This window comes from Mustela putorius, unplaced genomic scaffold (assembly GCF_011764305.1).
Source record: "Mustela putorius furo isolate JIRA1106 unplaced genomic scaffold, ASM1176430v1.1 tig00000868_pilon_pilon_pilon, whole genome shotgun sequence".
NCBI lineage: Eukaryota > Metazoa > Chordata > Mammalia > Carnivora > Mustelidae > Mustela > Mustela putorius.
In genome coordinates this window covers 5,644,703-5,775,810 of record NW_025421502.1, presented here as the reverse complement: position 1 = coordinate 5,775,810, position 131,108 = coordinate 5,644,703, and the positions used below count along the sequence as shown (strand labels likewise).

General features: G+C 39.2%; 1 protein-coding gene across 1 annotated transcript; it reads left to right on the top strand.

Moving 5' to 3' along the window:
* Positions 1-33,331: 33,331 nt before the first annotated feature.
* EGF (epidermal growth factor) lies at positions 33,332-130,608 on the top strand. The gene is made up of 24 exons (XM_013053985.2): positions 33,332-33,938; positions 55,399-55,598; positions 58,044-58,225; positions 58,594-58,821; positions 59,795-59,997; positions 73,242-73,367; positions 74,463-74,585; positions 85,554-85,676; positions 86,574-86,699; positions 87,779-87,915; positions 90,586-90,734; positions 95,169-95,273; positions 96,442-96,665; positions 100,653-100,820; positions 101,698-101,847; positions 104,944-105,054; positions 109,488-109,604; positions 110,286-110,411; positions 113,753-113,875; positions 115,338-115,482; positions 120,488-120,652; positions 124,014-124,131; positions 126,917-127,022; positions 129,515-130,608. Exons 1-24 carry the CDS (start codon positions 33,812-33,814, stop codon positions 129,754-129,756), a joined length of 3,624 nt encoding a protein of 1,207 aa, XP_012909439.2. The 5' UTR covers positions 33,332-33,811; the 3' UTR covers positions 129,757-130,608.
* Positions 130,609-131,108: the final 500 nt, after the last annotated feature.

The window sequence follows — 131,108 nt, the reverse complement described above, 5'->3', positions numbered from 1 at the left end:
AGTATAACCAGCTAAGCCTTGATGTTCATTCACGTTTGAAGTGCTTTATGGCATTTGCTATGGGTATTCACTGCCATTGCCTAGTGGGTGAGAGTGAGAAAGTACAAAATTTTGCATTCATTAAAGTTAAATCCAAGCCAATGGAAAGGGAGGGCTCCAACTCTTGGTACCATTATGCACTACAAGACTGTACAGTTGTATTAATATTGCAAGAAAAAGTTTTCCTTTATCATTAAAATTTTTAAGTATTAGCAACAAGAAGTTTAAAAAGAGGATCATGAAAATAGTAAGGCCATTTCTAAAAATAGTAACCACTGCATCCTAATACATTTGCTAACAGACTGTATGAATCTTTTTTTTTTAATTTAATTTTTTTGTGTGTGTTCCAAAATTTATTGTTTATGCACCTCACCCAGTGTGGATCTTTAAAAAAAGAAAAAAATACGTGCTCCTTTTGAAAAAATCGCTGTAATATTATGATATTTACTCTATTCTTTCTGCTCCTTTTTTCTGTCTTTCCTTCTTTTTTTAGCTTCAGCTTTGTCAGAAGATACTCAGGTAGCCAAAGGACCACAGCTATTTGTCTTTTGCCATGATTGTCTTTTGCCATGTTATATTTTGATCTTCGGGCTAACAGGAATAACTTGGAAGTCTTTTTTAGAGCTGAAAAGGATGTTTTAGGATTTTGAAGAACAGCTTCAATGGATTAATGTGGTCAAATCTTCTAGGTAAAAACATCAGGGATATTGAACTGGAGTGGGGCACACAAATAGGTAGAAAAGCGCTTCATACATAAAATTTAGGTTTTTTTTTTTTAGAAAAAAAGTTTGTGACTACCTTTACTAAAGATTATGTTCTCTTTATTGGAGACTTGGGAATACAGAACAGGTTTATAAAGGTGTGTCAAAAGTCTTGAAATATTCTGAGAAGCAAGTTTCAAGAAAATCCTATATTTTGCATAGGCAATAGATTGGCTTCAATATAATACATTATGAAAATTACAATACACGCAGCTGAACAATGAAAAATCATTCATTCCACATGGCTCTTAATTAAAAAGGAAGAAGAATTCTAGTTTAGACATATTCTATGTATTAGGAGGAGGCCAGCATAGACGGATGGCCTGTCCAGAACTCTCAAATATCCCATCTTGTATAATTTCCTCTCCTTTCTCTCTCTTTCCTTTCCAGCTTGTTTGTCCTTGGTGCTTTCATCACTGAGTGCATTGTCGAAACATCTAACTGTTTTAAATTCAGTATGCATTGTTAAGATTTGTTAGAAAAATACTTTTTTACAATTTTGTGTCTAGCTTCAAATTCTGTTGAGATCAATGTATTTTAAATTAAAAGACTGCAAAAACTTGCATTTCTTTACTCTACAGACATCATGGAATTCACTGCCATATTTAAAAGGTTCATATAAACAGACTGCCAAAGCACTACCATGTTAGAAATAATGACTACAGGAGAATGTTACGGACTACTGTGGCAGGTGGCCCCCAAATTGTATAAAAGAGGGTTATCTGTTGAGAAAGGAGACTTGGCCCACCCTGATGAGGTAAATTACTGATGGTCCTCATAACCAAAAGTCTGCACTTAATTTTGACCAAAGAGGAGAAGCTAGTTCCTGGTGTGGAGAAGAGAAGGCACTTCTGTCATCTACAACTTGGTCTTGGCCCATGAAGTAAGTCCTAAGGAATGTGTTACTAATAGTGAAAGAACTAAAATTGTAAACCAGCTACTTTCTAAAAATACATACATTTGAGGGTAGGCAAATGATATCTGATGATATCACTGCTCTTATGTTCTTACAAGTATGCTTTCCTGAGGGGGAGGAAAAGGTTGATGTAAGCAAGCAGCATGGAATTCTGCATAATCAACAGTCTGCCAATGTCACCACCACCATTGTAGAGAGCAATCAGAACTGACATATAGCCAATATATGGGACAATTGAATATGATCACACTGTTTTACTTTCAGACAAGATATATTAGACATTTGTAAAACATGGGTAAATGGTGACGGTGTGTCACCTGGGAGACTATCACGAATGATGTGCTATCACATAAAACATGTTGAGAACTCCAAGCTCATGGTTTATGAGGGCTGCCAAAGAAAATGCTGGACTTTAGAGTCAGACAAGTCCCCTAGATTTGGGGAAATTTTTACAAAAAGTTCAAAGACAAAAGATTTTTGACCCATAGACTTGAGTCTCAAAAAGGGATTATGGCTAACAAAGGGAGATGATAAAAACCCAAAACCTTTTAGCTGAATAATTGTGAAATAATTTAAATAAAACAGACAGGGAAGTTAAATGGCTGTCTACTCATCTGAAAGTTTAAATAATATATGTAGAAGGTATAAAGAAGGAAGAGTGATCGAGGTGAAGGTAGAAGTGTAGCAATCTATTATGAAAGCACCATAAACTAAAGGCCCCAATAAACAAGATAAAAAATATGGTAAAGTTGACCAGAAGGAACTGGAAGGCTTTTATGTTGTTGTTAAAAAGAAAAAGGAAATAAGAAGTCTACTGTTTAGAGATGATAAGAGAAAGTATATCAAAGAAGTAGCAGAATCATTCAACTCCTATTTTTTCTTCTCTTTTCTAAATGGGTTTTTCAACTGAATATGGCGAAGAAACTAACTGAAGTGAAAATTCTAGCCCAAGGTAAGTAAGAGATTAGTAAACTAATTCCAGGATATTTTCAATGAGGCCAGATAAATTACCAGGGTGGTAACAAAATTTTCAGTCATAATCTCAGAGCTACTGTTTAGCAGTCTTTGAAAACTCACGGCAAATAGGAGAGAGACCACAGACCATAAGTGACTAACTTTCATCTTTATTTTTGAAGAGAAGAATAGGGTGGGTTCTAGAAATTAGAGGCAACTTGATTCATGCATGTAGGATTGACAACAGATTGTTAAAAGGCTTGATTTTGAGCATGCAGAAATGAATGTTATGGTCATTAGCAGCCAACAAATGTCAACTAAGGAGAAGCTTTAATAAACCAGTATGGCTTATTTTTTTTATGAGGTTACTAGGCAGACATCAAAGGACTGCTTAAAAATCAAATAGTAGCTAGCTATGTTATTTGTCTTGCCTTGGTGGAGTAATAAGGGTTGCTTCCTCTCAAAAATGTCTAGTAATGGCTTTAAATAACATGAGAAAGTGTTTGTTAGGATGCCTTTCCCCTATTTCCCATTTTTGTAAATGACTGGATGAACACAGACTTCTCAGCTTTGCAGAGGACATGAAAATAGACAGGGTATCTTATGTTGGTGCTTCTCAAACTTTTACACAGAATATTCTTAATGGAAGGGGAAAGTAAACATGTACATCTGAGAAACCAGGGCAATTATCCTAAGTGGCTGCCAAAAGAGAGACATTTCTCTGAATTATTTTGTCTTAATTAAAAACGATGTGAATTTCCACTCTATTTCATATTTTTAAATTTATTTTATTTTTCAGTGTTCCAGAATTCATTGTTTATTTCATATTTTTAAAATATAAAATAACTCTGTCTAATCAATTTCTTTTCTTTCTTTTGTTTTCTTTTTTAATATTTTATTTATTTATTTGAGAGAGAGACAGTGAGAGAGAACATGAGCGAGGAGAAGGTCAGAGGGAGAAGCAGACTCCCCATGGAGCTGGGAGCCCGATGTGGGACTCGATCCTGGGACTCCAGGATCATGACCTGAGCCAAAGGCAGTCGTCCAACCAACTGAGCCACCCAGGCGCCCCTTTTGTTTTCTTTTTTAAATTGGCATCTCTGTGCCTTTGAATACTTTGGCACATATTTCCCTGAGGTGCTCTACTTATCTTCATCCAAATCAATCATAAAAACCTTAAGCAGAATAGGGTAAAAAAATGGGAATGACAGCTCTCTAGTACAGGCTACTTCATACTGAATAAAGCCATCCATGCATGCATTTATATGATAGGTAAGACACCAAATCTTGAAAAGGATCTTAATAAGATGGCATACTAACAGAATTAAATCTAACAGGGATAAATATAAATATAAATATTTGCATTTAAATTGGCACAAATATGTGTGTTCAAGTGGTAAAAAAAATCTGTGACTTGAGATTTTTCATTTAGATTATTTATATTAGAATGATTCCAAACATTCTACGAACCAATGGAGTTATGTAATTGTTAAGTATGGTAGTATTAAATTACTTTAATATAAGTAGTAGATATCAAGAAAATTAACAGTCCCTCTGTGCTCTGCATTAATAAGCCATTTTTATAGAAGCAAATTTAATTTTGGGTGCCAAATTTAATAGGGACCTTGATAAACTATGGAGTATTCATAGGAAGAAAACTAGGATCACCAAGCATCTAGAAATTTTATCATGCAAGAAAGGGTTAAGAACCTAGAGCGCATATGAAGAGACCAGATGAGCTTAGTAGCACATGACACCGAATGTTGTCCTACAGCGTGTTTCTGAGGTGCATCTGCTTAGGTTGTTAAAATGGAGGCAACTGGGTTCTTCTGCAGGTAAAAATTTGGATTCAGGAGCCTGGGGCCCTGGAAGCTGCATTTTGATACTCAACCCAGGGAAATGATGCGGATGAGGTGAAGATCTGAGAAATGCTGTTCTATGCACTGGATGTAGAGGCAGTAATGGAATTACAGAGAAGCAGAGTGGCTCCACATTAAAAAAAACAAAAACAAAAAACAACCAATAATCTTTCTTGGTAACAACTAGATGGAGAAAATAGTATAGAAAGGCATATTGCAATAATATTACTCAGGACATTCATGGATATTCCAGGAGTCAGGGATGATACTGAAGGGATACTGAAGGATACCGTAGACTAAAAGTCCTCTGGTCAATCATTCTGACTATAGCAGAGCAAAAGAAAAACTGATAAAAATATATTCATTGGTTTTAGTGGAAATAGAACACTAATATTTGTATTTATGTGTAGCCACTTTTTTGTTTAATTTATAATAAAGTTGATCTTGTATACAAATATCTGACTCTTGATTTGTTTAACCAGTGCGTATTTTGATGTTGTTTTCCTTTTATGCAGTTAATTTCCATTAAGTGGTTGGATGAAAGAGTTACTGTAATTTTTTCCTCTTTGGCGTAGGATATAACACTGATGATTTATTTCTTAATTATTCAGCGAAAACCCCCCAATGTTTATAGATTATTTCGGTATAGATTATTTAGTTCATAGAGAAAAGCAGCAATTTTTGAGAATACCATGAACTATGAATTGCCTACAAAAGAAAGAAACATTAAATTTCAATGGCTGTCCTGCCATTGCTGCAAACTGGTGCGTACGGAAAGCAGAGAAGGAGGTGTTAAAGGACTGCAAGGAAGAGGAGAGCCGAGAGTGTATGTGAAGCAAAGACAAAATCGCCAGAAAACGAAAAGCCAATATCAAGTGCAAATATATGGACCTTGCGTCTAAGACTTAGAAGTTCCAAAATGAGCTACAGGGAAGAGGCATGAAAGTGAGTGGGACCAGAGTTGGAAACCTTGGAAAAGCATTGCTTCTAGAAGAGGATGAGTTAGAGAATGGTGCTAATCACCAAAGACATGGTATTAAGAAAAAAAGAAGAAACAAGAGGGTGAAAATTAAAGCAAATGCACTGACATTGATCATTTAATACATTTAACTGTAGAGCAAAGACTAAAACAAGAGTGGGTACATGAGTGGAAGAACTGTATGTTAACAGTGTACAAATGGGCAGAGTAGGAAGAATGCAACGAAAAATGGAGAAGGAAGAGAGATAGGAAAGAAGATTAATTGGCTGATGTATAAGTAATAAGTGGAAGTCAAAGGATACTATTTAAAAATTATAGATGGATAGTAAAACTTTAAGTAGGAAAGAAGAGAATTAAAAGCACTATAAAAGACCCGTTAAAACAACAAAAACAAAATGCATGCTTTTTAAAAGCCAAGTGAAATAAAAAAAAAAAAAAAGCAAGACACGAAATAGAGAAAGATTGAAACTATTTGTTTCTAAAGACAAAGGAAAATATCCTCAGGGTTTCCAGGTGAAAAGGTCAAATTATTTAAAAGGTTAAGAAAATTAGGTAGCCATCAGACTTCTAAAAAACAACATACTAAACAACGTACAGCAGAGCTGCCTTTTGAGGAAACTCAGGAAGAAAAGGCAAGCCAGCAATCTTTTATACAGTTAAGCAACCCTTTGAGGCTAAAGAAGATAAAAAGCTATTTTCCCCTTTTCCTAAGACGTTTAGTGGTTTAAAGCATTTCTTGCACATGATTTCCAGAGGAATCTGGAAAGAGCTGGCTGGGTTGTTAATTTCTGATGCTGTCATGTTGGTTGGGATGGCTGAGGTTGAAGAATATACCTCCAAGATAGCTTCTCTGCTCACATGTCTGTGCACTGGTGGGGACAGTGCAAGGCTGGGTTTAGATGGTTTAGATGGGTCCCTCTCCTTCTCTCAATAGTTTCAAGGCCTTTGCACATGGTCTCTGTAGCTGAGTTGTCAGACTCCTTCGTGGTGGGTCTGGGATTCAAGAAACCAAAGAGAAACAGGCAGTTCTCTTAAAAGATACACCCAGAACAACATATTCTGTTGATTTAAGTAGTTACAGCCCAATCCATAATCAAGGAGGGAGGCAAATAGACCCCCCTCCCGCCCCGGTCAACAGAAGTGAGTAAAAATGTATGGCCATTATCTTCAATCCAGCAAGTAGAATTCCTACCTAGACATTAAAAAACTAAACAAATATAAACCACTCTTGGTGAAAGCTAAAATATATGAGAAGTTTCAGAATTTCTGAAAAATAAGGGATAATTTAAAATTCTATATATAAAAATCAAGATACTTTAAAAAAGTATTCAGCAGAATATTCATAGTGGCAAATATATATGTCAATATAAATAAAAGTGAATAAAAATAAATTTCAAAAAAAATTAGAAAAAGCAAAAAAGTAAGCAAAAAGACGCTTAAGGAAGCAAATAATGAAGGCAGAAGTAGACATTAATGAGGCAGAAAATAGAAAAATAGGAAGTCAAAAAAATCAAATTCTGTTCTTTTGAAAAAAAAAAATCAAGAGATGAACCACTAAGAAATTTAACTTTAAAAGGGCGTAAAGAACAAATATACAACACAAGATGACAAGAGAGGAGTAACTATTCACAGAAAGTTTTAAAAATCAGAGGATTACTTTGCAAACCAATATGTAAATAAATCAGAAAACCTAGATGAAATGCGTCATTTCATAGGAAAATACAACTTACCAAAATAGACCCAAGTATTGATAGAAAGCATAAGCAAAGCAATTAATAACAGAATTAAGAGAAGCAATCAAGGAACTCTCCCTCAAAATTCACTGGGCCTAGATGATATCAAAGGGAATTCTCCAAAAGAGACCAAAAGAGAGAATATTCATGCTACTTAAACTGCTTCAGAGAAAATGAAGGAAAATGTTTAAATTCTTTTTACAAAGCAATTATAACACTAATATCTAAATATGATAAAGATAACTTATAGGGAGTATTTTGTATCATATCATTTATGAATATTGACACAAAAAACCCAAAATAACATTTTAGTGAAGAGACTTCAACACCACATTAAGAAAACATCATGACTAAGAAGGGTTTATGAAGAAATGCAAGGATGGTTCAATATTAGGAAGTCTATTAATATAAACGACTATAGTAATACATTGATAGTTCTGAAAAGCCTTTGAAAAAGGTTAACACTTATTCCTGATAAAAACTCTCAAAATAAATACGGGTAATATATGATTATATGTAATGATGTAATGATAAAATATGGGTTATGTATGATAGTCATGTATCATAGATTGTTGATTAGGAAATGTCAATTATCATTGATATTAGGATTGACATACACACATATTAATGTATATACACACATGTAAGTGTATGTGTCCATATGTACACACACACACACAGACACACACACACACATATACATACATAAAGGCAACATTTTACCTAATGTGAGAACACAAAGGCATACCCATTGGGGGTCCTGCAGATGCAGTTAAGCGTCTGCCTTCGGTTCAGGCTATGATCCCAGGATTCTGGGATTAAGCCTGGCATGAGCCTGCTTCTTCTTCTCCCTCTGCCTGCCACTCCCTCTGCTTATGCATGCATGCTGTCAATTAAATAAATAAAATCTTTTTTTAAAAAAATGGCATACCCACCAATAACTGGAACATAGAAAGAATGCCTACTATCTCCACTATTATTTAACATGTAGTAGAGGTATTAACCACCTCAATTAGACAAGAGAAAGCAATTAGAGATATAATAACTGGAAAACAAAAAAAGAATAAAATAAAAATGTGATAGTAATGCTGAGAAACCTGAAGAATTAATGACAAAAACAACTCAAAACAAAAGAAATGAGCAAGGTGGCAGTCTGTAAAATCAACACATCAAATTTAATAATCTTTGTAATATACAGATAATAACCAACTGAAGATAGTATGGAAAAGAAAACCCTGTTTACCATAGCAAAATGAACAAATAAATAAAATAGGAAAAAATGAAATGTGAAATATTTAAAACTCATTTAAGGAAAAAAATCATACCTGAAAGCTATAAAAACAAATCTGAACAAAGCAGAAGACATTCCTTATTCCCAACTAAGATGTTTCAATGCCATCAGGATTAAGTTATATCCAAGTTAATTTATAAATTTAATATCCCAATAAAAATACCAATAATCCCTTTGTTTTTCTGGAGCTAGACACTTACTACTTAGAAAAAAAGGTCAATAATAAAATATACACATATATCTGCTTGTTCTTTCAAAAGAAACACAGGTAATAAAGCAATGAAATAGATTGCCCACTAAGGATGTGTATGGAGAAGCAGGGGGAAAGGAAGGGGTGATTTAGGGTGGGAAGAATAGGGGACAGAGTATACTTCTTTGAGTATACCTTTTTGAAAAGTTTTTTCCCTTTGAAAGCATATTAATCTTCTATGTATTCACAAATGAAAATTAAAACCTCAAGTGTGGGAAAAGAAAAATATAAGTTAAATGCAAACAAAACCAAATAAACCCCAACTGTATTTCCAACTCATAACCTGTCCACATTGAAGTGAGGGAGGAAAATGTAATTTAAATAATTTTTTCATTTTCGTTTTGAATTAAAATTCTAATTTTGAGATAATTGCAGATTCACACGCAGTTATAGTTGGGGGAGGCTAGGATACCTCATTACAGCCTGGCAGGAATGAAAGTCTAGGCTCCTCACTTGGCCTTTGCTGGTGGTAAAGATGGGGTGAAGATGGGGCCCCATTTTTTTCTGTGGGATTTGACTGAAGTTGAATGGTTATTATCCAAAAGTTTCCTCTCTTGCTAGGCTGCCCTTTCTTAATCCTTTGGCTAGAGAAAGCAGCCTTTTGTTGTTTTTGTCTGTGCTTGTTGGCATTTCTGGATTGACAGTTTCTTCAGCTCAAAGTGTTGCATACAGAAGGCAAAAAGCAAAGCCAGGGAATTCATCAACATCATGTCCCTTGGGTCTTGAGATACCCGGCTAGACTCTTTTCAGAGTCTTCTGTTAAGGATAAAGTCCACGTTTTTTAGTTGCACTGAATAGAAGAAATAAAAAAAGGATGTCTAGTCTATCTTACTAAAGTGGGAGTTTTTCCCAAGTAACTTTTGAATATAGTCCTTTTATAATCTTGGTCTAAGGTGGGAAAAGACCCACAAATAAATCTTGAACTCTTTCTTTTGGAATTTTTTTGGAATACTTTAAGTGTAACAATTCTAGTACTATTTCCTATGCATTGTAGGAATAAGAGATGAGTGAATGGGTTGATATTCTTGGAACCAGGATTTTTACTGCACGGGGAGATACAAATATGGGGAAAAGAAAGGAAAGGAAAAACCTGGTGGGGTGGATTGAAGTTTGGAACTGAAGCTATGAACTTATTATTTCCATATCCCTGTCTGTTTATCCATTCATCCATCCATCTGCATATGATTGTCTTTTAGCTCTCTACCTTCTGAACCAGTTATAAGCAATTACACTCCAATAGCAATAGTAATCGGTATACCTAGTACCAAATCTTACCTTCTAAATATCATTCCCCATCGAAAGGAACATTCCTTGGAGAAATAGCTAATTTCAAGACTGTGGTAAGGAAGGTAAGAGTTGAACCAGAAGCATCTTATTGTGTCAGAATATAAATTAGTTCTCAAAAAATGGGTAGTGTCGAAAGCCCCCCCGAAACCACTTTGCACGTTCTTCTCCTGGCTAAATCTGGGACAATCTGAGCATAAAGATAAATAAAGATGGTAATTATAACCCACTAAGTAAAATAGAAATCCATGAGTCAATCCATGGATAGTTCATAGCAGGCAGGTTGGTAATAGATAGGAAAGTAGATAGATAGGTAAGTCCAAACTCTTCCATACTGCAGAAAGCTGACTGATAAATCAAGAGTTGGAAAATCACCATTTTGTTATCATCAGAATGAAGATTAGTTTGTGCAAGAATCACCAATGAATGACAAATCTAGGGAGAAAAGTTTGAAAATCAGGATATTTGCACAGTTTTCCAAATGTGTCTCCGCAGACCGCTCATTACTGTAATGGGAAAAATAATAACTATAGAGTGGATAAGCAGAACTAACCATTGGGAAAAGAAAATCAGTATCACCAGTAAGAGGGCAACAGAGACACTCTGCCTTAATGTATGATTTCCTGAGAAGGGCACAGTATCACCTACGTAGTATTATGGCTGGGGATAAAATAAACAAAATCTTTTTTTCTTTTTAAGATTTTATTTATTTATTTTAAAGAGAGAGAGAGAGAGAGAGAGAGAGAAGCAAGTTCCTCACTCATCAAGGAGCCTGATGCAGGGCTTGATCCCAGGACCCCAGGGCAGAGCTGAAGGCAGAGGCTTAATGGGCTGAGCCATCCACATGCCCCTGATAAACAGAAACTCATGAGAGAACAGTAGACTAGTCCAAATTGAGGAACACTCTTGAAAATAACTGACCTGTATTCTTTAAAAATATTTATGTCATTTAAGATAAAGACTGACAAACTGCTCCAGCTTAATGGAAATTAAAGACTAAATAACAACTAAAGTCAGGATGTTATCCTGGACTGGATCCTGGACTCTTTGAAAAGAGAAAAAGTGTAAAGGGCATACCTGGTGAAACTGGGATAACAATGCTTGATTAAGTGAAAGTGTTATATCAATGTTAGATATTTTGAATTTAGTAACGGTACTGAAGTTATGGAAGGGAATAAAGTCAAAACTCATGTTGTTAAGAGATGCACATGCAATGCTGAGGAGTTAAGAGGCATGACATATCACGATGTATGCAACCTATACTTCAATATACATTTCAGAAGAACAACAGGTTGATGGTGCAAATGTAGCAAAATGTTAACAACTGGTGAATCTGGATAAAGGATATATTGGAGTACACTTGTAACTTTTTTACCAGTTTAAAGTTGTTTTGAAGTAAGAAAAATAAAAAACAATGCAGGGTAGTAGCTCAAAGATCAGAATGAAGGTAGGAAATGAAAACCCTGCTACAGCCCTGTCTCTGAATTATAGATAGAAATCTGGAATGAAACTATTTTTGTTCAGGTTGGAAGAGGTTATGATAATAATCATTTTTCACAAATTCAACATGTACTGGGAGAAAGAACAGAACTTCAACGAATGTAAGTGGCTAAATCAGGTTCCTTGTTGGCGAAGACTAACGTTTAGGAAGTGAAAAATTGAAATTGTTTTTGATATTAATGCAACTAAGGTGCATCCTTAGATAGAATTCAATGGTGCAAATGTATTCTTAGAATACAACCACTTTAGACAGGCATTTTTGGTATTTGTTTAAACATGATCTGTGCCATATGTCCCAACACACTGTATATACAGCCAATGCCCAAACACAGCAGCTGATTCCCTTTCTTCTGGACAAATGGAGTAGTTTCCTTAGCCCAGGAAAATACTTACAAACTCAACATTCATTGAATTCTCTTTCCTCAGGACTCCTTCCCCCACCTCCTCACACACTCTTGGTAATCCTGATATCCTTTTACCCTTAGCAGAATCTTATTTCACTTCAGCAATTTGCACATTTGTAAAACTGGACACCTGGAGTTTTAATTTTCAAAGCATTGCTCAACGGGTGTGTCCCAGCTTCTTGGCTTCTTTGAATATGCGTCTGCATCTACTGTGTGCATGCTTATGTGCATGCGTGGCAGTTTGCTCCTTGAGAAACTGGCCCTCTAGTACTCTCTTGGAATTCAAATAGAGTTCTTGATGTATGGGTACAACTGTCATCATATTTCAGAGGCCAAACTGTCAGAAGGAAAGCGAGGTGTCATATAGGATTGCTTAATAGGTATTTTGTGATGACCAAGGATTCTTTTGGATACTTTTATGGCCCCGATATCCACTTATACTTCACAACTACCAGCTAATGATGGCAGAAAACAAATTCTAACAAAGGATAATAACAGATACTTTATTTTTGTTTACCTTAGAATATATGAACTTATCTTAAAATAATAACTATAGAAGCTTGCCTTAAAATCAGGGACTTCTCTAAGAGCTTTGTTAAGCTAAATTTTGGCACAGATGTGCTCATGTTTCATTTTAATCTCTATTTTAAGAGTTGCACATGTCAAATTGAGGAGTAAAGGGACACGATATATTATGATGTAGGCAACCTATTCTTCATTCTTCAACCTATTCTGGATATTACTGTGTATTTGGAAAGAGCAAGCTATTGATGACACAAATGTGGTTGAATGTTAACAACTGGTGAATCTGGATAAAGGATATTTTGGAGTTATTTCCCCACCAAGAGAATCAAGGCCTCCTTGCAGTCTGATAAGTGGCCATTAATTATTTCAATTTGAACAAAATTTCTCTTGCTGAGATTGAACACCTATCTGCTCATATATTCTGGTTGCTTATTCTTTTGTGAAAAGCTTATTTTTTGAAATTGAGTTAATCTTCACCTTTTTAATTTGTAAGAATATTTAAATATTAAGGATATTAATTGTACATCTGCTATACATTTTGCAAATATTCTTGTTGCTTTTCATATGCTGTTTAGCTTTATTTATAGTGTTTTGCATAGAGAAGTTTTATACTGCTGTGTAGTTAATCAGTTTCTATTCACACTTACAGTTTCTGGCCTTATTACTGTACTTAAAAAGTCCTCCTTGTCCTCAAATTGCACATATATTCTCCAAATGCTCTCTTGAAATTTTTACAGCTGTATTTTACTGTTAAGTTTTTAATTTACAGGTAATTTTAATTTATGCATGATGTGAAGCAGATAGCAGATATAATCCAAAATTTTGGTAAATTAATTTTTTTGTGAATTAAAATTAACTTAGTTTTGTAAGTTTAAAAATATTTCTTGTAACTTTACAATGGAAGGATCAGACTATGTATGCTTAAAATATATTTGTAATTTTAAAAGTTTAAAAATAACATAATTGGAAAACAAAATTATGCCTTGTTTCTGGTTAGTTCTAATCTACATTGTGGGACAAGTACATGGCCATCTAGGTGAAAGACATTCTATGCATTCTAAGCGTTATTGGGGTAAAAGTGCAATGTTTTCTCCCTAAAGCAGAATTCTCAACCTTGAATATACTTTGGAATCACCTGTTTTTTAAAACGCTGATGCCAGTCCCCAGAGATTCTGACTTCATTGGTCTGGGCCTACTTACAGGGATTTTAAAATCTCCCCAGGTGATTACATAATGTACAGCTGAGGTTCAGACCACTGCATTAGAGCTTCTTAGTGATTTCTGATATTTGCTAAAAGCTTAGCTATCATTCAGAGAAAGTTATGTCTCTAAATTTTAGTTCTAAAACCCTCCCATCTCTGGGCTCTAGTCATAGAGCCCAGAAAACCACCAGGACTTTGGCATTGAGTTGGATATAATCTTTAACCTCCTTCTGGGTGCATTGTGTTGACAATGGATTTAAGGGATTTGAAGAAGTGATGTGTCTGAAAAGTTTTCAGAATAATTTCCTGTGAGAAAACAAATTTACCTTGGCGTTTACCTTAGAAGTATATCAATTTACCTTAAAATAATAACTACAGAGGCTTACCTTAGAAGTATAATGTTATACTACGATTCTTCAAAGATTCAAAATCAGGGACTTCTATAAGAGCTTTGTAAAGCAAAACTTTGGCTCAGATGTGTTTACGTTTCATTCTCCTTTTTATATAAAGTAACATAATCTATAAATTTTGGATTTTAGAGGATTTTTTGTGTGTCAGGAATTTTTTTTTTTTACAATGAATGGATATTTTTATCATCAGAAAACTTTTTTTAAAAATAAAATTTACATTTATGTGCTATGATCACAACTCTAAAGAATATGCAGAAAGAAATACATTTTGTATTAGTTGTTGCCTCCAGATAGCTGGGACTATGAGCAATTCATTTTTTCCCTCTTGCTATGTTTTTACATTTTCCAAGTTTTCTGTCATAATCATATATTACCTCTATAAAGGAAAAATATGTATTTAAACTAAACATTTATAATTGGCTCATTTAAATCACCCAAGTACTCTCAATAACTTTTATTCTGTAAAACCAACTCAAACATTTAAGTAGTATTCTGTTAAAAAAGAGTTTTTTATTTAATTTAAATTCTTCACAATTTAAATAACTTTTATTCACAAGGGGAGAAGTTTTCTTTTTTTTTTTAAATAAAGATGTTATTTTTAAATTTAATTTAAATTCTCACAATTTAAATAACTGTTTCACTCTCAAGTGGAGAAATTTTTTCTTTCTTTTTTTAAGATAGATTTTATTTACTTATTGTCGCAGCTGGCGTGACAAATCGACCAGGAACGTGAGGTTAAGAGGATGAAGAAAAGAACTTGAGAAGCAGAGATGGGAGCAGGAGGAGCACTGTTGGACATCCTCCTCAGTGCTCCTCCTGCCCCCATCTCCCTGCTTCTCGAGTTCTTTTCTTCATCCTCTTACCCTCACGTTCCTGGTTGATTTGTCGCGCCGGCCGTGACAAGTGGCGCCCGAACAGGGACCTGAGAACATTTCAAGGGAGCGTGCACATACAGGCAAGTAGTTGCCCACAGTCAGGTAAGAGGAGCCCGGGTTGACGGGCAACAGCAGGAGTAAAATAACATGGGGCAAGGTCAATCAGTGAAACAAACTTTTTTTGTCACTGCATTGCAGGCCCTTATGAAGCAAAAAGGGTCCAAGGTCTCCAAAAGGGCCTTGCAGATATTTATGTAAATAAGCCGCCTTCTAGTAAACCCAGGTTGCTGGGCCATCCCTAGCAAAGGGGACTCTGACCTTATTTCTCTCTTTTTCTCCTAATAGATGTGGGGGCTTCTCTCTCACTCATTTCCCGTGTTAATGGCTATAACTGGAGCCAACTGGGGTTAGTCTAATTCGAGACAGAGACCATAAGGAATATTCCCAAGCAGCAGCCGAAACTCTCTTTGTTTCAGGGAAGTTTCCTTATCTTCTCTGGCTCTACTTGGACTGCTTAAACCTTCCCCCCTTGCTGGTGGGAAAGCATGGTGTCTGCTCCTCTCTTGGAGCTGATGGGCTCTAAAACTGGGAATCCTTTCTCTGCCTCCTGGCAGCACTTTGTTTCCTCGTTTCTGTACCAATGTGCTTGCAACCTGCATGACTAGCCTCTAGATCATGCACCAGGGCTCCTTCTCTCTTCACTGTCAAGGAGCAAGAAGAACAGCCCCTGCACCTAACACCCCCCAATCCAGATCTTCCCATGCATGTCTCAGGTAAACATTCAAAGTGGAGTGGGCTCAGGGGAACATAAATCAGTATTTGAACTAAGTTGTTTTTTTTTTTTTAAGATTTTATTTATTTATTTGATAGAGAGAGAGAGAGATCACAAGAGAGGCAGGCAGACGGGCGCCTGGGTGGCTCAGTGGGTTAAGCCGCTGCCTTCGGCTCAGGTCATGATCTCAGGGTCCTGGGATCGAGTCCCGCATCGGGCTCTCTGCTCAGCAGGGAGCCTGCTTCCTCCTCTCTCTCTCTCTGCCTGCCTCTCTGCCTACTTGTAATCTCTCTCTGTCAAATAAATAAATAAATATTTAATTAAAAAAAAAAAAAGAGAGGCAGGCAGAGAAAGAAGGAGAAACAGGCTGCGAGCTGAGCAGAGAGCCCGAAGCGGGGCTCGATCCCAGAACCCTGGGAGCATGACCTGAGCCGAAGGCAGAGGCTTTAACCCACTGAGCCACACAGGTGCCCTGTTTTTTTTTTTTTTTTTTAAAAGATTTATTTATTTATTTGCCAGAGAGAGAGAGAGAGAGCAAGCGAGTACACACAAGCAGGCAGAGAGGCAGGCAGAGGCAGAGAGAGAAGCAGGCTCCTCGCTGAGCAAGGAGCCCAATGCGGGACTCGATCCCAGGACCCTTGGATCATGACCCGAGCCGAAGGCAGCAGCTTAACCCACTGAGCCACCCAGGCGTCCCAGAACTAAATTAAGTTTGTTGGTTTAATTAAGATAGACAAGTCTTTGAAGTTAGAGCAGTAAATGTGAAGCTTTTATTCTACCAAAGTTTACTGAAGGTCAAATAAGTTTGTGTTATTTGTTAAAATTTGTTAGCAAAGAAATTACTAAACTGATGTTTAATTGTCTGTCTCAAAGTTTTAATGGGTATTGCTGAAGTAACTTTCAAAGTCTTTAGTAACCTAAAAGTTTAAAGTTTTGGTTGGATGACAAATGGAATTAAATTTGTTAGACATCTAGGTTTTTTCCAGATAGGATAAACTGCTAAGTCATTAATTACTGGATGTAGGTTTGTGCTTTTGACTTCTTACTGCAAGGAAACTAAGAATATTTAAATCTGTTGGTAAACATGTTTTATACTTAACTGATTGATAAGTCTGCCTCTTTTTTTTTTTTAAAGATTTTATTTATTTATTTGACAGACAGAGATCACAAGGAGACAGAGAGGCAGGCAGAGAGAGAGAAAGGGAAGCAGGCTCCCTGCTGAGCAAAAAGCCCGATGCGGGACTCGATCCCAGGACCCTGAGATCATGACCTGAGCCGAAGGCAGCGGCTTAACCCACTGAGCCACCCAGGTGCCCATATAAGTCTGCCTCTTAAAGAATTCTGTTGTAACAGTTCACAATTGGTTTATATTTTGTCTTCACTAGAGATTAAGACGTTTCTGAGAGTACAAAATTCTGCTAACTGTAAGGCTGATGGAAATGAGAAAGCAACCCTGTATGTAGGAAAGTAGGAGATATGTAAGAAAGATTTAAGAAATGAGAACGCATTTTGTTAAAAGTAAGAGAAGGTAATTTTGTTCTAAATGAGATGGTTATTTGGAAGGAAATGACTTGGGACAAAACCTGAATGCAAAGGAAAGTTGTAGGTTTGTGAGGGGAAATCTTCAGAAAAAGAATTTTAGGTATGGTCAGGACGGACTAAGATTAACTGAACACACAAAAAGGAGGGCCTAAGAAAATGATTAGTTTTGTCTTAAAGTGAAAATGTCTGGTTACACCAGAACATGAAAGGAGATAAACCTGAGGGTATACAGTAAGTTGTAGAAGGCTTGGGGGAAGTGACTTTTATTTGCCTTGGTTTATGAGTTTAAAAGAAAACAGTGAGATACTCTCCTCATATGCATTTAACTTTAACTCTTTATATTTTAAAATTTTTTGAATGTCGACGATATAGGTCGAAGCAGCTGAACGTTTTTGGCATCCAGACTTTTCTCCTCTTCCTTATGCTAGGTGGAAAGACCCCCTGACAGGCACTTGGAAGGGTCCTGATCCTATCCTCTGCAGAGAACTCGGTTTTGTTTGTGTTTTTCCTCAGGATAAAAATACCCAACGCTAGCTTCCAGAAAGATGGTGCCGAATCCTCGCTTCTCCAACAGAGGATGGCTCACCTCACGTTGAACGGCCAGAACAGACGGAGAAGAAGATGTCTCCCCCCTCACAGCTGGAGGGATGTTTCATGCAGAACTCTGGAAACTGGTTGCTGCCCTGGGACCAATCGGAGTGCAAATAGCCAGAAATGGTTATACTGCCACAAAAGACTATAATCTGACTTTGCGGGCCTGTGTTCCTGGACCTTTTTTACTGGTAGTGGGCTCGGGATCAATAGTTCTCATCTCTTTCCAAGGGGGACATCTATTGTATAATATCCATTGTGACCATTGTTGTGTTAACAAATTGTCTACCTGTGTCCCTATTCAGGCACCACTTGTTGCTGCCGGCGTGACAAATGGACCAGGAACGTGAGGGTAATAGGATGAAGAAAAGAACTCAAGAAGCAGAGAGATGGGGGCAGGAGGAGCACTGTTGGACATCCTCCTCAGTGCTCCTCCTGCTCCCATCTCTCTGCTTCTCGAGTTCTTTTCTTCATCCTCTTACCCTCACGTTCCTGGTCAATTTGTTGCGCCGGCCACGACAACTTATTTACTTGAGAGAAAGCATGTATGGTGGAAAGGAGCAGAAGGAGAGGGAGAAGCAGACTCACTACTGAGCAGGGAGACCGATGCAGGGCTGGATCCCAGGACCCCAAGATCATGACCTGATTGGAAGGAAGATGCTTAACCAACTGAGCCACCCAGGTGCCCTGGAATTTTGTTTTTCCATCTTAATATTTTCATGTAAGAAGGTATTACCATGAACCCTTTTGGTACTTTTTCTCCTTTCCCCTTCCCTCATTCTTCAAGCTTCTTTTTCAAGAAGGGGCTGTTAATGTGAAAGTCAAGTGTCAACTGGGTCCTAGTCAGAGGCAGCAGCTTCATACACCTGAGCCTGCCCCCTCCTAGACTGTCTGCCTCATGGGCGCGTCAGGACCAAATGTTTTCCACGGTGTCTGGTCTTGTGTGATGTGCACACCTAGGCTAGGAAGAAGACAGACCCACTTGCCTACTCTGTGCTTGCTGGGGTGGCTGTCAAGGCAGTTTGGAGTCCTCTATTCTCTTAGTTTCTTTGTCCATCTAGCTCTTCATCCCAATGGCCTCCGAGGAAGAAGGGAGGAAGCATGAAGCCTCATTTTGGTCTAAGCCCAAACCATATTTGCTAATCCATCTTCACCAAGGTGTCCTGTATGCTGTGATTTACTGTGCCTTCAGGACTGTCACTGTTATCTTCATGTATGTAGCAATGGTCTGTGTTTATGGGCTATTGGAGCAAAATCTAGAAGGGAACTAGAATGGGAATAGAGGAAGAGTAAATTGTTGGTACCCCACATTTTCATACATTCTCCTAGAAGCATCTCATGGATGATATCCAGAAAATATTTATGGGGTGTCTGCCATGGATAAAACACTTTGTAGTGGACAAAGTCCTCTAAGAGTTCATGATCTAAATGTGTGTAAGTGCCTGTGGGGTTGAGTACGCTTGACTCTACGTGTATGTTCAAACCTGTACTTAACTAACCATAGTGCAATGTGATGAGTGGTAGAAAAAATATTAGCAAAGAGCAATGAGAACAGAAAGAAGGAGGCATTTGACTCCTCCACTTCTTAGTTTATGTCAGACTTCCATTTCCAGTAGGAGATTTGACAAGTGTGCTTGACAGCCTGTTGTATGTGACAAAAGATCGAGAGATTTGGGTCTCAGTTTGTTCTGCCACTAACTGAGATACCTTTTGTCTATGGGCCTCATTTTCCCTATTCTGGTTAAAAAGGATGTTGGGAATTGGCTTTCCATGATTCCTTATAATATGCTGTGGTTTATTCCTTTCAGGAAATGAACAATAAGCTATAATTGGCAATTCACTGCCAATCACAGCTCTTACTATCTTTGAGTCAAAAAATACCTTAGAAGCCATCTGGTAACAGCCCTCTGAATTCAGAGAAGGAAACCAGAACCCAGAAGGATGAGTATTTTGTCCAAAGTCAGAGCCATTCTTGGTCCCCAGGTTTCCTTGTGTTAGTGCAGCTGAATTACTCAGACTAGGAGGGGAACAGAATTCAGTTAAGAGTTGCTGGACTAGGGGGCACCTGGGTAATGCAGTCAGTTGAGCATCTGACTCTTGGTTTCGGCTCAGGTTGTGATCTCAGGGTGGTGAGATCAAGCCCCACATTGGGCCCCACCCTGGCAAGGAGTTTGTTGAGACTCTCTCCCCCTCTGCCCATCCACCCTGTGTGCTTTATGTCTCTAAACTAAATAAATAAATCTTAAAGAAAAAAAAAGAGTTGTTGGACTAAATGCCTAATAGAATTTGACCGAACATGATCAGTATAAAACAAATGCATACAATCCAAGGGATTTTAGGTGAGATACATTCCCTTGAGCAATCAACTGGACATTCTTGGCAGGAGGTAGTAAATGTGATTGGGGAAATATCTGTGAATACCATTCTTTCCGTGCTCCAGAAATGTCACCTTTCTCAGGAATGTGATTAACTGGGTGTTTAGAAACATAAAAAAAGCATGTGAAATAGACAGTTAAGATACTGAAAATTTTCCTCTATTCATTTTAAAACAAATAGCATGTTTACAGCAGATTAAGTAAAAGGCATACTATTGGGTTTTGGTGAGCTTAGTGTTCTCTCTTGATTTGTTTCTTGATTTTATCAGCAACTTCCAGGTGAATGTGAAGTACAGAGTCAGTAAGTACGAACTGCTCCAAGCAGTGTGTCATGCTGGAAAAAATAAAAGAACAGAGCCATCAAACAAAGTTCTGGCTTAAAATAGATTAAGTCTAGGAAAGATCAATCTGTTTAAATATTAAGGGAATCCAAGCACCAAATTCACTCCTGTGCCCTCTGACTTTGCTCTCAGTTGGCCTCCTTCTTGTCCCCATCCAAGAACAGCATGGACAGCTGTGATAGAAAACAGGGTGTGTCTCTCACTATGGGGCTCAAATGCCACACACGAGATTCTCTCATCATGGCATTTGAGGTTGAAAGCCACATACTGGCTTTGTTCCCTAGGCAGCTGGGAGGTTGTGTGGGGTCACAGGGCTTCTCATATGGGTGCTTGGGTTCACCCTCCCAGTGGCCTCATTTCCTCCTTGGGTAGAAGTGATGCATCTACATTCCCCTTTAGGATTCCTCAGATTTTTCCAAATGATGATTTGGGATTTTACCTAGAGTTGATGTCATTTTGGGGGGATGACTTCTGTGGCAGAAAGACCTTTATATAACTATCACCTTCACAGAGGACTTTTCTGTTAATTGGGTTTTGGGAAACTATTTGCCTGTGGGTAGATTTTTGAGTCTCCATATTTGCATGTGTGCATGAATACACACACAAATGCACACATGCATACCGGAGATATTTTCCTCGGCTTCTTTTTCACTTTCCACTCGCTAGTCATTCATTTCTTCACTTGACAAGGAGACACTGAGTGTCCTCTCTGTGCCAGGCACTGTCTCTTTATTGATAAGATGTGTGCTTGGTCATGGGACTTAGCAATATGGTAGGAGTACTTTGGAGTAGTTCCAAGATAATTAGCTTTAAATAAAAACAAGCCAGTCATCCATATGAAAAGTTGCTCAGTTTCATTCACCATCAGAGAAATACACATCAAAACTACAATGAGATACCATCTCAAACCTGTCAGGATGGCTAAAACCAACAACACAAGAAATAGCAGGTGTTGGTGAGGATTTGGAGAAAGGGGAAACTTTCTGCACTGTGGTGGGAATGAAAACTGGTGCAGCCACTGTGGAAGACCATGTGGTCCTCAAAAGTTAAAAATAGATTTACCTTATGATCCAGCCAATTGCACTACAAGGTATTTACTCAAAGAATACAAAAATACTAATTCAAAGGGATACATGCACCCCAGTGTTTATAGCAGCATTACCTACAGTAGCTAAATTGTCTATTAACTGATAAAGATGTGGTATATACACACGTGTGTATATATATATATATATGTATATATATATTATATATATATAAGAATATATATATAATGGAATATTACTCAGCCATAAAGTACTGTATGTGGTAGATAGGTGTATATATACGTGTGTGTATATATAGTATATATACAATGGAACATTACTCAGCCATAAAAATGAATGAAATCTTGCCATTTGCAATGATGTGGATGGAGCTAGAGTGTACAATGCAAAGTCAAATAAGTCAGAGAAAGGCAAATACCACATGATTTCACTCATGTGGCTTTTTTTTTTTAGATTTTATTTCGAGAGAGTATGAGAGAGAAAGAGAATGAGTTCACAGGGGAGCAGATTCCACACTGGCCACAGAGCCCAAAGTGGGGCTTAATCTCAGGAACCTGAGATCATGACCTTAGCTGAAACCAAGAGTCAGACACTTAACTTAATGAGCCACCTAGGTGCCCCTCCCTCATGTGGAATTTAATAAACAAAACAAATGAGCATAGGACTAAAAAAAACAAAAAACAAAAAGAGAGAGAGGTAAATCAAGAAACAGACGCTTAACTACAGAGAACAAACTGATGGTTACCAGAGGGGAGGTGGGTGGTGGTGGGTGAAATAGGTGGTGGGGATTAAGGAGGGCACTTGGGATGAGCACCGGGTATTGTATGGAAGTGCTGAGTCACTAAATGATACATCTGAAACTAATATACAACATACACTATATGTTCACTAAGTGGAATTTAAATAAAAATTAAAAAAAAATAAGTCAGTCACCAAAGAATAAAAATTTTAGAGAGTCATGAAGGAAATGGGAAATTTATAATATCTAGGAATTATACCCAGCATCAGCTTTCTTAGTTATGTGAACATGAGTTAATTAATGTAGTTGATCTTTTCCTCAGAGGGAAGGAGTTTTTTTGGTTTCAGAAGTAGAACGTGATTCCTGTGGTGCTGCAAGACTGATTCAAACTACACCAATGCTTTCAGATAAATGCCTAGCCTATAATAAATATTTTTCAAATCCAGAAGACCTTGTAGTTTAATGCACGAATTATCACTGATATATTAAAAAATGGTAAAAAAAAATTATGGTTTTCCCCATAAATGTAAAAGTCTTCAATTTACAGACACAATTTCTACCTTTGTCTTTTAATCCCTGGGCCAATATGATCCAGATCTGACTACCTTCCTGGGGGCTATATTTTTCAACTACAGGCACTGATTTTTTTCTCAAAGAATGGTGAATCATGAAACCAAATGTTCTTGTTGAAGACTCAGATGTGGATAAAGATTATTATGTATCTAATATTTGCTACACAGAAAACAATCCACCTGGAAATTTGTCTTAAAGCCCTATAGTTGTATTACATTACTAGCTTAACACTTATTTGAGCAGAGAGAAATGTTTAACACTATTAAGAAGACAAGCTTGATAGGAAGTGTTGGAAAAGTCTCGTCTTGAAGAGACACATCGGTGAGCCAACTCCAAATATTCTCTAAAGGAATTTAAAAGGATTTACTTCAGTAAATCTGTATGTATACATAAAAAATGGACTGAAAAGAAACTAATAAAACAGTACTAAGTGCATGTTTCCACCCACACAGGCCTAATTTCAAGAATTATGTCAAGTAAACATCTACTTATTGATTTTCAGGGAAATACTATCCTGTCAAGGCTTCTTATGTTTCTCCTCCTGTGCTGGAAACATGTAATACGTTGGATAAAAATTAATTTGCTAACAATGGGCAAGATAGAGATTTGAAATATTAAACCAAGCATCCTTTGGAGAATCGTTTTATCTTATGGCCCAGTTTCTAAATAGAATGTGTTGTTTTGGACTCCTGAATGTTCTTGACATGAACTACTGAGGCTGATACAGAATCCTTACCTATGAGGTCTTGGATTCCAGATGGAATTCTGAGTCAAGTGTGGCTCTGTCAGACAGCAAGGGAACATTCTAAGGGAATTACATTCTAAATGTAATTTTCCTTTTAATAAGCAGGGCTGTCTGAAGGACAGCACTATTAGAGGCAGCACACCTGAGGGCAGGGTTTTTAGGTTACAAGAGAACTGAATTTAATGCTCTTCATCTGAAGGTCAGTGGATATCTTACTAAGTCTCCTTCGAAAGTACAACTGTAGGCCTTAGAGATTGGGACCGGCTGGGATTGCAGAAGGGTCAACATCCTTTTGGCTACAGATTTACTACACCAATCTTAGGAAAGGAAAAGAAAAAAAAAAAAAAAGAAATGGCTAGAGTCCTATTTGATGGATGTAAGATGTTCAGGTTGCTACAAGATTCCCACGGTTTTCCGCCAGGCTCAGATGGTAGTTCAACAGTGTTGTGCCAGCCAACAGGAGGAAAGGGCAGACTCACAGAAGGATGCTCATTTAGAAGAAGAAAGCAGCACTAATGATCTATACCACCTCTGGAATTTGTGTTATCCTGCAGAAAGTCTTATCAGTTTAGTAATTCGATTACTCTACCAAGATAATGTAATTATGTTTAATTTTGTAAGGTATACAACAGTGATCTCCTATCTTGGTGTTAGCGTTTCAGTAAAGTTTTGGTTATGGGCAAAAAATAAAATTACAACTTTAAGAACCAAATCTTAATTTAAAAATGAGGGGAAACCCATAACCTCACTGCCTATTCAAATAAATTATTATCAATTTTTCTGTGTCTCTTATCTGTTTTACAAAAATAATAAATACTATAATTATAGGACAGGTAAGAGTTTGTACATTTTTCTACTAATATTGTGGAAAACACCTTCTTTTTAATGAGTATGTCATAGTCTCATAATAATTTCTTAACTATTTCTATTATTGTAAATGAAACTTTCTAATTTTTGCTACCATGAATAACATCACAATACCTTTTTGTATGATTATAACTTCTTTTTTTAGTAGAGAGATTATTCCTTTAGTGAGAAATTGCCAAGAGTGAGATTATATGGTCAACGCCTATGAGTATTTTTATGGCTCTGAAATGTGTTGCCAAATTTCTTGCTAAAAGGGTTGTACCAAATGCAAGTTGGCTTTTAAAGGTCAGACTTATTTTGATACAAGGTCAACATATGTGCTATATTAAACTAACCACTTATCAACTAGTGAGGAACAAAACATATCATTTCCTAATTCATAGAATTAGGAATTCTGCCATATTGTGAATGGGCCAGGCAATCACAAACCTCAGTTCTGTTCATTTTGGTTTTAATTCTAAAGTGGATCCCTTCTGGAAGTTACATTTAGAAAAGTTGTGGCCTGATGCCCAGAGAAGATAATCTCAGTGCTTCTTTCTGCCTCAGTACACATAGTAGGAGGACCAAGCCTTTACTTGTAAATATGCATAGTGAGCTCAATTTCATTTTGTAATCTTCCCTTGAAAGGATTAAGAAATGACTATTACACCTAGTGCCCAAACTCCCTGGAAACAAGGTAATTTTCCTTTTAAGAAACCAGGCAGTCAGAATCTGGTGCATAGTGTAAAAATACCAGGCACAAGCAGTTCTATCTGCACAATGACACAGTTGTATTATTTTGTTATTCTTGGTTTAGGAGATACATTTAATGAAAAGGCTAAAATGAATACATAAATGGATCCAGGGAAACTGGAGCCACAGGTGACCTATAAGAGAATGAATCCTTTCCATGGCATAGATTTAATTCAGGTGAATGATCACAGGATCCGAGATTTGGTATTTTAACAACTGCCCCAGGATGTCTTGGTCTCAGCGAAAGTGGCTAAATCCCTTCCTCTTTTCTTTCTCTAATATACATAAAGTCTTTGTGTAGGGTTTAGAATAACATTATTTAGTTGTTACTCCACAAATGCCTGCATTCATTCTTCAGGTTGTTTTCTTATATTCTCATTTGACTTCCCTGTCTGGAGTACTGAATTAAACTTCCTTGATAATCAGGATATCTTTAATTAATGTAATGGCTGTCTCTCTCTCTCTCTCTTTTTTTTTTTTAAATCTCCAGGCACATCTTTACGGATCACTGAAAAAGAAGACTTCGTTTCTCAAACAACACAACCAGCAGCCAGAGGGAACTTATCAGGTGGAATTCTCAATGCAGGGAGACACCAAGAAGTTGGGAAAAGGAAACAGAAGGATGGATATGGTAACCCGTATTTTCCTGTTGGTGCCCTGGTCTCGGGACCTGGCACAGAGGATGGGAGTGATGGGTGCCCATTTTAGCAGCATTAGCAAAATAAAGAAGTCCTAGAGACTAGACATTTACGCATAAGCTCTAGAGTCAGACAGACTTGGGGTATATGTGTCTCAATCACTTCATAGCATCTCCATTACTCAATTGCTTTGAGACTCTGGGCAGGATCCTGAACTTCTCTAACCACAAATTCACCTTCCATAAAACAGAATTAATGTCTACTTTTCATAGGACCAGAGAGAGGTTTTCTTTTCCAGTCTTCTTCCTGATGGTGGCTACTGGCTGACTACAAGCAAAGGTAACTGATATTTGAGAAAGAAACCATGACTTCTAATTTTACTTTTAATCTGACTTATGTATCGTGAGTAAAACATTAGGCTTTGGACTCACTGAAAAAACTCCTTATATAATGAATTATTTAGCAAGGTTGTGAGATACAAAGTTGATGTATGAAAGTCAATTTTACTTCTATAAAAGAGCCACGAACAAGTGGAAAATAAAATTGAAAAATTATTCATTTACAGGAACATTTAAAAACATAAAATACAAATAAATTTAACAAAAGATATATAAAGTTCTACACTGAAATGTGAAAAACATTGATGAGAGAAATTTAAGACTTAAAATAAATGGAGAAATATATAATGTCCATAGACTGGATGACTTAATATCATTAAGATCTCGGTTCTTCTGAAATCGAATTAATATCCACTGAATATGTATGTGGAGAAAAATAAATTTCTATTCCAACCTCACGTAATATACAAAAATTAACAAAGATGAATCACAAATCCCAACATAAATGCTAAAACTCTGAAAGTGTCTAGGAAAAAAATAAGGAGAATATATTGAGCCTGGAATAGGTGATAAATTATTAGACAGAACACATACAAAAAATGTAAGCATAAAGAAAAAATGAGTAACTTGGACTTCATCAGAATTAAAATATTTTGCTCATCAATGAAACCATTAAGAAAATGAATGAACAAGCCACAGACTAAGGGAAAATATTGTAATACACCGATATGAACTTATATCCAGAAAATACACAAAGAACTATAAATCAATAAAACAAAAAAATGAAAAAACCAATGAAGTCGGCAAAAGATATGAATACACAGCTCACAAAAGACGCATGATCGATTAACATAAGAAAAAAATGGTCAACACCATTATTCATCAGGGAAAGGCGAATTAAAATTGTAATGTAATATTAAGTTATGCTTATTATAATATTTAAAATTTAAAAGATGGACAATACCGGATGTAGGTGAGGACATGAGACAACCAGAACTGACACGCACTACTGGTAAGAGTATAAAATCCAGCGGCCCCTTCAGAAAAGTGGCAGCTTCTTATGAAGTTAAACATACACTTAACCTATGAACCAGCAATTAGGTATTAACAGAACAGAAATAAAAACATCCATTGTTTTTATTTTGATCACACCCAAAAACAATCCAAATGTCCATGGACAGGAGAATGGATCAACAAATTGTGATATCTACATACTAAAGAATTCGCCCTACAATAAAAAATTTAGAAGTACTAATTCATGCAAGATGGATGAATGTCAAAAACCCACTGAACAAAAGAAGTCAGATCCAAAAGCAAAACGACTCTATGTCTGCATTCATATCAAGTTCATGAACAGACAAAACTAACCTGTGACGATGTCAGAACCAGGTGTGCCTGTGGATGTGGGTGAGACTGACTGGAGGGAGCACAGGGGACAGGCGGGTGGTTTCGGAAACATTTTTCATCTTGGTCACTGTGTTGGTTTAATGTGTCTATACGTTTACCAAAGCTCTTCAGATTTTATACATATGATCTGTTCCCTATACATAAATTTTATTTTAATAAAAAAATACAAAATGAATGCATTGCCAATGTGAGTCAAGCTGGGAAAACCCAATGAAAGCAACTTAATTTTGTTTCTCTGGTTATTTAAAATTTTTAAAATATATCATTTACTCAAGTCTCTCCACCATCTGCTTTGTACATCCTTCCAATTTCAGGTGGTAAACTATGATATTTTCCCCCAAGTAGTTTCTGTCCTTGGAGGGAGAAGAAAGGAAAGAACTATTTCAGTTCTTATAAATATTCTAATAAATATTTTAGATTTCAGTTCTTATAAATATTTTAATAAATATTTTAGTTCTTATAAATATCTGTATCTTATAAGGACAAAAAAGAACTGCAAACTATGGTTTACATTTTCATCAGTTTACAGCAAGTAGTTTTTTAAAATTTTTGTTTGAGAGGGAGAGCATGCGCGGGGGCCAGGAAAGGGGAGAGGGAGAGAGAACCTCCAGCGGACTCTGTGCTGAGCTCGGAGCCCAGTGCGGGGCTCCATCCCACACCCCTGAGATCCCTGAGATCATGACCTGAGCCAAAACCAAGAGCGAGAGGCTCAACCGACTGAGACATCCAGGCACCCCAAGCAAGGAGTTTTAATCACATGAGGTTTATAGCATCTCTAGGCGCTCCTGTCAGCCTTCTAACAGTCTTAAAAATAATTAAAATAAAATAAAATAATAAAATACATAAATAAAAATGAAGATTTATTTGAGAGAGAGGAGAGCGAGAACAGGTGCGGGGAGGAAGTAGCGAGGGGCTGAGGGAGACGGAGAAGCAGACTCTTCCCTCCGCCCGGAGCCCAGCGTGGGGCTGACCCCACGACTCTGGGATCAGGACCTGAGCCGCAGGCCGAGGCTTAGCTGACCGAGCCACGCAGGGACGCCTAGTCCACGCTTCACGAACTACGCTTCCTATAGATTCAGTGGAACTGAAAGTCGGGGGGAAACCGTGAATTACGCATGATTTAAAAAAAATAAAATAAATAAGCCAGAGTCCTTTCCCTAACCCTTAACATTTTTATAAGTTAAAAATACCCAAGAGCACGGTGAAGAAGTCATACTCGGAGGAGGTGACCCGGAGGACTTGAGGCCGGATGACCCGCTAGGTGGACCAGGCAGTGGGAGGCTCCCCACCTCCAATCCTGGGCTTGGAAGGTACGTTCCGCTCATTGTTCCTGTAGCCGGAGCCATTTCAAGGATGCAACCTTGAGAGAGCAATGCAGTGCGAGGCGCTGAGGGATGTGTGTGATTGAGCCCTGTTAAGGCTTCCAAATAAACTTCAAAGCTTCTGGCCAGTGAGTGCAGAGACCCGCTGATCTGGCAACCTCCTATGACAAGCCTCTTAAGTAAGTCCCCTTGCTTATTAAAACTGCCACCTCCCTAGCTTATCCTAAAATGCGTGTAAAAAGCAGGTGCTTTATGTTAAAATTGTGTGGTACATGCTCTGTGTGGAATTCAGAGGAAAACCCAGATTCAGTGATTAACAATGACAAAAAAAAAAAAAAAATAAAGCAAGTAATTAGCCATTATTCAAGGAAAGCAGTGGTGCTGTTTCCCTTTTGTGGCCTTTTAGACTTTTGTTGCCCCCAAATTCCATGTTACTGGAAACCTACTTTCCACCTGGTCTTTGATTTATTTGTTTGTTTGTTTTCTTAGAGGGAGAGAGTGGGGGGAGGTGCAGAGGGAGTGGGAGAGAGAATCTTTAAGTAGGCTCCACACCCAGCGCAGAGCCCCAACCCCCGGAGGGGTCAAGTTCACGGTCCTGAGATCAGCTCCAGAGCCATAATGAATCAGCACCCATCCACTGGGTCTTCCTTGAGAGGGTTTTTATTTTGTTTGTTTTGTTTTTCTGCCCCTTTCTCTGGTCTCTCCCCGCCCTTCCAGTGCAGGGCCAGTTTCAGATTTCACCCAAGAAACTCCTCAGGTTGCAAACAAACAGGCTGAGATTCTGTAAATAAATGCAGTGCAGTCTAAAATGAGCTTTTCTTTTAATTTTAAATTTTGCTGCTACTTCATAGAATTATAGATTATGGATTTTTGTGCTCTTTTTTGTCTGTCCAGTTTCTGGAGTCTGTTTTCTTCCTCTTGGTCAGAGGAAGACTTGGTACCTTTTTAGGTGACTGGGGTAGGAATTAGCTGAAAAATGGAGCATGGGCAGGATTCCTCTTTTACTCTTGTTCACCAAGAGCTTTTTAAAATCTGATTTCATTTGGTAGAAGCATGGCATTACTTAATCTGTGCATTGAGCATAGCATTGCTTAACTGGATGGTAGATAGTGACTCCCTTTTCTTAAAAAAATAGACTGTTTTCATTAAAGCAGTTTTAGGCTTACAGAAAAACTGCAGAAAGTTCAGAGAATTCCCATAGTCCCCCCTCTTTCCCCTATTATTAATACCTTGCTTTGGTGCTCTACATTTCTTACAATTGATGAGCCACTATTGATGCATATTGTTATTAACTAAAGTCCATAGTTTAGAGTTCACTCTTGTTGTTGTACATTGTATGTGCCTTGATAAATATATAAGTGTATAATGGCATGTATCCACCACTGTTGTATCCTACAGAATAGTTTTAGTGCCCTAAAAATCTTTTGTGCTCCCCCTATTGACCCCTGACCACCACTGATCTTTTTTACTGTCTCCAGAGTTTTACTTTTTCCAGGATGTTATAAAGTTGAATTCATGCAGTATGGAGCTTTTCAAATCGGCTTCTTTCACTTAGCAATATGCATTTATGATTCCTTCAGGTCTTTAATGGCTTGACAGCTCAGTTTATTCCTGAGTGATATTCTGTTGTATGGATATACCACAGTTTATTTATCCGTTCTTTTCTTGAAGGACATCTTGATCTCTTCCAGTCTTAGGCGATTATGAATAAAGCTGCTATAAATATTTTCTTATCAAAACCACTGTTAACAAGGAGACGATAATGACTTTAGAGTCCGTGCCCTCCATAAATGGGTGTGATACTGGGAAAATTTCTCAGACTTTCTGATCTCTGGTGTCCTGATTTGTGAATGGCGAGGTGGTGGGAAGGTTGGAGGTGATGTGAATAAAGCATGTACTTCGCCTATGCCTGGCTCCTTGGGAACAGTCTGTTGATGGTGTGGTGATGGTGATGACGAACAGCAGTTGGGCATACAGCAAATCTATAACCCAGGAGAATTAGGTGCTTTGTGCTTCAATAGGAAAATTTTATCTGCAGAGTAAGAATGGTGACCAGCACGTATAACCGTGTCTCCCAATAGCCTCCCTTCTCCCACTGATGTCCACTTATGCTTAAAAACATTCGGAGCTGTCTCCTTGCCATTAATACCCTGTTCTCTTACTAACCTGCCAGCAGGGTTTCCTCCCATCCATCTCTGTCCCCTCAGGATCTAAGGACCTCATAAATAAGCATTTGTTTTTCTTTGTCCATTCCCGTTCCACGTCCTATGGTCAATCTGGCTTTCCTCCTCTCCATGCTGATGTGAGACTTCCTGTTTATCTCCCGAAGCTTCACTGCATGCTCCGGTCTGCAGTTTGCGACAGTTGCCCCTTCTTTCCTGACACCTCCGGAATCATTGGTGACTGGCCTTTCATTAGCTCATACTCACAAACTACCTTCTGTTGTTGTTAATCCACCTAAGCAAGCTCTTGAACTTAGGGGGCCATGACTTCTGTTTTGTGTACAGGGCTCTAGCACACATAGATGTTTAATTAACCGATGAATTAGTTAATTTGACTCAATCCCAGAAACTAAAATGGGTATTTGGCCCATCAAACTGATTTCTGGGCGCCTTTAAAATATGGGCAATGTTCATTTGCCCAGAAGAGGTTCAGGTTTATCTAGGAGTAAGAATATGGAGTAATAAAATATCTCTGCAAGTCCTTTCAGCATGGGTAGCTCTCGTTTAAGGTTTTGCTATCTGGGCAACCCTGGTTTTCTGTGGATGAGTTGAGCTTGATCTCTTACATCAGTCTCCAGTCTTGACGTCCACTGTAGCCATGCTGATTCCATCATCTCCTAAGGGGCTTATGCTCAACATTAATGACCCTGTTAGCCCACGTCACATGTAATTAGGAAAGTGAGCCTTCTTACAACCAAAAAATAAGAAGAGACTCTACATCCAAATAGAATATAGTTGTGGATTACTTCATATCTGTGCTCATATCATTCATTCCTCCTCTCTCCACTAATTCAGCCCAGTGCTTGACTGTCCTTCTAGTCCTCGTCCTCTGTAACACTGGCAATGCATTCTGCTGAAGGGGAAGCTTAACAAGGTTAGTAACTTAGTGCAGGTTATTGGAGGACATTCATTCTGAGTTTCGAGTCCAAGTGAGTCCAGAAAGCAATGGAATATTCCATATATTTCCCCATGTGACTTCTGCTGCCTGCCAGGGTCTGCTTCTCTTGTGAGAAATCAGAGCTGTCTGGCTGTGGCCGGCTAAAATCAGAGAAATCCTGACTTTAGCCATTTCAGAAAGTGACCCAGTATCAGAGGAATGATGAGGACATAAATATGAGTGAAAGGCTTGGAGTTCTTCCTTTGCTCTCTCAGAATGGGTGCTCACTACTTTGACTGTTGTGACTATCGCTTTATCTACATTTTGACTAGCACTTGGAACACTACCTCTGGGCAACTTAAACGAAAACTTGTTTCCCAGGGTGAAGTAAACGGGAAGAAAATTCCATTGTTCATCAAATGTGGTATAAACGGTTTGCCTGAGCTGCCTATTTCTGGGTGCATTCCTGACAAAACAACCGAGAGGGCAATAATGGGTACTTCAAGCTTTTCTTTTCTACCCCTGATATGTGAAAAGATAGCCTAAGTTATCTGGGAAGGGACAGCAGTCAGCTGTGCTGGATTTCCAGTGCTTCCCAGATTCTGCACCATTAGCTTATTTTTTCCAACGGGGCTCTGTAATAACAACCTACTCCTTTCCCTGCACTCCTGGCCCCTTCTGATGTTTTGTTATGCTCATGCTGAAAGAAAAGGTGTCGGTGCATACTGTATCTCTTCATTTGGCTTCAGGGATTTCCCTTTGATTTGGAAAGAATAATCTCTCAAATTCCGCTCTAAAATATACAGGAGAAAGAAAAAAAGATAAAGCTCCAGGAATGTGTGCTGGTGTTGACATTTTGTTCTAATACGGCTCATGTGAATGATCAATTACTCCCAAGTCTTAATTATCCGCACTGTGGTTCGCCAAGGATGTGTGTGGCCCGGTTTAGCTTTGTTGCCATCCCTCCAGGTATGAAAACAGCCACTCTCCCACAGGTACCTCCTAGATACCAGGAGCAACTCCACAGCCCTCTCATTGCTCTCTCCCTGGTTCTGCCCGGAATATTTATGGTGAGTCGCCAGTTATCTCCTCCCTGGCAGCCGTCCCTGCTTTCCTGCAGCAAGCAATTGCCCACACGCACATTTGCAAACAGAGGCTCACTCAAGTGTCACTGAAGGAGACAGGAGGTGGAGCCAAAAGGGCTTTAAAAAGGAAAGGGAGTCATTCTACTTTGCAAAAAGAGAAACTATGTTTGGGGAGGAATCCTATCTCTGTACTTCTTTTTCAGCCTCAGCAAGGGTCGGTCGGAACTTTCCATCACTTTCCTTTTTTTCCTCTCTCTCTCACCGCGGCCTACACTGCTCTGCCTGTCACAGGGAAGTCAGCAGCAGGCTTCTAGAAGTCAGCGGCCCGTGAAACTGTGAAATTTGTCATACGGGTGTCAGGTATGTCTTACTGACTTCCCAAGAATTTTGATAAAGAAATCTTGCCCCGGGGGTCCCCGACAGGCTGCAGGCCACCGTCTTGAGTTGAAGAAGGAAGAGCTGGAAGACTATACAGCAAAGGAGCAGAGCGAAAGATGCCCCAGGGCTGCAGGCCAACCCAGGGGGACACGCTTGGGGTCAGACGTACCCACTCTGCCCGGGCTATGCTCAAGCAAAGTCAAGTGATTTTCTGTTGAAGGTTCAAGCCTATCAAGATTATGCTGCTCGTCCTAGTCATTCTGTTGCCAGTAGTTTTTAAATGTAGTTCTGCTAGTCTCTCAGTCCTGGAACACTGGAACTGCCCTGAAGCCTCTCCCTCAGGAAAGGGAAATTCTACTTGTGTGGGTAAGTCATCTCATTAAAAGGAATTCATATCCTCCCAGAAACTGCCTTCATATACCTGTCCATTCTGTTTTGTATACTTGGGTGTTTTTTTCTGATTTGTCTTTGGGTGGGTGTATTTGGGTAATTTTTGTTCTCTAATGCAAGTACATTTCCTTCTGGTTGTGAGAGGTAATCTGCTACCAACTATAAAAATTCACAGCTCTCAAACTGTTCTTATGTGTTTGAGTGAATATGTCTCATTTGTAAGTAACTGAACATTTCTTTTCATGTAAACTGCTGTATTTATTCTGACATGAGGAGTATCTATTCACTTGGCTAGTCAGCTTTATATTGGAAGCTGGGGAAACAGATGGATTTTTTGGGGGAAACTGTTTCTATATAAGCCATAAAGTTAAAAAAAAAATCCTTCTTTCTGATAATTTTGTATAAGAACTCAGAAGTTGCTAAAACACTCGTGAAAAATGGGAAGGGAATAGGGAACAAATGTGGTTCTGTCATTTTGAAAGCCAAGTTTCAAGTTCAACCTCCTCTCCCCTCTCCTGCTGTTTCTGAGCTCTGAGGGCAACTTCAGTTTTTGACTAACAGGTGCATTGAAACTTTGAGCACTGCTAAGAAATGACAGTATGCCACACACCCCTCCTATATTAAAGGGGTTTTCCATCAAGGAGAAATGGAACTTTTACCAGACGCAAAGAATCATCATGCTTGAGAACTTTGTCTGAAAAACATCTCTCTCTCTCCCCACTCCTGCTTCCCCTTCTTCCCTTCTCTCCACCTTCCCCCCCAAAAGGCCCCCACGAACCTGTTCCTCAGCTGTTGGAGCAGAAGTAAAAACTTTTGGACAGTTATGTCAAGTGGATTGGAGACTCTCTGGGGCAGGAGAATTTTCTGAGACTAGTTGGCCAGTGCCCCGAGACAGGCTCTGCCTTCTGCATGGGATGTGAGGGGAGATGGTAGGAGCCAGTCAAGAAGCAGAATCTGAGAGAGGAAAATTTTAGAGAAATGAACTGCTGCATATACCTTTAGAGGCTCAGGGAACAAACTGACTGATTCCTGCTTGCAAAGGAGCCTCTGCCTTGGGCTCCTCACTGCCCCTGCAGGTGGCTCAGAGCTGCCACCACTAAGGCTGGTTGCACCAAGTAAACCTAAAGGCCAGGCTAGAGACAGTGAGTCAAGCGGGACTGGGTCAGAGTGGAAGGCTTTAGAAGCAAACACACCTCCTTTCAAATCCATTCTACCTATTGAATACTTGAGCAAGACTAGATTGTTGCTGGGAACTAAGTATACCCCCGTTTCGGGATTGTCATGGGGATGGCGTGAGATGACACATAAAATGCACCCAGCATGGAGGTTGCAGGTGGTGCTCAATAATGTCCCTTGGCCCTTCCACAGCTTGACTAAAACCCTTTGATCAAGTCATACCAGGAGGTGCCTTATTTGAACAGTCCTGTGACATGGCACAGACCCCAGAGAGTGTAGAATGTCTGGATGCCACTTGGTGATTCCGCCTCTGCTCCCTCGTTCCTTGCAAGTCACTGGTTTAAACCCCCTTGCTTTACACTCCACATCTCATGTTAGCCGATAACTGCCTGGGTCACACCCTGTGCCCCCTGCATTTCAGAGGATAGTATTCCTCCCCTCTAAATAGATACAGTGCTATCTAATTTTCTGCCAATTAAATTCTACTGGCCTTTTTACTTGCCTTTGGCATTGAGCCAGACCACCTCTGGCCAGCAGGAAGAACGCTTTGTGGTTTGACAAAGTTCAGGTTACTTTGTGCAAGGTTGTCATTCATGTGACTGCTAGCCGGGTAAGTCACTTGATAACACGGAATTGGGTTTTTTCATTCTACCCTCCACCATCCTTCCTGCCTCTTTTTTTTTTTTTTAATTGAATGAGTATTTTATTAGCCATATTTGAGCTAGAGTTAGGTGAGAATAGCAATAAGGAAAACTGCTGGCAAGTGGCTTCTGAACTTTCAAGCCTGTTTGCCCTGGAGGAGAAAAATCAGTTGAAAAAAGGAACTTTTCCTGTTTGCCATGTGTACCTGTATTATTTGTCTGAACTTTCTTAGTAAATAAAGGGTGAGGAAGAAGTACAGGCCAACCCTGAGACAGCTGGCTGCAGGAGGGATCCGGGGGTACTAAGTTAGCCAACTGGGAAGATCGCTCTTCGCCGTAAACAGTGAGATCCTTGATTTCAGCACTGGCTGAGGCTTGGTCAGTTTCCCAGTCCTGTGCCAAGCAGAGTAATTCCAAGATCAGAATCTTGTTTGATTTTTCAGCCAAGGTTATACAAAAGTTTTTTTTTTTTTTTTTAATCTAACTGCAAAGAAATTATAGAAATGATCTTCTACACATACCATGTGAATGAAACCACCCCCTCAAGTACTCAGTGGTTTGGGGCTTTTGAGGGGCCATCAAGCTTAGTGGTAAAAAAGCTTTAAGTTTTGGAGACAGGCCGGGGTTCAGATACCAGTTCTACTGCTTGTGAATCAAGTCTCATTTTTCTTAGTGCAAAACAGAGATTTTTTCCTTAGTGCAAAACACCCTCAAAATTGTTGTCAGGATTATGTTAATGTATTTGTTTTCAGTGCCGACCATACATTATAATCGCCAGTGTCTGGGTTACCACCTGGGGCCATCTGGGTCAGAGTCTCTTCTGGGGGTGCAATCCAGGCCCCATTTTCTTTTTTATTCTCCTTTGGCAATTTCACCAGGCATAATGAACAGCTTCGGTCCAGGACCACTAAATTAATACATAAGAAATGCTTAAAAAAAAAAAAAAGTGCATAAAACAGAGCCTGGCATATAATTAGCTCTCAGTAAGTCTTAGCTGCTATCAGTATTTTTATCATTGTTAACATTATTTTTATTGGTGGCAATATTAGTAATATTTTCTAAATGTGGCTTGGTTTCTTCTACAATAATTAAATTTGCTTTTTTTTTTTTTACACACAGAAAAAAATGACACATTGAAAAACTTGATGATGGTTTTACCACATTAAAAAAGTAGTCAAAATAATTTCAACATTTATAACTTGTATTTTTGTAATCAGAAGAAATGTTTGTTAAAAATACAAGAACACATCAAACTGACTTTAGTCAGTGTCCATGTGGAACTGCAATTCTGTTTGTCTTTCTGTGTGACATCAACTGATAAAAATTGCACTAAGCACCAATTAAATCTGCTTGCTAGATTTCTTACCAGTAATAATTTTATTTTAATAACTATCAAAAACAAGCCACTTGAAAATGATTATTTAAATTTCTTGCATATTTTTTTCTTGTATTTAGAACCAGTTTCTCTAAGATGTTTAAAGTTGTTGTGGGCTTATAAAGAAATAATAAAATAATTCTTTAAATGAATTTACATTTTGAACAAGTTGTGGTTGTCCAAATATTTGACATTTTAGTTTAGAAGTTGGAAGGTGGGAATTCTTTGCTTTTGTTCAGAATTGAACAGCTAATTATTTTCCATTAAAAGTAAATGGACTAGTAATTTGGCTCACATAAATTCAGACTCTTCTATGTTTTGGACTAGTTTAAGAAGCATATAGATTTTTTTTTTTTTAAGATTTTATTTATTTATTTGACAGAGAGAGATCACAAGCAGGCAGAGAGAGAGAGGAGGAAGCAGGCTCCCTGCTGAGCAGAGAGCCCGATGCGGAACTCGATCCCAGGACCCTAAGATCATGACCTGAGCCGAAGGCAGCGGCTTAACCCACTGAGCCACCCAGGCGCCCCAAGCAGCATAGATATTAACTCTTTAAATGTTTGGTAGAATTCAGCCATGAAGCTATCTGGTTCTGGACTTTTGTTTGTTGGGAGTTTTTTAATTACTGCTTCAATTTTATTGCTAATAATCCATCCATTCAAATTTTCCATTTTTTCCTGATTCACTTTTGAGGGTTATATGTTTCTAGTAATTTACTGATTTCTTCCAGGTTGCCCAATTTTTTAACATATAATTTTTCATAATATTCTCTCATAACTCCTCTAATTCTGTGGTGTTGGTTATTATTTCTCCTCTTTCATTTCTAATTTTATTTGCATCCCCTCTCTCCCTCTCTCTCTCTCTTTTTAATGAGTCTGGCTAGAGGCTTATCAATTTTATTGCTCTTTTCAAAGAGCTAGCTCCTGGTTTTGTTGATCTATTATTTTTTTTAAGTCTGTTTTATTTATTTTTGTTCTAATCTTCATTATCTCCTTCTTTCTGATTTTGGGTTTTGTTTGCTCTTTTTTTTTTTTTTTTAACTCCTTTAGGTATAAGGTTAGGTTGTTTGTTTGAAATTTTTCCTGCTTCTTGAGGTAGGTCTGTATTGCCATAATCTTCTCTCTTGTAGCAGCTTTTACTACATTCCAAAGATTTTTTTAAAAGATTTATTCACTTATTTTGAGAAAGAGAGAGGGAAAGAGCAAGTATACTTGAGAGCACATGAGCAGGGGGAGGGCCAGAGGGAGAGCGAGAGGGAGAGAATCTCAAGCGGACTCCCTACTGAGTACAGAGCGGGATGGGGGGCTTGGTCTCACAGCCCTGAGATCATGACCTGAACCTGAATCGAGTCAGACATTTAGCTGACTAAGCCATCCAGGTGCTCCTGGATCCCAAAGATTTTGGACCATTGTGTTTTTATTTTTATTTGTTCCATGTATTTTTGATTGCTTTCTTTTGGTGTAGGCAGTCTGGATCCAAGAGCCCAGCAGGGGTCCGCCAGGACCAGCCAAGAGGGTTCTTAGGTATATGCAAGGCACAAGTCAAACGAAAGCTTTGAGGGAGTGAGAGCGGAGTTATTGAAGATCTAGAAAAAGTACAGGTACTGGCAGAGGCTGTGAGACTCGAAAAGGAAAAGAAGAATCCCATATTTGCTTGGGGTCTGGGGTTGTTACTGAGGATTGTGGTCTGGTACACGTTACCTCCCAGGCATCCAGGAACTGGTCAGATCAAGGACAAAGGCCTGGGTGTCCTCCATAAGGTACTTGGAGCTAGCGGGTCTCGGCGCCTAGATGTCTAACCCCAGTTGTCTGGAATATGGACAAGAAGGCCTCACCCAGTCCTTGCCCAGTCCTTCCTTGGATGTTATCTGTTGTGCTGGAAGACTCTCAAGAAATCATTAACTCCTTGCCCCTTACAAGGAAGACATACATTATTTTACTATGAGGTAGGTGTAAAATCGGGGTACAGGTCCGAGCAAGAATAGAAGCAGGAAGAGGAGCAAAAAGCAGATTTTTATGGAGCCCTTGAGTTTTCCTCTCTCACTTTGATGCAGGAATTTAGTTAATGTATGAAAACTTCAGTTGTTTCAGCCACATACGAGGCAGAAACTCGTGCTCTCATCACCTCTTGACCTTCCTCCTAAGCCTGAAGTTTTGAGTTGGTGTGTGTGTCTGTTTTCACTTTATGACCTTGGTTTTCTGATTCTCCCAGGCCTGGCTTAACCATGCTAATGTCTCTCAGTGTCTGGGTTTCCCAAGGATTTCCCAGGATACTTAGTCCCCTGGAATTTGTGTGAGTGTGAAGGCATTTGAGAACCAGCAGACCCCTGTGACAATGACTCATGGTAATCGTTGATTTATTTGCAAGCCCCCTCCCAGTGACAGGAGAGAATAGCGGGCTCAGAGAAAAGCACTACCTTCTTTCCTCCCTTCGGAACAGCCTATCAGTGTGCCTTCATCAGCTTTGTATATTTAAGTGGATTTCATTCACGAGGTGGTTCTTTCTGTGGATAGATGGTTGCTAGGATACAGAGAGTCCCAACAACATCATGGCAGCTGCCTAGTTCTTCCGCACATGGTGTGGCAGTTGAGAAATATTGTATTTTATTTATTTCAATACTTTTCTGGTTAAAATTTCAAAAGCTTGAAGAAGGATCTTTCTTCTCCTGTAGATTCCATCCTTGTATAAACAGATCAATGATAGAGGATCAAAGTTGATACTATGAAGCTGCTGACACCAATCCTGTGTATTACAGGCCCTTCCCTTATGAGGGTTAAAACAGGCACAGAGACAAGAGCTACCAGAATATTCTGGTGTTTTTCTCCCTCCCTCTGAAGTATATAGTTATTCTGTTTACTGTAGAATTTGCAACAGAAAGGAATTTAATCTCTCCTTGGTCTGCAGGGAGACTGCAAAGGCTATTGTCTTTAACATTAATTTGTCCAGTATGTGGAAATGTACATCTTTTAGATTCAAGCAGCATTGTTGAGAATTTTAAAAGCTCTAAGTGGATCCAAAAGTTTATTGTATTTTGGAAAGCAGATTTGGAAAAAACTGAAACTTTGATATGTCCTGGTTATCCTAATGAATCATGGCAGCAATTTCATCTAAGAAGAAAAAAAAGGTATATGAAGAAAAATTTTCATCTAAAATTTCAATACATTTAAAAGCACCCAATAGGGAACCTGGGTGGGTGACTCAGTGGGTTAAAGCCTCTGCCTTCAGCTCAGGTCATGGTCGCAGGGTCCTGGGATCAGCCCCGCATCGGGCTCTCTGCTCAGCGGGGAGCCTGCTTCCCTCTCTCTCTAGACTGCCTGCCTCTCTGCCTACTTGTGATCTCTGTCAGTCAAATAAATAAATTTTTAAAAAATCTAAAAAAAAAAGTTATTTAAAAAGCACCCAATAATGCCCAAGAAAGGATGATATAGGTGACTGTCTTTCTTTTTTAAATTTAACTTTTTTTGTTTTTTAAAGGTTTTATCTATTTATTTGACAGAGAGAGAGAGCACAAGCAGGGGGAGCTGTAGGCAGAGGGAGGGGAGAAGCAGGCTCCCAGCTGAGCAGAGAGCCCAACATGGGGCTCTATCCCAGGACCCTGGGATCATGATCTGAGCCAAAGGCAGACGCTTAAACAACTGAGCCACCCAGGCACCCTCTTTCTCCCTTCCTTCCTTCCTTCCTTTTTCTTTCTTTCTCTTTTTCTTTCGTTCTTTCTTTCTTTCAGATTTTATTTATTTATTTGAGAAAGAGAGAGAATGAGAGAGAGAGAAAGCACATGCACAAGCAGGGGAGGGGCAGAGGGAGAGTGAGAAGCAGGCTCCCCACTGAGCAGGGAGCCTGATGTGGGGCTCAATCCCAGGACCTTGGGATCATGACTGGAGCTGAAGGCACATGCTTAACTGACTGAGCCACTCAAGTGCCCATACTGTCTTTCAATATTGATATATTGTCTTCTGGAAAAGAAAGCCAAAAAGAAGCACACTGTGCGTGAATATCCCTCTTTAACATAAACCAGGTCGATGCACATGAAATGACCAGATTTTATCACTTCCGACAGAGAGGATGAAATGTCATTTTTGAAACAAAGGACACATTTGAAGCAGAGTGAGTTGTGGTTGTTGCATTACCCACGTGAATTGAACTTGTCACCAAAAATGAGGGGCAGTTGCAGACAGGTGATTCTGGTGTCACTTTGCTTGTTGTCTTATTTTGCATGAAAGCCTCCCCTACCCTCTGTCGATGTGCTGTGCCTGGCAGGTTGTGTTAGGTCTCAGCTTTTTAAATGGATAAGGTTCCGTAATGTAGCTGATATGAGCTGCCCCTGCTTACCTCATAGGATTTTATGAAGACTCAATTAATTCATGTAAGGTGCTTACAATCTTGCCTGATTTAGTGAGTTTCCACTAGATACTAGCTGTTACTTTCTACCAAAGACCATAAGCTGCGACATTAGGAACATCTTCACTTTGTGAAATTTTTCTAATGCCATTTCTTCAAATTTGTAATGATGCTTAAAGAAATCTGAAGTTAGTGTCTTGGGATGAACAAGGCCTCACCATCATCTTACCCACTCTTCTCTGTGATTTGTCATTATCCTTGATGATAAAGTATGGCACAAAATCCCCAATTCATTATTTTTTCCTAAGTAATTATTCTATTTGTCATATTTGCCTTCAACATTCTGAAGAAATTATATGAAGCATTTTTCCCCCTCTATTTCTATAGCTATGCATGCAGCTGGGGCCTAGGACTAAGTACTGGCCAGGGTGGAGTTAATAAGAACAATGAAATTGGACTCAGAAAACATCTAGAGACCAATGCTTAATTTTCTTTTGTTTCTATCTATTTGTTTAGGGATGCTCAGAATGTAGTATCCATGGGCAAATATCTATTTGTTTCACTTTGCAGTTTGGGAAACATTCTTTTAAAGGCAGTTAAAGAAGATAATTGTGTTAGTTATAGATGAGATCCACACCACATTTTGTACCTCCAATAATATTTTTCCAGATGTAATCAGTTGATGAATTTTCTAGAATTCCTCCAGAGGTCCAAGCATACGTCACGGCAAGGGTGGGCATTGTTTTTTTCAGGTTAAGTGTTTATTTCCTTTTGTAGAGCTTATAGTGACACATTATTAACTTGGTGTTTGAAGTTGAGAGAAGCAGAAAGAAGAAGACATTTCACAGAAAATAGGAGTTAAGGTGAATAGCATCTATTTATGAATTTACCACAAGCTTTGGCTTCTTCACAAAATGTTCCAGACAAGGAAACTATTGAATTCTGTAAGACCAGCAGGTTAGGAATTGAATTGTTAATGTTAGATTAGAAAGACCTAGAAGATCATGTATCCAGCGGCCTCCTGTTACTGCTGAAAAGCTGAGATCCAGAGGGGTGAAGTAATTCACTAGGATTCTATAATACTTTGAACTCAGGACCCTGGACTCATAAAATTTACCATGTATGTGCCACCTCCCATGATTGATGGTTGAAAGCCCACCAGTGTAATGATTAGTTCTCCTTACCTAAAAGTATTAATAATATTGGGTTGGTTTAGGTTAAGTCTCTTAATATGTCTAGTTGTTTATATTTAAAGCACCTTGAAAGTAGGACTAAGGTTTCCTTTTAAATAAATTATACCAATAAGTTAATTCAAATCAATTCAACAAATGTCTATTCAACATCAATTATGTGTTTAGACTGACAGTGTTAATATCATTGATTTAAATGCCCAGGGTCTCCTGAGGGGACAGAGGGGTTCCCAGCTCAGATAGCTGGATGTGGAGTGTTTACCTGATGACTTATAGACCATATTAGTTGGATTTACCAAAACTAACTTTGACAAAATCCGACAAGTGGCTTAAAAACCTTCCTGCAAAGGAACTAAAGATTGCAGACAATGCTACTAATTCAAGCTCAAGAGAATAATGAGGGAAGGACAGAAGGACACTTTTCTTTTTCCTAGAATAAGCTCTTTCTTGGTTGCATAAGAGACAAAAACAATGTAAGTCTCTTTAGACTTGACAAAAAAAATAAGGAAAAAATTTAATAAGAAGATAGTGCGAAAACTGGATTTATGTTTATTAATATTAGCGATGAACCACACAAGTATAAATTTTGCCTTGAAATGTTAGCTAACGGTAACATGAAGCCTTCAGGACAGACAAGATATTTTAATATGAGCATCCAGGAATGCAAAATGACTTTTTCTGCTTTTTACAGATGTGCTCAAAGTTTGGATATATAGGATATATTTACTAAGCTTAATGACAAAAATTTAATTATAATTTAATTTAATTATATTGGATATATAAGATATATTTACTAAGCTTAATGACAAAAATTTAGAAGGCTCTCAAGATTTCTGACATTACAGCAAAAATAGAAAAGCCTCTTACTATTAGTGAAATACATATTTCTCCTGCTTCCTGCTGTGGTAGAGCACAGCTAAAATAATACATGGAAAACCACATAACAACAGATTAAAATGTGTTCTTTTGTCAGCAAACACTGTTGAAAACTTCACAGAAAGCATTACCGAAATTTTGAAGAGAAAATATTGTAAAAATTATGGAGTTGAGTAAAAATAAAGGTGTTTCTAAATATAGCTTGGCTTATGGCATTTTCCAGAAAGTAATAGTCAACACTTATATGACTACTCATTGTATGTGAGGAAAAATTCTAAGCACGTGGCATGAAATAATTTGTTTAGTTTTCATAATAATTCTATGAGGTAAGTACTATTATCATCTCCATTTAAAGATGATGAAACCAATACGCAGAGAGGTTAAGTAATGAGCTAAATGTCAGACAGCTAATAATTAGTGGTGCTGGGAAACAATCAACAGCGGCTTTCTGTCTTAGTGCTAGTGATCTTAGCCACTCTTGCATTCGTCTTTGTTTCAACAATGAAATGCACAAAGAACGAATACTTTTTCATTAACCAATAAAGGAAAAATGCATCAGAGAAGAAATTTTCCCCATAGTCAATGACTTCTTTATCTATTGACAAATGTGTTATGAAAAAAGTAGTAGAAGTGTACCCAGTGCCAATGGAACCATTGAATTTACTGGCATATCAGCAAAAGAGATTCTTAGGTAAGATCACAGCGGGCCCTATACCACAGTCCTTGGCAGTCTCCCAGGGCAGCAGTGTTGTCAAGAAATTGAAACTAGAACTGCATAAAGTGCAGTGGGGTATCACTGATGACTTGACTTCTCCAAAACAAGACTGAACTGGATTCTTTGTGATACTTTGTATTGGATGTGGGGGGGGGGCAGTAACCATGAACCTATTCTTTCCATAGGCTTGCCATAGAGCATCCTCAAGCAAAGCACACAAGAGAGCTAGTGTTACATAGTTTTCTTTTCCTTTTCCTTCCTTCCTTTTTTTTTTTTTTTTTAAGATTTTGTTTATTTATTTGACAGGCAGCAAGAGAAGGAGTGGGAGAGGAAGAAACAGGGTTCCCGCCAAGCAGGGAGCCGGATGTGGGGCTTGATCCCAGGACCCTGTGATCATGATCTGAGGCCAAGGCAGATGCTTAACCAACTGAGCCACTTAGGACCCCATAGTTTTCTTTTTAAAAAAGAATAAGTGTTTCAGTGTGTTCTTGTTGTTGTTGTCTTACCTTTTCTGTGATGACAAATAGATGGTACTAGTATGCTACTCAAAAAAATAAAATCAGACATTTTCCCCCTTCAAACTGAAGGTGATGTTCTAACCATGAGGAAGTAACTGCTGATTGTAAGAAACTTGTGTATGAAGAGAGCACTTTAAGACAGGTGTTTAGAAAAATCTCCATTGTTATGTGATTAGGTTGTTGAACAACCTAATGTCAGTATGCCACCTATTAAAAATTCTTATGTCTGCACTCTTATAAAACAACAACAACCTTGTGAGCAGAGTTTTTGGAACTTTAAAAAAAACTTCTAAATAATTTTTGTTCTTTCTAATTGGTAAAAAGAAAATATGACACCTTCTGGTTAGTTTTCATTTACTGGTTGAAATCTAGGAAGATAGAGATTTGCTAGCCTAATTCAATAAAATCTGTGAATGATGTGTTTTATGATTTTGTGTATACAGCCAGTGAAGACAGTTCTTCCATTTGACATAAATATAATTGTGAAATATGTTTGTCTCTGACAGCTATCAAAGTATCAAAACATTGAACTTTAAGCCAAATTTTTTAATTCTTATGTTATATTCAGTCTTTTTTAGTAAACATAAGCTAATCAGAATGTATTGCATAATCTCAATTTTTCACATGCACAGGGACTTTTGGGACTGTGGGATATCACCACCTGGAAATGTTCAGCAGAGAGTAGGAAATATAGTAGAAAAACACAGAAGACAGATCAAAATAGGCATTTCTGAGTCTTATCATGTGTGTGTTTGTGGGTATGTGTGAACATCTGGAAAAACTTTTCTAATGCTTTAATGTTGGTGAAAGCAGTTTAGTCTGGTAGCAGCAGTCTTTAAATGAATTTGAGCATACTTTATGCAGACAGGATGAAAGAGATTCAAACATGCTTATTTGAGACGAGGGATTACCTACAGCACAGGAACCTTATAACAGGATTCACTGTTCTATAAAACTGCATTTTTATGAATTTTTAAAAAGTTACACTGAGCTGTGGTATTAATCAAGAGAAATTAATGGAATGGACTAGAATGCCCAGAAATGGACTTGAGGTAATATGGTCATTTGATCTTTGACAAAAGTGCAAAAGCAATTCAGTGGAGAAATGATAGTCTTTTCAACAAATGATGTAGGATCCAGTCGGTACCTATGAGCAAAATAATGAACCTCAACCTGAACCACCTACCTTTGCAAAAATGAACTCAAAATGGATCGTAGATCTAAATTTAAGATGTAAAACTATAAAATTTTTAGGGGAAAAAAAAGGAGAAATCTTTGTTTTGGGGTTAACAGTTCTTAGAAATGACACCAAAAGCGAAGAGAGGGAAAAAGTTGATAAATTGTACCTCACCAAAATGAAAACTTTGGCTCTGCCAAAGGCAGTGTCAAGAGGATGAAGAGGCATGCTGCCTGCTGGAAGAAAACATTTGCAATTCATGTATCTGACAAAGCACTTGTATCCAAAGTGTATTTTTAAAAAATCAAATGAGACAATAAGAAAACAAATAACATAGCTAAAACTAGGCAAAGGATTTAAGCAGTTTCTTCACCAAAGAGAATATAAGGATGCTAATTAAGTCCATGTAAAGATGCTCAACGTTATTGTTATAGACTGAATGCGGCCCATGTTTATGTTTTAATTTCTGGAACTTGTAAATGTTACCTTATATGGCAAAAGGGACTCTGCAAATGTGATCCTGCGATGGGGTGGATATCCTGGACTATTTAGGTGGATCCTAAAGGTAATCATCAGTGTCCTTATAAGAGGGAGGCAGGAACATGCAGGGGGAAGAAGACAGTTTAAGTGGAGAGAGACTTGAAGAGTCTGCACCACTGGCTTTAAAAATGGGGAAGGAATACATTAGATATAGGAAATATATATATATGGGGTGCAATATATTATAAAATTAGAGATGTAGTTATCCAGATGATGTAATTGTAGGAATCCATTTAAAGGGACCCACTTTAAAAACTCATTATTATTATGATGATGATGTAAGTTTCAGGTGTATAGCTTTATAATATGACATCTGCATATAATGAAGTCATCACCACCACAAGTCTAGTTACCATCCATCCCAAATGGTTCACTCCCTTCCCCTCTAGTAACCACTAGTCTGTTCTCTGCATTTATGTTTGTTTTATTTTATGCCTCCCTCCTGCCCGCCTTCCTTTTTCTTTCCTCCTTTTCTTTTTTCTTTTCTTTCCTTTCTTTTTCCTTCTCTTCTCTTCCCTTTCCTTCTTCCTTTCCTTTCCTTTCCTGTTCTTCCTTCCTCATTCCAGATAGGAGTAAAATTTCTCTGTCTGTCTTTTTGCTTACCACAATACCCTCTAGGTCCATCTATGCTGTCACAAATAGCGAGATGTTACTTTTTGTGTAATATTCCGTTCTGTACATCTATGTACCATATCTTTATTCATTCATGTATTGATGGACACTCCATTTGTTTTTGGTTTTTTTTTTAGATTTTATTTATTTGACACAGAGAGAGAGAGAGATCACAAGTAGGCAGGGAGGCAGGCAGAGAGAGAGAGGGGGAAGCAGGCTCCCCGCCGAGCAGAGAGCCCGATGCGGGGCTCGACCCCAGGACCCTGAGACCATGACCTGAGCCGAAGGCAGAGGCTCAACCCACTGAGCCACCCAGGTGCCCCACTCCATTTGTTTTCTTACAGTGGTGATTGTAAATAATGCTATAGTAAACATAAGGGTGCATATATCTTTTGAACTAACATTTTTGTGTTGTTTTGATAAATATCCAGAAATGGAATAGCTGGCTCCTATGGTAGTTCTACTCTTAATTTTTTGAGGAATCTGCCTACTGGTTTTTTTAGCGACTGTGCCAATTTACAATCCCAACAGTGTGCGAAGTTTCCTTTTTCTTCACATCCTCACCAACATTTGTTACACTTGCTATTCATTGTCTTTTGGATAATAGCTATTCTGACCGGTGTGAGGTGTTATCTCATGGTTTCCATTTGCATTTCCCTAGCATAATTAGTGATGTCAAGTATATTTTCATGTGTCTTTAGGCCATCTTTAGGTCTCCTTCGGAGAAATGTTGACTCAAATTCTCTCCCTACTTTTAAATAGGGTTGGTTTTTTGTTGTTGAGTTGTAGTTCTCTGTACATTTTGCATATTTACATCTTATCAGATACCTGCTTTGCAAATATCTTCTCCCATTCAGTAGGTCACCTTCTCAGTTGATGGTGCTTTCCTGTGGTGTGCAGAGCTTTTTTATTTGATGTAGTCCCATTTGTTTATTTTTGCCTTTGTTACTCTTGCCTTTGGAGTCTGATCCACAAAGATGGCACTTAGACCAACATTAAGAAGCTTAGCTCTTATGTTTTCTTCTAGGAATTTTATGGTTTCAGGTCTTGCATCCAAGTCTTTAATCTATTTGGAATTAACTTTTGTGTAGGGTATATACAGTAGCATAGTTTCACTCTTTTGCATGTGGCTGTATGAGTTTTCCCAACACTATTTATTAAAGAGACTGTCCTTTCTCACTGTAGGCTCTTGGCTCCTTTGTTAAAGGGATCCACTTTCTAATCAGTTCCTGGAACATGAATGCAGAGACTCTGGCCTTAGGGTGAACATGCCTAGAGCAGTGTTTCCTAAAATGGGTTTCTTAACACAGTTGAACTATCAGACAGTGCCCGGTAAGAGTTCCTGTTAAATTCAATTGTAAATAAACAGTACAGCATGATGTTTAAAAGCTAGACTCTGTGACCAGAAAGATATAACTTTATTATTTATAAATAATATAAATCTGTTATTTATTGGCTACATAACTATGGCAAATTAACTGCTCTAAACTTCAGTTTCTTCTTCTATACGGTGAAAATGCCAAGCCCCTACCTCCCTGTGTTACCCGATTAAATGAAATAATGCATCCAATGAGCTACCCTAGTGATAACACCCAAGATGTCAGCTATTATTATTCTGGTGATATTCACCACCTGCCTTCTTGGAGTGTCAGAAAGTGTCATGGCACATTAAAAACTGAGAAGTCCTATTGAAAAGAAACAAAACAATTTTTTAGAACCTTCTAGTCTCAGTATCCTGAGAACCTGGAAGTGGACCTCTTAAGCTTGATGACACGAATCAGGCTGAGGGTTAGGTAGAGGCTACTTTCTGCTTTAGATGACACATGTCCACCACCGCTCTGGGACTACGTGGCAAACTTCACTCAGGTATTCCAGGAAGCAAAATTGAGCCCCAGAGCTTGTCTTACAGAATTAAGATTTAAATTCACCTCTCTGGCTCCCCTTTCCGGATGTATTATTTCTGGGTCACTTGGTGTCTCTCTCACCTGCCTTGAATGTTGACAGTAATGAATACGCTGAGAAGAAAGCTATGATTGCTCTCAAATTAAATATGTGCCCTTTCAAGTACGGTAATTAAAAACAACAACAACAACAACAAAATCAAAAAGCCAGGAGATAGAGATGGACTTTTAGAGTGAAATAAAACGTCCTGCCTTCTTAAAACCCAAGTTACTACTCAAGTCAGCCCCTTGAGAGGCAGTAATAAATGACTTTTATCAGGAGTTTATGGGGGGAGCAGTAAGAGGAAGCATGAAGCTTTCTTCCATCAGGTCTATCAGTTTATTTATTTATTTTTTAAGATTTTATTTATTTGACAGAGAGAGCACAAGTTGGGACAAGAGCAGAGGGAGCAGGAGAAGCAGGAGAAGCTCCCTGCTCAGCAGGGAGCCCGATGGCACTTGATCCCAGGACCCTGGGATTATGACCTCAGCTAAAGGCAGACACTTAACTGACTGAGCCACCCAGGTGCCCCAGGTGTGTCAGTTTAAATCTACATTCTTTTTCCAAGGTGGTGTTGAATCCTGAAGGTCCAGAGCTCCCTTTTCACTGTCTGTCCTGTGAACTTTCAGTCTATCTCCAGATTTAGAGCTGGATACCAGTGGTGGGGAGAGCAGGGCACCATGCTGTCTTGAGAGACGACAAGGATTTGCTGTTAATCAGGTTGCAGGATGTTTCTGTGTTATCTAGGTCCTGTGCGTCTTTGCCCCCAGGATGGGACCTTTGCTATCTTCTTTTATTGACCTCTGTGAGGCCACTCCCACCAGTTCAGAGCCTCTGATGAGGTGCCTCTTTGAAATACTCTGTTTCTTGGGACACCTGGGTGGCTCAGTTGGTTGGACGACTGCCTTCGGCTCAGGTCATGATCCTGGAGTCCCGGGATTGAGTCCCACATCGGACTCCCAGCTCCACGGGGAGTCTGCTTCTCTCTCTGACCTTCTCCTCGTTCATGCTCTCTCTCACTGTCTCTCTCTCAAGTAAATAAATAAAATCTTAAAAAAAAAAAAAAAGAAATACTCTGTTTCTGCTGCCCACTTCAATCAAAACCTGCTTGTCCTAACTGACCTCTGAACCAGTTCTTGGAGTCACTAATAAAAGTCATCAGTGTGCTCCAAACATTCTGTCCTCCTTCCTAATTTCCGCAGATCCTTTACGAATCCCCAAGGTTGGGTAGTCAGAGGTTCTGATTGGTTTGCTGTGATCTGTTTGCTGTCTTTGGGTTTGTATTCCTTAGAAATGATGTTTGCTTTTCTATGCACTTCCCTTTTGCTGAATGGCACCCAAAATAAACGGCACAGATTTTGACAGGGGCAAGTTTAGCTGTTCAAACATGCATACCCTGCTGACATTCAAATCCATGGATTGTACCACACACTGATGTGTACAGAGTCACTGACAGGTCTGAAAAACCTTAACTGATTTATCATTTCCAGTGGTAGTATAGAATGACTATTCCACCAACCCTGATTCTCAAAGTCTTTCATTCTTTAAAAAAACTGTATTACATTTCAAGTCTACAGATACTTACCAGGCCCTGGGCTGACAAAATGATGCCAACAGTGTAGGAAAAGAAATGAACAGTGTTTTGAGAGAAGTTACATGGGGTGCCTGGGTGGCTCAGTCAGTTAAGCATCTGCCTTTGGCTCTGATCATGATCCTGGGTCCTGGGATTGGGTCCCGCATGGGGCTCCCTACTCAGTGGGGAGTCTGCTTCTCTTTCTCCCTCTGTTCCTCCACCCCCTCCCCTGTCCCTCTGCTTGTGCTCTCTCGCTCACTCTCTCTCTCAAATAAATAAATAAATAAATAAATAAAATCTTTTAAGAAATAAAAATAAAATAAAATCAGTTACATAAGTAAAATGAAGATTAACTCAGACCAAGGCAGAAGAAAGGGCAATATTCGGCTGCTAATTCCAACTCAACCACCAACCAGTGGTGGGTCCTTGGGAAACATCACTGAATTTCCTCATCTGAACTAGATCTATGATTTCCAATTTACCAAGTGTAAGAATCATCTGGAGTGTCTATTAAAAACACAGATTGCGGGGCGCCTGGGTGGCTCAGTGGGTTAAGCCGCTGCCTTCGGCTCAGGTCATGATCTCAGGGTCCTGGGATCGAGTCCCGCGTTGGGCTCTCTGCTCAGCAGGGAGCCTGCTTCCCTCTCTCTCTCTCTGCCTGCCTCTCCATCTACTTGTGATTTCTCTCTGTCAAATAAATAAATAAAATCTTTAAAAAAAAAAAGAAAACACAGATTGCTAGCCCTCAGCCTAGCCCTACTGAATTGGAATCTCAAGGGAGGGGATCTGCAAAAAGACCCACACACACTCACAGCACCCTGTGTGATTCCTTTCAACAATTTTGGGGAACACTGAATTACGTAATATTACGTAATATATAGGGTCCTTTCAGTTCTAAGAGACTATGATAAACCCTGGATGCCATGATTCACCAGTGAATTGGAAAAATCTGAAGAGAATATTCATTAGTTAATTCATACTTAATTTAATAAATTTAATAAATAATAAATAAATAAATAATAAATAAGTAATTTAATAAATATTAATTAATAATAATAAATATTAATAAATATTTTCTATTTTTTGAAAAGTTACTAAAGTTAATGTTATGGTTGGTGTTTTAGGGATCTAGGTATTCTTCAGATTTTTCTTTTCATTTTTTTTTAAAGATTTTTGTCTATTTATTTGACAGAGAGAGACCACAAGTAGGCAGAGAGGCAGGCAGAGAGAGAGGGGGAAGCAGGCTCCCTGCTGAGCAGAGAGCCATACACGGGGCTCGATCCCAGGACCCTGAATCATGACCTGAGCCGAAGGCAGAGGCTTGACCCACTGAGCCACCCAGGCGCCCCAGAATTTTCTTTTCTCTTTGATTTATTCATTGTAATATCTGGCCTGTCTAGTCCATGGTGTTCTCTTAAGCATAAATGAGATCAGGATGTGAAAATTTGTTGCTATCATTATTATTATTATTACTGCTATTAGTATAATAACTGTAGGATTGACTCTGATTTTATGAATCTGTAGTATCTGCTGGTGTCTTCAGCTTTGTTCTTATGGTTGAAGCCAGACAAATAAGCAAAACACAATCATTTCTTTATTTATTAAAAAATTTTGAGTATTGATTATGTACAAAGCATTATGTTACAGTCTGTCTAAAATGTTTAGAGTGCCTTTTCTTTCTCTCCCTTTTTTGTTTTTTAAAAGTTGGAAACCTCCCATTTAGTAATACTTTTATTTATTTTTTTAAAAGTTGTATTTAACTTCTATACCCAATTTGGGGCTCAAACTCATGACTCCGAGATGAAGAGTCACGTGATCTTCTGATGAAGTCAGCCAGGTGTCCCCATTTTGTAATACTTTTATTTATTTTTTTAAGATTTTATTTATTTATTTATTTGACACAGAGAGAGAGACAGGGGGAGAGGGAATATAAGCAAGGGGAGTGGGAGAGGGAGAAGCAGGCTCCCCACTGAGCAGGGAGCCTGATATGGGGCTCGATCCCAGGACCCTGGATCATGATCTGAGTTGAAGACAGACGCTTAATGACCAAGCCACCCAGGTGCTCCCCCACCAATTTAAAAAATATTTTTAATGAATAAAAAGTTTTATTGGTCTTATCAATGTTATCAGTGCACTATAAAATTAATAATACGGGCACATTTATTCAGTTTATAGAGAATTATGACACACATTTCAAAGAAATGATTTCTAGTGCTAAATCTACAGGCTGACAGATCAGTTGCTCTCAGTTTAGGGTGTCTATTGTATGCCTTCCTCTCCTCTAGGACACATTGTTTTGGGAGAAATGAGTTATAACCAACATTTTCATCCCAGGGTTCAAACCTGAACAGTGGCACAAGACTATGTAGTGAGACCTCGGTTTTAGGAATCAACAATGGCAAATTATACTTATGTGGCGCTCCACAATTAATAAAATACTTTCCCATCTAAAATTTTATTTCTGGGACCCCTGGGTGGCTCAGTCAGTTAGGCATCTGCCTTTGGTTCAGGTCATGATCCCAGGATCCTGGGATCAAGCCTCACATTGGGCTCCTTGCTTAGTTCCTCCCCTTCGTTCATGCTCTCTCTCTCTCTCTCAAAATAAATAAATTCTTAAAAAAACCCACAAAATTTTAGGGGTGCCTCGGTGGCTCAGTGGGTTAAATCCTCTGCCTTTGGCTCAGATCATGATCCTAGGGTCCTGGGGTTGAGCCCTGCATCAGGCTTTCTGCTCAGCAGGGAGCCTGCTTCCTCCTCTCTCTCTGCCTGCCTCACTGCCTACTTGTGATCTCTGTCTGTCAAATAAATAAATAAAATCTTTAAAAATAAATAAATAAATAAATAATTTTATTTCTTCCCCAGTAATTCTCTGACGTGGGCAGGGAGGTCTTGTGAGATGTGTAGGGAAGCTGTGGTGCCAATACTAGAAACAAGGCCTCTCAGCTCTCAGTTCAGTGCCCTTCCCATTTCTTCTATGGTACCTCTGGTACATACAGCTGGAGTGGGAATAGAAAATGGGCTTTCCTTGGGGTGCCTGGGTGGCTCAGTGGGTTAAGCCTCTGCCTTCAGCTCAGGTCATGATTCAGGGTCCTGGGATCGAGCCCCGTGTCCGGCTCTCTGCTCAGCAGGGAGCCTGCTTCCCCCTCTCTCTGCCTGCCTCTTTGCTTACTTGTGGTCTCTCTCTGTCAAGTAAACAAATAAAATCTTTAAAAAAAAGAAAAAAGAAAATGGGCTGTCCTCCATATCTGCGCAAGGATCTTCTATCACAGGAAAGATACAAGAAGAGTGATGGAGCTAATTCACTTGGACACTCATGCTGGCATCGGTTTCAAACTCTCAGGATCTTGCACTTCTTCCTTCCTCTTGTATCTATTCTGATATCCTCTAAAGTGGAGTTAATGTCTTCTGACTGTTGAACATAATCCCTGAGTAAGAGGAGGTTAATCCATCATTTCATTTAATCCTTAGAACAATAAACACATTTACTATGTCACATTAAGGTATTAAAAGCTAATGTGAAAACAGAATAATGTAAACCTAGTGGGGAAGCTAGACTATGATAGCATTCATCTCCAGTGGCCCACTCATCCCAGAGTTTCCACAGTTTTTTAAAGGCACAGTGGGAGGAGCTCAGGCAGAAGAGACCAAGGCATTTAACCGGGCTGCAGGAGACAAAGCTCTTCTCCTTAAGCATCTAAGGCAAGCTCTGTGCAGAGTCAGCTAATCACTGGTGCCGCGGTTTCCAAAGAGAAGTATCGCATTCCCCAGCAGGTGTTGACGACTCGGGAGTCCAAGTGGGAAGGTGGCCATCGCCTGGAACAGGAGACGATAGGGTTAGGGTTCAGGGCTCCATCCTGCAGGAATCAAAAATCCAGGGAGATCCACCACCCCAATTGAGAAATAAAAATATAGGGCAACTAGTTAAATTTGAATTTCAGGTAAATAGTGAAATAATTTTTTGGCGTAAGTATGTCCCGTGCAATATATATGCAACTCAAACTTGACTGGGCAGCCTGTGTTTTATATGGCAATGCTAACAGGGACAACACACTTCAGAGCATTCACAGGGTGTGTTCCTTGCTTCCGCTTAAGACCTCTTGTTTTCGGGCACCTGGGTGGCCTAGTCTGTTGGATGTCTGCCTTCAGCTTGGGTCATGATCTCTGGGTCCTGGGATCGAGTCCTGCATTGAGCTCCCTGCTCAGCTCCCTGCTCCCTCTACCCTTCCTTCCTGCTCATGATCTCACTCTCTCAAATAAATAAATAAAATCGTAAAAAAAAAAGCCCTTTGTTTCCCCTATCTTCTCTGTCATTACCCTGAAGTTCTGTTCATAAGGTAAGAAGAGGAGGTGGGTCCCATTTCCAAAATGATAATATCTGTAATATTATTTCCATTTTGCATAATTAAAATTTATATTCATCCAGAGCTTATCCAAAACAGAGTTTAGGAGGTGGCTTCTTTTTTCATATAAAATGGCATTTTACAGGTGAGAGTAGAACGTGGTTTTCTCTTCAAATAGTTCTTTTTTCCTGAACATTTCCTTGACAATGTTCATTTCTTACAATCCATTTGTGAAGAAGATGATTTGTGAAATTAATGGAGAACATCCACAGGAACATTTTCTTCATATAATCTTCTTTACTGAAAATACAAAACCAGGAATTAAAAATCAAACCTACTTGTATTGGTTGCCATGGGGAAATATTTAGTCTAAATCAGATGAAATATTGAAAACATACAGTTTGGTTTCTCTCTTCCCACCCAGGTCCTGCACCCTTCTTAATTTTCTCCCATGGAAACAGTATCTTTAGGATTGACCTGGAAGGAACTAATTATGAGCAATTGGTGGCAGATGCTGGTGTATCAGTGATCATGGATTTTCACTACAATAAGGGAAGAATTTATTGGGTAGATCTAGAAAGAAAACTTCTGCAAAGAGTTTTTCTGAATGGGACAAGGCAAGAGGTAAAGTACAACCCTAAAGCATTTAAGGGATTTTTGTATAGGTTGACAAACATGGTATCATTAATTTGTAATGAACAGATGAATGAAAATATTTGAAAAAATATTGAAATATTTCTGACATTTGTAGGTATTTGTTTAATTTGTATCTGTGGCATGTTACTGAACAAACTCATCAATGTGGCACTGATACTCAGAAGACCCCAAAAGGAGTCAGGATGTCAATGGAATTTTGAAACTATATAAATTTATTAAGTCAGGTCACCACTTCATGGTTAAAAGAGATTACTTACATGATTACTTTCAGTTCCAGTGGTTCTCAGCTGAGGACAATTTTGCTCCTCCAGGAACATTTGGGAAAGTCTGGAAAGACTGTTGGTTATCACACCTGTGCTGGCAAGGAGAGAGAATGTGCTATTAGCATCGAATGGGCAGAGCCCAGGGATACTAGCCATCCTAAAATATAGAGGATGGCCCCCACACCAAAGTATTATCTGGCCTCAAATGTCAGTTGTGCTGAGTTTCGGAACCTGATTTGTTGAATGTCATGGGTTTTTAAAAAGCACCTGATATTTAGGAAGAAAATATTTTTAATTCTTTTTTTTTTTTTCAAGATTTTATGTATTCATTATCCGTTTGAGAGAGAGCACGAGTGAAGGGGAGAGGCAAAGGGAGAGGGAGAAGCAGACTCCCCTCTGAGCGGGGAGCCTGACTTGGGGCTCAATCCCAGGACTCCGGGGTCATGACCTGAGCCAAAGGCAGATGCCCAACCATCTGAGCCCCCCATCCCCCAGGCGCTCCACCTTTTTTGATTCTTAAGGTGTTTGCACTCTGGGGGAAAAAAATAATAAAGCAGGTGTCAGATATAAAGTATTTTGCTTCAAGTACGTACAAAAGATCTTTGATCTTTCTCTGTGACTGGTGGAACCCTTAAATGAGTCCCAGGAGGAATGTTCTCTAGATTCCTGAGAGATGGATTACAGAGACGCGTGACTGGAGAAACTTAAAGCGTTTATTCCCAGCACAAAGTGCCCACTGTTTCATTTGTTTTTCTTCAACTCTTTTCTCCCTTCAGTTATTCTTAAAAGCTTCACTAAGTGCTAATTTCTTTTATCACATTCTGGGACTTACTAATGTCACCTTTAACAAGAATGGTTACTCATTATTCTCCAGCCATCTGTAAAATAGTTTCGAAAATCTTGAATCTCAAAATCTGGAGAGTTTCCTGCCACAGACTATGGAAAAAAGTTAAATACTTGTGAATTTGTGTCAAAATATTAGGAAAGGATTGACCTGGTGCCGAAAATCCACCATTATATCCCTCTCCTTTGGGTTAAAACAGTGTTACAAAAAACACCTGTTAAAATTCACCTGGGGGATGCCTGGGTGGCTCAGTTGGTTAAGCGCCTGCTTTTGGCTCAGGTCATGATCAAGCCCCATATCCAGCTCCCTGCTCACTGGGGAGCCTGCTTCTTCCTCTGCCTCTGCCTGCCATTCTGTCTGCCTGTTCTCTCTCTCTCTCTCTCTAACAAATAAATAAATAAAATATTTAAAAAAAATACAATTTACCTGGGTGAGCTAATATATTAATATGCTGGCAGCTGGTTCAATGGCTTGGCTCGATTACTTTGCATGAGGTATAGGAATAGGGGAAGCTTGTGAGACTAATCTGCAAAATCTGAGTTCAGTGATGTCGTGTCAGTGGCTAGAAATCAGCTGTGGTGGGAATATTAACAAACCAAGGAAATCTGCAACCACACAGATTAGTTTCTCCCTACCTCCCACCCTCCACCCCCCCAAGAAGACTGACCGGTTTACCTGCACATGCTGGAATTAGGAGGTAAAAGAGGTTTTTGTTTGGTCATTTTATCACTACAGAGCAGGAAACGGTACCCAAGGGGCATAAGGAGAGGCTCTGGTCTTTGGGCTATAGGGTCACAATATGAGGGCACTGAAGACTTGTAGAAAAAGTGGGGCCTGATGGAAGAGAAGGGGCCAGGAAAGTGGGGCTCTAATGAGAAATTGATTTATTTTAGAAGTCTGTGCACAAAGGTCAAGGGCATCTTGCCAGATTTTGGCAAAGCTTAGAATTGAGTTCAGCTGAGAATGTGGAAAATTCCATTAGTAAATGGATAAACTGTCTTTAAGATAGCATGGAAATCTCTCTTATTATAGTTGAATTTGTTAATGCATTATGGTTGATTGCTTAATTTCAATAAGCCTAGGATAATTTTTCACTTTAAAGCCCAGAAATATTCATGAGGGAGGGTTAACATTGCTCCATCAAAACAATGGCACCGTATCTGTGACTATTTCATGATTTAAATAGTTTTATGAATGCACAAAAAAAATGACAAGTATTTAAAAGAATAGACTTTTATACATAAAGATAAAAACAATGTTGATGTGAATGAGAAAATAGTAATATTTTGAAATTTGATTTTACAGAGAGTATGCAATATAGAGAAAAATGTTTCAGGAATGGCAATAAATTGGATAAATGAAGAACTTATTTGGTCAAATCAACAGGAAGGAATGATTACAATAACAGATATGAAAGGAAACAATTCCCGAGTTCTCTTAAGCGCCTTAAGCTATCCTGCAAATGTAGCAATTGATCCAGTAGAAAGGTAACTGCTGTTTTCAGACATTGCAATATATATAAAAATTGGATGATAATTCATAGAATCAACATTTTGAGCTCAGAAGGACCTCCTCCCTGAGAAGGTTGCCTGGATTTGAACCAAGGCAGGCTTCCCTCTACAAGTGGGGCTCTTGACTACCATGATTTCCTACTAGAGAAGCCTAATTCCTTTTTTAACTTGAAATTACATGGAATTTCCATAGCAGGGCAATAAATATTGATTGAATTGGAATTTCCTTCAAAATAGTCCAACTCATCCTGAGTGGCTATCCAGGGACTGCTGTCACACTGAGAGTTGGCCATTTAAGTGACTTTACCTTCAATTACATGCCTATATAATGTGTTTGCTCTCAGGGTTATATTTTGGTCTTCAGAAGTGGCTGGCAGCCTTCACAGAGCAGACCTGAATGGCCTGGAACAGAAGATTCTGTTAGAGACGTCAGGAAGAGTAACAGCTGTGTCAGTGGATGTGCTTGATAAACGGCTTTTTTGGATTCAGTACAACAGAGAAGGAAGCAATTCTTATATTTGTTCCTGTAATTATGATGGAGGTTCAGTCCATTTTAGCAAACACCTTACACGGTAAGTTTGGGTTTTAGTGTAAATTAAAGCAATTGCCACTTAAAGTTTGTCCAGCTGAACTGGTAGAATGGCTTAGCACAGATTTGGAAGTCCAAAAGGCTGGATGAGTACAAGTCCTAGATTTATCATTTATTGGACAAGTGACTTTGGGAAGATTATATGACTTTTCCTCAGTTTCCTTTTTTGCTGTGTGTGTGTGTGCGTGTGTGTGTGTTTAAAGATTTTATTTATTTATTTGAGAGAGAAAACACAAATTGGGGCCGGGGGGAAGTGGGAAAGGGAGAAGCAGACTTCTTACTGAGCGGGGTACCTGATGTGGGGCTCTAAGGTCCTGACCTGAGTTGAAGGCAGACACTTATCCATCTGAGTCATCCAGGTGCCCCTCCTCAGTTTCCTTTAATGTGGGGATAATAGCAGTAACTATTTTTTAGGGTTATTGTGAAGATTAAGTAAAGAAATGCAAATAAAAACATTTAACAGAGTTTTGGCATCTAATAAGTTCGCACATGTTGGTTATAGGTTATAGTTGTTCTTTTTGGAATTACTATGTCCTATATTTGTAAAGCAAATATGTTTCATTTGATATGTTATCTTGCCTGTAACTGACTCACCAGCTTGTGGTAAGAGGCAGAAACTAGTGGAAGTGTGAAATGGATACAACCAGAATCCACTCTTGGAGTATTTCTATTTTCTTCTCTATTTCTACTTTAATCACACTTAAATGCTGATTAGCAAAAGAATGGGACAATGAATCTGAAGCTAGAAATTATACCCCATTAATTCAGATTATGAATAAATAAAATTTTAAACTTAATATCTGCTTCTAAACCTAAGTGGGATATAATCGAAAAGGTAGGTAATTAAAATTCAGTCAATAAATTGAAATGAAATGAAACGTTAATAAGCCTGGGAAAAAATGTTCTGCCATTCTTTATATTTTTCTGTTTTGTTTGTTTGTTTGTTTTGTTTTTAGGCACACTTTGTTTGCAATGTCCCTTTTTGGTGATCGGATCTTCTATTCAACTTGGAAAAAGAAGACAGTTTGGATAGCTAACAAACACACCGGGAAAGATATGGTTAGAATCAACCTCGACCCATCATTTGTACCACCTGGTAGAATCAAAGTAGTTCATCCACTCTTACAGCCCAAGGCAGAGAGTGATGCTTGGGCACCTGGTGAGTCATCTTTGATCTTGAACCGAGTCTGGTATTTTGTCCCCACCTATCTACCTGCTGAAGCCAGACAATTAGGGGCCATCCTTCGTGTCTTCCACTGCGCCAATTTTCAGTCTACTGCCAAATCCTTTCCATTCTACCTTCTAAATACATCTCTAATATCCACTTTTCTCCTCTACAGTCCAACAACCAACATTTCTTGCCTGGCCTGTTGTAGTAGCCCCTCAACTAATCTTTCTGTTTTTTCCTCTTCCCTTTAAATAGTTAATCTGATCCATTAACTCCCCTGCTAAAAATCCTTCAAAAGCTTTCCTTTGCATTTAGATTGAAATGTAACATTTTACCAGGCCTATCCATATTTGATGAAACTAATCTAACACTACTCCTCCTCCCCTCGCTAGAATCTGACTCAAGTCTTTCCATAGTTGCTCAAATATGCTGTCCCTTTCATGCCTTTAGGCTTTTGCTGTCACTCCTTTCTCAGCCTAGACGTTGTCTTCAGTTCTAGCTTAAGTATCATGTCCTCAGATTAGCCTTCTCTGGTCATCCAGTCAAGAGGAACCTCTTCAGTACACTCTTCTCTGAACTTATCCCAAGATGTAATTACATATTATCTTGCTTTCTTTTTGATTTTTATCTCCCACTTGATTATAAATATTGTGCAGGCAGGGACCATGCCTATTATTCATTTGTTTGTTTATTATTTAAACCTCCCTACATTCAGTGGTTACTGATAAATTTATAAATGAAGAATTTTAGATAACATTAGTAAAATGGAAGGTTTGACTGAATCTAGTCATAGTCCCAAATTTCTACTTCCAAATGCAGTCTCTGAATTCTTTAGCATACACTTTTTTTAAAGTAGACTCCTCAATATGGTTCATATACCACACAAATGATGTACTAACATTTTCTATATGTAAAAGTTTAATTTCAAGCAGGCTCTGACATATATTTACTCTTATCCTCAATTAGCCGGGAGAGGTTCTGAGATGGAATTCTTTGTTTTCCTTCCATCTGTTGGGTACCACTAGGGTTTGGCAGTAGTGTGGGAAATGGTAGGGACTGTGGGTCCCTGCTGCAGTTTGTAGATGAATGTGTCTTTTCCCACCCTAGACACAGGTCCTGAAGAGAGCTGTGGAGACTGAACAGAAGGACAAGCATGAGATTGCTGAAGGGAGGCTGGAATCTAGGGGAACTAACATTACTATTTCTTATATCCTCAAAGAGCTAACTAATAGTGTGAGGACTTTTTTTTTTTTTTAAGATTTTATTTATTTATTCGACAGACGGAGATCACAAGTAGGCAGAGAGGCAGGCAGAGAAAGAGAGGGGAGGAAGCAGGCTCCCCTCAGAGCAGAGAGCCTGACACAAGGCTCGATCCCAGGACCCTGGGATCATGATCTGAGCCGAAGGCAGAGACTTGAACCCACAGAGCCATCCAGGCGCCCCCTGTGAGGACTTTTTAACTGATTTCTTTAAAAACTTAGGTAGAAACCATAATTTAACTTGGGTGACGACTCTGCTTTCAATGCAAGGATGAAATAAATTCCAAGAGATGAAGTGTTTATTCAGATAAATTATTTTTTTAAAAAACTGATTTAATTTACAAAGAGGAAGTTGTGGGAAACAATTCAGCTGTGGGTTGGAGCATAACATTAAGTAACTACCTAGTGACAGTGTTATAAATGAGATGGTGACCGTATTCTACGCAATAAGGTGGCGAATCTGATATTCCGCCAGATACCTTCCATGGGAAATTTTGACTCAAGCTTTCTTCACATATGACTCATTGTCCAAGTGGTGGTGACTCACCACCAAATTAGAACCAAGAGTACTATGAATAAGTAATTATTGAGCCTCACTTGTAATCGTTATAGATACGTCCATCACTGTCGCTTACATTTCTGTATAAGTGCATGCTTTCCAAAGTGTTTTTGTGACCGTTATCTTACTGGCTTGCCATGGTAACATTGTGACGCAGAAAGGTTGGCAACTATCGTACTCGTACTCATTTCATAATTGAGAAATCTGAAACCTGGAGAAGTAGAGTGATTATCCAAGATTACACAGCTTGTTAATGAGGGTTTTGGGAGAGAAAACAATCCTGGTGATGAGTCTGTCAGTTTATTGTTCTTTCTACCATAAACACTTGAGCTCTTCAGAATCCTCTGCTATTACTCAGCTTTTTTGAAAGGGAGGTCAAATATGATCATTAAAAGCATGACGTTTAGTAGAAAATCTACAGTGATTCATTAAATAACAGCTTCAACCAATCTGGCAAAACATGGACTTTGGTTGGGATGCCACGGCCAGCTGCAGAGCTGCTGGCAGACTTGAAATGCAGAAGGCAGGTGGCATTGGAGATATTGGCTCCCGCTGGTGACCAATGAGCAAAGCCACAAAACTTTGCAAGGAAGACTACAGTAATTTGTTGGTTTTAATACTCCTTGGCTTGTCCATTTGGTTGGGCTGGTTACAGAGGAACTGGCTGCCATAGGAGGCTGAGCCCCAAGTCCGCTTCACGTATATGCCAAGGGCAAAGGACTCTTGATTTCCAAAATTACTGTTACAGTAGCCACCATTAAATAGGTTTAAATTATGTTAGTGCCTGGTAGAGCAGGAATTCTTCATGTGCGATTTAGGGACTGTCAATCTCTTGATTGTATGGGTGAAGATGAAAATGTGTAGTCGTCACTCCCTACCCAGGTGATGTAAAGCTGCTCTCAGCTTCTACAAGTGCCTTCACATTTAAAGACATGCTACTTCTAGAGGCTGGCTAGTTCCTCCTAGATAGTGAGCTTATGACTTCAGCTCCTCTGGAGAGGTGGATGGTGGTCGTACTTTGGTTTGCAAGGCATTTAGTAGTGAGATTACTTCAACGGGCAAATGACTGAGAAAAATCATGTAACCTAGTTGGCCTTATGTTTTACATAAAATTTAAGTATATGCATGTGAGTACCAATAGGCTTTCTTCATGCAAATGCCTAAACTATCATTTATCAAAGCATGTTCTACAAAACACTGGTTCTCTGGGATTTAATGGGGTCATTTGGGGGCAAAAAAGTTTCAGGGTCAAATGATTTAGACATACTGGGTTAAATAAAATTCAATAGGAGTCTTTTCCCCGAGTGACTTCTCAGAATCATTCATATGGTCAAGTGCGTTGTTAGTCTCTAAGGGCGATACAACCTATGGCATTTTCCTATTTTATTTTCTATGCACCAGCCCACTTGACTCCTGAATCTATTGTTTCTAGCCCAGACCTTTTTCTTGAGATCTAGACCAATTAAAAAAAGAGAGACTGAGGCACAATAACAGTTGAGCTGCAGAGAAAATTGATTTAAAACATTGGGGATTTATTCATAGCATGCGAACGTGAGCAGCCCCAATGAAGTCCACCCAAAGGCAAGGGTGAGGTTTACAAATGAGCAAAGCCACAAAACTTTGCAGGGAAGACTACAGTAATTTGTTGGTTTAAATACTCCTTGGCTTGTCCATTTCGTTGGGCTGGTTACAGAGGAACTGGCTGCCATAGGAGGCTGAGCCCCAAGTCCACACAGCAGAGCCACTGTTTCACCATCAGGGTGGTTTCCTGATGTGGTCACCTCATCTGGGCCACACCTGCTTGCTGTCTGCACCCTGCAGGCTCAGGGTCCTGCAGTGGCACTTGGAAAACTTCCTTATCAACGCCCATATATTTATCTGCCTTCTGAGCCTTTCTGCTTGAGTATTTTGCAAATGCTTTAGGCACAAAAAAAAAAATAATTGACCTACTAACTTTCACAGCTTATCTCCCAAGCTTCAGTGTCCCCATCTCAACGAGTGGGGACTCACCTCCATCTCCCAAGACAGAAATCCGGGCATGAGCCTTTCCTCACTCTTTCCTCACTCCCTCTCCATGAAATTAACCTCCAGCCTCTAACAATTCCCCTGCCTGCAGTCTAACCACTAGTGCCCTATTCAGCAGCAATCCATCCCTACATTTTACTTAATCCGTATCCCTGCCTCCCTTCTCCGTGCTGCAGGGGGCATAACCCTTCAGAAACGAGAGCCCAATCATGCCATTCCTTGGTTAAAACGAATCAACAATTCTGTTGCCCGTCATGAAAATCCAGTCTCTTTATTTACCCTGTTCACTGCGGTTCGCAGAAGGTTCTCCACTGCATCTCTCACCCTTGTCTGCATTACATTCCCTGCAGCTACCCTGCTCAAAGATTTAATTTCCTCCCACAAAACATGCTCGCTCTTCCCCCCAGGCCTTCATGGCATGTTCAGAAACATGTTTTCTCTTTCTCTGCACAGACTTACTCTCTCTTCATCCTCTGAGAAGTAGCTCAAATGCTACATCTTTCAGAAACACTTTCTCTGCCCCACTCATGGTGAGCCTTGGTTAGCTTTTCTCAGAACAACACATTTCCCTTACTTGGCATTTCCTGTTAGTCTTCCTTACTCCTATGAGGACCGGAGGATACCTCTTCACTGTACTCCTAGTGCCTAGAAGACATTTTACAAATAACAGTTTAAAAAAAAATTTGCAAGAAGCTCAGAGATATGTTCCAAGTGTTTTGTATAGCCTATTCCATAACAGAAAAAAAAAAGATTTGTTCTATTGTATAGAACAAATTAAAAAAAAATAGTTGAAAAAAGAAAAATGGATAAACACCCTTTGTCACTCTCTCCTCTAAATAATATCCTGACACCAAATTTTAAAGAGGTATCATGTCTTAGTGCATGTTGTCTTCCTTAGGTGTTATAAGCCCCTGCCTTCCCTTGGTCTGACAGACAGTCTGCTCCCTTTGGTGTTTTATGACTCAATCCCCAATGTTTTAAATCCATTTTCTCGCTTAACTCTCTGTGTGCCTCAATATATTTTTCTTTTTTCCTTGAATTGGTCTGGATCTCAAGAAAGAGGTCTGAGCCAAAAATAATAGATTTGGGAGCCACATGGGCTGCTGCATAGGAAATAAAATAGGAAAATGCCACAGACTGTATCATCCTTAGAAATAATAGAAATCATCACAATTATCGAGTGTGTAAGGAATTATCTGTGCTGGCATTACTCATATCATCTCATTTAATTTTCACAACAATCCTATGAACTAAGTGTGATTATTACCACTGTTTGATTAAAAAGCTGAGTTGCAGAAGTATCATAATAGCGTGTTCAAGGTCACACTGTGGAGGAATTGGGGTTTGAACCTAGGCAGAGTGACACCATACTTTTTCCCCAACCACAGTGAATAAATTCAGCAATATTTTATATAATGGCAATGATATTACTATTCTCTTTCATTTCATATCTTAGATTTTGCCTTATTTGTTCAGGGGAAACCTTTAATTTGGCATATTCTTATCTATCCATGGCCTCCTGGTGGTTAAATGCTTTCGTGTGCATAGATCATGGGGCCAAAATATCTCTCTCTTTTTCATACCGCCCCCCCCCCACACACACCCTTCTCTCCTGGCTGTCATAGAATTGGTCTCTCATTATTTCAAGCTCAACTTCCAGGGATTTTTGCAACGAGTTTTACTGCTCATATATACTGCTATAAAAAGTTGATATATTTTTGCTTTCTTCTCTACTCTTGAGATGTAGATTCCAGTTTTATGTTCATAAGAGATTTTCCAAGACATATTCTTTGGAAAATGAAGGGTGTCTACCATCAGGACTGTGTGAAATACTTCAGATTCATTTCATGAACAAGAATATTGCTGAATTTCTTTGGTTCTAGATTTCATGCAGGAGAATTGCTTCCACCTGGAGATCTACCTGCTTATGGAAGTGATAAGTAGAGTTAAAACTGCTCAGGTGGGACTCCGATTCATTTTGATTATGTCATTGCTAGAATGTCTACTGTCAATCCTTGGTTATTTGGAAACCTCTAGAAAAGAATCATGCAGAAATTTGAGTATTTTTTTCTTACAATTTTTTTCCAAAAATTTTTTATGGTGGTTAACTACACATAACATAAAGTTTACCATCCTAAGTATTTTTAAGTGTACATGGAGCATCTGGGTGGCTCAGTCTGTTGGGCATCTGCTTCAGCTTTAAATCATGATCTCAGGGTTCTGGGATTGAGTCCCGCATCAGTGTCCCTGTTCAGTGGGGAGTCTGCTACTCCCTCTCCCTCTGCCTCTCCCCCCTGCTCGCTCTCTTTCATTCTCTCTCTACAAATAAGTAAATAAAACCTTTAAAGAGAAAGTATTTTGCAGTGTACAGTTCAGTGCCATTAAGTTATCCATACTGTCATGCAACATCATACTATCCATAACTCTTCTTATCTTATAAAATCAAAATTCCATACATGTTCTCTGTACCATCTCCCAGCCTCTGGCAATCACCATTCTACTTTCTGTCTTTATGATTTCGACAGCTCTCAGTGCCTCCTAGAAGTAGAATCGTACAGTTGTCTTTTTGTGACTGGCTTTTTTCACTTAGCATAATGTTCTTGTTTCATCCATGTTGTAACATGTGTCAGAACTTTCTTCCTTTTAAAGGCTGAATAGTATTCCACTGGGTGTGTATATTACCACATTTTGTTTATCCATTTATCTGTCGATGGCTATGTGGGTTACTTCCATGTGTTAGCTATTGTGAATAATGCTGCAGTGAACCTGGGCATACGAATATCTCTTCAAGACTCTGTTTTCAGTTCTTTCGGATATATACCCAGAAGTGAATTGCTAGATCATATAGTATCTCCTTTTTAATTTTCTGAGGACCCACCATACTACATTCCAGACAGTGGCTATGCCATATTACATTTCTACCAACACTTATTTTCTGTTTTCAAATGATTTTAAATGATCAGTTCAAACATCCAAATCTCTGTTATTTCTCATGGAAATCTTGGTAAAATATGGATGGCTATATCTTCCTAAGATTATTTTTAGATAGTTATTGACATTTTGTTAATGAGTAGGATCATACAAAGATACATGCTGCTGGGGCAATCATCAGACTGGTTTGAGGCAAAGCTGTATTTTATTTTTATTTTATTTTTAAAGATTGTATTTATTTATTTGACAGAGAGAAGGACAGTTAGAGAGGGAACTCAAGCAGGAGGAGAGGGAGAAGAAGACTCCCCACTGAGCAGGGACCAACCCGGGCTGATAACCCGAGTGGAAGGCAGATGCTTAACGACTGAGCCACCCAGGCACCCCCAAAGCTGGGTTTTAAATGCGAGTTTGCTCTGATACGAAATTCTGCCCCTTGAAATGCCTTTTAAAAACTTGGAATGGTTCTCTATCACTTTTTTGTCTTCTTTCTTGCCCTCCACTCTAATTTTTGCTGGTTTCCACATGCCTGACTGTGGACTCTGTTTATTTTCTAATCTGAGGCATTTCTTTGCCATTTATTTGTTGAGGAAACAGGATCATTTGTCCTGTAGAATTTTCCACATTTTGGATTTTACAGAGATAACACTATGGTGTCATTTAACATGATTCCGTATTTCCTATACACAGCAAGTTTGGGTCTAGAAGCCTGATCAGATACTTTTTGTATGAATGGTGGCACTGGAGATAGTACTGTATGCTTTACTACTGATCAATCACACCAGGGGCCATGTGATGCCTAGTTGTGGTTTTTACTATGACGTTCAAAATTTATCAGCAGTTTAGGTGTTGCAAAGTGGTCCATCCATTGTAAAGTTTCCCATCAGCCTTTCACATAATAGCTTTAGAAACGATTGATTATCATTGCCTAGAACCTTTTGTCATTAGATTTTCAAGGAGATGACATTGTATCACTGCTTATGCATTTGTTAGCTGATGAACTTTTCTACATCAGCTACAATTTCCCTGGGGAGGATCTTTTATAGGAAAAGTAAATTAAATATTTGATTCTTTCCTTTATCTGTTTTCAGAATAAAGGGTCTTTTTTTTTTTTAAAGCATCTTGATAAACTCAGAGATTTAAAAAATATTTAACATGTTTCTATTCATTGCTGTTAATATTTTGACACTCACATTGCACCATCTTTCTCCAGGAGGAGCCCCAAACTGAGGCTTCTAGCCTTTGTGGGAGAGATGACCAAGAGGGACCTCAGCTGCCCTCTCCTAGTAACTGGCCCTGGCAGCCGGGAAAGCTGAGTTGAGGCTCTGTCTGGGCTCATCATGCAGTCCTTTCTGGGGAGTACAATGGGAGTGGGTTGGTGACATGGGAGAGGCAGGGACACCTTGCATTTCCATCTTTATGCTAGGAGCTAGCCATGGTCACACTTGTCAGAAATGGGTACAAAACAAGAAATGACTGAGTGGGTCCAAGGGGCTCATCTGGAGTAAAAAGTCTATATATTTTTTTAAAATCTTCAGAGGCTATTGATTCTTTGAGGGGTTTAGATGAATGAGGATACCAAGTAGATGAATTCTGGCTAAGTGGCCTTTGTTTTTACTGTAGTTAAGAATTCCAAGAGACTATTCTTGTATTTTCTTCCTCATTATTTTTCCATTAATAAGGAAGAATAAACCTATATTATGCAGTCTGGGAAGGTGTTTGAGGAAATTGAAGAAGTCATTTATTCAGGAAACTCATTACTGAGGAAGACAATAAATAAATGAAACAAAACATAACTAGGTTCTGGGGCACATGGGTGGCTCAGATGGTTAAGCGACTGCCTTTGGTGGAGTTCCAGGATCAAGTCCCACATTGGTTTCCCCGCTCAGTGGGGAGTCTGCTTCTCCCTCTGATCCTCCACCCTCACGTGCTTTCTCTCTCTCTCAAATAAATGAATAAAATCTTAAAAAAAAAGAAAAATTATAATATTGTATATATAATATATATTTATTCTATAAAAACCTAGCTATATATATGCACATACATATGAGTATACACATAAACATACACACAAGCGTGTGTGTATCTATCAGTCAAAACATGGGTCTACAGCCAGAAGGCTTGAGCTTGCGTCCCAGGTTTACCCCTTATTGATCCTCAAGACACGGTTTCCTAATCTGTAATGTGAAAGATACATGTGTGCTGCATAGCTCAAGGGCTTGTTATGAAAATTAAATGAGATAATGTAAATGGTTTATAAAATGTTCTTTGAATTTTTTATTGTATGTGCTAAATACTAGGGGTGCTGATAATGAGGTATAAGAATGGTTAAAGGGAATGGGTTCAAACTGAAGATACTAGAAAGGCTTTCTCGATGAGGTGAGTCTTACACTGAATTTGAGAAAAGTCGATGGGGATAGCCACCTACATTATTTCAGAATTGGGCCAGGGTGAAATCTACAGATTAACTCAGCGGTAGAAGAGCTCAGAGAGCCTCTGTGTTAGGCAGGCAGGTATCCAAGGCACAATTGGTGGTGGACATTAACGCCACGATTAGGAGCTTTAATTTGATCTCAGAGGTAATTAAGCTGCCCTGCTGAGCTGTGGGAAGGGGTGTTATCTGAGGTCAGCAGCAGCTGGATGAATGCTAGCTTTGGCCTAATTTGAAGCTAAAGAACAGCAGAAGATTAAGAAGATTAAGCAAAAATATAGCCTTCAATCCTCTATGTTTTGCCACTTCCTAAAATGACCTTTTAAAGTGTTTAGCGCTTGGGGCACCTGGGTGGCTCAGTGGCGTAAAGTCTCTGCCTTCGGCTCAGGGCATGATCCCATGATGGAGCCCCTCATTGGGCTCTCTGCTCAGCAGGGAGCCTGCTTCCCCCTCTCTCTCTGTTTGCCTCTCTGCCCACTTGTGATCTCTGTCTGTCAAACAAACAAATAAATAAATAAATAACAACATGTTTAGTGCCTGAATTCAGGTGGCATCCTCAGCCTAACCATTTAGAGGAGAATGGTGATGCTGTTCTGGCTATCTTCATCGTTGAAGAGTGATATATATGGCTCATGAGGACCATGCAAACCATGGGCACCATGGTAGCTTGGAAGGGGTACTGGGCGAGTGGACGCTGACTGTCTGAGTTCTAACACTAAGTGGGAAATTGTAGGAGAAATGAAATAAAGGAGTTAAGTTGCAGGTGACATGATCACAGGTTTTTTTTGGTGCATGAAGCCTATGTCTATAGTATACCTGTGTTGTGAAAGGCACCATGCTGGGTGCTGTTTGGGCTATAAAATGTGAATGGGATTCGCCCCTTAGCCTCAAGAAGCTTATTGGTTAATAGAAAAAAGAAGCATATTTACATCATCGTCATGACCATGGAATGAGTGCGATGATGATGGTAAGAGCACAGGTACGTGGAGGCGAGTTGTAGGAGAAAAGCACAAAAAAGTGATAAATAATAGTGGATCTAGATGAAGAATGCAGAATTTCCTGTACCCTGGATGCTAATTGTGTTTCTTCATTAAGCAGTTTGACTCCTTATTAACACATTATAAGCAGTAATTAGGGTTTGAGACTCCTTAGAGGTACAAACTTAGAGGAATTTACCACAAACATCTGATTCTGTATAGAACCATAAATTTTTTTTTTTTTTTTAAATAAGGGATCTCGGGCACTATTCCAAACTTTTATTTCATGAATTAAGAAACCAAGATGAAAGAGATCATGATGCAATGTACAGGCAGAACCAGAAAACTTGGTTTTCCTAGTCCTTAATCCTGTACTCACCTGTCATGCTGGGTTTGGTAAGATTTTTATGAGGGATATTGCTAGGAAACATAAGTCCTCATTTTTTGCGGGGGGGGGGTTATATCAAGAAAGTAGTAGCACTTTGGTGCCTTTAAAAGGCTGAGTCAGAGGACTGCTTCTTCCTTCACCTTGTAGATAGGGTGCTGTTGGATTCATGAATCATTTAATAAAGCCTATTAGATCTTCAAATTAAAAGAAATGTCAACTTGGACATTTCTGTATTTTTATTGTTATTCCCTTGCAAACTTCATAAAAATTAAAGTTTTAAAATTTTAAAGATTAAAATAAAAAAAATGTTTTTTTTTTTCCTGACATTCAGAGTTGGTACATTTTGTCTTTTAATCTTAGTCATTTACTTTTAAAATCTGGGTCATTTTATTTTTTCATTTTGCTTAGTTAAAATTTTAATATATGAAGCATGCAGGAACCTGAAAGCAATGTAGCTATCTATACATGTGTGCTTGGTCTGGAAACCATGTATAAGAAATAAAATGTTTGGGATCAATATCTAAGAACTATTCAGTGTAAATCTGAACTGATTCAGTAGGTAATATTGCAACAGTATCAAATACTCAGCAAGATTGATTTTGTATTTAATTCCATCATGAGCTCTGAATAGACAAGTTTAAAATAACCAAGTTCACAACACAGACTTGCTAAAAGGAGGTATTAATAACTGAGGGGAGGCTGGGATGTTTCATTAGCGCAGTAGGCCGTTTCTCAAAGTGCGGTGTAAGACTCTCCACAATAGACTCACTCTGATTCAGCTGAAAATGCGGAGTCCTTAAAGGGTTTTATTCTTGGATTCCAAAAAAGAAAAAAAAAAAAAAGAAAATGCAAAGTTCTGAGTCTTTCTCTTGATGGACCAAGTCAGAATCTCTAAAGGGCCAGTAGTCTCAATGCACACTGGGGACATTTTCAAGAGGGCAAGAATAGGGGCGCCTGGGTGGCTCAGTGGGTTAACCTCTGCCTTTGGCTCAGGTCATGATCTCAGGGTCCTAGGATGGAGTCCCTCATTGAGCTCTCTGCTCAGCAGGGAGCCTGCTTCCCTCTCTCTCTGCCTATCTCTCTATTTGTGATCTCTCTCTGTCAAATACATAAATAAAAATCTTTTTTAAAAAAGAGGGCAAGAATATGTATTTACTGTGTCATGGTGTTATTGGTCAAGAAGAATGTATAGGGACTTGAAAAAGAAGGAAATTGGTAGAGTCAGAGTGAGGAGACATCTTATAAGTAGATAAACAGAGACTAGAGGAAAAATCTTACATGGAAATGGTCTCAGCTTCTTGAACTGCGGAGCAAAAGCTCTTCCTGGTTTGTTGCTTGTGCCATTCACAGCATGTTTTTAGCAGCCCTTTCGTTGGACCCTTGGCTCTTCTCATTTTTCAGAGGCTCTCACTGATCTCAACCCTGCCACGACCCCAGCTTTCCCCTGCCGTCTGTCACCTCTTGCCAGAGTTCTGACCTCTCTATCTATTTGGGTCTTGAAATCTGCCCTCAGGATTAACTCTGTATTTCCCAGAACATTTTACAAAGGTCCCATCATTGTTACAATGGGCAAAAGTAGGAAGGAACAAAATTTGAACAGGGATATATGTATTACTAGTTTGTCTCTTGACGCTGGCTCTGAAAATCAAAGGTGCAACATTGTCCTTTTGTTGTTCCACGTATTTGGCTAATCCAGTCCAAGTACCTATCTCACTAAGCAGATTTGACTATCTACTCTGGGTTGTTTTGTAAAACATGGAATACCAGCAGCAATGGACTCAGAAATTTGGGGATAAGACACAAGGCTTGTGGTGTATTTTAAGTCTGAAAGATGTTGTTCTTTAAATAAGGATCCTAAAAGCAGCTAAATATATATAAATATATATATATATATATATATATATAAATATATATATATATTTAGATCGATCGGACCTATAACTATTATACTTAAGAAAAGATGTTCTTAAGATTAAAGATTTTTTGTTTCTTAAACAGATCTTTCATTTTCAGAATTTTTGTTTATGTGCTTTTTCATTTTTTTAATAAAAATAAACCAGAATGAATGAAATAAAGGGGATTAAGAATACAGTTCTCTTGATGAGCACTGAGAAATGTAAAGAATTGTATTTGTATAAAGATAAATGTATATAAAATAAGTAAGCAGAGGGGGCACCTGGGTGGTATAGTTTAATTGCCTGACTTTTGGTTTCGGCTTGGGTGGTAAGCTCAGGTCATGATCTCAGGGTGCTGAGAACCAGCTGGGCATCAGGGTCATGTTCAGCCCAGAGTGTGCTTAAGACTCTCTCTCCCTCTACCCCTCCCCACTGCTCTCTCTCTCAAAAAAAACTTAAAAAAAAAAGTAAAGCAGAATGAAACACTAAGTTGCATTTAGTGTTTATAGCTCAAGGAATGAAATCGCCAGCTAATTAGGATGTCCAATCCTGAGCGCTTTGGTAGGAATAATAAATTAGAGAAGTGGGCTGCCTCTCTGAATGCTTCAGAATCCAGGCTCATACTGCTTGGCTCCAGAGCAGAGCCACTCCGGGAAAGACAGCACCCCTACTCTTGTCACGGGAGGTTTTAGACTTCCAAGAACCACAAAGGGATCAAGCAGTTTCCCTGTTACAATACATCTCCACTCCAAATAAACCATCTTCTCTTTTAGATCAGAAACTCTGCAAATGGAGGAAAGGTAGCTGCAGAGGCAGCATGTGTGGTCAAGGCTCTAAATCCTATTCGTGCACGTGTGCGGAGGGATATACTTTAAGTCCAGATGGAAAGTACTGTGAAGGTAACGTACGGGGGGTGGGGTGGGGTGAGGGTTAGCTACCCAAAGCAATGACAGCCCACCTGAGCCAGTAGCTGGTCTTCAGTGGGTCCTCCAGAGCCTTGAAGTAGAACCAACTTGAACTTTCTTCCTCTTTTGCCCCAGAAAAATAATTTTCTTTTTCTTCTTTTGTGAAAACCTTCATAATAACTTTCAGATCATCTCTATGTGTTGTGTTCCTAGATCCAGTACTCTTAGAAGCTACTCAGAGCTTGATATGAGGCAGGGATTCTCTGAGTGGACTCCAGAGACCTATGAGGGTTTCACAGTGGCAAAATGTTAGCATTTTCAAATTTTTAAAGGGAGTACAGTTCCACAGCTATCATTATATCCTCAAAGAGTAAAAGTGATTCCCACACCACATCTCATAAAAGTCTGGTAGGAATCTTGAGAAGCTATGTAACCAAGACTGTTTATCTATTTTGAGAATTCAGGCCCATTTCAGTGAACCGGGGAGAAATACTGTATTCTTTGTCCTGGTAGGTCAGTCCAGTGAGTTACTAATGAAAATCTTTCAATGGCTATAGCACACATTCAGTAGAGTTAGTTGGGGTGTGATGTCAGGTAAACCTGACACTGAGGTGTAAGTTACCATATCCTGCTCACCTGGGACCAGTGGGAGAGAGCCATAGCATAGCAGCCTGAAAGCTGGGTTTCAACCACAGTGAAGCTGCTGGGGAATGTTCTACATTCAGGGAAGGGCTCCTGTCAGCTCTGAGAAGGCTGAAGAGCAGATCAGGGGATGTCATATCCCCATCTCGAACTTTCAAGAGTCCCCGCCTTCAAAGCCTACATCTTTTCATGGGAAATTGTGTTACTTTTTCCTGAAGGCAATTCTGGTATGAAAATACAGGTTTATATGAATGTATAAACTGAGACAGTAAAAATGGCTTTCATGACAGTCGAACTGACTTCTTTCATTCTTTGTGAGGGTAGCAAAAACATGGTCAGTTACAGCACTTCTAAGTGTGTGATATTCTACTTTGTGCTGACTTATTAGCAATATTACAATTTATTTAAGAAAATAACCATCTATGTTTTATTGTTGTCATTGCATAGATGTCAATGAATGTGCCTTTTGGAATCATGGCTGTACTCTTGGGTGTGAAAACGTTCCGGGATCTTATTACTGCACATGCCCTGTAGGATTTATTCTGCTTCCTGATGGGAAACAGTGTCATCGTAAGTATTTATTGCACTATTTTCTTTCATTTTCAGTGATGTTTCTCAGGTGGCTATGATCTGGGTTACAGATAGCCATAGCCTTGATCAGCAGTATATATCAGAATTACTTTGATGTTTTATTATGTACATGAATGACATGACCGAAGACCTTTTAAATCAAAACCCCTAAGGTTGGGGAAATAGGTATATAAATCTCTCTCTATATACATTTCTTGTTTATTTATCCATATTTTCTTGTATATCTCTGAAAGATAAGCATGTAAAAACACAATCATGATACATTATTATATCTGAAACATTCGCTCTAATTCCCTGCTATCATCTATTATCCTGTCACAATACCATTGTCACACCTGAAAAAATGAGCAATAATTCCCTAATAACACCAAATGTCTAGACAGTGCTCAACTTACTTTAAAAAGTTTTTTTAAACAGTTGGTTTGTTTGAATAACCATCCAGACAAGAGCTATGTGTTATATTAGCTTAATACTTCTCTTTTGTTCTACAGATTCCCTCACCTCTGTTTTTTTTTCTCCTTGAAAGTATCTGTTGAAGAAACTGTTTTTTTTCCTGTGGTTTCTCACATTTTGGATTTTCCTGATCACACTTCTGTGATGTCCCTGTCTTTCTGCAAACTTGTGGTTAGATACAATGCTTGAGCAGATTCAGCTTTGACATTTTTGGCAGGATTGCTTCCTAGGTGTGTTTATACTTCCATCAGAAGACACATGGTATCTGGTCATTTCTCTTTCTGTCATCCATTATAAAGTTCCTTAATAGTCTTTTTTTTCTCTTTTTTCAACAAGTTCTGGCCAATTTTTTTTTTTTAAGATTGTATTTATTTATTTGAGAGAGAGAGATAGAGCATGAGCATGGGTAGAGGGAGAGGAAAAAGCAGGGTCCCTGGTGAGCAGGGAGCCTGATGTGGGGCTCAATCCTAGAACTCTGAGAACATGACCTGAGCCAAAAGCAGGCACTTAACCAACTGAGCCACCCAGGCACCCCTCACCAGTTTTTTTTTTTTTTTAAGATTTTATTTATTTATCAGAGAGAGAGGGGGGAAGAGAGTGAGCACAGGCAGACAGAATGGCAGGCAGAGGCAGAGGGAGAAGCAGGCTCCCTGCCGAGCAAGGAGCCCGATGTGGGACTCGATCCGAGGATGCCGGGATCATGACCTGAGCGGAAGGCAGCTGCTTAACCAACTGAGCCACCCAGGCGTCCCTCACCAGTTTTAATAAAGAAAAATTTTACATGATTTACTTTTCACCAGTCTGTTCTGGACATATTTCTTTCTCTTTAAAAAATATGTATTTTGTTTTATTTTTATTCTTTTAAAAAATTTCTGGTATAATTAACATACAGTTTTATATTAGTTTCTGTACAATATAGTGATTCAACAATTCTCTGCATTACTCAGTGTTCATCAAGATAAGCGTCCTCTTAATCCCCTTCACCTGTTTGCCCTGTGCTTCCACCAATTTCCCCTCTGGTAACCATCAGTTTGTTCACTATAGTTAAGAGTCTGCTTCTTGGTTTCTCTTTTTCTTTTTTCATTTCTTTTGTTTCCTAAATATTACATACGATGAAGTCATATGATATTTGTCTTTCTCTGAGTGACTTATTTCACTTAGCCTTATACCATCTAGAACCCTTCATGTTGTTGCAAATGGCAAGATTTCATTCTTTTGTATGGCTGAGTAATATTCTATCAAGTATGTACACCACTTCTTTATCCATTCATTTGTTGGTGGACACTTGAGTTGCTTCCATAATTTGGCTGTTGCAAATAATATTGCAATAAACATAGGGGTGCATATATCTTTTTGAACTAGTGTTTTGTATTCTTTGGGTAAATACCCACTAGTGGAATTACTGGACCATATCCTAATTCTATTTTTAATTTTTTGAGGAACCTCCATACTGTTTTCCACAGTGGCTGCACCAGTTTTCATCCATACCGGCAGTGCACAAGGGCTCCTTTTTCTCTACAGTCTTGCCATGTTAGGTCCGTTATTAAACGAAACGAGACTGAGACAAAGTGAAAGTTATTTAAAGCTTTATTTTATGATAAGTATTAGAAGTTAGACTGATTGGTCAGGGGAATGAAACTGAGACAAGGTGAAAGTTATGCAAAGCTCTATTCCATGCTAAGCATTAGAAGTTAGACTGACCATCAGGGCTGTCTCTGAAGAGAGCGACCCCTCCCAATCTTACAGATTACCTTTTATTGGGTGAAACTGCAACCCATATCTTGGTATCTCAACCTACTGGGTTTGTGTGTCTCTTGCTGATTGGCTAGTTCCATCTGGTCTGGTGACTTGTTATTTAAGATTACCCCATACCAGGAACCGTTACAAACCGTTATAAACTGTTACAAACCGTTACTTTTTGGGAAGGCTTAGTCAGTTAACATATTCAGTGTGAATAATAAGATTGTCATCCTTCCCAAGATGGAGTCATTTAGGTTTGAGCAAGACCTTCTCACTGCTAAAAACAGTACTTCATACTGATTAGATGTCTCCATCTGGTCTGACTCGTCCTTGTATTCTGGGCTCTGTTATCAGGAACTAGCCGACTACATTTCACTGGTTTCCCAGACTTGTTTCTAAGTAAGTTTCTCTTGAGGGGGAGAGTCAATTTAAGTTTACTGCACAAACAACAAAATGGCTATTTACCCAAGATGGAGTTGCTCTGGCTAAATAGGTCCTTAAAGCCAGAACTTGTTGTTTCTTATGTTTTTGGTTTTAGCCGTTCTGACAGGTGTAAGGTGATACTTCCTTGTGGTTTTGATTTGCATTTCTCTGGTGATGAGTGATGTTGAACATCTTTTCACGTTTCTGTTGGCCATCTGTAGGTCTTCTTTGGAAAACTACCCGTTCAGGTCTTCTGTCGATTTTTAAATTGAATTATTTGGTTTTTGGGCATTGAGTTGTACCAGTTCTATTTATGTTTGAGATACTAACCCCTTAACAGATATGTCATTTATAAATCTCTTCTTTTGTTCAGTAGATTTTTTTGTTTTGTTAATTATTTCCTTTGTTATGCAAAAGGTTATTATTATTATTATTTTTAATGTAGTCCAGTAGTTACAAACCGTTTTTGCTTTTGGTTCAGATGCCTTAGGTGAGGTATCTTGAAAAAATTTTCTATGTAAAAGAAATTACTGCCTGTTCTCTTTTCCAGTGTTTTTATGGTTTTAGGTCTCATGTTTAGATCTTTAATCCATTTTGAGTTATATTTGTGTTTGGTAAAAGAGAGTGGTCCAGTTTCATTCTCTTACATATAACTGTCAAATTTTCCCAATTTTCACCAATTTTTTGACATAATTTTTCATAATGTTCTCTTATAACTCCTTTATTTCTGTGGTGTTGGTTTTTATTTCTCCTCTTTTCATTTCTGAGTTTGAGTCCTCTCCCTCTCTTTCTCTTTTATGAGGATGACTAGAGGCTAATCAAAAAGTTCCCTTTTAAAACAGCTTTTCTTGAATCCCAAAGATTTTGAACTGCGTTTTTTCCTTTTCATTTGTTTCTATGTATTTTTATTTCCTTTTTGATTTCTTGATTTGCCCACCCATGGTTTAATACCGTATTATTTAACCTTTATGTATTTGTGTTTTTTCCTGATTTTTTCTTGTGGTTGATTTCTAGTTTCATAGTGTTGTGGTCAGAAAAGATGTATGGTAAGACTTCAGACTTTTTGAACTTGTTGAGACTTGTTTTGTGTTCTAACATGTGGTCTCTTCTGAGAATCATCCATGTACACTTGAAAGGAATTGTATTCTGCTGTTTTAGGATGGAACCTTCTGCACATATCTGTCAGATCCATGCAATCTGATGTGTTAACAATGCCACTGCTTCTTATTGATTTTCTGTTTGGATGATCTAGCCATTGACATAAATGGGTTGTTAAAATTCCCCACTATTATTGTATTACAATTGAGTACTTCCCTTATGTTAGTTATTAGCTGCTTTATGTATTTGTTGGGTGCATAAATATTTACAATTATTAATCTTTTTGTTGGATTGTTCCCTTAATGGTTATGTAGAGTCCTTGTTTGTCTCTTTTTATAGTCTTTCAGCAGTTTGAATATATTATGCAACTTTCTTCTGTCCTGCAAAGTTTCTGCTAAAAAAAATCAGCTGTTAGCTTTATGGGGTTTCCCTTGTATGTAACTGTTTTTTTTTTTCTCTTGTTCCTTTAAAAATTCTCTATCAGTACTTTTTGCTATTTTAATTATTACTGGTTTTTATTTGGACTTCCTTGGGTTGATGTTGCTAGGGCCTTCTCTATCTCTTGAATATGGATATCTGTTTACTTCCCCAGATTTGGGAAGTTTATAGCAATTATTTCTTCAAATAAATTTTTTGCCCCCTTTCTCTCTCTTCTCCTTCTGAGATTCCCATAATGTAAATGTGATGGTATCACTGAGTTCCCTTAACCTGTTCTCATTTTTTATTATTCTTTTTTCTTTCTCCTTTACAGGTTTACTGCTTTCCATTAATTACCTTGTCCTCCAGCTCACTGATCCATTTTTATTTTTACTTCCTCTAGTCTACTATTTATTCCCTCTAGTATATTATTATTTCAGTTATTGAGTTCTTGATCTTTGATTGATTCTTTTTTATATTTTCTTTATCTTTGTTGAGGATCTCACTGAGATAATCCACTCTTTTCTTGAGTCCATTGAGTATCTTTATGACTATTACATTTAATGGTTTATTAGATATATTGCTTATCTCTATTTTTGTTTATTTCTCTTGCTGTGATTTTGTCCTTTTTTTTTTCAGTTGAGATATATTCCTCCATCTCCTCACTTTGTCTAGTTCTCTATACCTATTTCTTTTTTTTCCTTTTTAAAAAAAATTAAGCTTTTTATTTATTTATTTTGGAAAGGGAGAGAGCATGAGTGGGAAGGACAGAGGGAGAAAACATTGAAGCAGACTGCATGCTGAGTGTAGAACTCCATGTGGAACTTGATCACACGACCCTGAGATCATGACCTGAGCCAAAACTAAGAGCTGGATGCTCAATCAACTGCGACACACAGATGCCCCATTTCTATTTCTCTGTGTTAGGAAAGTCATCTGTGTCTCCTGCTCCTGAAAGTAGTGGCCTTATGAAGAGGAGGTCCTATAGTCCTCTGCAGTGCAGTGTCCCTTGTTCACCAGAAACTGGCACTTTAGGGGTGTCTTCTATGTATGTCGGGTGTGCCCTGTTGTAACTGAGCCTTGTTTACCTTTAGTTCAATTATCAGCAATGGCTCTTTTCACCTCTTCACCTATTATGGAAAGGATTTTGTTTCTATGTTGTTCTTTTATTGTTGTTGTTGGTCATGATAAGTGTACTCTTTAATCCCTATCACCTATTTGACCCATCTCTCCACCCAACTCCCCTCTGGTAACCATCAGTTTGTTCTCTGTAGTTAATAGTCTGTTTCTTGGTTTGTCTTTCTCTCTCTCTTTTTTCCTTTGTTCAATTGTTTTGTTTCTTATATTCTACATAAGAGTGAAATCAAATGGTGTTCATCTTTCTCTGACCTATTTTGCTTAGCATTGTTCTTTCTAGCTTTAACCATGTCATTGCAAATGGCAAGATTTCATTCTTTTTTATAGCTGAGTAATATTCCATTACAGACACACACACACCCCCACACACCCCCACACACCCACACAGTTCTTTATCCATTTACCTATTGATGGGTACCTAGGCTGCTTCCATAATTTGGCCATTGTAACTAATGCTGCAATAAACATAGGGGTACATGTATCCCTTTAAATTAGTGTTTTTGTATTTTTTGAGCAAATATCCCTTAGTGCTATTCTGACAGGTGTGAGGTGATATCTCATTGTTTTTATTTGTATTTCCCTGATGATGAGTGTTGTTCAGCATCTTTTCATGTGTCTGTTGGCCATCTGTGTGTCTTCTTTGGAGAATTATCTGCTTATGTCTTGTACCTGTTTTTAAACTGGATTATTTGGTTTTTGGGTATTGAGTTGTATCAGTTCTTTATATATTTTAGATACTACCCCATTATTAGATATGTCACTTACAAATATATTTCCCATTCAGTCATTCTTTTGTTTTGTTGATTGTTTCCTTTGCTGTGCAGAAACTTTTTCTTTAGTATTGGGAGCTTATTTTTGCTTTTGTTTTCCTTGCTTTAGGAGACATATCTATAAAAAATGTCACTGTGGCCAATGTCAGAAAAATTACTGCCTGTGCTCTCTTTAAGAATTTTTATGGCTTCAGGTCTCATGTTTAGGTCTTTAGTCCATTTGAGTTTATTTTTGTAGATAGTGAAAGAGAGTGGTCCAATTTCATTCTTTTACATATAGCTCTCCAACACCATGGTGTCCCAACACCATTTGTTGAAAAGACTGTCTTTTTTCCCATTGCATATTCCTGACTCCTTTGTTAAAGATTGTTGGCCATATAGTTGTGGGTTTATTTCTGGGTTCTCTATTCTGTTCTATTGATCTATGTGTCTATATGTATGCCAGCACCACACTATTTTGATCACTACAGTATTTTAGTGAATCTTGAAATCTGGGATTGTGATCTCCAGTTTTGTTTTTTGTTTTCAAACAAAAACTGGCTATTCAGTGTTCCATACAAATGTCAGGATTATTTGTTTTAGTTTCCTTCTGTGAAAAATGCTATTGGTATTTTGATAGGGGTTACATTAAATCTGTAGATTGTTTTGGATAGTATAATCATTTAACAATAGTCATTCTTCCAATCCATGAGCATGGAATGTCTAGTTCCTTTTGTCATCTTGAATTTGTTTTTATCCGTGTTTTATATGCTTGGAGTGGCACTCCCTCCCAAGGGATGTCTTGCCATGTCAGTTTGTTCCCAGTCATGTCTCTACAACTAGCTGTGAAAGGTTGTCTCCCACAGTCTTCAGGTTGTTTTCTGGGTTATTTACCCTGATATAAAATTCGGGTTTTTAGAGTACAGGTTTCTCACCTCTTTGGTTAAATTTATTACTAGATATTTTACTGGTTTTGGTGCAATTGTGAATGTGATTTGTTTTTCTTAATTTCACTTTCTGTAGCTTCATTATTAGTATGTAGGAATGCAGGACATTTCTGTACATTGATTTTGTGTCCTGTGACTTTACTGAATTCATTTATCAGTTTGAATAGTTTTTTGATGGAGTCTTTGGGGTTTTCCCTATATAGTATCATGTCATCTACAAGTGGTGAGAGTTCTTCATCTTCCCTACCAATTTGCTGTCTAATTGCTGTGGCTAGGATTTCTAGTACAGAATAAATATAATCATGACTGTGTACATCCTTGACCCCTGTGTTATTAATGGGCCAGTCTGGGGCCACTTTATGATTGAGTTGGGTCACAACAGATGTTTGCCAGAGCTGTGGCTGCACCACACTGCAGGGTACTCTCCCTGTGTTGTCTCCCGAGCAGCTTTCAGTGGTGGCTGGGGCTTGCATTCAGACTTAATGTCAGTCCCCAGCCTGCAGCTGGAGTTGCAGTCAAACTGGTGTGTGTGGTTATCTTCCCCTCTCCTCAGGACAGGAGTCACTTTGGAGTGGGGCTGACCCCTGACTGGACTGCTTGCATAAAGCCAATTCTGTGGCGCCACTTGGAATGCTTGCCTAGGGCAGGTTGTATGCAGTAGGCGTCCACAGGAGAGGGTATGGGCAAGGTATGTTGTTGAGAGCTAGGTGGAGAGTGTTGGCACTACTGGCTTGCACAGGTGTCTGTGTATCTGGGCCAGAGGGTAGGGGAGAGAAATAGCACTAGCCAGCTCTTTTATTCTTGGAGAAATCACCCGAAGATCCTTGCCCCTCCTGTGAACACATTCTGAGATTAGTAAATAAATCCCCTTCTTGTATACTCCAGGTTTTTTTTTTTTTCTCACTGCTGCTTCTATGCTGTATCTCCCTGAGGCTCTTTGTCATGTTCTCTCTTTAAAGGTAGGGATTCAGTTTCCCCTTGCCTTCCAGCTCTCCCAGAGCTGAGCCTACTGGTATCCAAAGGTCCTGGTGTTGAGCCAAGCCTCTCTAGTTTTCATAGCTAAATGTTATGGGGCTTCATCTTCCCAGGGTGGGTCCCCCTGTGCCTGGAGTGGCTGCGATGGGGTCTGCTCTTCCCCATTCTTCATGCTTGGAGTGCCACTCCCTCCCAAGGGATGTCAGTTTGTTCCCAGCCATGTCTCTACAACTAGCTGTGGAGAGGTGGTCTCCCACAGTCTTCGGGTGGTTTTCTGGGTTATTTACCCTGATATGGGTGTTATCTAGGTGTATCCATAGGATGAGGTGAACTTCGTATCTTCTTATTCTGATGCCTTCCATGAAAGCTATTTGGGCATAAATCTGAAGATATCAAAATCACCTGGGCAACAGTTGTTGGTGAGGATGACCAGTTTTGTTTGCCTTGTCTAATAATTTTCAGTGTTTTCTTGTACTACAGTATGCACTTTCCACTCTTCATAATGGGTTGGAGCCTAGAGTTGATTTATTCCAGCAACTTTTACTTGTTCTATGAGGACACCATCTTCCTGCCTTAGGTACAGGACAGTTTTCAAACAAGAGAAGACACTAAGATGGTTAGGAGTGACCAGAGTCCAGTGGTCTTTCAATGAATGGTTGTGGTGGCCATTAACAATAATACATAGGTCCGTGACTTCACCAAAGGTTTCAAATGGTGAGATCTAGTTGTATTATTTAGTCTTAGTTATGCTTCATAAAGAGCACTTTCTCTCATTAACTTTTTTGTTACCTCAAGATAGAATTCTTACATTAAAGTCAGGATAAATGTTGAATTTTTTTTCTTCCTTTATTTATATAAGTAAATGATATGATTCCTTAATATTTTCCAAAGATGAATGGTGAGTGTTTTTTAAAAATTATTAGGAAGTCATGGGTGTTTAACATTTTTAATATGGTTCAACCTATTACAGTTGTTGTCCTTACCGATGAGCAAATTGGCCAGTGGGAGCCTCTTCAAAGACCCCAGTAGTCTTCAAAAGTTGCCTTGTTATCTCATAGGACATACTTTCCAGACTTATCCTGTATATTCTCTGTTCTAGACGTGGCATTTGAAATTTCTTAAAGAGAAGTGCTCCTTTTTAATGAGAAAATTATATTTAGAGAACATAACCTGCTATTAAGTTAGTCATTGTGTCTATCGTTTTGGGGCATCAGAGTTAGGAATACGCTTTTTAAAAAGAGAAATATGGGGACACATGGGTGGCTCAGTCAGTTAAGTGGCTGCCTTTAGCTCAGGTCATGATCCTAGGATTCTGGGATCAAGACCCACATTGGGCTCCCTGCTCAGCAGGGAGCCTACTTCTCCCTCTTCCTCTGCTTGCTGCTCCCCCTACTTGGGCTCTCTATCAAAAAAATAAAATCTTAAAAAAAAAAAAAACATGCTATGAATGTATACGGACACACCCATTTTCAATTTAGGATCACATACTCAGGTCCTTCCTGTGGATTTCTTATTGAATCTACTACCATAGCTAAGTAGAAATTAAAGTTTAAAACCATGTATATTGTCCAGTCCTGTTCCAGAGATGATAGTGAATATGTCAGTCTGAGTGTCAATGTGCTTATGGGATTTGAGGCTCTTAAAAATAGATAATGGTAGTGAGTTTTTTGGAAATCACCCACTACATTTGTGCTTGTCTGTGGAATTTGCCCTTCTTCTCATACCGTGTGATTTACCTGTTGGCAAATATACATAAGTGCATGATGTTAATCTGTTACGGAATCCACTGCGTGCCACGCATGACATGCATAATCTCACTTGATTGTCAAGGCTTCTAAGACCTCTATGGTACACATACTTTATATTTTAATCTTTGATTTACTTGGAATTTATTTTGATGTATGGTATAAGGTAGAGATTTAGCTTTTGCCTCAAATCATTTCTCGGTTATTTCTGTGCCATATCAGATGATCTTTCACATGCTCCATGATTTAAAATAACATTTCCACAGAGGCCCCTAGGTGGCTCAATCTGTTAAGCACCTGGACTCCTGGTTTTGGCTCAGGTCATGGTCTCGTGGGTCCTGGGATTGCATGAGGCTCTGTGCTCAGCGGGGAGTCCACCTGAAGATTCTGTTCCCCTCCCACTCCTGCAACTCATGCGTGTGTGCTCACTCTCTCTCAAATAAATAAATAAATAAATAAATCTTTTAAAAAAAAACTATCACATACTACACATACTACATTCTTATACATACTACACATACTATCACATACTACATTCTTATACATACTTGAGTCTTTTCTAAATTGAGTTTTCTATCTGGTTCCGTTATCCTCTCTGTCTAATCCTGCACTCATTTAGTTAATGCTCCTTTATGATACATTTTGATGTTTGTTAAGAGCCTCTCCTTCTCTTCCTACACCTAACCACACTCTTACAATGTTCTTCATTTTTTTTTTTTTTTTTTACATATACAATTAGTTTTCCAGATGAACTTGCAAACCATTTAACTAAGTTCCATTTAAAATATTTTGATGACTGGGGCACCTGGTGCCTCAGTGGGTTAAAGCCTCTGCCTTTGGCTCAGGTCATGATTTCAGGGTCCTGGGAACAAGCCTTGCATCGGGATCTCTGCTCGGCGGGGAGCCTGCTTCCTCTTCTCTCTCTGCCTGCCTCTCTGCCTACTTGTGCTTTCTCTCTGTCAAATAAATAACTAAAATCTTTCAAAAAAATACTTTGATGACTAGTAACTTTGAAAATATTTGATATAAAAGAAAATAGAGGAAGCTAGAAGCACTTTCCAAAATAAGGTCTTTCTTTAATTTTTTTTTTAGATTTGAGATCCTTCTTTATTTTTATATCTCTCTTACCATAGCATTTCATAAATATCTGATCCTTGATTTAACGTACTGTTTTTAGCATAGCATTTTTGTTAGCAGTTGATTTTGCTAAATTTTCACAAACCTGACTTAACACTAATCTTGACCTTATGCTTCATTAATTAGAATTAATTTCCTGTCCAAACAATACGTCCAAGTGTAGCTATGACTGTGTTCTGACATCAGATGGTCCCGTATGTTTCTGTCCTGAAGGCTCAGTGCTTGAGACAGATGGAAAAACATGTAGTGGTAAGTTTATTGACTTTTGTTTGTTTGCAAACATTAGTTTTCTGAGTGACACCTAAAGATTGATCTTATTTATAAAGGAGAAGAGACTTTCCAACATTACACATTAAAAGATATTTGTACAACAGAGTAACATATACATTTATATCAGGTTTTTGTTGACATATTTTCTGTTTTAGACAGCAAGGTGTAGTAGTTGCCAGGGCTTTGGGCTTTGAAATCAGACAGCTCTGAGGTAGTACTACCTGTTGGCAGCAGTGTTATTTTGGACTAGTTACTTGCCCTTCCTTAGTCTGATTTTTTTCATCTGTAGAAGTTAGTCAGCCCTGCTTCCTGGATTTGTGGCCAACATCGAACAAGATGATGGGTGCAGAGTTTTTAGCCTATTCCTTGCAACTAACAAATAACTCTCTACTTCATCTTCATAGAGACTTAAGCATATAGCAGGCCAGATGTAACTTAGAATTAGCATAAGAGCTATATGTGGCTTTTTTTTAAAAACAAAGAAAGCAAAAAAACTCACAAGTCCAAAAATATATGTGAGAAGAAAATATATTACTCACTAGCAAGAGTTGAACCAGTTGTCAGACTCATCAAAATATATTCCTTATTCCAGCTGCTGTCAGCGCAGTGGTCTTCAAACTCAGTGGTAGAACGGAGGACAGAGGCTCCTGTCCTCCATGTGAAGGGTTAATATTCAAGCTATAAGGTTATAGGAAAATAGAATACGGTGACAAATTTCCTCCTAGTCTCTGAAAAATAACCTTGATTGCAGCAGTATAAGATATTGTGGAAATGGTTTTAAAAACCCTCACGTATTGGGCTCATTCAGTGTTTTGATGAAAAATTGTTATATTTTTGAATGATATGGTGTCATCAGCAAGTGCTTGTTTTGTGTAGGCTGTTCGTCACCTGATAATGGTGGGTGTAGCCAGCTCTGCCTCCCTCTCAGCCCCGTCTCCTGGGAATGTGGTTGCTTTCCTGGGTACGACCTACAACTGGACAAAAAAAGCTGTGTGGCATCAGGTTAGTGCTGTGGATGTTTGAAAGTGTGTCTCTGCAAAAAGATTATATGAAAACACTTTATTTAGAAATACGGGGAATTAAATTGTATTTGGCTTCTGAGTGGAACGTCTGATTTTTTATTTTTCTGAAAATAGAAAATGAATCACATAGTCAATATAAATAAGAATCACATAAATAAATAATCATGTTTTTGAGGAATGTTTCTAGTTTATCAGCACTCAGCAAAGATTTGCCATTACATCAAGTATGGAATTCCAGTATATGCGAAAATCATGACCAGAACTGTTTTAAAAGACTTCATAGTTTAGAGGTGTTTAATAAATATTTGTTGATTGATTTGATTTCCATCTCTTCAGAGAATGTAACCATCATAATACTTTGACAAATTCTGTCCTTTTTATGTCAAGATTTAATATGCAGTTGAATGCTTGAATAATTTTTTCATCTCCTGACATTCTATCTCTTGTGTCCTTCAACAGCCTTGGATTCCTAGATTTATATCAAATTGATGTTATCTCTCCTGAGGTTCATTATGCTTATAATCTGGGGTAACATAATGAGGAGCCTGCAGAGTTTGCCTTACACCCTGATACTCTTAACTTCTCAGGGCCTTCGTGAATATAGCGTAATCTGAAAATTATCAGGGGTCTTGTTATTAACTCAAATAATAATGCCCCCCTTTCAGAAGTGCCAGGTCAGAGAAGTGTATTTATCCCGACATGAATTAATATTATCTGCTAACATTAATATGTTTCCATATGTGTGAATCAAGGAGATTATGGCACTAAGACTTGCATTATCTGGCTATGGTGCTGGCTATTTAATGCTGGCTCTTTTTATAAGTAATTTACATTTTAAAAGCAGGTACCTAGACAGAGGGGAATCCAGTAAAATGGAATTCTGGTAAAATGTCGCCTCATAGGAGAAAACTTCTTCCCTGTCTTAACCTACACCACACTGGTGGAATATTAAGTAGGTAAGAACTGCAGAAAGAGGGCACGATGAAAGGAGAAGTTAGAAGTGCTTACTGGGTTCCAAGACATATTTTAAATGGAGGCGTACTTGAATTTGGTTAACAGGACCGCAGCCATTTTTATTGTTTGCCAATTCTCAAGACATTCGACGCTTGCATTTTGATGGAACAGAGTATGGAACCCTGCTCAGCCAGCAGATGGGAACAGTTTTTGCCCTTGATCACGACCCCGTGGAAAATAAGGTATGGCTTTGTCGTTGAACAGAGGTGGCTATGCCTTAAGGACAGAGTAGAGGATTTTATCCCAGCAGATGATCTGAGCTACTTGAAAATCCTCTGCTAAGTTCAGAATGATTAGGTGCAGAGAAATGCAGATATAGACCCTGGAGTGTAATTTGGGAATTGTTAAGGGCTCTCCTATTCTCATAACCCTACCCTGGCCCTTACTGTGACTCAGCTATTTTATTGGAAATGATAAATCAGGCTCTTAAATTTAGTCTCCTCTTTGGAGATGAGATTGGGAGGCTAGCACAGTGCTGTACCCACAGGAGGACTGCCATAAATAGGTTTTCCATTATTTGCCAATAGCAGAAGCGGTGGGAGGCTGGGGTAGGTTATATTTGTGCTAGGTTAGAATGTGCTTGAAATGATATGGTGTCTTCTGGAGTTTAATCATATGGTAGTTATACATTTACATAGCTATTAGTTAACTATTTAGTTATGACTAGATAGTGCATTCATTCCTAGAGTTTTAAACTTTGTATTTTTGTGTCTTCCTGATTTGAAGCAGTCAGGTAAATGGTCGAAGGAGACAATGAAACAGATTGATTGGGTTTAATTGCTATGGTTTGGTAGCCAAATATAACTCTTTTTGCAAAGAGAAGCTTTATACTTAAACACTAATAAAAAAAAAATCCTTCTTTCTTTTCCTTGAACTGAATCTATATGACTTACTTGAAGAATTATATTAATAGAAAGAAAATAATAGGAACAAAATCAGTTCAAGATTCGTTACCAAACTAGTTTTTTTTTTTTTTTTACCGACATAATCAGCATTTATAAGGTGACTAAAGAGACCTAGAAGAACTTGCAGTCATGTGGCTGCTTTTCATTTCCCTTGTCAAGTTCTCCTGTCCTTGCTCTTCAAACTGGGGTCCTTGGACCGGTGGCACTGTTATCACCTGGGGCTTGTTAGTCCTGCGGACTTCCAGGCTCCACCTCTGACCTCTGAAGCAGAGTCTGCATTTTAACAAGATTTCCAGGTGATTCGGGTGTACACTTGAGTTTGAGAAGAGCTGTAGCTTAGTGGTTTTAATAGGAGAAGTACCCATTTTTGTCTTATGGAATAGAACCTTTTCTGTTTCATCTGTAGCGAAAGATGATAACCCATTGGTTAATGAGTTACCACTTCATGAACATTCTCATCATTGATTAGAAGTTTAGGTACATTTATCTACTCAGCTAAAGTCCACAAATGCTATCATTAAATTGTCAGCTGACCCACGGCAGTTCTTAACACTCTCACAAAATTCTTGTACCCGTTGGCTAGTCTGCATAGGAGAGTGAAAAAGAGCCTTGCACTTACTTGCAAGTTTATGGTCTGTTGAAGATGGATTAATTAAAATGCAATTAAATATGGTTAGAGTTGAAAGAAATGTTAGCAAATATCTAGTTTAACTTTGTCATTTTTCCAGTTGAAAAGACTGAATTTAATGACTTGGCCAACTCAATTAAAACAAAGAAGGGCCTGAACTGGGAGACAAACCTGTGTCTCCAGACTTGTAGGGACGTGTAGGGCTGTGGGTTGAGCAGTAGAAGACACAGCCCAGCTGGTAGCCCCCACTAAACTGTCCATCATTGCTCCCTTTCAAGATGTAGAAGCCATTAGAGTTCAAGTACAATGGCTTGGTTATTGATCAATTATCAAAGTTTAACAAATTACCCAGTAGTAATAGAAATATGTACCAGGCATAGGAATAGATCTATATCTATATGTATATAAATGTACACAGATATAGGTATATCTCCTTTTTGGATTCACATTATTATCCCCATTTAACCAAGGAGGACACTGAGGGTGTGAGACCTGGAGGAAGCTGCTTATGTTTACACACATCTGGGAAGCAGCAGAAGTGAAATGTGGAATTCCATTGCAGGTGTGTCTCCAAGGCCAAGTTCTTAGTGGTTGCACTATATGATCTAAAGATTTACTAACCATGTCTGTACCTATGTTCCACATTAATTTTTTTTTTAGAGATCTAAATATATTTTTTATTGCAAAGTAACTTTAAAATTAGCAGTCCAGCTCTGTTCTTTGAGCACAATGCAATAACATATATTATTATTTTATAAATAATTATTTGTTATTCCACTAAATAAATACTTTAGTTTCTAAGGTTATCTGCGGTCTGATAGGTTATAAACTATTGATAACATGAGCCATGGGAAAGAAACATGTCTTTTGTAAGAGCAGATATGCTTTTTACTGCTTTTCCAGTTGGTCCCTGTTCTTTTTCCTTTTCTTTTTTTTTTTTTTTTATTAAATTGATTTCTTTATTTTAAGAAAAACAGTATTCCTTATTTTTTCACCACACCCAGTGCTCCATGCAATCTGTGCCCTCTATAATACCCACCACCTGGTACCCCAACCTCCCACCCCCCGCCCCTTCAAACCCCTCAGATTGTTTTTCAGAGTCCATAGTTTCTCATGATTCACCTCCCCTTCCAATTTACCCCAACTCCCTTCTCCTCTCTAACACCCCTTGTCCTCCATGCTATTTGTTATGCTCCACAAATAAGTGAAACCATATGATAATTGACTCTATCTGCTTGACTTATTTCACTCAGCATAATCTCTTCCACATTCACTTTTAAAAACAAATCAGATAGAAATGCCTGTGTTCTTTTTTGTAGATATACTTCGCCCATACAGCCCTGAAGTGGATAGAGAGAGCTAATATGGATGGTTCCCAGCGAGAAAGGCTTATTGAGGAAGCTATAGATGAGCCAGAAGGTCTTGCCATAGATTGGATTGAGCGTAAATTCTACTGGACGGACAAAGGGTATGCTTCCTCCTTCACTTGTAAGCCACGAGGGATGGGAGTGAGGCATAGGTGATAGCGTGGTCTCAGCCTCTGCTTTGAACCCAAGAGAATATAGCTGGGCACTTGGGTGGGACTGGAGGAAAGATGCCCCTGATGCTGTCCACGTTCCCTCCACTCCCCCAACACTACCAGGCAGGGTGGTCCTTGTTTCATCAAGACTGGATCTAAATCCAAGGGAGAATTGTGAGGACCAAAGAAGTAACCTAGGCTTTTGATCTTCAGGCTGTGATCAGAGAAAGGCAAAGCTTGTCTGAATACAATCACTGAGCATCCTCTACGCATCTGCTCTGGATACCCCATATCCTCGGTAACGTGGGCAAATGCTTGTTCCACGCACGTGTCAGTAGAAGAGATGTAGAAAGAAGGTGGTGCATAAATCATTGCCAAATGAAGGGTGTGCACACCTGGAGGGGCTTGGAAGAGGCTCCAGGAATCAGCTAGTCCCACCCCCTCACTCTACAGACCAGAAGACACATGTTGTCTCCTCGTGAATAAGCCTGAAAGGAGGGAGCAAGGCTGAACGTGGGAGTTATGAGCCAAGTCTTCATGAGAGTGGAGAGATGGTCTACTTGCTCTGATGCTGGCTTTCCCAGAACTAGAGAGAAGCTAGGCGGTTCCTGTCCTTTAGGCGTACTGCTGCCCTGGCTGTAGAGGGGCAGGGGTGCTTGGTGTGTGTGTGGCTTGTGTGAACCCAAGGAATGGCGGTGGTGGGAGGAGGGTGGGGAAAGGAAGTGGCTGCATCTTTTCTGTGTGCTATCGAGGGCCACTCCTTGCTTCTGAGAGAGGCCGCTAACCACAGAGAACAGGCAGCTATCACAAGACGGTATGAGAAATTCTCTGTGCTCTAGGATGTTTGATCAGAGCACTTAAAGCCACAGAGTGTAATGGTAGTCAATCTATCAACTGTGTCAAAGTGAAAGAAGGTAGAATTAATTAGGATTTCACCTCTAGGAAGTCAGTGGTCCCAATCCGGAAGGAGAAGTCCCAGGGAACAGTTTTATAGATCTGGGGGTAGTTTTCCTATGTCCCAGAAAATTTTTTTGGTCTGGATAATCCATGGGAGACAATTGGTGTCTCCCATGACTCCCATTAAAAATGAGCCAGATGGGGGTGCCTGGGTGGCTCAGTGGGTTAAACCTCTGCCTTCAGCTCAGGTCATGATCTCAGGTTCCTGGGATCGAGCCCTGCATCGGGCTCTCTGCTCAGCTTCTCTGCCTGCCTCTCTGCCTACTTGTGATCTTTCTCTCTCTGTCAAACAAATAAATAAAATCTTAAAAAAAAATGAGCCATATGCATGACATGGTGTACAGTTATCAATAACATGGTACTTTTATATTCACAGTAGTCCATTTTCATTCATTCATTCATTTTTGTTTACTTAAACATACCTTTATTCCTTTATTCTTTGGATATTTGTTTATTGAATATCTGAAATGCATCAGACGTTATGCTAAGAGCTTTATCGTCATGACACTGTGAATCCCCAAATGATAAGTTTTCTTATCCCCAATTTAAAGATGAAAAAAAACCTGGGAATTAAAGAGGTAAGGTAGCTTCCCCAATGGCAAGCAGCCAGCAAGAAGTAGATCTGGAGTTTTAGTTGTAGTAATGATAAAAATCATAATAACAGCCTCCTCTGTGTGGAACCTACTTAAAAGGATGTTTTAAAATGTCAGTTGTGTGTAATAACAGAGTTTGTCTGCGGCTGTTCCCAGAAAGGTAAGTGTTGGTCCGGACAGCAGATGTCAGCCGCCCTTGGCCTCTCCAAGGATGCCAGGTCTCCTCGTATTTCCTGCATTTGCATGGCACCTTTAATTTTCAGTGTTTGATTAATGGCCCCATGGTACCTATTGCAAGACAATGCCTTCAGGAGATAGGCGGGTACCACTGTGGGCTGGAGAATCAGACCTCAACTTCCCAAGTTCACGGACTTCAGTAATAACAAGCCCTTCTAAGTCCTCTTCCCTCTAATGGCAGCTGTTGAAAGGAAACCTTTAATTTGTCTGGAAATGAGAGGTTTATAGCTTGAAAACCTCAATATTAGCTAGAAATTGGATTTAAATAACTGAGATTCCAAGCTCATGCTATTAGATTATATGGTAACTCTTAGCCAATTGAAAGAACCAGAGTGGATGCCTACAGTTTATATTGGCTGAGGAAAAGACATATTCACATTAACATCTCACTGTAGGAAGGAAGCTAATTGATCATTCCACTGGCAGTGCATTAAGGAATCCTGATTCTTAAAGTCAAATGCCCAGCAAAAATGAATTAGGAGGGCAAAAATATATGTTTAGATATATTTATACCTCCTGGGAGGTATAAATCACTCTTCCAAGGGCTCTGGGTGGACAAGTCCTGGCCTGGAAACAGGGTGGGTTTTGGGGCATCCCAGAGGCATCGAGACCAATTAGATCATGGAAAAAAAGAGAAAGACACTGCATTAGATCAACGGTCTTGCTTGAACTCATGCACCCAGATGTCCATGCTTGTCTTTGCTTTCTCATCACCTACACTGGAGTTAGAGATTTGCTTTCTGGCTGAATGAAATAGAAGTGTATTACTGGGTGAGCTCCTGCGGAGCTGTGAAAGTAAATTCCAGAAATCCTGCCTAAGACAGCTCCAGCGTCAAGAGCTTACGTCCGTCTTGATTCTCATCAGTTCACTTCTGCTCAAAACAGTAAGAACTTAGAGATGATGTAGCCGTGAGATCAGAACTAACAGTTTTCTCTCCCCTGGTCACAAGCAAGTGGCCTCAGAATTCCTTCCCTCCCACTCAGACACATTGAGTTCAAAAATACCTTTCAGCCGGCAGTACCTTGGCGACGGATCACTTCATCTGGAAATAGAATTATCTTTTAAGAGTGGCTCTGTTGTGCAAATGGCTTCCAGTTATCCAGCGCCCTGAGTTGGTGGTTTGTACCGTGTACTTGACCAGCACAGGCTCTGAGCCATTTTTGCCTCTGCCTCCCTCCCACACAGAAACTAGGAGGAGGACTATCTGAAACCCCTTCCCCACTGAGTGGCTAGAAAGTACACTCACATAAACCACGCAGCCTCCTCCTTAGTGTTTAGTAGAACAGGGAGGAGAGAATAGTTCTGCCTTGTGTTTCTGGTCAGGCCTGTTGTATGTGGACATTGCCCACAAGAGCGAGGGATGGGCCTTTCCCGATGTTGGTTGAATGAATTAAAGATAATTATACTTTCCAGTGTAACAGGTAGGGAAACAGGCTGAGCAGATGCCACAGGGTGGGAGGGGAGGTGGTTGTTCTCCCAGCCTGTGGTCCTGCCTGCTCCTGGTTGCCGCTGGGAAGCCCAGCTTAGTAAACAGGGTGAGGCACGCCGGGAATAAGGCATCTGTCTTGAGTCTGCCGCTTGCATTCTTTACGTTCCCTAGACTCTAATTCCCTCAACCTCTCCTGCGGGACTCTGAGCTCTATAAGGACAGAGGCAGGGTTTTGTTTACTGTTGTCTCTAATGCTTCAGCAAATCTTTGACACATGGTAGGTGCTCAGTAAATACTTACTTGTAATAAAGGTCAATTTAACAAATAGAAAATTTAGGAAATGAGGATTTTCTCCTCTGCCAGATTCCATAGGTTTTTTTTTTTTTTTTAATTTTTAAAATTTATTTATTTGTCAGGGGGCACCGCACAAGCAGGGGGAGCAACAGGCGGAGGGAGAAGGAGGCTCCCTGCTGAGCAAGGAGCCCAAGGCAGGACTTGATCCCAGGACGCTGGGAGGGTGACCTGAGCCTGAGCTGAAGGCAGACACTTAACCAACTGAGCAAACCAGGCACCCCTATTTTTTTTTTTAATGTAAAGATTAGCAATAATATTTCCGTACTCCCATTTGTCTTAGAATCATATGGAAGAAAACAAAGTCAACAGAAATCTCACCTCTGCTGTCCTTGTGCTAGCTGCCTCTGTCACCCTTCGAGGCCTACTCTCTCTCCTCCCTGTGATCTGTGACCATGAAGAAGAGAGCTGCTCCCCTCTGGCTTCCAGTGGGTTTAGCAGGAACTGGGGGGTTGTGAAGAAAAGGCGTCAGTGGTATTTACACTCCTGACTTTGTCCTTGCCAGGCCCCTGACACAGCCCCCTCTTACCTTATCCTTGCACTGTGTATTTTAGTTGTGTGGGATAAATACTGGGGTGCTGATTAGAAGGTTGTTTAAAAAAATAGAATTCATGGGTGTATGTGCTGACAGGTGTGTATGTATGTGTGATGACCTGGACTTGTGTTGAGAGTATGTGGTCTGTGTGTGCACACATGTGATGGAGGTAGTTTAGAATGCCTATCTTTGCATTTCAGTAAGTAACAGGAAGAAGGAGTAGGTTTGTTTAAAAAGGAAAGTTGATGTAACAAGCTCCTTTTTATTACATGCATCTTAGGAAATCTCTCATCGAAGGGAGTGATTTAAATGGAAAACATCGTGAAATAATCATCAAGGAGGATCTCTCTCAGCCACGAGGAATTGCTGTTCATCCAATGGCCAAGTAAGTATTTGTGAAAATAATGCACTTTCCCATAGGGGTCATGAGAGTTCATGTTTGATGTACTAGTGTCCAAAATTTGTCGTAAGACCTCAGGTGTTCAGGGGAGTCAGAAATCAAGAAAATCCATGAGATTGGTTCAAACTTTCAGAAATGATATAGCTAGCATGACTTCATCATCCTTTTAGGTCTTTAGACTTTCTATTCTTACATAAAAGTTTTGTTATTCCCATAACCTTCCTTTTAAGCCAATTTAATTTTTTTATAAAAGAAGTGGGCTATAATTCATTAACCAATTAGATGTAAGAAAACATAAGATGAGTTTGAATGATAGGTCATTCCTAGATTTAGATAACTGGAAATAGAAACCATGAGAGATGAGAGGACTATGTTGGTAATCGTGAATTTGACATATTGGCGAAAAATGTTGGTTTAAGTTTAGAGAATTAAGGAAAATATTGTATTCCTTCCTAGGTGTTCAAAAACAAGGATTAAAAACTAGGCCTATTTTATTTCTAATGGGAATTTTTTGATGGTCTATGGGAAATAATATACTGGCAGTAATTGATCATTGATTTGGAGCCAGCCATGTGATTTAAAAAGTGAGAATGTAACCATCTCTAAACAAACCAATATGAAAGATAATGAACCATATTGACCTAAAAAAATGTGCCTCAGCATCCAATTCATGTAACTTAAAATTGACCAAGTTAAGTGAGTACACTGTATAAAACTAGATAACAGATAAATATGCTACTTCCTTTATGTTGCAATTTTACATGTAGAGTGAGTTTTATAAATGCATAGCACCTTTGCTAACATGATTATATTGCCTTTTGTAGCATGACATGCTAATTTAAGAATATCTTCTTGAACACACTTTCAATTAGTAATATAGTTCAATTTTTCAAACTAATTTATTTCTTTATTTCTTCTTTATCTAATGATCTGAGACTTAATTCAGCATTTCCTGTCCAAGATGCTCTACATAGACAAGATAATTTTTGCTATTGAGAACATTACATGTCCAGAGTACACTGCTATACTTTCTATATTCCTTGGTGTACCACTTCAGTTTATTCTAAAGTGATTTACATTGATGTTTTCAGTGATGAAAGAATAGAAGAATTTTTTTTCATGCAAATTTTGTTTTATGCTTTCTTGATTAAAGGAAATTATTCTGGACTGATATGGGGATTAAGCCACGAATTGAAAGTTCTTCCCTTCAAGGCATTGGCCGATTGGTTATAGCTGGTTCTGATTTGGTCTGGCCCAGTGGAATAACAATTGATTACTTAACTGACAAATTGTATTGGTGTGATGCCAAGCTGTCTGTGATCGAAATGGCCAATCTGGATGGTTCAAAACGCCAAAGACTTGCCCAGAACGATGTAGGTGAGGCTTTGGGATGGGTGATTTCTTCCTTTTGTCCTGAGTGTTGACAATTGTTAGATACAAAATGTGTTTACACATACACACAGACAGACACACACACTCAACTCCCCAGACACACCTGTCCCTTAGCCATATATGGTGAGAGAAGTATGGAGACAAACACACTGACAGATTTCTTTGGGGACTTCTGAGCTACAAAGATTACCTTCACATTGGAATACTGGATAAAAACATGATGATTTATAAGCATTTCTTTTTGCCAAAATCAGAAGGAAAATATTAAAAATTTTAATACCTCTTTGGGGATAAGAACTTTATTCAGTTGTCATTTGTTAGGTTTTAGACAATGACGTTTGTACAACTGTCATAGTATTACCTTTAGGTATTAATGAATATACATTCATAGCCAAAGATTATTATAGTTTTCTTTCCTATTATATTTTCAGATTTTTCATGGGGTGACATGTATGTTCATAAACATATTAAAATGCTATAGTCTATGCTGAATGTTAAAAAAGAAATACTGGGGATGTCTGAGGGTCAGTTGGTTAAGCATGAAACTCCTGGTTTCAGCTCTGGTCATGATCCACAGGTAAAGAGATTGAGCCCTGGGTTGGGGTCCCTGCTCAGTGGGAAGTCTGCTTCCCCTCTGTCCTTACCCCCACTCCCGTGAGCCTGAACTCTCTTTCTCTCATAAATAAATAAATCTTAAAGAGAGAGAGATGAATACTGAGTATACCAGGAGCCACTGCATTTTCTTGAGCAGGAAATACATATGATAAGACTGGCACATCCCTGTAAGCACTTAGGTAGCAGTATTAGGGTTGGATTGAAATCTGGAGAGAAGGAAATTAGTCACAAGGCTGTTGTCTAGTCAACAGTCAATGTAGGCCTGAGATAGAACATTGCCATTTCAAAGTAAAATGGAGGATTAGAGTATTACAAAAAAGTCAATGCGAATGAAAAACTTCAAGAATTTGGTAATAGAATATCAAAATGAGAGTCAGGGAGATGCTAAAGATGCTTCAAAGATTCAGAAGCTGGTTGGTTGAGTAGATGCAAAAAATACGGCCTATCTCTTCTATGAAGAAGTTGCTTAATAATTCCATATTTATTTTGTCTATTCTTTTTTGGGGTTAGAGGAGATGAATTTCTAGGTATATATTATACACTAAATTGATTATGATAAGTAAATTTAAAATTTTATGTAGTTCCAAGATTCCTTAAAAACTAAGGGTATAAGGGGTGCCTGGGTGGCTCAGTGGGTTAAGCCTCTGCCTTCAGCTCAGGTCATGATCTCAGGGTCCTGGGATCAAGAATCACATCGGGCTCTCTGCTCAGCAGGGAGCCTGCTTCTCCCTTTCTCTCTGCCTGCCTCTCTGCCTACTTGTGATCTCTGTCTGTCAAATTAAAAAAAATAAAATAAAAATTAAAGGTATACTTTACAATAAATCATAAGCTTTTGTAAGATCGTAGACTTTACTCACCCAGGCACTTAACAGATATTTATGGAATCATTTTGGGAAGTGGAGATACAGTAGAGATACATGTTTGTTCATGGGAGGCATATATTATTTAAGAAATACATCACCCAAATAAGTGGGAAATTATAGCTTTGATACATGAAGGCTTAAAAGGATTTGAAGATTCCTAACCAGAATGTAAAGATACCATATGCTAACCCCAAAAGCATAACAGATACTTTGTAAATAATTTCTATGCTTTTGTAATCTGTGGCTAATACAATTTCCTGTTAAAAGCCATTATCGATGGATTTTGGGGAGGGTATATGTTGTAATGAGCCCTGGATATTCTATAAGACTCATGAATCACAGACCTGTATCCCGGAAACAAATAATTCATTATATGTTAATTGAATTTAAATTTTAAAAAAGCTATTATCAGATATTTGCTATGAAAAGATCTAAGTGACCATTTCCATCATTACAGTGCCATCTACTGGCGTATAAGTAAGTGGTGGCTTTTTGGCCGCTCACTCAGGATTTTTAATGTAAAGATTGAAGGATTCATTCATTCATTCATTCATTCATTCGTTCTTTTTTTTTTTTTTTTTTTTTTTTTTAATGAGAGAGAACGTGCGTGGTAGAGACTGGGGAGGGGCAGAAGGCAAAGGAAGAGAGAGAATCTTAAGCAGGCTTCAGGCTCAGTATGGAGCCTGACACAGGGCTCCATCTCACAACTCTGAGATCATGGCCTGAGCCGAAATCCAGAGTTGGACGCATAACTGACTGAGCCACCCAGGTGCCCCCGAAGTAATTCATCCTTCACTTAACATTCAACCGTGGCTCTTCTATTTAAAAAACTAACGAAGATTGTTTCTAGTGTGAGGTATTTGTTGAAAAACTATAGCTAATTTTCATCAACTATATTTCAGTATTAAAAATAAGAAAAATAAAAAAATTTTAAAGAGATTTAAAAAAATAGCTAATTCTGACACGTGCTACAAATGGGTGAACCCTGGAGACATTATGGTGAGTGAAATAAGCCAGGCACAAAAGACAAATACCATATGATTCTATCTACTTGACGTATCTAGAATAGTCACATTCATAGAAAAGTAGAATGAGGGGGGTGGGAAATGGGAAGTTGTGGTTTAATGGATATTAGAGTTTCAGTTTTGCAAGATAAAAAATTTCTGGAAGTTGGCTGTATAACAAAGTGAATGTCCTTAACACTGCTAAAATGTATGCCTAGGTTAAGATGATATATCTTATGTTAGAGGTATTTTGCCATAACAAAAAACCCTCATATCTATATTAAAAATGTCTGTGCTGCATTTATGGCTTTAATTGGGAACAAAAGGCTAGAGACTACTAAGATTCTCTAAGGGCTCTGGTCAGTAATGATGGATGGAGACTCATTGTCACCAGCACAAGTCATTTTAGTTTGCTGCCAGAAGAGGGAGACATTCATCCTAATCCACCAAAACCACTGCTCATTTGCAAAAAAAAAAAAAAACAAAAAAAAACTGGTCTGGGAAATGTGACTGAACAAGATTAAAGGTTCCAAATTTGGGGCTCCCTAGCTTTAGCCTCTAACCACTTGAGACAGTGTATTACAGCATTTCCCTGCTTACTACCAATACTTGAATATCTTATCAGGGCAGTTCCAGGGGCATGGAGAGGTGGGTTAGTTGAGGTAGGGTCAGAAGAGCCCACTTAGGGGTTGACAGGAGCCGTGAAAATGGAGGCAGTAGGTAATAAATGACTTTTAATCAGCTTGGCCAAGACGGGAAGGAAAAAGACAAGAGGAAGCTAGAGGGGTCAGGGAGATGGGGATATTAATGAGCTAAGGGAAGGCAGCTAGTAGAAGGAAGAGAGTGAAATGTAAAAGAAAGGGATAATTAACTGAACAAGGTGTGAGAGAAGGCAGGAAGAATGAGACCAGGAGCACAAGCCAGTGCACTAAAACCAGGTAACAGGAGAGGCACGAAAGGAGGTGGGGGTCCAATGCAGGGAAATGTGTTGCTGGAGATGGGAATTTAAAGAGACTGTTACTGAGTTACTTCGAATTGTTAAAGGTCCTTACAACAACTTGCAAATTTAGCCGACTACTTAGTGTTGCCACTTAAAATACAAGGAACCTAGTGCAAAAACAGGTAAAATAACTCACTGAAGTTTAGTCTATAGGGACAGAATCACCAAATACAACATTGCTGCTCTAGCCTCTTCCTTCTTGATGTTCTGTCAATCAGCCCACATTCTCCCATGCCCCAAATGCTGTGTGACAATGTGAGCACCTCATACCACTGGGCTCCCCTTCTAGAACAAGGTTCCCTCACCATGTGGGTTTTCCCTGGTTCAGGCATAGGTAGTGGTGTGTGTCTTGCTTAGCAGCTATAGCAAAGGAATGCTTTAGTGTGGGAATCACATGAGCATGTTGTAAGCCTTGTTCTTTTAAAAATATTCATGGCAAAGACAAGATGTACTTGTCTTGGATTCAAACTTGGATATAAACTGCTTTCAGGGCATCCTTTTGCTGTGGCTGTGTTTGAGGACCATGTGTGGCTCTCAGATTGGACTATGCCATCGGTAATGAGGGTGAACAAGAGGACGGGCAAAAACCGGGTACGTCTCCGAGGCAGCATGCTGAAGCCTTCATCACTGGTTGTAGTTCATCCATTGGCAAAACCAGGTACACTGGCCATGTCACACAGTGTTTCTTTGGCTGGCATCTGTAACTATTTTAATTGATAGGAGAGGAGGAGGATATCGCAATTCTCACTAATCTGGGTGGATGTTAAGATTTCCTGAGATTTGGATTGGGTTTAAACTGAGACAATCTGGTAGTAAATTTGGGCTTCATCTTTCCATTCTCATGTTTGCTTCTCCTGACCAGCTTCTACTTAAGTTGGTCCTTTCCAAGGAGTCTTGGGTTAAGGGCACTGAGGGTGGAAATGAGGGATGGGGGGTGATTTAGACACCTGCAGTAGAAGCTTCTATCTCGACTGGGGCATTTCCCTACCCCCTGAGAGCGCCAGGGCCTGAACATCATCAGTGTCCTGTACTAACTTCCTTCTGGATTGCCCCTTGTTGGTTTGACTAGATTATGAGTCAGCAAATAGGGATCATACCCGCCTAACGAGCTTCTTGAACAGAAGTACTGACTATATTGGGGTGCAAGGGTGGCTCAGTGGGTTAAGCCTCTGCCTTCGGCTCAGGTCATGATCCCAGGGTCCTAGGATCACATCGGGCTCTCTGCTCAGCAGGGAGCCTGCTTCCCCCTCTCTCTCTGCCTGCTTGTGATCTCTTTCTCTCTCTGTCAAATAAATAAATAAAAATCTTAAAAAAAAAAGTACTGACTATACTCAATAAATATACACAAGGTAATAACATTCCAAGCTGATCTTAGAACTGGCTCCATTAGGAAATCTTCTGAAATAGATCTTGATATAGGTTCCATTTAGATACACTGAAATTTTCCCCCCAAAAGCTGTACGCTGTGATCTGTATCAATGGCACTTTTTTGGATCTCCAAGCCCATCTGTGAATGTTCCTCTTTTCCCCACAAGGAGCACAGCCCTGCTTACATCAAAATGGAGGCTGTGAACATATTTGCAAAGAGAGGTTTGGAACTGCTCAGTGTTTGTGTCGTGAAGGTTTCGTGAAAGCCCCAGATGGCAAAATGTGTCTGGCTCTGAATGGCCATCAGATTCCGGCAGGTAAGATGATAAATTGTATGGTTAAATTATTTTATTTTGGCTCAGGGATATAGTTCTACATCAATCCTCATGCTTCTGCTGATGTTTAATATTTTGTTTTTAAAAGCTTCCCTGCTTCGGGGCGTCTGGGTAGCTCAGTCAGTTAAGTGTCTGACTCTTGGTTTCAGCTCAGGTCATGATCACAGGGTGCTGAGATTGAGCCCTGCATTGGGCTCCATGCTGGATGTGGAGCCTGCTTAAAGATTCTCTCTCTCCCTCTGCACCCCCCACCCCACCCCCAAAAATGCTTTCCTGCTTTTAGGGATGCTGAGTCTTTTTGTTTTGTTTTTCTGCTCTCATGAGTTTGGGTTTCTTACTAAAGATTAAATTCAGTCGACCTGCTCTAGTTGTAAAACTAACAAAAGATACTATCCAAAACATTGAGTGTCAGTCTCCACCCCTCCCTGGCATTTACAGTGGAGTGGCCCAAACTTGGGGTGAAAAAATGCCAGCATTTGACCACCTCGGATAATGTTCAGAGACATTTTGTTTAGACATTTTATGGCCTCAATTTTAGAGGTAGTTATATACAATCCTACCACATCACTGGTCTTAATATGAAAAGCAAAGTTCTTTATAGTAAATAACTTTAGGATAGTAAATAAGTGTAGGGAATGTAGCCTGAGAAGGTTTGGATCCATGTTTAAAAAACTAAGTCTGAAACAAACAAACAAACAAACAAACAAACAACAAAACAAAAAAACTAAGTTATGACTTTGAGGCAGAGGAAAGGAAGAAGATATCAAATGTGATGTGTAGCGAGTAGTGCTGATCTGCTTCCCTTGAATGGGGATGTAAGCGGTAGTAAAGATTTTTTAAGAAATTGGTTTATCTAGTAGGCATGGTGTAAGTTTGGTGATAGATAAGCGGCAAACATAAGGATTGATTTTCCATGGACCAGAATTGAAGATTTTGGATTTTTAGAATTTTCCATGGATTGTTGCTTTAGAAAAACAGTTGTCAATATTTTTTGTTTTAGGACCCCTTTACACTCTTTTTAAAAAAAGACTTATTTATTTCTCTTAGAGAGAGAGAATGCACATGCGCTCAAGTGTGTATGTGAGCAGACTTTGCACTGAGCAGGAAGCCTGACACTGGGGCTCGGGGCCACCACCCTGAGATCATGACCTGAGCCAAAATCAAGAGTCGGACACCAGGTGTCACCCCAGGACCCTTTTTCACTCCTAAACATGACTGAAAACTCCAAAGAGCTCTTGTTAATGTGGGGTATATCTATCAATATGTATAATATTAGAAATTAAAACTTAAAAAGTTTAAAAAATATGTCCATTATGCTATAACAATATTCTAATATGTATGAGCATCACATATTTTTAGGGAAATAAATGAAATAACTATTTTCTAAAACAAAAATATACAGTGAGCATAATGGCACTGTTTTGCATTTATATCCTAAAGTCTGGCTTAATATAGAGCAGATGGATTCTCATATCTGCTTCTATGTGAAATCTGTTGCTTTGTTGTTTTGCTTGAAGCCTATGAAGAAAATCTGACCTCACACATAGATTTGGAAAAGAGAGGATTGATCATTTAATAGCTTTTTTAGATGACTGTTTTGTGTGTCTTCTTTCGATACTGTGGCAGAACTGGACAGGTCGTAGTTTCTTAAACCATAGTTGCAGTGTGAATCTGAAGCCACACCAATAAACTTTTTGTCACCAGCTATGTTAATATCCAGTGGTCTATTTTGTACGTTGAGTGACTCTTTTACCAATGCATGATTTTGTGGTGTCATGTTGGTCATATGAAAATACGGATTGCCTGAGTTGTGCATATCTTCCAAGTGTCACACATGTAAATCACGTTCATTAATTATTACCATCAAACTCATTAGACGGGTCTTTGAGTTTTGGTATTTTTGGTCAAGCTCAGGGTAGAGAAGAAAAATTTTCAAAATTCTACTTTTTACTGGGAAGCTAATATTTATCATTAGCTATAAGTACTGTCAGTTGTTTTTCTTGAAATGACAGATTCACCTCATTTTTGAGAACATGCTTGCCAAATTTCTAAGTGTTCATAACAAACTCTGTCAGTCAGCCTTCCAAGTGAAAATTATATTCAATGTAAAAAGAGGATAGTTTCAGCTTGCAGCTCAAAGAGTACACAGTGCTTTTCTTCCAGATGACCAGACAACCATTGTCACTTCATAATGTACCCAGAATGTTTTATATATACTTCCCATTTTGTTATATAGAATTTTAAAGAGCCAAGTATTCCATGGTTGAGATTTTAAAAAATGAATAATGCTTAACTGCTTCATCATGGCTCTTCTTAAGTGAGACAGGATTTGTTTGTGTATGTGTGTATGTGAATGTGTACAGTGAAGAACATGACTTTTAGTTGATTTTGGTGCCATAGACTTAATTCATGTTAGGATGCCAGCAGTCTTACCTGATGTCCAATGTCACATGTATTTGCATTTTGTGAAAATAGTTTTGACCTTATGGACTCTGTGCATGCAATGGGAACCTGGGGTCCAAGGACCACAGTTTGAGAACTTAGTGTTTTAGGAGATCCATTTTTCCTATGTACTACGGAATTGCATAGGTCCCATGCCTATGTTAAATTATCACTTGTTTATACCCTTACACATTTCTAAATACAGGTAAAATAAGTATTGAAAGTAACCTAAAGGAGGAGTATACATGGAAGGCAGGTTAGGGAGATCATCTTATTAATTTGTCCTTAGTGGTGGTGGGTTGTGATTGTGAGTTGATAATGTCCGTTAGGATCTTAGATTCTACTCTTACTGTATTTGCCGGTACCTAAAAGAGTCCTTTCTTTTTGCTCTCTGGCTCCCCCAACCCTCAACCATCAAGTGCTCTGGGAGAAACTGGGAGGGTATGGTGTAGCGGGCAAAATTTTCCAAGTCACCAAAACACCGCTAGTTTCCCTGAATGCTCTTGCTGTACAAGTCTACACTCAAACAACCAGCACACAGCCATAGGTACAAATTAAGTCTAAGTTTCTTGATCATAAAAGTACACAGTGCTTTTCTTCCAGATGACATTAACTGTATCTTTTGGTCTTCACTAGGTAGTGAAGCAGATCAAGGGTTGCCATTGAACGTCTCATCCACGAATAGAGGATCTGAAGAGAGCATTACAGAATCTCAGAGTCTGCTAGTGGCTGAGATCATGTTATCAGGTATGAACGAGGAATTCTCCAACATAGCTTTGGCTCCAGCAATTTCCAGCCTACTAGTTAGAATCCTGTATTCGCTCTCTGACTTTGGCTAAGCGTACACAAAACAAGTCAAGCCAGACTTTGGACTCAAACTTTGATCCTTTTTTTCTGAACCGTGTGCCTGAGGAAGATGGCACCATGTTAGACTGGACATGAATTTACTCATCGAGAGTCTTTGAGCTGAAACTTCTTTGAAGAAATCTAACTTGGAAACAAGGGTGAAAATTAAGATGGAACAGACTCAAGTTTGTCCCCATCCAGACCTAGTAATTTTGATATTTAGCCCATCTAGCTAGACTTCCCTTAGTGTGAAAAGTAGATAGTAACTGATAAGCAAATATGGTTTGGTTGCTTCAGCTGCTCCAGAGGTTACAAAGAGCAAATAGTAGAATTGTGTCCTATATTGCACATTTATCACCAGAATGCTAAATAATTTGTTCAGTATGTAACAACTTCAGGGAGCCTAATTCTTTTATACTCTATATTTACTCATGAGGTCAATGGTTTTCAAACTGGGCTTCACTCAGCCCAGGAACCTCTGCAAGCCTCACCCCTTCTTCACAGCTCTCTACCTGTAGTTGGCATAGATCTCCTTTGAAACACGGTATTTATTTATATTTCTAAGATTTTATCTTAACAAAGTATCTATGGCTAAAAATAAGTTTGAAAGCTCCACATTAAGACCTTAGATACACTTAAAGTGCTCATTCAACTTTTGTGGTCTACAGACTACTTTGCCTGTGTAGGATACCTGGAGACCTCTTCCCTTTCCCTATTATAAGAACTTATCAGTACAGGGGCACTTGTATGGCTCAGTCAATTAAGTGTCCAACTCTTGATTTCAGCTAAGGTCATGATCTCAGGGTTGTGATATCAAGCCCTGCATCAGGCTTCCTACTGGGTGTGGAGCCTGCTTAAGATTGTCTCTCCCTCTCTCTTGGTCTACCAAGAGAAAAAAAAAAAGAAAGGACTTACCAGTAAGATAAAATACACAGATACACAGAGGTGGATATTTTTGGTAATTACAATTTGTATGGAGCTTTAGAGTTTACTAAGTACTTTCCCTCTAAATTGATTAAAAAAAAAAGATTTCTTTATGTATTTGAGAGGGGATTGGGGAGTGGCAGAGGGAGAGGGAGAGGAGAGAGAATCTCAAGCAGACTCCCTGTTGAGCACAGAGCCCGATCTCACAACCCCAAGATCATGACCTGAGCCAAAACCAAGAGTCAGAAGCTTAACTGACTGAACCACACAGGCACCCCTCTAATTTGATTCTGACTACAAGCCATCACTTTACAGATTTGAAACCTAGACTAAGATATATTAAGGTAATGACTTTACCAAAGATTTTTGAAAATTATGGCCAAATAATTAATTCATATCCAGACAAAGCCTAGAAAACACTAGCACATTAGGAATATTACTCATTTAGTGATTATTTATTTGCTACATGCTGTGCTAAGCACTAGGGATACGATGATGAGCTAAACACAGACCTGTTCTACAAGGTCACAGTCTGAAGTCAAGAAAAATAAATGATGGGATAAAACAATATAAATAAATATTAGCAGTATTGAGAACCATTTCAAAGTTGCTAAGAATCCCTAAATGTTCACAGAGCACGTTTTGAAAGACTAATGTTTGGGAGACTCAAAGACCAAGGTAATGAGAGATAGTAAATTAGGCACATGGGTGGGATAGTGGAGTGATAAGATACCCAAATATTTGGAAAACACATACTGTATTAAAGGCTGTATTTGCCTTCATACCTGAGACTATACTCTACCTTGTGCAAAATAGATGGAAATGACTGTCTTTGTGAGAACTGCCTCCTCTTTCCATATCTGAACTGTGTTCTATTTTGTCTTAGTCTATAAAGTTTTAGTTCTAGTGGTGGTAGGCTAAGGGCTCATATTTGTATTTTGTAGTGAGACTTCATTTAAACAAAGTATCTATGCTAAAAATGAATTTGAAAACTCTAGAATAGATTTTAGGTTAGGATCAATATATTCTTATTCCCCAAAGACATACAGACTGCTGTGTAGCAAGTAGATCTGTCTACAACAAGGCAAAGAAATTCAATCATAAGATTTCCTTGTCAAGTTTACTAAAATAATGAGTTTTTCTAGGTTCATGAATAAAATGTGAAATTCTGAACGTGGCCTGTTGGGTGCTGTCTGAATCAGTCCTTATATACTTCACCAGCCTCTGTGTGGGCCTTTTTGTCCTGGACTTTCTCTGGCTGGCTTCAGTCGCACGGGCCTTGCCTGTAACAGATAGATGGTGTGTTCCTAGCCCACAGCACTCTTTCTACACCCATCCAAGTCGTATGTATCTAGATCTTAGCTTCAGATCCCACTTAGAAGCTTTTCCTAGTCTCCTAAGTGGGAGATGAGAGTTATTTCATCTCCCTTAGAACCTGGTGTTGTGGGGCCCTGGGTGGTTCAGTGGTTTAAGCCTCTGCCTTCGGCTCAGGTCATGATCGGGCCCTGGGATCGAGCCCCGTATCAGGCTCTCTGCTCAGTGGGGAGCCTGCTTCCTCCTCTCTCTCTGCCTGACTCTCTGCCTACTTGTCATCTCTGTCTGTGAAATAAATAAATAAAATCTTTAAAAAACAAACAAAAAAATCCCAAAACCCTGAGAACCTGGTGTTGTTTCTTGATAGTGTGTATCACACCTGTACTTCAATAACTAATCATACAAGACAGCAGAGGCCCTGTCTGTATTCTCCATCACTGTATTTTTGGCTCATATTAGGATCTAGTGTGTGATAGGTACTTTTTAAAAAATTAATTTTAGTAGTTTAACTAATAGGCCCTGGATTCTTTTTCTAATGTCATAAGGCTAATTCTAATTCAGACTGTCACAATACTCTTCTTCTTTATCATCCTTATTTACATATGTATAAAATTTATTATTCTCAGTTTTTTTTAAATCATTTTTTTCCTCAGTCCTTACAATTATCATTTGAAGTAGACTGGACAAAAAAATGTCACCTGTATTTTGCAGAAGAGGGCTGTGAAGCCCAGGCACTTATTCCTTCCAGAGCCAGCTTGTGTCAAAAAGAACTTTGGCTCTAGCCCATCCCCCAGCCCCCAACAGCATATCCAGTGCTTTTCATTATGCAAAAGCTGCCTTGCGGTTTGCAAGTTACCAAATAAATCCTGAATTATATTCTAATTTAAGGCAATTCTGCAACTGATTTAAAATGTCTTGGGTAATTGGATCTTGTCCACCATACACTGAGCAGCCTAGTGACTTGAGAGCTAGTCTTCCAAATAAATGCCAAATCAAATGGATAATTGATTTAGTCTGAACTTATCCATCTTGAAGAGTCATGAGTGACAGGAGATGACCAAGCAAGAATGAAGGGCATGTGTTCCTGCATGAGAAATCTCATTCAAATAGCCAAGCAAATCAAATGCAATGACCTAATGTGTGCATTTACATGGGACCTGAATCCTCCTGTGATCATCTTTCTTTAATTTATGGGCAAGTTTAGAGGACTTCTTTTACCTCTTCTGTATTCAGGTAAGCAAACTTACCAGTGAATAGAGAGATGATAGTTTATATCCTGCTGTGGTAGGTCAGATCCCCCCAACTCCAACTGCGGCATTTGGAGAATGATTATATACATAAGTAGTCAAAAGGAAAAAAAAAAAACTTGCTCATGTTTATGGCTCAACATGCAGCTCTGTCCCCCGGGGCATTTGCATTTCAATGGACTATGAAATGAAACGATCCATTTACAGCTTTTAGTTTATATGGTTCATGACTTTGTAAAAGTGCCTTGAGGTTTGCAAGTCATTGCATAAATCTTGACAATAACCATACATTGTGTCATACATATTCTCATATATGAGACATAATTTTAGTAAATTGACAATAAATCTTTTTATTGCATCTTGTATCATTGTAATAAATTCTTATTTTTTGTATCTCTGCCATGTTGGTACCCAGATCTACTTGTTAAATATTAGTCTGTGTCTTCTGGGGGCATAAGAATATATTGACCCCTATTGTATGTCCTAATGGTTGAGAATTCTCAAACAATAAAACTTTTGATATTTGAGCCTATTACTCCTGGAAATTTTATAGTTCAAGTTTGCAAATGCTTTTTAAAAAGTTATAAACAAGTTCACACAAGGTTCTTTGAATACCAATAGATCTTTAAGACTAAAGATTTACTGAAAGCATATAAATGGGAGCATATAGCTTGTGGACCCTTTAATATAGATATAGTTTAGAGGTCAACTAATTGTTTCTCTTTGGAGGTTAACCTGTCCCAGGACTCAGGAAGGAAGTGCTAGAATGTTCTGTAGAACCCAAAACATTCAAACCCATTTTTCCTCTAAGGCCTGCAAATAATCTGATGGGGTTCTTGCTCTTTGCAGACGCTGATGACTGTGGTCCTGTGGGATGCAGTTCACAGGCTCAGTGTGTTTCCGAGGGAGAAAATGCAACATGTCAATGCTTGACAGGATTTACTGGGGATGGAAAAGTATGTTTTGGTAAGAGCAAAGGCCAATACATGTATCTGGAAAATAGGGAACCAGAAACATTCTTTCAGATAATACTGATTCAAAATCTCCAGAGGATTTATGTAATCATCAGGATAGAATAAATTAGTTCATATTAGCTAAAATGATAATGAACAGCATATCTAGAAAATATGAAACATATAGTATGTTGTTATATTATAATTACATGATATATGCAGTTGATATTAAGGAGAAAATTTTATAATTAGTTTTAGAAGCATGAATTTGAGCTTGAGTCAAATTTATAAATTCACCAGTTACAATAAGAACACAAATTTCCTCCCCTAAAAGCTGAGGTCTTAAGTTTAAGTTGAATAAATTGGTTGTGCTGGATAGGTTTCCATATTACATTGAGTGCCTTGAAATTTTAAGTTAGTGATTATTGTAAGAATCTCAGTTTTTATCATCTGCAACCCTGGCCCAATGTGATGTATTTACATACACTTAGCTAAGCAGACACCTAAACAAGCTGTAAAAATTGGTTTGGACGTGAACTTTAAGACCAAGCTACGGAGTTTGCATTACATTTGCAAACAGTATCTGAAAGCGGTTGAGTGATTGGTTGTATGAATGCTTATACTTCTGTTTTTCCCATGATTCTCATTTAATGCCAGGATTGTCTACATATTTCACTAATCATTTTGCCCGCAGATATAGATGAATGTGAGACGGGCATCACTGTTTGTCCTCCCACCTCCTCTCAGTGCGTCAATACCGAAGGTGGCTATGTCTGCCGGTGCTCAGAAGGCTACCAAGGCGATGGGATTCACTGTCTTGGTAAGAGAGCATGTGTGCCAAGGGAGGAGGCCAGAGGCAGGCCTCTGAGGATGGGGAAATGCTGTGGGTGTGGTGGGTCAAGAAACGACAGGGTATAATATAAGTGCCACCCATGTTAACACTCAAAGAGAAGTTACGTGAGCTGTTCAAACTGACATAGGTCGATTCTGGATGAACAGTCAAGTTTGTGCCCTTGTGCTAGGATGGGACTAGTCAGCTTCAAGATGCTGCAGAGGTTGTGGGTCCCTCTGCCTTTCTCATTCTTTCTCTGGAGTTGAGTGACGCCAGTGCCCATTAATACTCCACACCTCAAGCCATCATGGCGGGGAGTCGTACAGCATTTTCGTTATCCCTGGATTTTGCAGGTGAGCCGCGGTGAACTGCAGAGCTAAGGGAGGCTTGTTGGAAGTCCCTGCTCTGGGCATAAAGGAAAGGGGGGAGTGGTTCTGTGAAAGGGCTCACGGGACAGCTCTGGAGGAGTGTCAGTAGACGGGAGATGCAAGCCACTGACATTCTGATACAAGGAAGGAGTGATTAAGATGTCTTTCATAATCACCGTCCTCTGCCAAGGTCTGGGTGTGGCTTCTGGGTTGGGAGCTCACTTAATGGCTGTCTCATGCCATGTCAGGTGTCAGGAACATAGCAGCACCCACAGGTAGGGACCTGCCTGAAGCCACCCTAACCCCATGAAGCGCTTACCTGGAGTTTAACAGGGCTTTCACATGTCTCTAACAGTATTTTCTTTGCCTTCTGAAAACATGCAGATCTTTTCATGGTGAGGGGCAGATGACCTGATAAGAGACTGAAATAATACTGCTTTTTCCCACATGCTGAGGTTAAATATGAACCATCAGTCACGACTACCAAGTGTTTTTGGAGCTGGCTGGTTTAAATCAGACCTTTATCAGATTAGTTTTGTGGAGTCCACAGTCATTTGTAAATAGTCTTTTAAGCACATAGTTGGCTGTCAGTCAAGAAAATGTCACTGCTCTAATTAATCAGGCTCATAGATAATTTAGACAAACAGGCTTTATATTTAATTTACTTTGAAGAGGAAAGAAGGTATGCCTTTTGGATGTTTAAACTCCTTAAACTCCGGATTCTGTATTACTAACCTATTTCCTTCCAGCAGTGAACGGGCAACAGGGTATCATGGCGCAGCCTGCCTGGGGCAAGGAGTCCTCAGGCCACAGGGAAGAATGGGCTGATTCCTGTTCTCTCTCTCTCTCTCTTTCTCCCTCTCTGTGTTCCTTCCCCTCTTCCTCCCCTGCTATCTCTGCCTCACTCTCCCTCCCTCCTTCTTTCCTTCCTTCTTCCAGATATATGTAGATAGAGTGCTTTACATTGTGCTTGGAACATAATAAATGCCACATAAAAATAATAAGTTATTCTTATTCTTAGGAGTGGTTGTGTTTCTTGACCAAGAGTATACCTTTGTTCCTAGTTCTTGGAGAAGCTCTGTCTCTCAAGGTTCACAGAGATTATAAAATTACAGAGAAAGAGAGATTACAGAGATAAAGAGGTTATAGAGATTTCATAGAAATTATAGTAGGAAGTACGTAAAAAAAAAAAAAAAGACTCATTTTGAGTCATTTGGGATAGCAGTCCAATGTGACAAATATTTATTTGGCAACTCTCAGTGCAGAGACATAGTGCCCGGAAGTGCGAGGAAGAGCAGAATGATGAAGGTAGTGCTTGCTTGCGAGAAGAGTAGGACCTGAGAGACAGGGAGCTGTGATAAGTGGTGAAGGGGGGTGTGCATTATGAGAGAAGTAAAAACTACAGTGAAAGTTCCCAACAGGAAGAAAATCTGTTTGAGGTATTAAGAAAACTTCGTGAAGGAAGGATCACTGTGCATGGACATTGGGGCATGAGGAAATTTTCATTAGGCAGAAATGAGAAGGAATGGGGAGCATTCCAGGTACGAACATATGACGGGTCTATTTGGGGCATAGACAATGGCCTACATGAGTACTAAGTATAGGTATGTGAACTAGACGGCCTTTCTGCTGTGGTTTGGGGATGGGGGACCTGGTGTCTCTTTTTTTCCTTATAAGAACTTCAATCCTATTGGATTAGGGCCTCACCCTTACAACCTCATTTAACTTTAATTACTTCCTTGAAGGCCCCATCTCTAAATATAGTCATGTGGGGGGTTGGAACTTCAATATAGAGATTTGGGGGGAGATACAATTCAGTTCATAACAGGTGGGTTGCATTACATATGTAGAAGACTAGAAGTTGAGGGTCATTAGGGTTTTATTTCTCTAGACCAACCCTATCTAATAGAACTATAATATATGTTACCTATATAATTTTAAATTTTCAAATAGCTCCATTACAAAAAGTACAAAGAAATAGGTGAAATTAATTTTTATTTTATTAAGCCCAACATATCCAAGATATTAACATTTTAATATGTAATCAATATAAAAATCATTGAGATATTTTTTAAATTTTATTTTTTTCAGTGATCCAAAATTCACTTTTTTTGCACTATACCATATTTTACATTCTTTCTTATTTTATTACTAAGTCTTCAAAATCTGCTAAGTGTTTTACACTTACAGCATATGTCATTGTAGACCAGTCGCAGTTCAGGTGCTCACACACCCACACATACTCACATACAGAGGGTGATGGCTACCATATTGGGCAGCTCAGCTCTGGGTAAGGGAGCGGTTGAGTCAAGGGGTGCAGTGATGGGAGATGTGCTTTAGGATGTTAATCTGGCGCCGTGTTTAGGAGTAGAGTGGGGGAGAAATGGTATGCAGGGAATGTGGGGAGGCTGTCTTATAGTAATGTAAAATTGAGGAGAAGAAAGATTTAAATGTTAGGCTGGTGGTAATTGAGAAAGAAAACAGTAGTAGTTGGGAAAGAAAGGGTTGACTTAATTTATGTTTATGCAGAAAAAAAGCAGAAATGTCTTACATGCTCTAAATATATATCAATGACTGGATGTCTATTGGCAAAAGTTAAGAACGAATCTTCAGGATCTTATTTTCTAAATGTTTGCCTAGAGCTGGTTTACCAATCTCCAACCTTCCCACTGAACTGCATGTTGGGATGTCTCCTTTCCTCCCAAGCACTGAGAAAACACTCAGCCTTATTTCAGGAGTTAAGAGCACCTGAATGGGCAGGCAGCTGAGGGACCCACTTCATCCTTGTGTCCAGCATTCATAATATAGTTTTTAATAAAAAAATACAGAGGGTCTGAGAGTGTGCAGCATGGGAGAGGTTGAAGCTGTTCCCTTCCCAGAATGTTGGCTTTTCCAATAATATAACCCTTTGTCCTCTTCTGCACCTCACTTTTCTCTTCCCTACTCCCTTGTTTCTGGCAGATATTAACGAATGCCAATTGGGCAGGCACACCTGTGGGGAAAATGCCACCTGTACAAATACGGAGGGAAACTACACCTGTATGTGTGCCGGCAGCCTGTCTGAACCTGGGTGGATATGCACTGGTAGGTTGGTGGGTGGTCTAGGGCCAAGGAAGGGACTTAATTCTGGAAAATTCTATACCCCAATGTATTTGCTCTGAAGAGTCTAGAAATTATTCGATTCAACCGGGCTGGTGAGTTTACGTTCCTGATTAGGTGGATGCTGAGCTTGGGAATGTGTAGTAGTCAAGTTTTCTTAATTTAATAACATCTGGAAGAAATTCCTTTCTTATTACTTACAATTCAAAAGGTGGGAATGCAGGTAGTTCTCTTTAACTATGAGACCAATGTCTTAATTTGTGATATTGATTTCTGGGGCTGCTGGAAAAACTTTGCAGGTCAGGTCAGGTCAGGAAAGATGTCTGGACCCTTAGCATTTTGAATCACTTTTAAAGCTTTTCAAATATTACCTTAAAACATTAGTATTTCTTGATCTGAATTAGAACTTTAGCTCTCTCTCTCTCTCTCTTTTTTTTTTTTTTTAATGTTAATGGTCAACTTCTGCTTTCTTGAGGCTCTCCCCAAATGGCAATATCTTCTCACAATCTGTACCCTAGAAGGGGAGCTGGCTTCACCTCAACCCTGGAAACCAGGATTGGGGTCTCTTTCACCACCACTCCCAGCAATTCACCTGTCTCTGCTCTGCAAGCACAAAACATCTTAAGAAAGGAAATTTCAGGACTTACTTGGGTCTCTTTTTTTTTAACACATTATTTTTCTCAGATAATTTGCTCTTCTTAAAGGTATTGAGAGACTGCTAATATTTATGTAGCTACATACCGTAATGATTTCCTTTTAAAGAGCAGACAACCATTCAATAAAAGGGACTTCGAGGGATGGCTGGGTGGCTCAGTGGATTAAGCCTCTGCCTTCAGCTCGGGTCATGGTCTGAGGACACTGGGATTGAGTCCCACATCGGGCTCCCTGCTCAGCGGGGATCCTTGCTTCCCCCTCTCTCTCTCTGCCAGATGCTCTGCCTATTTGTGATCTCTGTCTGTCAAATAAATAAATAAAATCTTTAAAAAAAATAAATAAAAGGAACTTTGCCATTTTGACATTCCCTCTGTTACAGTAGAGTTTCTATTCTGTCAGACTTACCAGTCTGGTTTTTGAGGGCTCCTCTGATATTTACATCATTTTTAGAAGAAAGCATTGTGTGGGAGAAATTTTTGAGGCTTCCAGGATACTGGGGGTAAGTGACTGGTCACTGGTAAAAGACCAGTGACTTGGGATTCATGAAGTCATTTAGAATTGACTGTTTCCTTGCTTGCCTCCAATATGCTTTCTGAAGCTGAAGAAAGAATGGCTGGCTTCATGGTGAATGACATGAAGTCTGGTTAGGAAAATGAAAACTGGAGTTGCTTCTGAGTTCTTGTCACTAAAAGGCACTAGATCACAAATTGGTCACAAAGACTAGTTCTGAATATTGATCCCTGGAAGACCTAATCGCTTCAGAAAGTGAAAGTAATGTCTTTGATTCTTGTAGACTCTACCCCCCCTTCTCATCTCATGGAGGACGGCCACCATTCTGTGAGAAATGGTTTCCTGGAATGCCCCCCATCCTATGACGGCTACTGCCTCCATAACGGTGTGTGTATGTACATTGAAGCAGTTGACAGATATGCATGCAAGTAAGTCAAGCTGTCTTTGTGATGGCACAGAGATATGGGACTGAAGTTCATAACTTTTAGATAATTCATAAAATTCATATCAAGGAGATTTTTTCTATAATTGGGTTTTTGCTAGGGAAAACCATATAAACACACGTATATAAATTGTGTGTGTGTGTGTGTGTGTGTGTGTGTCTATGTACATACTGCACCCTCCTTGCGTATATAAATATACATTTAAAGAACTGGTGATTTTCCCTCTTAACTTAATGTTGCTACTGGTACAGTCTGGGGCTGAAACCTCTCGTTCTGGCTGAAAACTTAGGTTTGTGAACGAGTTCCTTGAAACTTGGATTTATTTCCTGCCGCATGTGTGGACAACATCCACAATATGTTTCTGAATTTACAAAAAGATTATATATACACATTGGACTTCTTACCCTCAACTTTCGAAAATGGAAAACAATTATTTTTCTTCAGTTTCTAATTCTAATTTTTCTAATTCTAAATTTTTTAATTCTAAATTTTTCTAATTTTTCTTCAGTTTCTAATAGTTGCTTAGTAACAATTGCTGGAAGTGGCCCCTGCTTCTGTTTGTTCCTTTTTTTGTCCCCATGACAGTTTCGCAGTGGGGACCGTCAGCTGAAAAGTAGATTTGAGGGCGACCTGAAACTGTAGGTCCTCCCACCGTACTTACTCAGAAAACACTTCCTTGGAAGCAATATCTAGTTCTGCATCAAATTTTACTTTTAGTGGATTTCATATTTTCAAGTCAATCAGAGGGAACTGGTAGGTCCTGAAGAATAAATGGGTCCCCTGTGGCTAGACTACTGACTCACTGATCATTTTCTCTGCCTGAGGAATAAGTGATAAAATATTCTGATCCTCATGAATAGAAGCTATAAGCTTAAAGGCTTTTATTATTTTATGAATAATAATCAGCAGAAACATAGTCTAAATTGTTAGAAGAACAAGTTGTATTCTGTGACAAAGTGAATGGCCTTGCATTATAAATCACATCAGCCAGACAAAAGTGATGAAAAATGCTCATGACTGTTAGTGAAACTGACTTAAATCTCATAGAATTCTACCCTCATGTTCATATTTGCATGCTGTAATTTCCCACCCTAAGATAAATCCAATCTTCACAATAGTTGTCCTTGATTTTGATAATAAGAATCAATTTTTTCATGTTCATCATTCCTTATTATCCAAAATAATGAAATTATGAAATAAATGTCCTACTTTATTAGATTGTGGTTTATTTTTCTCTATGATACTTAAACTTTAGATTATAAGAGACATTACAATAGTGTGAAGGGTACTTCACAATTATGAATTGCATTTAGTAAATTATTTTCACTTGACCTGATAACATCGATTCATTAAATGATTTATGAACTCTTTAGTACATTGCTTTTCTTTCTGTCATTAAATCCTGATGAAAATATCTTATTCCCTGATAATGTTTTAAACATGAGTTGCTACAAAATGACAATTAAACTACAGATAACACTCATATTTAAGGACCTTTAATCAAAAGCAATATTTAAAATATCACCAGAGGTCCCACTAGTCTAGGTCGTAACTTTGTTTTTGAATTTTACATTTAATAAAAATGTAAAATTCAAAAACAAATGTTTAATCAGACATCCAACGCTTTCCTCCTTTCGCCTTGATGACTTCACTTTGTATTTTTAAAATTCTGTCATGACACATCTCTAGGAATGCTCACCAGCTCTAACTTTTTTTTTTTTTTAAAGATTTTATTTATTTATTTGACAGAGAGAAATTACAAGTACACTGAGAGGCAGGCAGAGAGAGAGAGAAGGAAGCAGGCTCCCTGCTGAGCAGAGAGCCCGATGTGGGACTCGATCCCAGGACCCCGAGATCATGACCTGAGCCGAAGGCAGCGGCTTAACCCACTGAGCCACCCAGGCGCCCCCAGCTCTAACTTTTATTAGAAACACTTGATCGGCATCATTCTGCAGAGTGCTCTCAATACCGTGAGAAGGTTTATAAAGGGCTGTTCTTCTTTCCTTGCTTGAAGGCATTGGAAGACCCCTCCATATACAGAGATCCCCTGGCTATCTGGGGTGCAGAGAATGTGAGAACTGAAGTCCCCATGCCCCACATCTTCCTCAAAGGTTCCCTGGTCCTGACATTCTCAGAAGACCAAACCTCCTGAGCTAACAGGAGATTCTTATTCATTCTGGTTTGGCTTTGAACCCGCCCACACACTTCTGGCCAGGTCTTCTTGAGACCAAGCGGCCCCAACACCAGTGCTGTGAAAGGTTGCATGAGAAAAGAGTTGTGTGGCCAAATCAGTCTGAGAAATGTTATATACTCTAGCCCTCAGTTCTTGATCACAGCACAACACAATGTGAAGTCTTGACCTTCCTTCAGAATTTCTTGAAATTATTTGACCAACTAAACTCAGATTTGAATAATTTATTGGAATAAATAAACCCAGAAATCTTTTGCTTGGTTTAACCAAAGTAGTTGATAACCCAAAGAACTAGTAGGGAGGACCCATCTATGTGAAATGTTGGCTGACTGGTTTGGGCCATGTATGGCTCAGAGAGGCCCTGATACTACAGCTTGCTTTTGCTCCCCAGGACTCTTGCACATGTGACTGACATATTCCTTGAGACCCTAAAGTCTCTGAGATTAATATCTAACAGGTTACAAGTAGCTGCTAGGTATTGATAATGACTATAACCAAAGATAGCTAAAATTAAAACAGTATCCAGGAAAGCCTGGAATAACTTGATGGTCCTTTTATACTTCCTACACTCAGATCCTGTCATCTCTTTCATGATGTGTTCTAGAAGAATAGCTTTTCAGTGGTGTTAGAGCTTAAAACCCTTTTTGGAAGTAGCCCGATGTAGTAGAAAGAACACAAGCTTTGAAATCAGAAAACCATTTGGATCGAACCTGCCATTCACTGGCTAAGAGCAAAAAGACAAAAAGTAATAAGTATTGGAAAGGATGTGGAGAAAAAGGAGTCCTCACACATTGTGGGTAGAAAGATAAATTGATATAGCCACCATGGAAAACTGTATGGAATTTCCTCAAAAAGTTAAAAATAAAAATACCATATTATCCAGTAATTCTATTGGGTATTTACCCAAAGAAAAGGAAAACACTAATTCAAAAAGATAGGTACACCCCTGTGTTTATTGCAGAATTACTTATAATAGCCCTCGGTATAGAAATAACTGAAGTGTCCACTGATATGTGAATTGATAAGGAAGACACGTGTGTGTGTGTGTGTGTGTGTGTGTGTGTGTGTGTGTGATGGAATATTGTGCAGCTACAAAAAAAGGATGAGATGTACCATTTGAGACAACATGGATGGACCTAGAATGTATTATGCTAAGTGAAATAAGTCAGACTGAGACAGACAAATACCATATAATTTCACTCCTATATGGAATCTTAAAAAATGAATAAACAAAAAAGAGGCAGAATCAGACCTGTAAATACAGAAAACAAACTGATGGGTGGGCGGGGGGGGCGGGTAGAATGGGTGAATGGGAGTAGGAGATACAGTCTTCTAGTTATGGAATGATGAGTCACAGGAATAAAAGACATAGCATAAGGGGTAGCGTCAGTGATACTGTAATAGTGATATGTGGGGACAGATGGCGGCTACACTTGTGAGCAGAGCAGAATGCATAAACTTGTCACACGGTTATATCGTACTCCTGAAACTGATATAACATTGTGTGTCAGATATATTCAACCAAGCAAGCAACCAACCAACCAACCAAATCGCTGCCATTCATCTGCTGTATAACCTGGTACAAATTACTTAACTCCTTTGAGTCTTACTTTTCTCATCTGTAAAATGGGAATCTGCTATTGAAAGGAAAATGGGTAAAAGTGCCTACACAGAGTCTGATACAAAGAGTGCTTAACAAACGCTAGTTTCTTCTTCTCTCCTAAAGTGACTTTCCAGTGCTCTTACGACCAACTCAAGGTAGAACTGGGACTAGGACTGAGATCTTCTGCAGCTTTATCTCATGCTTTTTCCCTTGCTGTCTCTTCCCACTGTGGGGACCTGTATCCATTCCCTGGCATTCATTCCTCTGGGTCCTTTTGCAGTGAGGTGCAGATGGAGGTTGAGCCAGGGCTGAGCTGGGAGGAAATTCCTAACAAGTGAGCAGCTCAAAATACTTAAGAGGGTATTTTTGAAGTTTATGCTCCTGTGAAGGGTAATAGAATACAATTGTACCCGAGCTCCCATAATTTCTGGAAGTATATGTTTCCAGTAGATGGCAGCATTGTTTCATTTACTTTTATCTATGCAGTCACCCTGTGTGGTGGTGGCTGGTGATGCTCCTTACAGTTTCACGCATGAAACACCATGAAAGCCCCTTATATTCCATTTAGTTTTTTTCTCCTTTGAAGAAAGTATTCAAACATTCATGGGTCGCCACCGAGACCTTTTCCCTTTGGGCCAGTGATGATATATATCTATTTATTTATTTATTTGTTTGTTTGTTTATTTTTTAAGAAAAGGGTTTCCTTGGCTGACGTGGCTGTCCTTCCTGTTCAGAGACTGCATATTCTTTTACAAGTCTGGTCTCTAGTGAGGGACTCTGCCTTCAAATTCTTCCTTCCTTTGACCTATACTCTCTGCAATCTGGCCAAACATTTGTTCAAAAACTCTCATGGCTCTTAGGGCAGAGTTGCTTTGTGTTGGTCTTAAAGGTAGCTCCTCAGGATTTTAGCCGAACAGAAGCTGATCTTTAATCAATGTTCTGCAATGCCTTATAAAGGCGGGATGCAAATAATTCCTCATCAATCCCAGGGCAAACAGACCAAAGGGGGAAGTCCATGCTGCATTAACTTGTAAATCAGAGAGCTTTCAGCTGACCCCTGATGGATTTTCCATATGCTCCCAAAGAGCTGAGTCTGGAAATGCAGAGGTTGAAAGACAGCAGGATATGGAATCTGAAAATACATAAGCGTTTCTGGCCAGGGCTTAGCGCTGACCTCTGTTTGTGTGTTGTTACAGCTGTGTCTTCGGCTACGTCGGGGAGCGCTGTCAGCACCGAGACTTGAGATGGGAACTGCGCCACGCAGGCCAGGGGAGGCAGCGGCAAATCACGGTGGTGGCCGTCTGCGTGGTGGGGCTCTTCTTGCTGCTGCTGCTGGGGCTCTGGGGGGCTCACTGCTACAGGTGACTTTGTCTTTCCCTTGGCATTTTCAGCCTCTCTCTACCACCTCCCCAGGGAATGCCTGCCTCCTCGAGATGAACTTCTACACACTTGCTACATTTGTTTAAAGGGGGGGACTGACAGTGAAAAGGAAAACAAGCAATGACTAAGGATTTCACTGCTCTGAAGCCTCAGTGGTTTTGCTTTTCCTTGTTTGGTTCTGGTCTTTGTCAGTATATCTACATTGTTTATGTTTTTTTTTTTTTTTTTTTTTTTAAGCGATTTTATTTTTTTGACAGAGAGGGAGGGAACACAAGCAGGGGGTGGAAGAGGGAGAAGCCAGCTTCCTGCTGAGCAGGGAGCCGGATGCAGGGCTCCATCCCAGGACCCAGGGATCATGACCTGAGCCGAAGGCAGACACTTAACTGACTGATCCACTCAGGCACCCCTATGGGGTTGTTACTGAGCATAATGCATTTTTGTATTCTATCTTTTTTTCTTCTATGCATCACCTGCTCCCCCCCATAGGCTGGGTAAGTAATTTTGCGTGGCTGCCTTCCACTCAGTCGATTTACTACAAAGTATTAACTCCTGTTCAAAGAATCATTACTTTCTCTCACTTGGGGTTTGTGTTTTCAGTAATTTCAAGGTAAAAGTTAAAAACTGTGGAGCAAAAATATTTATACATTTAATTAAAAGATTACTACATTAAGGTGAAGGGATCATTTTCCATTTTCTTGCAAAGAACTTCATCTTCATCTTTTCCAGTCGTTGTATGTGCTGTTAGAGTTTGTGCTGTACAAAATTATTGAGTCATAACACATTTGGGCAGAGGGGAACTTTGTAGAATTACCTAATTCAGTCTCATCATTTTTTTTTTTAAAGATTTTATTTATTTATTTGACAGAGAGAGATCACAAGTAGACGGAGAGGCAGGCAGAGAGAGAGAGGGAGGGAAGCAGGCCCCCTGCTGAGCAGAGAGCCTGATGCAGGACTCGATCCCAGGACCCTGAGATCATGACCTGAGCCGAAGACAGTGGCTTGACCCACTGAGCCACCCAGGTGCCCTCAGTCTCATCATTTTAATCTTGAAGAACCTATGACCCACTTAACCTATGGCATTAATTCCTGGAATTGTAGGGAAGACCTACACCACCATCTGCAGATGAAAATCAAGCACATTTGCCAGGGCTACTCAACCACTCAGGTGGCAAATGGCATGTATTATGGAGAATTTCAGCGTTTGATCCAAGACCTGCTTCTCTGAGATCCCACTGTATCCTAGCATTGTGGTTAAGAGCGTGAGCTCTAGAATCACACCACCCAGGGACAAGTCCCAGTCATGCTTAAGGAACACCAGGCATGTTATTTAACCTTTGTATTCATTAATTTCCTTTGTTATAAAACGGGAACAAAAAACTATACTTACCTCGACTTACTGTAAAACTAATTGAGTTAATTTAAGTAAAGAGTTCAGCGTAGAACTGGCAAATGGGACTTAATGATCAGTGTGTTACCATGATGATGACTTTCTATGAGCGGTCATGTGTCCCTCCAAGTCTGAGATGTTCTGAACCATTTTACACCTTGAGAGACAAGGTTCTCAAGCACAAACTTGAGATTTTTAATTCAGAGGTCCAACAGTAACCATTTCACTTTTTAGCCTGGTGTTGGATTTGTAGGAAGAATATTAAGTAACCAAGATTTATCCTATTGAACAAAATGCCAAAAGAAAAGTAGATACTTGGCAAACAGTGTAGAAAAAATGGAAGCAAGAAAGTCAAGTTCATGTGTGTCATAATTATTAAGTACTTTTTCTTATTCTGTGGGTTATTACGTAGTAAGTAAGTTTTATGTTCTGTTGCTGTTCTTCAGAGCTCTGGATTGAAAGCTCTTGTCAGTTTGCTGTCTTTTTGGACTTGGAATTCAAAGACCAGCTTAGTGGGTTAGTGTAGACTTTATATACAAATCAGAACAAGTTTAGCTTCTGATCCCTGTATCCCTAAAATCAAAAGTGATAAGAACATTTCTTCAAAAACAAAACAAAACAAAACAAAACAAAAAACCCAAACAAACAAAAAAGCCTCATCAGCACTCTTTCCAGCTTATCCCTCTGCAAATTTTCAGCTGCGTGTTTGACTGCATTCAAGCACTTTTATGTGTTGATTCTGAGAAGATCAAATTAAAATAGCTAGTTTAAATATTGCCATGTCACTAAAGTATACCAATAAATATAGCTCTAGTCTTGAGTTGCTGTTAGGTGTGTTGAACGATTTTCTTTAAAAAGTTCAAATCAGTTATTTCCTCCTTTTGTAGCACTCCTTGCCTGTCTTGGCCAGACTGAGCATTTGACACTCTTTGTCTTGTATATCTTTCAAGATTGTGGAATGAAGTAATTTTTTAAATGTTGTAATATTATTACTTCAAAGAGTTTGATTTCTTGGAAGGACCTACTTGTAAGAAAATCCACAGGAAGTGTTCTGTCACAAACTATAACTTTGTTATTTTGCAACTTGGAACTGTTTCTATTAGCTACTTGATTGAATATTTTCCCTGATGCCTTTGATTAAGAACAGTACAACATATACTCTCTCAGCATCCATTGCAAGAACTCACAGTTCCTTAGAATGGTTTTCACAGCAGTGCTTACCGTCCTTACTACCGTTGGTCAGATATCCTGGCAGGCCTATTTGCCAGAGGGTCACATTCCCTTAGCTGCCACCTGCCCAACATAGCAGCACTGACTTAGCTGCTACCTGCCCAAGATAGCCGCACTGTTTTAGGAATCTTGAGGCTGGCTAGCGGTCTTCACCACCATATTTACTTCATTGCCTTCCGTTAATTGGCTGCTCAATATATCATGTACCTGCCTTTCCCTCTAGAGACTACAGCTCTGGGGACAGGGATCCTGGCTTCATATTACCTCTCCCTCCCTTTACTCCCCTTTCCCTCAATGCATGACACCATGACCTCTATAGACTTTGTTCTTTGTGTTTGTCAAACAAATAAGTATTTATAAAGCTAGATTTGGAGGCAAGAGACCTATTCTACTTCCTAGCTTGGCAACATGAGATAGTATTCTCTTGGGTCCTCCTCTCTGTGTGTTCTTGTGTCTGATGCCTTTGAGTAGGAGAGGGCACCGAACTAGTGGGACGAGCCCAGGCATCTCACAGAACCTTGGAAAAAGTGAAGTATCTGGAAAGTTGTGCAGAAAAGAATGCTTAGAAAACCCAAAGTCGTGCTCCTAGTTTTCTTGATATTTCTCTCTTAGGCATTTTAAGTACCTACATTTCAGTGGCAAAAGCAGTTGTCCTTGACCTTCACTGAGTGGGCTACTGGTTGTGTTTTGTTTTGAAATTGTCTCACATTTTGGCTTTATTGCAGGACTAAGAAGCTGCCATCAAAAAATTTAAAGAATCCTTATGAAGAGTCGAACAGAGAAGGTAGCAGTAGCAAGCCTACAGACAGCCAGGCTAGGATGGCCTCCTGTCCCCAGCCTTGGGTAATGTGACCAAAGTACATGAAGCAAAAAATTGAGTTCATATGGACCCCAGTTCATTTTTTCTCATTATTTTTCTTCTATCCTGTAGCTTCTTCTTATAATTTCCATTTTTATGGGTTATGTGAGACGTCCTTCCCAGTTATTGGGTAGTCTCTTTCAAATGGATGACTTAAAAGCCCAAGATTGTGCTCTACCTTTCTTTCCTTTTTTTTCCCCTTGTGATTTCTCCTATGGCGGTTTGTTTGTTCATTAATTTATTTTAGTGAAATACAGTAGATGCTCTTATCTACTTAAGAAAAAGAAATCTTTTTCTTAAGATTTCTTTTCTTCACATACATTTTAAATGTCTAAATTTCAGCAGCAAATAGTTGCCAGATGTAGCAAATAAAAATACAGGATGCCTAGCTAAAGTCATACTTTCAGTGAAGGCTGAAATTTAAATTCAAATTTAACTGGATGTCTTGTATTTTATCTGGCAAACCTATACGTTTGCCAAAAAGCACAGTGATTGGGAAGTTCAAAATGCTTTATAAATTACCCACTTCAGTAACTGATCTTGAAACTCAATAGGGCTAGCTCGAGCTAGGCTAAGCTCCCTTGAAACTGTTGGGATTTCCATTTCCAGACACCTGTCAGGGACAACTTGAGTGGTTCAGTGCATGCCGCTGGTATGATGTGCGGCATGTATTGCACAAGAGGCTGGGATATATGGCAGATCCATGGGGATTGAAACCTGTGAGCTAGTAGGGAAAAGGTTCTTAGGGAGCTGTTTTGGAGGGACAGAGGCAGTGTTTGTTTCCTTCCCAAACCACCTCCCCTCTGTGCTTCCCCTCCCCCACCCCAAGAGTAGCTGCCCCAGGGCCATGCTTCTGCCTAGCAGGTCATCGCTGATCCCGCCTCTTAGAGGCATCAGCGTATACTTGTTTTCTGGCTGAAACTTAAACCACAAAAACTTAAAATACAAAAATCAAATAAGAAATGTGAAGTCTAGCCTGACCCTCCTCTTAACTGGCCGTCTTAATCTTCAGCAAGTCACTGAAAATCCTGTTTCTTCTTCAGGACACCTAGGGGTTTGGATTACAGGACCTCTGAGATCCCTTCTGTATCTTTGCATTCCCTAAATGTGTGCTCCTGGATGGACTTACCTAAAGAATGTCCTCAGTTCTTTGAGCCCTCATGACCGTGGACTTCTAAATGACATATACTGCACCTATTGGTCTATAGGGTGTTTCATTCAGGTTTTGAGTAGCAAGTTTAATTCATGGTATTGAAATCATGGAAAGGAGGGAGAAACAATCTGTATCTAGTTTTTAAAAAACCTAAAACAGTTGCCACTGTCATTAGCAGCTTGTTGGCTCAGAGCTGTGGCAGAAGGCCTCGGGCTGCTGAGCTCAGTCCCCCTGGCCGTCCTAACGGTCCACCGTAACTGTCACCCACACCAGCTGCTGCTGCAGATACAGTGGGAGTGGGCGACAGCCAAGCATCTGAACCAGCAGGAAAAGCAGCAGAACCAAATCTGGTTCCATCAGCTGCCTTTCTCATCTCAGCCTAGGATTCTAGGACCTCAGTTCTTCTGGCAGAAAAACATGTGGCTGGAAAATTTGCCCCGCAGAGGGCTGGATTTTGACTTTAGTCAGAAATAATGGGTATGTGCCCTGAAACAGTGAGTTGTGTATTGATTTGGCAATATGTTGCTGCAGGGAGACCATTAAGGGAGAGAAAGCAGTGAAGGATAATTAGCATTGTGGAAAATAAGAAAATGAAAACACATGTTCATGGGATTTGCCAACATTTCTCTTCCTAATTGACTCCAGTCGTTATTCTTCCTATAATTTTCTCAAAGAGAAATATGACCAGGGAGGTTTTCTTTTTCTTTTTCTATTCCATTTTTCTTATTGTACTTCTGAGTTATGGGCTCCTCCTGGGGAGGGGCCATCTCTGAACCGACAGTGAGCATGATCAGCTAAAATCTTAGGGCAGTCCCTCTGCTGGATTACTGATTGGTGAGGAAAGACTTTGCAAATTGTACTCTTTGTTCAAGGGCATGAGTTAACTTATAGCATTGATCTATTTTTTTTATTGGTCTATTTTAATATCAAATCTATCTAGTGTAAGTGAGAGCCAGTGAACTCTGCTCAGCCTGCATTGCAAGTGCCCAACAATGGCAGATAGTACAATAAGGACAAAAATAATTAATTTTTTGACCAAAGAGAAATGCTGAACCTTTCTGGGCCTGCCTTTTAGAATTCTTGTTTCTAAGGTGTTCAACGATGAAAAAGCATTTTGAGGATCCCTGCAAAATAGTAGTTCTACTAATAGTAGAACCCCAGATTACCAAGAACTTGGTAGCATGTTTAAATGAACTTCATTAACTAAAAACACACACATATTTGAAAAGTTGGAGCGCATACATATATGAGATCTTATTTGTCTGGTCTTGGGGTGATGCTTAGAATTAGGGAATCTAAGGGATTCTTGGAATGCTTAAAGTAAAATGGTGGGATCGTTGGGATCCATGATCCAAAAGTTGGGATTCTAGAATTAGAATAGATTCTCCAGTTAAGTATTGATAGTGCCCATTTGCCTTTATCGACATAAGGCTCCTAATTGAAAACAGAATCTTTCATTAGCAAGAGAAAGAAATTTTACAGGGCCTTCCTTTCGGCTTTCACCTTCCATACAATGAACTTAATGAATCCATAAACTTTGGCTCCATGTATGTTGAGATCACTGATGAATTATAGCAAGGTCCTCTCTCTCCTTCCCTCCCTTGTGTTCTCTGCAGTTTGTGGTGATAAAGGAACACCAAAATCTCAGGAATGGAAGTCAACCCGTGACCCTCAAGGACGGCGAGGCAGCAGATGTTAGCCAGTTCTCCTCTCTGGAGCCAGGTGAGTGGCTGTCTTCATCTGGATCCTGAATGTTTTTCTGAGTCTCATGGAAGTGCAGACACAATAGTTAAACTATATAGGAGCTATGCGAGTGGCTGGGCTGGATTGAAATGCCTCAGAGCCTTGGAGAGATGCATTTGGATTGGATTCTTATTGTGCACGAAGTGACCATGTTTCCTCAAAACTCTGGTTGCACAGCAGTTTGCTAGATCACTTTGGGCCAGCACACAACTCTTTCTTTTGAATTCGGTGGGATTTTGTGGTCAGTCTTTGGGATCTGTATTGGTAGCTGTAGGTATAGTTCTGGTGAAATTGTAAATGGCTCTAAGAAAATGTGTTCCATGCTCTAGTAGGAAGGTTCCTGTGAATTTAAGTTGATCTGCGGGTCCTCCTGGGGATTTGGGAGTTTTCACATCTTATCAGGGGCCAGCCCTCAGCCAGATGCCAGAGTCATCTGTGAAGTCCATGCAGGCTACTGGGAGAGGATCCATAAAATCATCCCGGGTTCTCGGGCTGCTCTGGGACTCAATCTGTCTCAGGTGGAATTGGAATTAGATACTTTGCAACCTAGTACCTTTGCCAAGAATTGCATGATGATAATAAACATCTTTGGCATGGGGCTCAGATGTCAGTTTTATTTCATAACTCAGAGGACAAAGTTGAACATGTTTTGAATTATAAGCTGTTATAAAGTTTCAAAGAAACATTGAACCCATAAAACATGGTTTCTCTGGATGCCTGGCTGGCTCTGTCGATTAAGCATCTGTCTTTGGCTCAGGTCATGGTCCCAGGGTCCTGGGATCGAGTTCTGCATTGGGCTCCTGGCTGAGCAAGGAACCTGCCTCTCCCCTGCTTATGTTCCCTCTCTGTCTCCCTCTCTCTCTGACAAATAAATAAAATCTTAAAAACAAAACAAAGCAAAACAAAACACCAGTTTCTCTGCTGAGAGGGGCTTCAGCTCTGCTTATATTTTCTGATGTCTGACCTTCGGGAATATGCTTGTTACTGGAGCCCCTGGGTGGCTCAGACTGTTAAGCATCTGCCTTCGCCTCAGGTCATGATCCTGGGGTCCTGGGATTGAGCCCCACATTGGGCTCCCAGCTCTTCAGGAAGCCTGCTTCTCCCATTCCTGCTTGTGTTCCCCTTCTTGCTATGTCTTTTAAGATTTTTTTAAAATCTTAAAAAAATATATGCTTGGGGGTGCCTGGGTGGCTCAGTGGGTTAATCCTCTGCCTTTGGCTCAGGTCATGGTCTCAGGGTCCTGGGATCGAGCCCCGCATCGGGCTCTCTGCTCGGCAGGGGGCCTGCTTCCTCCTCTCTGCCTGTGTCTCTGCCTACTTGTGATCTCTGTCTGTCAGATAAATAAATAAAATCTTAAAAAAAAAAAAATGCTTGTTACCCTACTCTCCTCTTCAGATTTCCTTACAGACAGAATGTAGGATTCTAGTTTAGAAAAACTCATTCACATCTGTCTCCTATGTATATTGCCATGTAACCCAAATTCAGTAGAACGTTTTTTTCCCTTGATGAAGGCCTTGTATATTAGGATACACTTAAGAATTGATACAATTTTATATGTAAACTGTTACCGGTGTTGTTACCTGCATAACAAAAACATTTGGCATTTTCAAAAGTTGTTTGGGTTTTGTTGTTAATACTAAAATTATGAGAAAGTAATAGAATGAATATCTTATAGTTGCGTATTTTCTTGAAGAGCTAAAAGCACATAATTCTTTGTTACAAAAGTAATTCAGTATAGAGGTACATATAATTTTTCCAGTTAACCAGAAGCACAATGATTGGACCAAGGTGTGGTTAAACTCAGAAAATAACTAAGGACTTGGTTAGCTGAGTACACAGGAAAAGATTAGAATATCTCCCTTTTTGCTCACTCTACTACAGTTTGACTCACTCTCTGTGAGCCATTCATAAAACTGTCTCCCAATTTGAGTGATCACAGCCCAATCATGGCCAGCTGTCTCATAAAATGCATGAGGTGAGAGATCCAAAGTAGGGAAAGAGGAAAATGAGATAAAAGATCGAGATTGGCTCTGAGCCGAGTTCTTCCCTGCTCCTGGAAAACCCCTTAAAACACAGGCTGTGCTAGTGGTGGATCCAGGGAACCATATTCCTTGACTTCAGCCAACACGAGCTGGTGCAGGTTAAGTTAGCATCATGTTGTAGGCAGAGTACCACTCTAGGGACTAGGCAGGCAAATGCATTGGAAACCTGAGCTCTGTTCCCAAGACTCCCAGAAGGGGAGAGAAGTACACAGAGAAAGTCAAAGAGGAATGTCAGGTAGCATTGCCTTTGAATCATCTCATGCAACCAAGAGGAGTTTTTTAGAAATTGGGTCCACATAGTCTGAGAATGGGTTGATTCTGTGTCTCTCTCGTCTTTTGGGCCTACCCTCCAGTCACTGTTATTTGGGCGTCTCTTGCCGGACGTTGTGAATGATGTGAATCCTCAGGTTTCTTTTTCTTTTCATGTAGGCTTGGTGCAACGGACATCATGGAGAAATGAACCCCAGGTGTATGTGGCCACAGAGCAAGGCTGCCGCACTCCACTGTCCAGTGATAGAGGCTCTGGTCCCCAGACAATGGAGCAGAGCTTTCCTCTCCCCTCCTGTGGGGCACAGCCCATTGCTTTGGGGATTGAGAAGCCACATTCTCTCCTATCGGCTAACCCATATGACAACAAAGGGCCCCAGATCCACCACCCCAAAAGAAGCTGACTCAGTGAAAACTAGAATTAAAAGGAAGATCAAAAAGGATTAACTGTGTTGATAGATGGTAATACTTCATCTCAAAAGGTAGAGGGAAAATATGGATTTTGGTGACACAATCTCTACCACTCATTACCCCTCAGGTCCTGGAGACAAACAGGTAGTCATGATTTTGTTTCTTCAAGCAGTCCTGTTGCAGATTTTTCAAGTAAGAGTAATAGAGAGAATCACTAGGGAACTCACTGGAAACCAAAGCACGGTGTTACTTTGTAAACTGTGTTGACTTCAATAGTTAAGACAGCTAGGTACTTTTCCTCTGCAGCTCCACAAGAAATTGGGCTAAAAGCAGGCAACCACAGTGGTTTGGTCAGTTATAAGATAATTCTTTTTATCTGAACAGAACATTTATCTAAGTCTTACAAAATGGTTAGAATATTAAAATTGCTGGTCTGATACATTGTGGGCATTTAACCTATCACTGGTTTGATCTATGCTGCTGATTTCACAGAATGAATTTTGATAAATTAATTAAAAACTGTATTAACTTAAACCTGATTTCTTCAGAATTAGTTGACTTATTTTTTCTATCTTAAAATCTTTGAACAAAAACATTTTACTTTAAAAAATTACCCGGAGACATCACGTTTCCCAAGCATTACTATTCTTTCCCCACAGAATATTTTTTTAAATGAAAATGGTAAATTTTCCTGTCATGTTTTGGCACAGAATTTGTACTTATTTTCAAATAAGTATGCAATCTCATATGCAAATATGAGATTGCAAGCAAATTTCCGGATTTATTTTCATTTTGAACAGTCGATCTCTTCTAATTATTTCAATAAAATCACTATGAAACAAACATTTTCTTGTATTCCTGGTTAAATAATAAATTATAGTTTAGGGGATATTCGAGTTGAACCAAAGTGATTTGCCAGAGTGATTGTCAAAGCTTCCTATTGCTATACTCTTAAAAATAATTTTGAAATCTATTGGAACTTTATAAAGTAAAACTTCCTAAGGTCTTCTTCTTCTTCTTTTTTTTTTTTTAAATATTTTTATTTATTTATTCGACAGACAGAGATCATGTAGGCAGAGAGGCAGGCAGAGAGAGAGAGGAGGAAGCAGGCTCCCCGCTGAGCAGAGAGCCAGATGCGGGGCTCGATCCCAGGACCCTGGGATCATGACCTGAGCTAAAGGCAGAGGCTTTAACCCACTGACCCACCCAGGTGCCTCCTTCCTAAGGTCTTCTAATTAAACCTTGTTCTTGTAGCTAAGACACTGTTATTACACATCATACTACCTAATACAGTAAGTATAAACTGTTCGGGCCTTTGGATTTTTCAGCTTAAGCATCAGCTAGT

Bases quoted from the DNA above. Each gene is read 5' to 3' on its own strand.
- EGF (XM_013053985.2), top strand. From the start codon at position 33,812: ATGCTGCTCGTCCTAGTCATTCTGTTGCCAGTAGTTTTTAAATGTAGT. The intron at 105,055-109,487 runs GTATGAACGAGG...TGCTCTTTGCAG, and splicing joins GGCTGAGATCATGTTATCAG to ACGCTGATGACTGTGGTCCT. The intron at 120,653-124,013 runs GTGACTTTGTCT...GCTTTATTGCAG, and splicing joins TGGGGGGCTCACTGCTACAG to GACTAAGAAGCTGCCATCAA.